The sequence below is a fragment of the Megalobrama amblycephala genome, linkage group LG16, assembly GCF_018812025.1.
Source record: "Megalobrama amblycephala isolate DHTTF-2021 linkage group LG16, ASM1881202v1, whole genome shotgun sequence".
In the NCBI taxonomy this organism is placed as follows: domain Eukaryota; kingdom Metazoa; phylum Chordata; class Actinopteri; order Cypriniformes; family Xenocyprididae; genus Megalobrama; species Megalobrama amblycephala.
In genome coordinates, this window is record NC_063059.1 from 27,532,943 (window position 1) to 27,657,889 (window position 124,947).

The 124,947-nt window shown below is 36.3% G+C and overlaps 6 protein-coding genes and 1 pseudogene across 20 annotated transcripts; 6 read left to right on the forward strand and 1 right to left on the reverse strand.

Annotated features, from left to right (window-relative positions):
- The first annotated feature begins 18 nt into the window (after positions 1–18).
- Positions 19–6,173, forward strand: LOC125249536. The gene is made up of 6 exons (XM_048161846.1): positions 19–585; positions 1,772–2,158; positions 2,299–2,403; positions 3,754–3,813; positions 4,848–5,120; positions 5,271–6,173. Exons 1-6 carry the CDS (start codon positions 297–299, stop codon positions 5,336–5,338), a joined length of 1,182 nt encoding a protein of 393 aa, XP_048017803.1. The 5' UTR covers positions 19–296; the 3' UTR covers positions 5,339–6,173.
- A 3,797-nt stretch (positions 6,174–9,970) lies between these two features.
- LOC125249501 lies at positions 9,971–24,736 on the forward strand (annotated as a pseudogene).
- Positions 24,737–28,074: 3,338 nt separating this feature from the next.
- Positions 28,075–33,798, forward strand: LOC125248973 (WAP four-disulfide core domain protein 3-like). 3 transcript variants are annotated; one of them, XM_048161145.1, is made up of 8 exons: positions 28,075–28,199; positions 28,297–28,413; positions 28,527–28,562; positions 30,841–30,987; positions 31,088–31,228; positions 31,615–31,758; positions 33,310–33,447; positions 33,532–33,794. In XM_048161145.1, the coding sequence occupies exons 2-8, from the start codon at positions 28,326–28,328 to the stop codon at positions 33,687–33,689; spliced, it is 852 nt and encodes a 283-aa protein (XP_048017102.1). In that variant the 5' UTR covers positions 28,075–28,199; positions 28,297–28,325; the 3' UTR covers positions 33,690–33,794. The 3 variants fall into 3 exon arrangements, with proteins under 3 accessions (XP_048017102.1, XP_048017103.1, XP_048017101.1); XM_048161144.1 differs by having other exon boundaries at positions 28,103–28,413; positions 33,532–33,793; XM_048161146.1 differs by lacking the exon at positions 31,615–31,758 and having other exon boundaries at positions 28,100–28,413; positions 33,532–33,798.
- On the forward strand, positions 33,693–36,601 carry LOC125248267 (alpha-2-macroglobulin-like protein 1). The gene is made up of 12 exons (XM_048159989.1): positions 33,693–33,696; positions 34,022–34,097; positions 34,273–34,429; positions 34,529–34,603; positions 34,685–34,847; positions 34,948–35,141; positions 35,234–35,446; positions 35,562–35,683; positions 35,784–35,865; positions 36,067–36,150; positions 36,228–36,333; positions 36,431–36,601. The coding sequence occupies exons 1-12, from the start codon at positions 33,693–33,695 to the stop codon at positions 36,469–36,471; spliced, it is 1,317 nt and encodes a 438-aa protein (XP_048015946.1). The 3' UTR covers positions 36,472–36,601.
- A 4,086-nt stretch (positions 36,602–40,687) lies between these two features.
- Positions 40,688–48,797, reverse strand: LOC125249206 (HMG domain-containing protein 3-like). Of its 12 annotated transcripts, none has more exons than XM_048161444.1 (22): positions 47,678–47,915; positions 47,268–47,432; positions 45,691–47,175; positions 45,469–45,608; positions 45,166–45,370; positions 44,980–45,084; positions 44,713–44,903; positions 44,496–44,637; positions 43,459–44,106; positions 43,295–43,366; positions 43,118–43,218; positions 42,928–43,047; positions 42,799–42,846; positions 42,596–42,679; positions 42,449–42,514; positions 41,868–41,928; positions 41,707–41,757; positions 41,448–41,492; positions 41,306–41,367; positions 41,035–41,087; positions 40,859–40,891; positions 40,688–40,743 (listed from the first exon to the last, which is right to left on the reverse strand). In XM_048161444.1, exons 2-16 carry the CDS (start codon positions 47,425–47,427, stop codon positions 41,878–41,880), a joined length of 3,618 nt encoding a protein of 1,205 aa, XP_048017401.1. In that variant the 5' UTR covers positions 47,428–47,432; positions 47,678–47,915; the 3' UTR covers positions 40,688–40,743; positions 40,859–40,891; positions 41,035–41,087; positions 41,306–41,367; positions 41,448–41,492; positions 41,707–41,757; positions 41,868–41,877. The 12 variants fall into 12 exon arrangements, with proteins under 12 accessions (XP_048017401.1, XP_048017402.1, XP_048017404.1 ...); XM_048161445.1 differs by having other exon boundaries at positions 40,691–40,746; XM_048161447.1 differs by lacking the exon at positions 41,306–41,367 and having other exon boundaries at positions 40,727–40,743; positions 40,854–40,891.
- On the forward strand, positions 48,649–65,972 carry LOC125249197 (alpha-2-macroglobulin-like). Of its 2 annotated transcripts, XM_048161429.1 has the most exons (35): positions 48,649–48,767; positions 50,950–51,111; positions 51,491–51,671; positions 51,787–51,943; positions 54,971–55,023; positions 55,140–55,160; positions 55,352–55,517; positions 55,628–55,712; positions 55,935–56,046; positions 56,159–56,279; positions 56,394–56,503; positions 56,600–56,770; positions 56,858–57,088; positions 57,196–57,408; positions 57,496–57,645; positions 57,864–57,989; positions 58,152–58,245; positions 59,723–59,861; positions 60,113–60,338; positions 60,409–60,535; positions 60,613–60,734; positions 60,833–60,884; positions 60,965–61,048; positions 61,130–61,306; positions 61,390–61,465; positions 63,641–63,797; positions 63,897–63,971; positions 64,053–64,215; positions 64,316–64,509; positions 64,602–64,814; positions 64,928–65,049; positions 65,154–65,235; positions 65,436–65,519; positions 65,599–65,704; positions 65,802–65,972. In XM_048161429.1, the coding sequence occupies exons 2-35, from the start codon at positions 51,026–51,028 to the stop codon at positions 65,840–65,842; spliced, it is 4,317 nt and encodes a 1,438-aa protein (XP_048017386.1). In that variant the 5' UTR covers positions 48,649–48,767; positions 50,950–51,025; the 3' UTR covers positions 65,843–65,972. The 2 variants fall into 2 exon arrangements, with proteins under 2 accessions (XP_048017386.1, XP_048017387.1); XM_048161430.1 differs by lacking the exons at positions 48,649–48,767; positions 50,950–51,111; positions 51,491–51,671; positions 51,787–51,943 and adding an exon at positions 54,716–54,893.
- A 26,957-nt stretch (positions 65,973–92,929) lies between these two features.
- On the forward strand, positions 92,930–116,162 carry LOC125249196 (alpha-2-macroglobulin-like). Its single transcript, XM_048161428.1, has 34 exons — positions 92,930–93,080; positions 93,530–93,710; positions 93,803–93,959; positions 103,401–103,453; positions 103,564–103,584; positions 103,786–103,951; positions 104,069–104,153; positions 105,725–105,836; positions 105,949–106,069; positions 106,184–106,293; positions 106,384–106,554; positions 106,642–106,875; positions 106,983–107,195; positions 107,283–107,432; positions 107,671–107,802; positions 110,081–110,168; positions 111,851–111,992; positions 112,259–112,484; positions 112,555–112,681; positions 112,759–112,880; positions 112,979–113,030; positions 113,111–113,194; positions 113,276–113,452; positions 113,558–113,633; positions 113,836–113,992; positions 114,092–114,166; positions 114,246–114,408; positions 114,509–114,702; positions 114,795–115,007; positions 115,120–115,241; positions 115,335–115,416; positions 115,618–115,701; positions 115,780–115,885; positions 115,983–116,162. The coding sequence occupies exons 1-34, from the start codon at positions 92,995–92,997 to the stop codon at positions 116,021–116,023; spliced, it is 4,323 nt and encodes a 1,440-aa protein (XP_048017385.1). The 5' UTR covers positions 92,930–92,994; the 3' UTR covers positions 116,024–116,162.
- The last annotated feature ends 8,785 nt before the right edge of the window (positions 116,163–124,947 follow it).

The following is a 124,947-nucleotide window of genomic DNA, read 5'->3' on the forward strand; positions in this document are numbered from 1 at the left end:
CGCTTTTATTTACCTACTATATTAACATAAACATAACACTGTTCAAATAAGATTTAATGTGTCCTCGTTACTTTTTATTAACAAATTTATTTATTTTTGTGATTCTGTGTAAGTATTTTGTGGTTGTTCAGTTAGTTTTACATATTTTTTGCAAGTCCATTTAGTTTGTTAGATAAAATAGTGATCTGAATTGAACCTGTGTGCATATTCAGTGGTTTAATATGTGATTAACTGTGAAAATCTATTCTCTAGGTTTGTTTGGTTTTGAGACAGATGGAGTGAAATCACTATCAGTGATGGAGGGAGATTCTGTCACTCTACACACTTGTCTTAATGAAATACAAAAATATGAGAAGATAATGTGGAAGTTTGAAGACAACCTCATAGCTCAAATCAACAAAGACCAAACATCCTCCACATATGATGGTGCTGACGGGAGATTCAGAGACAGACTGGAGCTGGATTCTGAATCTGGATCTCTGACCATCAGGAACATCAGAACCAACCACTCTGGACTTTATAAAGTGGACATGTTCAGCACAAGTGGATCCTCAAACAAGAAGAGATTCAATGTGACTGTAATTGGTGAGTAGTGCATTAATGATTATATTTACCAGCAATTTGAACACATTGATTATTTATCTGTTAATATACAGTTTATTACAGTTTTTGGTTAACACTTTAGTTTAGGGTCCATTCTCACTATTAACGAGTTGCTTATTATCATGCTTATTACTAGGATGTTGGCTGTTTATTAGTACTTATAAAGCACATATTAATGCCTTATTCTGCATGACCAAATTCTACCCAATTCCTAAACTTAACTTAACTACCTTACTAACTATATTAATAAGCAGTAATTAGTAGTTTATTGGAGTTAATTGAAGCAAAAGAACAGTTAATAGTGAGAATTTAAGTTTTTCAGTGAGATTAGAGTTTTTGAAATGATGTAGAAGAGTTTAAGTGGGTTGTTGCATTAATAGTTTAAAGATGTTAAGATGATTATAAAGTTCACTAGTCAACTAATATACATGACTAGAAAGTCACAGTGATTACAAAACAACAGCATAAATAATGTCAGAAAACAGTGATTATATTTAATCTCACCCGATTGGCTGTTCCATTGTAACTTTTTAATCCATACGTGAAAGAAGGTCACGATCAGTCTCAGATTCCTACCGTTGTTCTGTGGTGAAATGTCTCTCTCAAGGGTCGTGCAGTTCCTTCCCCCCTGTCTGCCCTTCAAACTCTCTCTCTTTGTTGTCATGTGACCTGCCAGCTCTGTCCCATATTAGGAGGAAGTTCACAGTTTGGGAGTTTTTGGACCACATTCATTGTAATAGTAATTATGTGATCGGATTACACAAATCTGGTTTGTAATTATTATGGAAATGTAACCGGGGCAAATTGTCACAAGTGTTTTGTATATAAAACCTCTATACATTTATTAATTACAATACCTGTTGACCAAAGCATTAGTTTAATATTATGCTTTGTTAAGTGTTTCATAATTGTTCGACTGTTAATGCTAAAATTAGATAAAATAAAGCCATTAATTATCCTATAATACATTTTAAATACAGATATGTCTGCTATAGGGTCAGCGTGTATTAAATGAACTGCATCTTTATTACAGATCATTGCCAGTGGAAATATGTTCTATAGATTCTACGAAAATTGAAGTAAAAGTATGACAACATGCCCTGATGTCCCCTATGTACATTATTATGATGTGTTGCAGTGCAAATAATCAAATGTGAAACTTTTCCAGGTGTGTTTGATCCAGACGCAGATAAAATAAAGCCAGTGTCGGTGATGGAGGGAGATCCTGTCGTTCTCAACTCTGATGTTAAACTACACAAAGATGATCTGATGCTGTGGAGGTTTGCACAAGCCACAAAACGCTGCGTATATAATCCGGTTCATCATAACCCGTGTCTAAGCGACACGACTGCCATCGCTAAAATTGATGGAGAAACTCGGGAGGTCTCGTTAGATGCTGGTGTCAGTGAGATATTTAATAATAGATTGAAGATGGACAAAATGAGCGGATCTCTGACCATCACAAACGTCAGAACTGAACACTCAGGGTTTTATATACTGCAGATCAGCAACAACACTGGGACCAAATACAGGAGATTCAACGTTACTGTCCGTGGTGAGCATGTATTGGTTTTAGTTTTCTGTTCAGTGTAGTTTATTTGAATAAGATGCAGGTAATTGAGATCCTTATTGAATTTGTGCCAGTATGAGAAGTTGTTTCCCAAAACTGCACTAATTTCAGATCATTTCTTTTAGCCGTTACAGAATCCCACTCGTGTACAGTTTGGATGTCAATTGCTCTAGTACTTTTGTTGATGATTGCGGTTGGGTGTTTGGCTGCGGGCATTAAAAACTGGAATGGTAAGTAACAGAAATGAAAATCTTCTGAACGGATTTCTGAATGTTTTGTTAGTTGTGATGGTTGTAGTAGTGCCCTATAATTAAGGCCCTGTTTACACCTAGTATTGAGAAGCGTTTTTGTCAATAGAAATAATCCAAGCACATAAATCACTATATGGAGGATTAAATAAGATTGCATTTGTCCATTAAAATTTAAGATTTTGTAGAACTTTCAGCACCAAAATAACAAGTTTAACACAATCCTGGGTTTTTAAATTATGGAATTTATTCATGAAAATGAATGAACAATGATCTGACTTTAACTAGGCTAACATTACTTTATTTCTTACCACTGAATCGAGCAGTTTAGTGGGAAGTCCTCATACTTTTGGTTAGTAAACAAAAATTCTATTAACATGTTTTCTTCAATTAGATGTGTCAAATCTTTCTGAAATCCCTATTTACTCTTGTATATATATTAAAGGGTAGTTCACCCAAAAATGAAAATAATGTCATTAATTACTCACCCTCATGTCGTTCTACACCGTAAGGCCTTCATTCATCTTCAGAACACAAATTAAGATATTTTTGAATAAATCCGATGGCTCAGTGAGGCCTGCATTCAAAGCAATGGCATTTCCTCGCTCAAGATCCATAAAGGTACTAAAAACATATTTCAAACAGTTCACGTGAGTTCAGTAGTTCTACCTTAATATTATAAAGCGACAAGAATATTTTTTGTGTGCCAAATAAAACAAAACTTAACAATATAGTGATGAGCTGATTTCAAAACACTGCTTCGGAGCTTTACGAATCGAATCAGTGATTCGGATCTCCTATCAAGCGGCTAAACTGCTGAAATCACGTGACTTCAGCGCTCAGAGTCACTGATTCGATTCATAATCCTCCAAAGCAGTGTTTTGAAATCAGCTCATCACTATATTGTTGAAAAGTCAATATTTTGTTTTTTTGGCACACAAAAGTATTCTTGTTGCTTTAAAATATTAAGGTAGAACTACTGAACTCGTATGAACTGATTTAAATATGTTTTTAGTACATTTATGAATCTTGAGAGAGGAAATGTCATTGCTGTCTATGCAGGCATCGGATTTCATCAAAAATATCTTAATTTGTGTTCTGAAGATGAACGAAGGTCTTACGGGTGTGGAACGACATGAGGTTGAGTAATAAATGACATTATTTTCATTTTTGGGTGAACTAACCCTTTAATTATTAGTAATTATTCAATAAAGAGATCGATAAACATGTCGCTCAATCAGTAAAACGAAATGACTGTTAATTTTTAAATGATTTTAGATGCACAACATGATGCTCTGTGGTTATTGTTCAGTGTTTTACCTTCATTCTCAGTTTTGTTAGGGAGATTGAGGTCGTATAACTGCTGTCGATCAAAGGGGCCACAGGAAATGGGTGAGTGTTTCCTTCAGATAATAAGGAGCTTCCTGTGCCTAAAGGATTAGTTCACTTTCAAATGAAAATTACCCCAAGCTTTACTCACCCTCAAGCCATCCTAGGTGTATATGACTTTCTTCTTTCAGATAAAAGGGTTAGTTCACCCAAAAATGAAAATTCTGTCATTAATTATTCACCCTCATGCCGTTCCACACCTGTAAGACGTTCGTTAATCTTCGGAACACAAATTAAGATATTTTGGATCAAATCCGATGGCTACCAAACACATATTTAAATCAGTTCTTGTTACTACAGTGTTTCAACCTTAATATTATAAAGAAATGAGAACAAAAAAGCGACTTTATTCCACAATATCTAGTGAAGGGTGATTTCAAAACACTGCTTCATGAAGCTTCAAAACTTTATGAATCATTTGTTTTTCGAATCAGAGGTTCAGAGCGCCAAAATCACATGATTTCAGTAAACGAGGCTTGGTTACGTCATAAGCGTTTTGAAATTTCAATAGTTCATTTGACTTTGGCAGTTTGATACACGCTCTGAACCACTGAATCGAAACAGAGTTTTACACTTTCTTCGTAAGTTAAATACAGAAGGCGGTCTGGCGGAAGCTAGATATTTTACTTTATAACTTGTTAAATATGGATATTTTTCTTACTCAAACACATCGCTTCACTTCAGAAGGCCTTTATTAACCCCACGGAGCTGTGTGGAGTACGTTTTGCTTTAGATGGAGACAATTTCTTCAGCTTCAAACTCGTTGATCTCGTTCGCTGCCATTTTAAAGCTTAGATGCGTCAGGATATTTATTAATATTTCTCAGATTTTGTTCATCTGAAAGAAAAAAGTCATATACACTTAGGATAGCTTGAGGGTGAGTAAAGCTTGGGCTAATTTTCATTTGAAAGTGAACTAATCCTTTAACTAAATGAAAAGTAGGTTCATTTGTAATAGTGTAAAATATAGAGTTTTTCTTTAGTTCTCCTTGACAAAATGTTGTTTAATGGAATTCTGGCCCTTTGTTGATAAAACAGAATCAGAATCAATAGTGAGGAAAGGACAACCTCTCATTCTCAACACTGAACATACTGAACTACAGAGAGACGATGTGATAGAGTGGAGGTTTAAAGGCAAAGTTATAGCAAGAATCGGTAGAGAGAGTGATGGAGGCAGACTGGAGCTGGACAGTACGACTGGATCTCTGACCATCACAAACACCACAACTGAACATGCTGGAGTTTATCAACTACAGATTACCCACAATGGACAAGTGCAGTCAATCAGAAAGATCAAGGTTTCTGTCACTGGTGAGTAGCCCAGGTTTGCTTGAATATAACATCTTGTATATAAATAAAAAGTTGACAAATATAATAATCCAAAAATAAATGTATGACCTCATGTATCTTTGTTTTTGTGTAGCAGAACAACAGTTATTATTATTCTGTCTTTTCTTATAGATTCCGGCGAGTCAGAATCTCTACTGAAGAGAAAAGAGAGCAGATCCACCACTATGGAGGTGGCATAATGTTATTAATATATAAGTGAAATGTTATGTGCCTCTAAAAACACTTTGCACTTACGAATGATCAAGGACTGACCTCATGAGAAATATCATGTACTTATAGATAATATACGACGTTATATGCACCACACTTGTTTCTCTGCCTGATATGTGCATTATAAGCTGAAAAGATAAGTGAAGCTGATAAATGTGTATGCTGTATGTTTTGAACATATCCTTCATGCTGTATCATGTTAAGTGTCTGTACAGGTTTATTGTGATGCTTTATTGCAGAAATCTTACCTCCACCATTGTAAATTTCTGAAAGACATACTTCTTCTGTGAGCACTTAACTGACTTAATCATATCTATAAAGGCACTTTCTATGGCTGTTTATCCAAATAATAGTAGAAAACGCTTATCTCCACTGTTCACTACCTTCATTTCTGCTTTACCTGTGTGTTATTGTGAAAAACTTGAAATTCAGTACTGTTAGTTTATTAATTTACTTCTGATAAAAACATTTGCTGCTCAATAAAAAATTTGGATGAGAACTCTAATTTTAAATATCCATTTTTTTGGTTACTTTTTTTGTTTAATATATTTTTAAAACATTTTTTACACATGCTATCATGCTTCTGGAGAACAGAAACTGGCAATATTCTGTGTTCTCTGTCAGTTTGTCATGCAACAAGATATGATTATGAAATCTAACGTGGTCTGAATTGTATTTTTTTTTCTGATTCATTGCTGTTCTGTATGCTCTTACTGGGAACTGGGTTTGTTTTTACTTTAAACTCTTAAATATATGTGAATACATATGAAAATAAGGATTATGGTGATAAAAAACTAATGTGAATCATCTGTGTCTTTGTGTTAATTGATATTAATACATTTTTTTTTATATTTTTAATGACATTTAAAAATATAAACAAATAAGGACACTGAACATATTCCAAAAAGACAAGAGACAGTGTGAAAATGGGGAAATTACATATTCACAGATGTTTGTGACTACAGAATAATTATTTGTAGCATAATTTAATAGAGATTGCTAGAAAAGATTTTTATTGCTATCTCAAGTCAAAATCATTGCAATTTATAGATTTTAGAAATGAAAGAAAATCCCATTATGAGAGTCCGTGTGCAGCCCGATTTTTCTGTCCACGCGTCAACATTTTAGTGCGCTTGCGTCCATTCATGCTCACGGTTTGTGTAGACTGAGCAAAACATGGAAACAGGCTATCGTAGACTAGACTTTGATAATGCCACCTGAGGAAAACAATTTTGTGTCGCAAGAAACAGTTATTAGCCATCAAAATTTGCAGCCTAAAATCAAGCATTAAGTTAATGTTATTATTTTAAATGAAGTAGACCTATGTTCTTTTATTTATTGTTTTATTCCCATTGAATGGATTGTTACAAAAAATTTACAGTTTTGATGAATGGTGAAACCAAAATAGGTCTCTACACTTTGCAAAAAAAAACAACAAAAAAAAGAAACGTATTCTTATTAGATCATTTTTTTAACCGACCCCTGGACACCCACCAATTTCCAAAAGTCACACTTTCAATGTCAATAGTCATAAAATTGTGAATCTAGGCCTAATAATCCAGAAGATCACAAACCCCGCCACACACCAGCTTATTGGTGGAGAGGAGAGAGAGTGAGGAAGCCAGTCAGTATGGGGATGATTAGGAGGCCATGATGGTCAGAGGCCAATGGGCAAATTTGTCCAATTTTTAATGATCACAGAGAGTCAAGACCTCGGTTTAACTTCTCATCCAAAGGACAGTGTTCTTTTGACAGCATAGTGTCCCCATCACTATACTGGGGACCTACACAGACCACAGGGTGAGCGCCCCCTCCTGGCTTCACAAAAACTTCTTCCAGCAGCAACCTAGGAGCAACTTCCCAGGAGGTCTCCCATCCAGGTACTGACCAGGCTCAGCCCTTGCTTGGCTTCAGTGGGAAACCAGTCTTGGGCTACAGGATAAGATATGGCTGCTGGATAAATAACAAATACTGTACTTTTCTTTCGAATTTAAAATATAAAATACATACAAAACACACATTAATGTAATATAATCAAAACATATGAAGACTTCCATTGCAAAAGCCTCTAAAAGCCACCTCGGTCAAAAATGAGATAACGATACTCAGGAAAAAAGGTGTTAACCTTAAGGTACTAATATGTACCCATTAGGAGTGAAAAAAAGGTATAAAGATGTCCTTTTAAGGATAGGCCTACTGCCCCAGCGACAAGCTGCCTACCCCTAAAGGTGCAATTTTAACACATTTTTTTACTGTGTGCTGAGTTCATGCTTTTTGCATTCATCATATTATTTCTTCTTCAAACCCGCAAAATCCCAGCCTCAGCCCAATCAGAAGTACCGGTACTGAGCTGAGGTAGAAACCTATACATGTGCCCAGGGCCGTGCACAGACCTTTTGAGGGGCATGTGCCGAAACTATGTGCCGAAACTATATGTGTGTGTATATATATATATATGTGTGTGTATATATATATATATATACACACACACACACAGGGTTGCAGGGCTTCTTTAAAACTAATTACAACAGCAATCTTCTGTGAGCCATGTGCTTGAAGACGTTTATGACTTCAATGTGATCCACTGGGATGTCCCTCTCAACACACATTAATACACAGACTACATTCTGCATGATAAAATATAAAGAAGCACAGTGACCTGATGATTCTGTAATATTTTTTAGTTACTACAACATTACTGTAGTAAAACCATGTTTTTCTATGTTTATACATGTGAAGACAAGCGGGGAGTAGTATACAATACAAGATTAAAAAAAATATCTAGCGAGCAAATACTTAACATCGTAAACATTAACCATACTGTGTGACCATATATAATATGATTAAATGTTAATGAATTAAGTGTATCAGCAGATAGCCATCATAAATCAAATAAGAAATTTCTTAGAAATATATTTTACCTAGCTGACGAGGATCACTCGCTTTGTGTCAAAGTCAAATGCAGTTATATGTGTGGAAATGTGCAAAAACATCATCACATTAGGCTACGTCATCATCAATAGGTTATGAGCGCTCAGTTTTTCCTGTTGTAAAATACGTTTGGCCAAAATCTCAATTTATAAAAGATGTAATACTACTGTATGCACAGGCTATTTAAGGCTATTGGCTATGACTAACTTAGATGGCAAATGCTAGCCCCCTCTCTCTCTCTCTCTCTCTCTCTCCGCCGCCGGTCTCAGGCTTCAAATGCATAAAATATGAAACTTTATAGACATACTAGTGTTTCTTTCGTAAAGACAACGACTTGTAGCCTAATTATTCAAACAACAAGATTTATTTACCGTTGCAAGACGTTCAGCTGCTCGGCTGTGGAACTTCAGTTCGCGGCACTCAGGGGGCGGAGTTAAGAGGTTTGACTGACAGTTTGAGCGGAACCAAAACGATTTTGTCACAAGCTCTTTTTAATACCTTTTATTAGGCTAAATATATTTGTAAATCAGTCAGACATGCTTAAAGGGTGACCAATAGCATTGATTTATTGAAGAAAATGAATAAATAAAATAAAACACCTCCAAAAAAAGGGCACTTCGGAGTGTAAGGACAAAAAGGGCATGTGATCTGCACAGGTTTAGCCCTACCTGTGCACGTGCCTGCATGTGCCTGATAAAAATGCTAATTTTAAAGCAAAACGTCAGACTAAGAGACCTGCGCGAGATGGATTTTTCTGTCCCGCTTTCACCAGTTCCCGCAAAAAATGTGTTATGTCTCGCTCCCGCCCGCAACTTTTATGTTTTGTCCCGCTCCCGCCCGCGCAATATCCCGCATAAAATATAGATTTTTGTCAGTGCATCCATGTAGCCTACATCAAATAGCCTATCAAGATATGTGTCGCCATAACATCCCAGCATAAACGCTCCCGATAAAATATGTGTTATTAAAGCATCAACATTCACAAACCACAGTTAGTTTCAACAGAAAATCAAGATGCGTGCATGGTTTGGTATGGCAGGATGCCCGCAAAGAGCACTTCCTTTATAATGACTAAAAAGCTGACATCTCATTTCATCGCGATCTCACTAAGCTCTGTTATAACTCAATGAATATATGAACAATGAATCTTTCATAATGTCTATAGCCTACAGGGCCGGTTCTAGACATTTGAAGGCCCTAGGCAAACTTTCTGTTGGAGACCCCCCACGAAAACGAAAATCACTTAAGTAGCTAAATTAACATCATGCCTTAATCATTTTTTGGACAGGATTTTTCCCTCCTGTTGAACCAGTTTAGACTAGCCTATATTATCATATGTGTTTTAATGCAATACTTAAAATATGCACTATACACTCTTAAAAATAAAGGTTCCAAAAGGGAGTTTTTACACCTGATGCCATAAAAGAACCACTTTTGCAAATCTGACAGCATTCTGTCATCAAAAAGATCTTCATTTGTGTTCCGAAGATGAAAGAAAGTCTTACGGGTGTGCAACGACATAAGGGTGAGTAATTATTGACAGAATTTTCATATTGAGGTGAAATAACTAATTTAAGATGGAGAAACAAGATAGAGAAGTCTACTTCACAGTGCACTTACGGTCGAATGGAACGCACCTTTAGTATGACGCACCACATCCTTCGCAGAAATCACATGACTCGGAGGGTTTGACTTTAGCCCAACATTAGTACCCTGGATCAATGCTTTCATTTGAGTTTGTATGCGGATTCAGTATGAGGAACCATTCTTTTCTTTTGTGGGTTTTATTACTCATGTACGGTGAGTTATATTTGTCATTATAAATTAAATAGCCTACTTTCGGTTTCTGCATAAACTGGAAACAGCTATAATAATGCGCACTTGCTTAATCTTTAATTTGTTTTTGATAGCCTAGGGCTATATCCGGTGTTTTTAACATTGTGATAAATAACTGCGAATAATGACAGCTGACAACACTATTGTATGGGTTTTTAAGGTGTTAGTGAAAAAGTGATTTGTAATAAATCAATCATATTTGACACATGCCGCCCTATAATTGCTCTTTCTTCAACAGATCTTCTACACACACCAGAGAGCTCTAAGGTCCCCTGTTTTTATATTAAATTTTGACGCACATTATCTCGTTTTACGCACACGTTGCTTGCGTTAGCATATAACCTGCATGCGTCAATTGCTCAGTTACTTGCGTCTATCACTTTTTTTTTTTACTTGCGTCAATACATTTACTGTTTGCTTTAACAACACACATTTTTATTCTACATTTTATCAGATTTCTAACTTGCTAGACATTTATGTCCTGTCTTCATTTTTTTGGCAGTTACACACAACAATGCTTCTGTCCCCCAGAGCCCATGTTCACCCACACACATAATGCAAATACGTTATCTTTACAGGATGCGGTAGGCCTATACAGCATGTGTGTGTGGAAACTAGAGGAGCGCTGACGGCTTGCAATACTCGGCGCAATGGCGCATCACTATTGAAATAATAATGGGCAATAGCCATTTGATGAGATCTTTCACGTGCCATAATGGATGCCTGTTTGCTGTTATTTTTCTTTTCTTTTCTTTTCTTTTCTTTTCTTTTCTTTTCTTCGTTCTTTAATATTTTGTCATATATGGGAATGTTCCAGTGTAAGAATGAACTTGTTTAATATAGCCTAATTTTGATGGAAATGTTCTAGAGTTTTGCACTATCATGCACTATCACTATCATGCTTCAGTTATCAGTATAGGGTTGTCAGTAGTAGGGTGCGGCTTAGAAAAGACGAATAGGCTAGATGTTTTTTAACTCTTGCTATATCAATATGAATTTGTTTCTAATTTAAGATGAGATTTCTTTGGCATTTCCTGTGTTACTAGTTCTTCATTGAATAGAAAACACCATCAAATAGAAAACACGTTATTGCATTAAACCATCATACTCGTAAATTTAGATTGGCCTTGCCCTTGTAACAGTAGGTGGGGTTGCTTTGAATTTCTTTGGTAATCAGTTTTACTTGTCCAGAATGACACTAAGCCATCCTAGGCTACACTCACGACACATTTTTTAACACCACAATGTTTAAGTTTAACCTCTCACTTTGCAACACCTGTTTCTATTTGTTCTGCAGGTGTGTATGGTGCTGATGTAGGTACAGTGAAGCCAGTGTCAGTGATGAAGGGTGATTCTGTCACTCTTCACACTGGTGTTACTGAACTACAGAGAGATGATAAGATAGAATGGATGAATGAAAATCGAGATATCATTGCTCAAATCGAAAACAACATAACCTTAATTCATGAAGACAGACTGGAGTTGGACCATAAAACTGGATCACTTACCATAAGAAAAATCGCTGAAAACAGACTTTATGAACTACACATCAGGGGCGACCAGCTGACATCCAAGACATTCAATGTTACTGTTCATGGTGAGTACACTAACATCTTACAATGTGATATTTATGGGATTAAAGCAGGGTTCCTCAAATCTAACCCTGGAGGGCCACTGTCCTGCGGAGTTTAGCTCAAGCCCGATTAAACTCACTTAACTGCAATTTTCTAGAAACTTTAAAGATCTTGGTTAGCTTGTTTCAGGTGTGTTTGATTAGGAATGGAATGAAACTCTGCAGGGCACTGAGGAATCCTGGATTAAAAGATCATGGCCTGTGTCACAAACAGAGTTTAGCCTAAACCAGGATTAGGTCTTAGTTCAATTAGGGTATACACTAAACGTACACTAGAAAAAAAACATTACTGGTGTGCATCTTGAGACAAAACAATGGCTCTAACATATTTTGAGATATGTCAGTGCAGGTTACTTTCAGTTAAAACAGCTCAGACATGCATTTTAATCTATAGCTTAAGCCTTGTCTGTGAAACCGGTTTTTACAGTTTTCCATTGAAAGAGTTAAAGGGAAATTTCTACCCAAAATGAAAATTCTGTCATTAATTACTTACCCTCATGTCCCGTAAGACTTTAATTAATCTTCGGAACACACATTAAGAATTTTGTCATTAAAATTAAACATTAATGACATAATTTTCATTTTTATATAAATTTTAAATAAAATCAGCAACTGTCAAAGTTTGAGGTGTGTGGAGTTATTTTTATGTTGACTTTAAAAAACATAGAAGCCAATAAAGTTTACAAGATACAAGATTTTGTATTAAAGTAGGCCTACTATTTTTTTTATTCATTTTTACGTATTGTTTATTTAATGCCTTTCAAAAATGCATAAGAGAAAAACACAAATAATAAGGAAGAAGTTAAATTGAGAGGAATTGTACTGCCTTTTTATTTGTTTTGTTATTTTGTTGTTGTTGTTGTTGTTGTTTTGTTTTTGTAAATTTCAAACAATAAATCAATTCTAATTGTAACAAAAGAAGACACATGACATGTTGTGTAATCATTTCCTGATTGGCTGAAATGCAGAGGACTGATTTTGAGCACAGGGACCTTTATACAGCTACTTATATGTTATGTAGAAATTTAGATTTAATATTGAATTATTTATAATAGGGTTAAGTGCCAGTAGAACCGTAGAGTCTGGAAAGCAACCATTTTTATCAATTTATTTACTTATGTTTTAAATAAGTCATGTTTAAGGTTGCACATTACCTTTTTGTGGTCATTCTTTACCCTAAAACAGAAAAATAATGTTATAGGAGCAAAGTCTTTTCAAATTTTCAGTCTCAGATTTTAGACTCCTCTTCACATGTATATTTCAAAGTATGATTGTGTGGAAATTACAGCATTAAACATTTTGTGTTTGTTCTCATGTGTTTGTTGTTGAGACAGATGAAGTGGTGTCAGTGTCAGTGATAGAGGGAGATTCTGTCACTCTACACACTGGAGTTACTAAAAAACAAAGAGATGATCAGATAGTGTGGAAGTTTGGAGAACAAGGCGCCCTCATTGCTGACTTAACCAGTTAACAGTCGCCCCCACTAGTTGAGCTCAAACCCAAACCTGACATACACAAACTAAAACAGTCACAGTTCATGAGCTGTTTGTACTACAGGTGTAACTGAGGTCTCTTTAGAAAGATGAGAGGTATCAGTTTGATGTTCGAGTCTCAAAATTAAATACCCTATTATAGAAAAACAGTAAGAGAAGCTTAAGTATTTTGAACAGTATTGATCTATTAATTTAAAATAAAAGATATTTAGAAATAAATGTATGAAAATGTGCCAGAGCAACTTAAAAAGGTAGTGACATTAAAGCCACATGTCTGAACAAGATATCATTTAAATTTAAAGGGGCACCACTAAACAGGAGGTTCCTGTAAGCTTTGTTTTTCTTAGTGAAAGTACCTTAAAAAAACAAAGACACTTGGAGATCTCATCAATATGAGGTGAAACGCAATACAACACTATTTACTGTTGAAGCAGCAGTTTATTAACACAAAAAAAAGTTGAAACAGTCACGCTGGCACAAAAAAGCAGAGTCACAAACATGACTGGAGGTTTCTGTCTGTCCTTTATTCCTACTCTTCCTTTCTTAATTAAATCTAAAATATTTTACCTAAATGTTCAAATCTGTAATTCCAGGCAGTTCTTTTGTCATCTTCTCTTCTCATATTCACACTTTTGCGTTATGACAGATATACAGCAAACCTTTCTCAGCTATACTTTTCAAATAACTTTGTAAACTGTTTTAGCAAACTCAGGTCTGGCTCCATTCTGATAAGGAATACCCACTTTAAATCATCCAATAAATTCTGATGTATAAATCTGCCCTATAAGTCCTGCCCTAATTTTTCCTCAATGAATTTCTTGTTTCACTTGGTAATGCATTACATAATGTAAGTAAAATAGGTTTTGAAATCCATTTCATGCTGATTTTAACAGTTTGAAGTGATGTGTGTTAAGCTAATGTGTGTTTTCAATATTAAAATATGTCCCCATTTGATATACCGACTAGACACAAAAAAAAAACCATTTGATATACCGACTAGACACAAAAAAAAAAGCCAGTATTGGTTGATTAAATATTGGTTGATTCCCTGAAAAGTTTAACTTTGTGACTGTGTGGCACTATCAAACATTGAAACATCTAGAGCAGTCTGATCGCAACACTGGCTCAACCAATGAAGTGAGTTTGGGGCGGGACTACCTGCCCCAAACTGTTTTTTTTTTGTTTGTTTTTGTTTTTTGAAAAACCAGGGGGGCAATACAGTCATTGACAGACAGGGGGAGTGTTCAGAAAACATGTTTGATTACAGTCATTATTTTTGTAATTCAGTTTTGTTACACCAGTGGTACATAAATTATTTCATACACCCACAGTTAGGACACAATACTAAAATACCTAAAGGCTATACAAACTTGAAAATTTACAAAAGGCTGATTGCGGAATACAAACAATTCTCCATAACAATATTTGCTGGCTCCATTTTGCATCCATCTGAACTTTACTAGTTTTTTTGTGCAGTTATAAGTCGGCCATATTTGGACGTCCCAACAGCTGGTGACACTCTCGGAATGTTTTGATTGTTTGACCAATCAGCGCTTCACAGAGAATGCTGGGGGCGGGGCTATTGTGTTCATTAGACTCAAGCAAACATGGTAATATAGCGTTCACCACTCAAACAACATTGGTGTTCGTAATTCACTGGAAATTTGACATGATTATTATTAAATCTGAAGACATGTTATGTAAACAGTCAGATTAATCGATATTCCTTTTAAATCAACACTTTTTGGACTAAAATGTCTTAAATGATTTCATGCCCTGCTTTCTTGCCTTTGAAATTATGCCTATGTTTATATGATTTAATTTGTCTGCCATCTTCTCTGGACAAAAAAAATTCAGAACTCTCAGATTCGATGTTGCGTGTATTGTTGCAAACACTTGATACAAATTAAAATTATGTTGTCGCTGTGAAATTACGAAAGTAAATATCAATGCTTGAGCCTTTAAACTTTCAAGTGACATTGTTTGTCAATACTAATTAAAAATCAAAATCATTTGATCATTCAATAAATGTTAACTTAAAAACCGTGGAACCGGCTATGGTCTCGCGAATGTTAATGGATTAAACAGCCCTGTTGACACGAGCTGGAAGAACATTCATCTGAATGATCAGACCGGGGACCTCACCATCAGAAACATCCAAATCGATCAGTCTGGAGATTATAAAGTGGAGATCAACAACATTAGTATGATTTTACACAGAAAATTCTATATGGCTGTTGGTGAGTAGCTGTTCTGTTCTATATTGACTCTGTGATGACTAGTAAATAGTTAGATGCTCAAATTAATGCTTAAGTTTAAATTAAACCGAAATTTAATGTTTAAAATGCAGGATATGATACATGCTGGATTTATTTATTTAGTAATTTGCTGAGACGGATGTTCATTTGTTTATCATGTGCTAATCTTTGGAATTAATATGCTAAAATGTTTTTTTTTTTTTTATGTTCAAATGTTTCCAATAAGACTATTACCATTGTAATGTGGCTTAATATAAATCACCTTTTTGAGATGTGACCCGCCCCCTGCATAAAGAACAACTTTGCACCTCCTAGAAAACAAATGATATAAATACCAAACATTTACATTTTAACATTTAACAATCATTTAGCAGATTCTTTTATCCAAAGCGACTTACAAATGAGAACGATAGAAGCAATCAAATCAACAAGAGGGAACAGTATGTACCTAAGAGCTGTCAAGTCCTAGTTATTCTAGCAAAGTGCATGTAGTTTAAAAAAAATAAATAAATAAATAAATAAATAAATAGAGAAACAGAATAGAAGTAGAAAAAAGTAAGTACTAATATTAATTTGTGAAGTTTTTCCACATTTGACAAATGCCTAAAGAGTTTAATTTCCTTGAAGCAGTTCCAAACACATTTCAAACGTTTGTGTTTTCAATTTCAGGTATTCATTATCAATATTCAAGCTGCTGCAATGTTTTTAACGTCAAATGTAGGCTAATGTAGGCTTTTAAAAACCCAAACAATTAAAACGTAATACCTTATGTTCATTTGAGAGCATTATAAGATTCAAATAAACAATACTTACATTATACTTATACCAAATGTAAAATGTTATGTGGGCGTATTTATAGGAATGTTGTATTTGAAATGGACAAAATGTAAGAACTCTTTAGGCATTTTAAAAGTGTAAAAGGTTGAATTTGATTTAATTAATAGAGACAATCAACCCTGTACCTTGTAAACACAACTTTGTTTCCAGACAGACTTATAAAAGCACCTGTGTCCACTTATTCTTGGAAGTTGAGTAAATCCAGCGATATTATTAGGCCATCACTTTAGAGCTTTCTATATCAAGAAAGTGCTTTCCAATTGTGTGTGCAATATGCATCAGATGGTTAGTGAACAGGTTGTGTGCTGCCCATGGACGTACTGTGAGGCTATATTACAGCCAATGACTAGAATCAAACTGAATCCAGTGCACCCATGTCAAATAGTCAGGATTTTTTAATTAATTTTAAAATGTCAGTTGGTCAAATGATAAAATTGTGTGCCGTTAGCCAATTAAAAAAATCAGTAGCTAAAGGCCCCTTGACACAAACATGCACCTTTCATATATGTGCATTTCACTTAAGTTACTAGTTTAAATGTAATGTTACTAGTTTAAATGATTTGTTCCTTCCCTCAGTGGAAATATACAGAGTCATAGCAGGTTACTTTTCCAGACAGCTGCCTGTGTTTTACTTTCCTCCCCATCACCTTCTCTCACTTCTGCTGTCTGACTGTCTACCAATGAGACAAACAACACCAGCTGCTCTAATCTAAAAGTGCAGGAAGGATGGATGTGATGTATGAGTAGTGCTGTACAATAAGTCATTGAAATGCAAAATGATATATTTAATAACAATACAATTAATATATGGGGTGTGAACATCTTTGAATGTCAATAATATAGTGAATCAAAACTTAACGTAATAATAATAATAATAACATGTTTTATTTATTTAGCGCCTTTCAAGAACCCAAGGCCACTTTACATGAAGTTGCTAGATGACATACCTATACAAATATACAGTCAGTATACAACATGTGATCGACCAGATGGAACAGACAAAGAAAGTTAATCTACATTAAACTTACAAAAACAAGCATAGAGCTGGAAAATTGAGACAGACAATCAATTAAAAAAACATAATGTGAATAAGTGAGTTTTAAGAGCAGTTTTAAAGGTCTGAAGAGAAGAGACATCACGAAGGTCTTGTGGTAGCTTGTTCCAGAGCTTAGAAGCTGATATGCTGAAAGCCCTACCACACACACTAGATAGATGGAACTTGGGTGCTGCAAACAAGTTTTCAGAGCTCGATCTCAGGATACGGGCAGGGACATAATCAATTCGGAGAGACAGGAAGGTGCTAAACCATGACGAGCCTTGAAAACTAGAGCAAGAATCTTAAACTGGATGCAGTAACTAACAGGGGGCCAATGTAGTTGCTGTAAAACAGGGCTGATGTGAGCTGAATTTTGGTAAAAGTGAGGACCCGAGCAGCTGAATTCTGAATGAACTGCAAGCGATTTATGACTTTTTTGGGTAGACCATAAAACAAGGAGTTGCAATAATCAAGACGTGAATTTATAAAAGCATGAATGTGATTAATTATAATTATTAATTATAATTATTGGTTCGTGTATTTAATCCCTGAGTAACACAGGTGTTCTGTACATGTTTTTGTTGCTGTGATAGATGAAGTGAAGTCCGTATCAGTGAAGAAGGAAGATCCATTCATTCTGCGCACTGGTGTTCTTGATATACAGGAATATGATCAGATATCGTGGAAGTTTAGAGATGATATCATAGGTGAAATAAAGAAAGGGGCCAATCGGTTTTCATTGTTCAGTGCTGGGAGATTTGAAGGCAGACTGCAGCCAAATGAAAAAAACTGGATCTCTCACCATCAGTGAATCCAGAATCACAGATTCTGGTGATTATCAACTACACATGATCAGCAGCACACACACCATACAGAGGACCATCAGTATTACCATCACTGGTGAGTAGATCAAATCTTTCTGTTTCAATATCTTATTTACATCTGTGCTCTGGGAATTATTTAGAGATTTGGAAGACACCAATAAATAAGACATTTGCAGAAGAATTTAACATTAATTAACTTATTGTCACATAGAAGCTTATATTTTTAAAGTAAAAAAATAAGTTATTTTATGTATTTCAGTGAAAAAAATCTGCCACAGAAGAGCAAATGTGTTTTAATGTTGGTATTTATGATTGTCTCTTTGAATCAGCTTACTGAGAAATGAAAAGCAGTTTTACTAAAGTAGTTCATTCTGTAGGCTTGGTTCATTGTATAATGATATTAAACTACATTTTTTTTGTCTGTTACCACCCTTTATCAATGACAGTTAGAAAAGTTAAACATGTGTCAGAGCATTTCCAGTTTGTGACTGTTGTATTGCAAAAGGTAATTTAAATGTTGACTTTAAATAAAAAATAGTCTGCACATAGTTTGCAAGAAATGGTTTAATAAAAATACTGACAAGGTTCAACTTGAAATGGTTTCAAAGTATATGCATGAAACTATTTCCAACATAAACAATATACAGGTGCTGGTCATATAATTAGAATATCATGAAAAAGTTCATTTTTTTTATTGTAAATTATTTTAAAAAATGAAACTTTCATTTATACTAGATTCCCTACATGTAAAGTAAAACATTTCAAAAGTTTTTTTTAAAAAATGTGTTGATTAGAGCGTACAGCTAATGAAAGTCCAAAATCCAGTATCTCAAAATATTAGAATATTTACATTTGAGTTTCGTTAAATGACCATCCCTACAGTATAAATTCCGGGTATCTCTTGTTCTTTGAAACCACACTAATGGGGAAGACTGATGACTTGGCAATGGTCCAGGAGACAATCATTGACACCCTCCACAAAGAGAGTAAGTCACAGAAGGTCATTACTGAATGTGGTGGCTGTTTACAGAGTGATGTATCAAAGCATATTAAATGCAAAGTTGACTAGAAGGAAGAAATTGGGTAGGCAAAGGTGCACAAGCAATAGGGATGACCTCAAGCTTGAAAATACTGTCAAGTAAAGCTGATTCAAACACTTGGGAGAGCTTCACAATGAGTCAAATGAAGCCGGAGTCAGCGCATCAAGAGTCACCACACTCAGACATCTTCAGGAAAAGGACTACCAAGCCACTTCTGAAACAGAAACAATGTCAGAACCATCTTACCTGGGCTAAGGAGAAAAAGAACTGGACAGTGAACAGTGGTCAAAAGTCCTCTTTTCAGATAAAAGTACATTTTGCATTTCCTGTTGAAATCATGGTCCCAGAGTCTGAAGGAAGACTGGAGAGGCACAGAATCCAAGCTGCTTGAAGTCTAGTGGGAAGTTTCTTAAGTTAGTAATGATTTGGGGGGCCGTGACATCTGCTGGTGTTGGTCCATTGTGTTTTATCAAGTGCAAAGTCAATGCAGCCATCTTCCAGGAGATTTTGGAGCACTTTATGCTTCCATCTGCTGACAAGCTTTATGGAGATGCTGATTTCCTTTTTCAGCAGGACTTTAGCACCTGCCCACAGTGCAAAAACCACTTCCAAGTGGTTTGCTGACCATGATATTACTGTGTTTTATTGGCCAGCCAACATGCCTGACCCGTGAATCTATGGGATATTTTCAAGAGAAAGATGAGAAACAGTCGATCCAACAATATACAGATGATCTGAAAGCTCAATAGTGCCTCAGCAGTGCCACAGGCTGATCACTTCCATGCCACGCTGTAATTTGTGCTAGGAGCAAGTCATTTGCTGTAATATGTGCTGCTGACCAAGTATTGAGTGTACAAATGAACATACTTTAAAGAACTTGAACTTTTCTGTTTTGAAAATCCATTTTTTGATTGATCTTATGAAATATTCTAATATTTTGAGATGCTGGATTTTGGACTTTCATGAGCTGTAAGCTCTAATCATCAAAATAAAAATAAAAAAACTTTTGAAATGTTTTACTTTACATTTAGGGAATCTAAAATATATGAAAGTTTCATTTTTAAAAATAATTTACAATAAAAAAAATTAACTTTTTCATGATATTCTAATTATATGACCAGCACCTGTACTTATGCTGTGACAATAAACAGACTCCTACAAACATCTGAGCCAATAGACATTGATCACTATCAGTACCTCTGTGAGCTTATGAACATAAAGTGAACTTTTGATAAGTAACAGGCTACAGCAGAAAAATATATACCATGTAAGACTGTAAGAAATTATATTATTTAGTACTGTAATTGTTTTGAAGTCACCATAATGGCGATCAGTGTTCCATTTGATTGGGATCTTGGACCTTGTATATTCATATTCACATTTCTGTTCTAGCCGAATCAGAAGTGTGACAAATGAAAAGATTTGTTAAAACAATGACACGTTAGAATATAAAATATGCTAATTGGTTTAATTGTAAATTGCTCAAATTATACTATTATTATCATTATTTCAGCATAAAGATTTACCAATATCTTTTCAAATTCATAATTGTTTGTAGATGGATATTTCACCATATTAAAGCAGCTGCTGAGATTTATCTTTGAAAGGTGTGACATCGCCTTGCAACACAAGATTTTTTTTCTTCTTTCACCTACTGATGCAGACACTCAACAAATAATAATAATAATAATAATAATAAAGATCAATTCTGAACATTACGAAATTAACAAACAACACCAACTACTAAAAGTGAACTAAAAATATGTTCAGCAGCGCAGATAAAACGAACAAGAATCAAGAAACTTCACAGCATAATCTATTCATGCTGCTGCACTGCATGCTGGGTACCTTCATAGTACATATGCACTGTATAAATACAGTATGATATTGTTTGTTTACAGTAATTTTTGAGAGTGCAGTTAGATACAAGAGAAGTACTGTCAAAATAATGCAATTATTAACCTGGAATATACTGTAATTTCACACTAAAATTTTTAACAGTGCATTCACACTAATGACTGCCTTTCTTTATCATTACAGATTCAGGTGCTGTATCAGGGATATGTAGTGCCAGTGTTGGTCTGGTGGTTTGGGCTGTAACTGTTTTTTTACTGCAAGAAGTATGAGTAACCAAGGCAAATGTGTAAGTATTACATACAAATCAAACAGCAAGAGACAAATATAAAATTATTCAGTCCTTTTTAAAGTCTTTTTTGTTTCCACACATAATTGACCAGTGTTGGGGGTAACGCATTACAAGTAACTTGAGTTACATAATCATATCACTTTTTTTAAGTAACTAGTAAAGTAATGCATTACTTTTTCAGTTTAAAACAAAATATCTAAGTTACTTTTTCAAATAAGTAACGCAAGTTACTTTTTCACATTTATTGACTGACAGCTTTCCTGTCCCCATGTGTGAAAGGGCCTTAACATTTGCCAAAAAAAATATAGAACTTTTTTGATTTCATTAAAAAACAAACAAGCAAGTCCAGCCCAGGTGAGAAAAAGTAACGTAAAAGTAATGTAACACATTCATTTTTATAAAAAGTATCATGTTTTAAACAATGTTTTAAAAATTCTAAATTTGAAACTGAAACCGCCAGTAGGTGGCAACAAAACACTTTATTTATTCAACCGATTTGTTCAAAGAAGCTGATTCATTTAGTAAGGAAACAACGCAGTATGTTGCTTGGAAATGCAAAACAGTTCTGCTATGGATTTTTTTGGAACAATTTTCTTTGCCAAAATAACATTTGGTCATAACTTTGGTCCCACTTTATATTAAGTGGCCTTAACTACTATGTACTTACATCAAAAAATAAGTGCAATGTACTTATTGGGTTCATATTGAATTGCAAAACACTTTTTCTGCTATTGAGGTGGGATACGGGTAAGGTTAGGGAAAGCTTTGGTGGTATGGGTAGGTTTAAGGGTAGGGGTTAGTCATTATAAATGTAATTACAGAAATTAATTACAGATGTAATTACATGCAGGTGTTTTTCAAATATAAGTACAATGTAAAAACATGTATGTACACAATAAGTGCATTGTATCAAATGATTAATTTAAATGTAAGTACATAGTAGTTAAGGCCACTTAATATAAAGTGGGACCCAAACTTTTTTTGTGTCTAAAATGTAAATCACTTAACATTAACTTCTTGTTTATTGAACGTTTGTATAAAATCAGTATCAAGTTTGCAATTGTGCTCATATTTGTGAAAACGGCTCTCTTGCTCTTGTGATATTGCTTAATTTTATCCTGTGATAGATAAGACACAAGATCTAATTCAAGTACATTTTGGCAATCATGTCTTGAATTTGTGGGCATTTGTATGAATTTTGGGCATTTGAGATTTTGGGCTTCTTTCTTTTTTTTTTTCTTTTTTTTTTGAGAAAATCCTGCATTTATTTGATTGCATTTAAAGAAGTAAGTTTTTACATCAAATCACATATATGATGTTAACAAATAAATCAATGTACCAACAATTTAGTGATATCCTTGCAGTTGTGATCTTGACTGGTCTTGGGATAAAATCCAGAGTCCTCTTTGTCTGAGACCGAGACAAGACCAAGACCTTCAAAAATTATCTTAAGACCGGTCTTGAGTACTAAAACACTAAATGATGCGGTTGATCTCAGCAGCATTTGCAGCATGTTTGTGTCTGTTTGTATATGATGGGGCTTCATTAAGTTTGTCCAGATATGAAACACCTTGACAAAGAAACACCATTAATACAGACATATTAAATACAGCCCTGATCTTGTGCTGTTTTACCTTAGACAGGATGAAAAAAAAAAATTGGATTCAAAGTTTTTGAAAACTATACCGTCATTGTCTTCATGTAAACTACCAAAAATGCAAATTTGTGAAAACAGTGACAAAAGTGACATCGCCAACTACTGGCCTGGCAGCATAATACAGCGTTTTTAGTCATTTTCGTGGATTAACCTGGAATATGTAATTTCACAAAAAGAAAACCTTTTCTCTTTTTAGTACATTGTTGTCGTGTAAACGTACCCTAAAGGCTAAACTTGCATTTAAATTAACATTCACAAATTACAACATATTCTCCACAGTGTTCAATACATGGTGTACTCATAAACAAAAACAAGTGTAACGCAGGAGAACATAGCTAATATTATTATCATCTTTATTATCAACGCTATTATTTATTCATTACTATTGTCATTTTGTTTTTAACTTGGTGTTTTTACTGTGAATCTTTCTGTTTTGTTTTTATCAGGTTTCATGGAAGAAAAAGTGAATCAAACTCAGGATGAGGATGAATGAGAAGAATCAACCTGTAATAATATGTAACAATGTAAACATTGGCTTTGCATGACATACTGATCAGTGTAGGGGCTATATGTAAGAATTTCTTGTATTAATCTTTATTATTATTATTATTGCCAATATGTAAACAGATTGTATGAAACTTGAAATCGATACCTTCCACAACTTCCTAGGTTGTCTATGAAAGCCTGTAGACTAATTTTTATGCAAAAGACTTGTCAGTTTCCCCGGGAAAATCCAAAGGATGTAACTTTTACACATGCTCCCGAGAGCCTCTCTTCCATTCTATGACACATGAAATGAATGATTATACAATGTTCAGGACAATGCTGAAAGAGCTATTCTGTACTGTAATGTCAATGTGTCAGGCAAAAATGGGTTAATTTAAACTATAGTCTTAACTTAATGGCCAATAGCTAATGATAAGGGTTTCTGAATTTTACTTTTAAAGACATCTTTAACTCGTCTATAGTTTCTGGTACATTGTTTTTTTTTATGTACATATTTTTGACATAAATCATGCTTAATGTTTTTTTTTTGCCTCATGCTTGATTACTAGAACAAAAAAGGAAACTTGTCCTATCTGACAGTGTTTTCTGTTTTATGAACTACTGACCTTTTTGTTTCCTGGTCAGATGTGATTATAAAATATGAGCTGAATTCAAAATGATTATTTGAGACCCATGTGGTCATGAATGTAGATATGCTGCTGTTTTATATGATCTTGTTTTATCTTTTCTGCACTCTAATGAACAAACACTGATTCATGTTTAAAGCTCTTTTTTAATTAATCAAAAGAAAATGTTATAGTCTTTCTGAATTTCATGAATCCCTTTTTTTTTTTTTTTTTTTTTAATTAGTTTTATTGTGGACTGCAATTCACTGCATACATTTCCTATTTTTGTCTTAAAAGTGAATCCTCATTTATAATTTTTCTGTATCACGGGTATTTGTTTTTGTTTATAATTTTTCTGTATCACGGGTATTTGTAAAGCTCATATGCCTATCATGAGTAATCTGAAACTGGTGTTTCTGCTAAGTGTAATCTTAAGATTATTTGCATGGAGATTTGTGACTGATCTTATGAGTGTAATTTCTGTTCCATTAATATGTTCATACAGTGCTCATACATGGATCAATGTGCAAAAACACAATAAAGCCAATGTCTAAAACTGGAAAACTAAGACTATTATATGGTGTCAGAGTGAACAGGGTGGATGGATTGTAAGATATTGAAATTGGCCAAGGCATAAAGAAAGAATATGCAGGATATTTACATGTCTTATCAGTAAGAGTGTCTCATCTACACATTTTAATGGGATCTCATTGGCATCAGACTATAAAACTGACCTAAATAATGCAAGAAATATTTAAAAAATGTTGAGGCAGAAGGAGAAAGAAACTAGACAAAAGACTGTTTATTATTGCTATACAATATTATGTACATGACTGTCATTAACCAGAAGAACAACAGCAGACACGCCCATCAGAGCAGTGACGACCAATCAGATCACAGCTTCAGTAGAGTCAAAACAGAGGGAACAGCCTGAGGAATAAGGACAAAAAGTTGAGCAGTGAACAAATGCATTATAATAATCTTTCACAAAAATCCAGTTATGATGGATTGATGGTATTGTTGAGTAATGAGCACACAGCTGTAGGTGTTTTTATCCTGATATTCCACCTCCAGAGGTAAAGAGAGACTGATGCTGAGATCAGACACACTGATGCTGGACAATAAACTGTTTCCTTTGTACCAGGAGAGAGTCACATGACTCACATTCACAGATGAACACAGGACGATCCTTGAAGACCTTTCAGCTGATAAAGAACATTGTGAAGAGTCACTGAAGATTACAGGAGCCAGAAACACAAGAAAATAAAGGGAACCAAAAATAAACAAAACTAGAAAGATTTTATTGTTTACAACATGAATGAAGACTCACCATAAACAGTGACACTGAATCACTTGATTGACTTCTTATTCCTGATAATGATGCTCATCTGGTTTTAGCAGCCAAGTCTGTTACTTAAAGGTGCAGTGTGTACATTTTAGTGACATCTAGCGGTGAGGTTGCGAATTGCAATATAGAGAAGCTACGTGTGGCCAACAGGACAAAGATGTGCCAGTCAAGTAAACATGCTCTGTAGAGCAGCTTGTCCATTTAAGGCACATGTGTCAAATTCAGTTCCTGGAAGGCCACAGCCCTGCAGAGTTTAGCTTCAACACTGTCCATGAAATCTTCCATCCTAGCCTTCAGCCTTTTTGAAAACTCTGTGTGTGTTCGGAAGGGTTGGATATTATTCTTCTGCGGCCCTCCAGGAACTTAGTCAGTTGGGCTAAAATATTAGTTCAGCGGTTAAGATAATTTGGGGAAAATATTTGGGATGCGCATTTGCAGATGAAGAATGCACTGTAAAAATTATTTTCATTATTTGTTATCATAACTTTTTTTTCTTTTGTCAAATCAACTTAGATAATTAATGTAGTTCAGATAACATAATATTTTGAGTTTCTGTTGATTAAACTAATCGCCTTCATTGTAACTAAATTTTTAAAATTTCAATGAACTCAAAATTTTAAGGCAACCATTTAACTTACTTTTTAAGTTAAATCAACAATTCCTTTTTTTACAGTGGGAAGATTGTGGGTACTGGCCATGAGGCATCTAAATATTATTCGATGGGCTAAAATATTAGGATCAAGAGATATTAGAACACGTACCATTTAACTTACTTTTTTAGTAAAGTTAAATCAACAATCTTTTTTTATACAAATTAAAATATGTCTCATACAAATTACACATATTCTATTAGACAAGCCAGAAGGCTGTTTAGAGCAGGTTTTAAGGATAATCCTAAATGTTAGCGATGCCATATTATATCACAGACCAAGCTCTCTGTCCTAGTTTATATATTCTTGGTGACCCTCAGCCTTTAATATTTTAAAAAAAAAAAGAATAGAGGGCAGGGTTTTACTTTAGCAGCTGTGTGATCCTCTCCATCTGGAAATCGCTTCCAGAGCAGATTTGTAACGGTTGGAGGGGAGTGATTTACTCACGCATTAAGTCGAACAAGCCTACCGCCTATAGAGCAGTGAGGCAACAAGTCAGCTGCCACAAGGCTTGTTTGACTTCATGCGGCAAAGATCTGCTGCCGCCTGACAAAAGCAATATTCTGGTTAGAAAATTTGTCACAATCACATGGGCCATAAAAGTACCGCAAGAGCAAAACGAAACCAGCCACCTAGGTCAGGCACTGCAGTTGCTAAAAATCATCTGTTTTCTCCAGTGTTGGAGTATTTAGGCAGGTTTTACTTTAGTGCTCCTCCTCTCCATCTCTCGGTTGGAGAGGAGTGGTTTACGTGTTTTCAGCCCAATAGCCGTCAAACTGACGTCATCAGAGAAGGAACGCCATTCCAGACCGGAAGTAACTTTTCAGATTCGATTAAAGATTACCATGACAAACTTTTTTTCCTGTGTTTTAACTTGCACAGATTAATTGTTCACCACAAGACTAGTAATATGTGCTACCAAAGTAAATATGGTCAATTTTGATTTCATGACGACTTTAAGACTTTTGTTGCACTTAATTGAAACACGAATACACAAAATGTTTTTTACTGGATTTGAGGAGTTTATGTGACTGTAATAGAAAAGTAACAAATCCTTTCATCGCGGGTAAATTTGACCACCTTTGGAATAAATGTAATGCGAGGAATGCTTCAGTACACATAGAAAAACCTAAAAATGCTCAAAATTCAAACTAAAAATGCTAAAGCTTTACCAAAAAAATATTTTATAATGTCTACATGTGTATCTGAATGCATATTGAAGAGAAATTACTTTGGAACAGCTCATTTGCTCCATATAGAGCTATAAGGCCATCTAGTAGCATGAAATATCATGTTATATACAGTACAGTCCAAAAGTTTGGAACCACTAAGATTTTTAATGTTTTTAAAATAAATTTTCTGCTCACCAAGGCTACATTTATTTAATTAAAAATACAGTAAAAACAGTAATATTGTGAAATATTATTACAATTTAAAATAACTGTTTTCTATTTTAATATATTTCACAAAGTAATTTATTCCTGTGATGCAAAGCTGAATTTTCAGCATCATTACTCGTCTTCAGTGTCACATGATCCTTCAGAAATCATTCTAATATATTTAAATAGTACACAGTTATTTTAAATTGTAATAATATTTCACAATATTACTGTTTTTTACTGTATTTTTTAATTAAATAAATGTAGCCTTGGTGAGCAGACGAAACTTCTTTTAAAAACATTAAAAATCTTAGTGGTTCCAAACTTTTGGACTGTACTATAAGGGCGTAGATTTTGAGCATGTATTGGAGAGTTATTTTGAATTTAAGTTGAAAGAATGTGAAGAATGTGCTTAAATTATATTATTTATTGATAAAAATCTATCAATTAAAATGTAAATATAATAAGAAATTTCATAAAAATCTGAGGACGTGAACAGATCCGAGTATCGCGTCACGTCACGTGTTGTCATTACGTAATTACTGTAATTGCCTGAACGCAGCATCTCTAAATCAAACACACATGAAAAGTTAATCAAGGTCTTCAAGATTAGGCTGCTAGAAAGCTACAGGCAGACGAGTTGCATCGGGGTATGAGCTGCGCCAGATCTCCTTGGATCTTTAAAAGCGTTTTCAAAAAGCGCTTTAAAACTCTTGTGACCCTCTAATTCAGCGCATTTTCCAGCAGAGTCCGTTGTGAGATCGCTGGTCGAGAGGATGACTGCTCGACTGTGCTGCTCGATGATTGTTTTATTGTGTTCCTCTGTATGCAGGAGCGTAAGAGTCCCCGAAGAACGAGTCAGAGGTGAGATCTTTTCACTTCATTACACAGGACGAAGCAAATATATAAATAAGTAGCCTATGCTATCTATAAAAAACATATTTTATTTTTTTTATTTTTCAATTTTATTTTTGCAGAAATCGAACCCGTTGAATTGGTTCCACCGTTACCAGGTATGTATGCTAGTATGAACTTTAATATTTCTTAATGTACGGCGGTGGTCATGGTAATAGCAGAACTGTTTTGAACAGTAAATTCATGTACAAAATATCAGCCGATGTTCATGTTATATATTGGCATTTCTGTGTTCACTTGTAGTGGAGTAGGTAAGGTTTCTATGTTGTAATGGCACTCCTTGTCTTTGAAACCGGTTTAGGTATAAATAGTAGATTTTCTGAACTACCTTGATTTGATCCAGATAAATTTGTGGCTATTATACTTAAAGGTGCAATGTGTAAAATTTAGGAGGATCTATTGACAGAAATGCAATGCAATGCAATATAATATACATAACCGTTTTCAGTGGTGCATAAAGACCTTGCATAAGAAGCCATTGTTTTTATTACCTTTGAGCCATTTCTTACCACATCTTATACGCCGCGGGTCCCCTTACATGTTAAAACGGCATTTTGCGCCAGCATGTTTCCCTAAACGGACAGACCGCTCTACAGAGTAAGTTTAGTCACTATGTTGCTGTTTATCTTAATCATTCGTGTTTTTAGAGGCAGAATATGCACAGAGTAGTAGTCGTCTGGTTTATTAGAAGCAGATATCGTTTTTTTGTTAGAAGTAAGAAATCTCATTGCTTGACTGGCTACTCTCTGCTGTTTCAGACGAAGACATGTTTGTGTCAGCGCGTCGGCTACCGTAGCTTCTATATGTGCTTCGAAAAGGGAGGGGTGAGCGCCATTGGTTGCAGTTCGCAACCTCACCGCTAGATGCTGCTAAAATCTACACACTGCACCTTTAAGTTTAATACACACATTGTAAGACCTCTGACTTACAAGTGCTGGAAAAAGCATTCAGCACTCCTGGCCTCCCCTGATGATCCTCTTGAATATCTTCTGCAGTGGCCGGTCGGTGTCTGAAACTGATGCCGTCCCATCGAGGACATGTTTCTACCTGCTCTAGTCTAGGGGACACAAATGCTGTTGATTTGATTGTAGTTCTGTGTGTGTACTCCCTGCTTTCAATGAGTTTCATTTCTTAGTGGATGTCTACGCAGCCCCGCACATGACATGCAGGAAAATAGTAGGCTAAATCATGTGCACGATTTAGAAAATCAAGGGAACATCTTGGTAAAGTGTGCGCATGATTTAAAGGTGCCCTAGAATTAAAAATTGAATTTATCTTTGCATAGTTGAATAACAAGAGTTCAGTACATGGAAAAGACATACAGTGAGTCTCAAACACTGTTGTTTCCTCCTTCTATAAATCTCATTTGTTTAAAAGACCTCCGAAGAACAGGCGAATCTCAACATAACACCGACTGTTACGTAACAGTCAGGATCATTAATATGTACGCCCCCAATATTTGCATATGCCAGCTCATGTTCAAGCATTAGACAAGGGCAGGACGTCTGGATGTGCACAGCTGAATCATCAGACTAGGTAAGCAAGCAAGAACAATAGCGAAAAATGGCAGATGGAGCAATAATAACTGACATGATCCATGATAACATGATATTTTTAGTGATATTTGTAAATTGTCTTTCTAAATGTTTCATTAACATGTTGCTAATGTACTGTTAAATGTGGTTAAAGTTACCATCGTTTCTTACTGTATTCACGGAGACCAAGAGCCATCGTTATTTTCATTATTAAACACTTGCAGTCTGTATAATTCATAAACACAACTTCATTCTTTATAAATCTCTCCAACAGCGTGTAATGTTAGCTTTAGCCACGGAGCACAGCCTCAAACTCATTCAGAATCAAATGTAAACATCCAAATAAATACCATACTTACGCGATTAGACATGTTGCATGACGAACACTTTGTAAAGATCCATTTTGAGGGTTATATTAGCTGTTTGAACTTTGTTTATGCTGTTAAAGGCAAGCGTGAGCTCCGTGGGCGGGGAGCGTGAGCATTTAAAGGGGCCGCAGCCTAAATCGGCGCATATTTAATGATGCCCCAAAATAGGCAGTTAAAAAAATTAATAAAAAAAAAATCTGTGGTATTTTGAGCTGAAACTTCACAGACACATTCAGGGGACACCTTAGACTTGTATTACATCTTTTAAAAAGACGTTCTACGGCACCTTTAATTTCTTATTTCCCCTGCATGTGCATGTCTTCCAAAAGAAACTGGAAACATTTTTCATTCAAATTAAGTTTCACAAATTACACAGAAACTGCAAGTAACACTTTCAAGAATTATACTTCTTGAAAAGAAGTGGTAAATGAGACCTTCAGCATGATTTGCTTTTTCTATTGTTTGTGTATCAGCAAAGCCAGGAGTGTGTCCTAAAAACTACCTTGAAGTAGCAACGTCTAGAACGTGTAGAGAGTCATGTGCCCATGACAGTGACTGTCCGAACACTGAGAAATGCTGCAGCAATGGATGTGGACAGCAGTGTATGCCTCCATATACAGGTATTTTATTGTATTAGTGTGTGTTGGGGGTCAGCTTTTTAAATGCAGTGAGTCATTCAGCATTCAGTGATCTGGTTTCTCTGTAATGTTTGTATAACAGGAAAGCCAGGAGTGTGTCCAAGCAAAAAACATGGAGAAGTGGGATTGTGTGTCGAGATGTGTTCTGATGATAGTGGCTGTCCGAATGATGAGAAATGCTGCAGCAATGGATGTGGACATCAGTGCATGCCTCCATATAAAGGTATTTATCTTGCATTAGTGTGTGGGTCTGTGCTTTTTTTTTTTTTTTTTTTTTTTTTTTTATTAATGCAGGAAGTCATTCAGCATTCACTGATATGCTGTTCACATATACATATAAAGTAATGCATATTTGGCGTACTGGAATTTTGGCCCGAACCCAGAGTACTCCCCCTGGATGTGGTAATAATAGATAGAACTCGAAGTGAAGAGATGGGGTGGTGGAAGGATGCTGATAAACTGTCAATGAACAGAGATAAGTCTGCAGTGTATATATACCTCTTGTTTGTTGATTAGCTCAATGCTTTCCACTTATGCTAATTAGATTAATTATATGCACCTGCTCCTCCCGAATTTTGTTAATAAAACATTTATATAAATGCATGACAGAGCAACCAAAGCCAGGAGTGTGTCCAAGCAAAACCCTGGGACAAAAAGTGTGTGCAGAGTCATGTGTGAAGGACGGTGACTGTCCGAATGATGAGAAATGCTGCAGCAATGGATGTGGTCATCAGTGTATGCCTCCATATAAAGGTATTAGAGTGTGTGTGTGTGGGTCAGCTTTCCTTTTTCCCTTTTTTTTTTTTTTTTTTTTTTTTTTTTTTTTTTAAATGCAATGATTGATTCAGCAATCAGTGATCTGGTTTCCCTGTCATGTGTTTGTATAACAGCAAAGCCAGGAGTGCACAAACAAAAACCTTAGACAAGGAGTGTGTGCTGAGTCTTTTCTTTATTTTAAATGCATGGAGTCATTCAGCGTTCACTGATATGTTGTACAAACACACGACAGAAACCAAAGCCAGGAGTGTCCAAGCAAATTACTTGGTGTAGGAGGAGTGTGTACCGAGTTGTTCCTATGACCGTGAATGTCCGAACGATGAGAAATGCTGCAGCACTGGATGTGGACATAAATGTACAGCTTCATATAAAGAGTTAAACACTACTGGTCAAAAGGTTGGAAACATTACCATTTTTAATGTTTTTGAGCGAAGTCTCTTATGCTCATTAAGGCTGCATTTCATAATGAAAACAATTTTATTAATACAATTTAAAATTATGGTTTTCTATTAATATACTTTAAAATATAATTTATTTCTGTGCTCAGCTGAATTTTCAGCATCATTACTCCAGTCTTCAGTGTCACATGATCCTTCAGAAATCATTGTAATATGCTGATTTATTATTAATGTTGATAACGGTTGTTAATATTTTTTGGATCCTGAGATGATACTATTTCAGGATTCATTGAATAAAAGGTTCAAAAGAACAGCATTTATTCAAAATATAAATCTTTTCTAACAATATCTTTACTATCACTTTTAATCAACTTAACACATCCGTGCTGAATAAGTGTTAATTTCTTAAAAAAAAAAAAAAAAATACTGACCCCAAATTTTTGAATGGTAGTGTATATTGTTATAAAAGATTTATATTTTAAATGTTATTTAACTTTTTATTCAAAGAATCCTGAAAAAGTATCACAGGTTATAAAATAAGCAGCACAACTGTTTCCAACATTGATAATAAATCATCATATTACAATGATTTCTGAAGGATCATGTGACACTGAAGACTGGAGTAATAATGCTGAAAATTCAGCTTTGCATCACAGAAATTCTATTAAGTATATTAAAATAGAAAAGCCATAATGGTAAATTGTAATTCACAGTATTCTGTATTATGAAATAAATGCAGCCTTGATGCGCATAAGAGTTGGTTCAAAAACATTAAAAATAGTAATGTTTCCAAACTATTGACTGGTGGTGTTTATAATGTTTTTACATTGCTTAACTTATTCTGATGAGTTAAAGCAATGTTCAATGTTTTAATATCTTGTATGAGATGTAACTCATTTAAGTCGGTGCAATGTAATTTAAGTTTATGTGACTCAAACATCCAAGTTGATTGAATTTCATTTAAGAGAGGTGTGTGTGTGTGTGTGTGTGTGTGTGTGTGTGTGTGTGTGTGTGTGTGTGTGTGTGTGTGTGTGTGTGTGTTCTGATGCATGGTTCAGCTTTTTTTCCCCCATCACAGTGAATGGGACATTCAGCGTTCAGTGATCTGGTTTCTGTGTTTGTATAACAGCAAAGCCAGGAGTGTGTCGAAGCAAAATCCTTGAACGAGGAGTGTGTGCTGAGATGTGTGTTGATGACAGTGACTGTCTGAACGATGAGAAATGCTGCAGCAATGGATGTGGACATCAGTGTATGCCTCCGTATACAGGTCTGTTTGTCTGTAACATTTATAGTAGTAATAGTAACTGTATATATTAATATTTTAATATTTATAAAAACAAACACATGACAGAGAAACCAAAGCCCGGAGTGTGTCCAAACAAACTTGGAGTAGGAGCGTGTGTGGAGTCGTGTTCCTATGACAGCGACTGTCTGAAAGATGAGAAATGCTGCAGAAATGGATGTGGTGGACATCAGTGTACAGCTCCATATACAGGTATGTTATACTGATGCATGGGTCAGCTTTTTTCCCCATTACAGTGAATGAGACATTCAGTGATCAGGGGTCTCCTTTATAAAGCGTGCGTACGCACAAAACGGGGATGGAAACGTGCGTACGCCAGTTCCCACGCAAAGTTTGTGATCTATAAAAACAAACTTGACGGGAGAATGTGCGCACCTTTAAAGGGCACCTATTATGCAAAATTCACTTTTACATGGTGTTTGACCATAAATGTGTGTTGGCAGTGTGTGAGCAAAACAAAATACTGAGATGTTTAGTAGTTATTCAGACACATTTGGTCAACTCAAATGAACATCTTAATCATTGTCAAACTCAACAGGATACCAGAGACAACTGAACTACAGGCATAACAGTGGAGCATACAGCACATTTAGATACGGAGAAGAGAATACTTGGTAAAACTTTATCAAAGAAAATATTAAAAGTTACTTTACAAAAATAAACCTAGCCAGATTCTGCAATAATATTAGAAAATTTTAGTCTGTTTTCTGCATTCTTTTTTATTCAGTTAACACTGGAGTTAAAGTACTGCTACAGCTAATGACATTGTCTATATTACCACACCACCAGGTTGACTGCTTTTGTCCTGAGGTCTTTTGGCAGAGCACAGAAATACATATTTATTGATCCAGAAATTATTCAGAGTGCAAAGGAATGGTTAATAAACAGACGGGATTCAGACGGCTGTTTTATCCAACAGGGAAGACTGTTCCACAACAGAATGAAGGTATTTCTTTTGTTTCTTAAAGTTTGCTGTGACCAGTAGACATCAGGTCTGAGAATAAATTGAATATTTGTCTTTATTTCTGTTTCTCATATATTCCAGGGTGGAGTGAATGATAATGTGACCATGACTGCCTACATTACTGCATCATTGCTTGAACTGGAAACTCCAGTCACTGTAAGTTCATCTACAGGAAACACAATATAAACTCATAGAAAAATGACACTCACAGCATCTGCTTCTCTGTTTTTGTCACAGGATCCTGTCGTCAGTAAAGGTTTGTCATGCTTGAGGTCCGTCATTAAGGATGTCAAAAACATTTACACCACTGCTCTGCTCACCTACACTTTCAGTCTGGCTAGAAACACGGACACTCGACAGCAGCTTTTCAAGAAACTGGAGGATGTTGCTATTTCAGACGGTAAGAGGTTTGTTTCTGATGACTTTCTGTCATCATTTATGACAGTACTATTGTTTATTGTCATGCTCATTGAGTTACTCTTGTGTCTTTTGTCATTAAGGGTCTCTTCTCCACTGGTCTCAGTCTGCATCTGCTGATGACTCTGATTCTCTGGCAGTGGAGATCAGCTCATATGTGCTGCTAGCTGTTCTCACTGCAGATTCAGTCACTTCAGCTGATCTGGGCTATGCTAACAGGATTGTCAGCTGGCTTGTGAAGCAGCAGAATGCCTATGGAGGATTCTCCTCCACACAGGTTACTCAAACTGCTCCAATAAAACACACTATTGTTGAATGTGCTGGTGTGAATGAGTAAAAGTGACATTACTGAACTCATTTATTTCCCAGGACACAGTGGTGGCTCTTCAGGCTCTGTCTTTGTACGCCACCAAAGTGTTCAGCTCTGACGGCTCCAGCACAGTGACTGTACAGTCAGCAGGAGACTCTCACCACTTTGAGGTCAATCAGGACAACAAGTTACTGTACCAGGAGAAGCAGCTGCAGAACGTTCCAGCCAAATACAGCATTGAAGTGAAGGGCTCGACCTGTGTGTCTGTGCAGGTCTGTAGTGTGTTCAGCTTCATTTACTCACATTCACTTTCTCTCTTGGCATTTTATGGTTATTCTGCTTTGAAACGGTTTATTAATTTATTTTTGTTTGTGTTTATTCTCTCAGATGGCTCAGTTCTACAACATTCCCACTCCTACTGGAGCTAAAACATTGAGCATTGAAGCTAAGATTGAGGAAGATTGTAAGAAAACCTCTGGACAGTACCTATTGTTAAACTTCACTGTGAAGTAAGAACAATAACTTTATGTTATGATAAAGACATGATTTTGGTTATTGCTTTAATTCAGTCAACATGAACTCTGATGGTTGATATTAATTTTTTTCCAGATATGATGGTCCACAGGCAAGAACTAACATGGTCATTGTGGATATTAAACTCTTGTCAGGATTCACAGCTGATACATCAATGGTGCGTTTGACTATGTGAAGTGATTCATTATTAGATTTACTGTACTGTCGCTGTGAATCTACTGTAAGATGGTGCAGCTATGGCTGATATTGTCCTGCTCACGTCTTGATGAACAGCATGATAGCTTACAGAGAATAGCTCTCCTGTTGGGCATGTGACAAATCATACATTTATTTCTAAAATAAATCACTTTTTCCACAGCTTGAACCTCAAAGCACTTCAAGCGAATCACTTGTGGAACGGGTCGATTCTAAAGATGATCATGTCATCGTGTATTTGAAAGAGGTGGGAGAACAGCAACATTCATATGATAAGATGCAGTGATTCATTTACATTTTTATTCACTGTTTATCCTCCTGCAGGTTCCAAAAAATATTGCAGTCAATCACCAGTTACAATTAAAACAGATTCTTCCAGTGAAGAATCTCAAGCCAGCTGTGATTAAAGTGTATGATTACTACCAAACAAGTAAGATTTGATGTGCTATTTTTCATTGTTTTTATTATGTGATTCAAAAGTATCAGTTGGCATTAAGCTAATTTCTTGGTATCAATATTTTCCTCAGGTGATCTGGTGGAGACTGAGTATTCATCTCACTGTGAATGAAGTGTCGTGCTTCAGTTCTGCAGCTTGGATAGATGTGTTTGAATGCTGACTAAATGTTTTTATTCAGTGTTTATATCTTTTCCTGGGCAAATTAGTCTTTGTTTTATTAAACCCAAACAACCTGAAAACACTTTGGTGAGCTTACTGTATTTTTGTTCTTGATTTGTAGTTGCTTACATACTATGGCAATATTTTAGTGTCAGATTAAATATTTTTTGCACTCAACTATCACAGCTTTCCTTGCGTAGCCAAAGGGGAAAGGATATCAGACTCCAATACTGGATGACAAATTGTATGGCGGCATTTTAATGCCATTAATGACCGAGCGCACAATTGATGCTTGCGCGCGCAGTAAATCACTTCCGCGAGAGGATAACAGATCTGCACGCGAGGAAACGGGAGCCCGCGAGCTCATTTTAAACCCGCGCGCGCGCATGACATCTCTTCTGCGCGCAGATCAAGCCCTCGCGTGCTCGGACAAGACTCGCAGCACGCGCGTCATCATTCCCCACACTCGCGCTCAATCTTCTATTTTGCTCGCGCGAACACTTTTGATTTTTGTCAGTCGTGGGGCGGGACTTTACTTATTTCAGTGTAACCTCAAATGTCATTGGTCAATTCAGTTTTTCCAGAAGTCTGTTTTGATTGGACGCCTGTTGTAAAACGATTCATGGCTTCATCAATGGACCAGATGCAAGTGAGTTAAACTTTATTTAATAACTGATTGATTGCATTATTATTATAATATGGCCTTACTAGATACATTAACTTGATTTATTATTATTTTTATGGAGGTGTAGCTGCTGGGGAAATAAGAGAACACATTATATTTGCTGTAGTTCACTGCTACATTACCACTATACTTCCACTAAACAGTATCTGTTTACCCAGCCAAAATTATATCAGTTCTGAGAACTACAGAAATGTCAAAAGTGTCCATTAAATAGTTGTAACTATGATTCTAAATCCAGAATTGCTTCATGTGGCTTTGGATGAAAGAGAAATCACTTGTTCATATCAGCAAGAGTTGTTGTGTAAGCTTTTTGTTATCATTCTTTGTCAGTTTAATATATTATCAGGTTAATATATTTTCCATTAAATACAGTATAAAATGGTTTCAGCATTTCACTCTGTTGAAAGGTTGCAGCTAAAGTTAAGATACAGTACACAGTATGAATGATCATACCCCCGAAACCCAATTTAGAAATCTTTATATCTAAGACATATTTAGTTTTTTTGTTGTTGTTTTTTATACTATTATGGGTAAACAGATACTGTTTAGTGGAAGTATAATGATAATGTAGCGGTGAACTACTATGTGTTCTCATTTTACCCCAGCAGCTACAGCTCCATAAAAATAATAAATCAAGTTAATATAGTATCTAATAAGGACATATAATAATAACGCAATCAATCAGTCAATAAATAAAGTTTAACTCACTTGCATAATAATAGTAAATACTATAGTGTTTTGGACCATACTATAGTAAAGTGTAGTATACTGTATACATTATATAATTTACAACACTTTGTTAATGAATGCTTCAGTATACAGTGTATTAACTATGATGAACTGATAAACTGTAATAAATACTGTATCCTACTTTAGTTTTTACTACAGTAAACCCTAGTGTATATTGTGGTAATATACCCTATAGTTGTAGAAAACTACAGTATTTGGGTAAATTAAATTTGTTTATATTACCCTCAACAACTACAGAATTACCACAGCAAATTAAAGTACTTTACTTTAGTATGGTTCAAAAACACTATAGTATTTACTATAAATTACTATAGTATTTTTTCATCTGGTCCAAGCCATGTCTAATCGTTTTACAACAGGCGTCCAATCACAACAGACTTCCGAAAAACTGAATTGACCAATGACATTTGAGGTTACACTGAAATAAGTAAAGTCCCGCCCCACGACTGACAAAAATCAAAAGTGTTCGCGCGAGCAAAATAGAAGATTGAGCGCGAGTGTAGGGAATGATGACGCGCGTGCTGCGAGTCTTGTCCGAGCACGCGAGGGCTTCATCTGCGCGCAGAAGAGATGTCATGCGCGCGCGCGGGTTTAAAATGAGCTCGCGGGCTCCCGTTTCCTCGCGTGCAGATCTGTTATCCTCTCGTGGAAGTGATTTACTGCGCGCGCAAGCATCAGTTGTGCGCTCGATCATTAATGGCATTAAAATGCCGCCATAAAATTGCCTTTTAAATCTCATACACTAGATGGTTGAGTACATATTGCATAGTATGTGTGCATAGTGTATAGTATGTCATTTGGGACACAGCTACTGACACGAGAATGATTTTCAATATGTTGTAATGCTGCAAAGAGAGGATGCATTTACAAGAACGCTTTTAAGATCCATGTATTCAACTAGGAACCTCTGGAAGTGAGTGAAGGTACTGCAGAAATCTGTTTAAAAGGATATATAAAACAGAAATGTCCTTATTTTTTTCACATGTCTAACTACTTGAAAGAACATGCATGATCTTAATGATTAAGCATTATATAATTAAATAATGTTAGTCAATGCTCTTAAAGATCCATTCATAGATTAACACTCAAAATATCCCTATTATCTGACATGCATACAGATATCACTGAATTAGGTTTCCTGAAATATAATAAATGTGAATCTTAGTTATTTTTGTATTCAAATATATAATGCACTTAATGCTCTGTGTGGTAGTGGGAGTAAATGGGAGAAGTGAAAAAGGGCTAGAATCACTACCAGGGATCGCCCTTCACGGTAAAATACACTAGGCTCACAGGTTAGTTAAGGCCGAGTCAGATACCAGACAAGGTGGTGTCAATTTCAACAATGATCTTTATTTGAGATAATAGAAAAGAAAAAAAAATATCGAAGAAACCCAGCAGTCACATGTGTACACTCACACCACACTGTGAGCACTGCATTCAGGCTAAAGACCCACCACAGCAATGCAAGAAGTCCTCGCTGCAGCCTGTAGCACGATGACGTAGCTGGATCAGATCCAATACGTACTGGACGTTGTCACGCGCATGCGCGGTGGTGTGTTTTGGTGACGTCATAGACGCATGCGCACTACCTATAATCTATGGATTATAATGCGCATGCGCTACTCTTAAGTGACACGCATGCTCAATATTGTATTAAGATGATAATCTAATTGATGAACAGTCATAAGTAATTATTTACATTTATTTAAAGATCTATATTATTTACAGTTTCTCTACACACATGCAAAATAGTTGTCTGGACAACATTTTAAATCACACGATTTTAGAGTTTTTAAACCTAAATTTGATGTATTAATAGCATAATGTCACCGCAAGTATTATTTTTTTAATGCATGTTTATAGAACATTTAAAAATAAAGCCATTTTATTTTATTCAGGTTATATTTGCTGTTGAGTGGAAGCAAAAATGAGTCAAGTAATGGTCTCTGTAATTTTAATCCAAAAAAAGGTACAATAAAGTCTGTATACAACTTAAAATACCAGTACACATTCATGGGGAAAATGCAAAAATATTAACAGCACCAAGAAAAGAAAAAAAACTTGTCAGATGTCAAAATAAACAAAAGTGCTATATTGTCTTGTTTTCAACAGATCTGTACATAAGATTCATCTTAATTTGCTGCTCAGTGTCTGCAAGACATGCAAGTACATTTATTAAATTTATTAATTTGAAAAAGTTCAATATACAAACACAGCAGTCAGATCAAGCAGTTGCCACTCAAGTGACCATTTATATTTAACTTTCTAAATTGCTGTCCTTGGGGCTATAGTGATTGCCGTCACAGATGAAGCAGTCTGCTGAGCAGTAACCTTCAAACTCTTTGGTCGAGTAAAATGCACGAAGGATTCCTTTCCTTCCATCTCCAACATAGCCTGGCGGGAAGTCTTTAAATAAGTCCCCACAACAAAGGCAACTGGTCACTTTATATGGCACTCGGTACATCTCCTTGTAGTCACTGGAGTATGCACTCCAGTTGACAACACCTATTGTAAGAGAGATTTAAAGCAATAAAAAGTTCTGAGCAAAGCTTAAAATGCATTTGCAGCTTAAACTTAATGTGTAGAACCATCTACTGGTATAAATATAAAAAAAACTAAAATGAAAACTTACTGTCAAGCCAGGCAAAATGAGCCTCTTTTCTGAATGATGCCTCACAAACAACATCATGGAAAAGCCAGCACGTCAGAGACAGTCTGAAGAAGGCCACATCTCCATCTTCTTTGACCACATTCATGAGGATATGTCTCAGGATCTCAGGTGGCATCTGCTGAAAAAAACTAATTGGTTAAAATTCTTCTATAAAAAAATACTAGTCAAATAATAGCATACATTTAAAATGTTAAAAATAACATTTGGAATAGGGAAAACTCCCACCTTACTTATGTAATCAGCCTCTGCTTCCATTTCCAATTCTCCAAAAAAGAAAGAAAGAAAGAAAGAAAGAAAGAAAGATCACACCAATACGTCAATCATGAAATATTTATGGAAAAAGGAACTTGAACATTTTATCATCAGTTGTCAGATTAGTTGTTACAAACCTATTTTAAAGGTATACCTGTTTTCATTTCTTTGCGCCTTTTTCTGAGTAGCTTTCTTTCAGCATCTGATCTTAAATTACATATAAAAACAAAAAAAAAAGTGAACTAGTTTCCCTATAAAAGTAGTCCACAGAGGAGAAAAAAAATAAAATCACCATAAAACACCAAATACTGTGCAAATTAACATTATTAAAGAGAGGATAAAAAACTGCTACTTCTACTCCTCCATCACCTACTACTACTAATAAATATGTTTTATTTATTGGAAGTACTTGTAAATAGGCTTACTTCACAGGATAATTTGTTAGCAGGAGCAAGCACCACCATCTCCTTACTGCAGCCATGTCAGACTGGAAAATATGCTTAATGTAAATCACAATCACCCTTTGAGAATAAACTTTTTCCCAAATTATTAGTTTTGATAGCTCACCTCAGCAAAATCAAAGATGCCTCCCATTACAACATAGAGTGCGTACTGTGTAACATTAATAGTAAGTTACATCAAAACAGACATAAACAATAGTAATGAACTTTAATTAAATGGTTTTGTTTGATTGTATAAATATGTTAAGTTTGTTGGATATTGATTTTTCTCATAAACTAAAAAATAAATTAACAATGAAAGACAGCAATCTGACAAAGCTATCAAGGAAAATAAATATTTCTTATTGTTAAACAATTCTTCCTACCATCAACACAAACACTCCACAGTTATTTGAACAATTCTGCCTTGGAGCACCCTGTTGAGTTAAATTGAAATAAACATATTATAATTACTCAAAAATACAATCAAAAACAATGGGGTTGAATATCTAAAATGGAATTTAGTGAGAACAAGAAAACTGCTTACATTGAGATCATCACGTCCATACTCTTTCCACAGCCCAGGATGTAGTTGCTGTGCAAGTATTCTACAAAGCATTTAAACAACAACAACAACAACAACAAAAACAAAAATGGAATAAAAATAATAATTAAATACTAATAAACAAAAAAATGGGTGGAACAACCCCAAACAAATCCTTGGCTCATTTATCATTGTTTAAAAACTTTCTTTGTATATAAAATATAATTCCAGTGATAAGGTAGATTTAAATAGTTTAAGCATCAATGAAAAATGAGCCATAAAACAAAAAACAAAATGCATGCAAAAGGATGTATGGCACAAAACAGAACTACCATAATCCTGAACTTCTTTTGAACTCTTAATATTTTTTCTGAAAAAACCTGTAGGGATCAATGTAACGACAATCGGTGAAGTCAGTGCCGTGCAGTGAATCAAGCAAATACATCTCTCTGCTTTTTGGTTTCATGATCTGTAAAACTGGTTCTATTAAATGATTCTTGGAAGACACAACTGTTAGTTATGTCAAAATATCTCAGTGTTACTTGCATTAAGGAGAACTGATAATTTAAACACAATAGACTTACACATATCATCCAATGGTTTGATGCCCAGGAAGGAAGTAAGATGAAGTCACATTCTGCTATATGGTCCTAATACAGACAACAAACATTTTTAAAAGCCACCTAAAATGACCCTAGTTAACTTCTATTAAACATTTCAGTCATACTTACAGGTAAGTTAGCTGAAGGGTCTGCACACAATGGTGGCAACCATGTCACTGTCACATACGAGCTAAAACAATGGACCTTTATGTTCTGTTAGATACCATTTAAAATTACAGTTAATAAAGGATCACTTGTGCACACTTTCTCAATCAAAAAAAAAAAACAAAAAAAAAACAGTTCTATACAGAAGATATATATAAAATCTTTACCTTTAAGTCAGCAATATCTCTGACCATTGAAAGGCAGGCATTCAAAATCTGTAATAATTTGAGAGAAACCAAATTTAATATTCACTTATCGCAAAACAAAAGCATGATATTGCGTGTGATAATACTCACAGTCCCTTCAACATCATTTGGATGTCCCAAGGTAATAAAATCTGATCTGACCAGAATTGTTGCTCCTACTTGAGCCAAAAATTGTTGTTGTGATTCCTTTTCATTTAAAGCATTTTTTATCTATAAAAACAAAAACAAGTGTAAGTATGATTATACACTTTGCATAAAAATGCAAAACAATTCAACATACCATCTTTATTTGGTCACTGCTTTGTGGATGCATCCAGCATGCCCTGTTTGGCTGCACATTTTGTAGGGCTGTCATGTCAATCACTGAACCTTGGCTGGGGTCTGAAAAGAGATAAAACTGTATTTATTAAGTGAAGTGAGATTTTGCAAGTGCAGTGTTTATAATGACATTACTTACAGTGTACTTGGTCTATTTGTGTAATATCACAGGTGTGTCTCTCACTATCATTTAGGGACTGTGGAGTTGTACCTTCACATACAGTACAAGAAAAAGTGATTTTTACAATACATGAAAAAATGAATGGTCATTGTAAGATTTAAAAAAAATAAATAAAAACTTACCAAGTACTATCTGACCATAACCATTGAAGGTTAACTGATCACTTGGTGATACAACTTTTCTTAGGCTGTCCTCCATGTTCTTATTCTGTGCTGTGTTATAATGGTGAATGATGTTGCGCATCAAAAATGTGTGTCCTGATGGCGTGAGCATGTTCAGGAAATAATTGTTTTTGCGCATTGCAGCAAAAAGTTGCTCTGCGGTTTGAGTATTTACCCATCCACAAAGTTCTGGGACTACTTGGATTCTTCTAAGAGCATCTCTTGGGTCTTTGGTGTTGAATTCATGGAATCTGTCATACAAAGCATAATGCTCTGATGATCCTGTCAAAGGATGGCAGTTGGTATCCTCATTCTCCTTCTTATTTTTCAACCATGGTAGATTAACTTTGAGCTTGCCTTCCTTTGCTAGCTGGATATTTGCTGTAGTTGGTTCAGCAAGTCTTCCTTCATGGGGACTGAAAGGTAGAGAATCTGCTTCACGAAGATTTACGTGTGCTGCAAGTCCTCTAGCAAAGTCGTATATTACAACATTAGGAAAGTGCTTCCAACTCAGCAGCAAGTCCGCAAAGTCTCTGGGAGATTCTGCTCTTATGTTGAATTTGATGGAATACACTATTCCACATGGACATGTAATGACTGCCCAGCCACCTAAGAGAAATGTACAAAGCACAATTTAAAGAAAGTATAATGTAAAAAATATATTTAAAATCATTACATTACAAAATAAATAAATAAATAAATAAAAAATAAAAATAACACTTCAACTATTAACTTAGTTTTTTTTTTATAATTTAGTTTATTTTTTGTAATAAACTAAATTATAAAAAAATAATTAACCCATGTTGCATCTTCCAATTAATGCTTTGCTGAAAATTAAAGTGTCCATCGGGATACATTTATAAACTCCTGTGACATTTGTTCTTCAATCAAAGCTACATATTTATGCATTATTAAATGTATTATTATTATTATTATTATTATTATTATTATTATTATTATTATATAGACATTTAAGTGATGAGAGTTAGGCAATTTACCAGAAGCACCCCAAATCTGCTGGAAGATTTTGTCGTACGCAGAACGGTTTTGCATCTCTGTTCGCAAACGTAACACAAGATCCATCCTTGATCCCTTTGTGTCCAATCCACATTCTTTGCACAGCTTCCTCACTGCATCAACCTAAACATATGACAGGCTTTGGTTATAACCAAAATTGTTGCAAAACATAATTAGATGTTGTGCATGTGTTCTTACCTTAAGATTAAAGAGCTCATCACCTAACCTTTCCTCTGTGACGTCAAGATCTGGAACATCACAGGACTTAGTTTTTTGCAGTTTTGCATGCTCAGTGTTTAGAACAATGTCTGACTTTCGGGTATTAGGGCCAATCCAAGGAGCCCAACAATCATAACTTGGGCAAACTACAAAGGGATTTTTCCTGCCACCTTAAGAGAAATACAGTGTGTAAATTGTTTCTTTAGTTACACAGACCTAAATAATATTACACATTAAATAACTTACTTGAAAGAAATCCCCGGCCAATCATCTCCATCGTTACGGATTCCCAAAAAGAGACAATGTTTGTATCACCCTTGAAATCTGATGGTGGTGTGGCTATTTCACTGACTGCAAAACACAAATTCACAAATCAGGAACATGCTGTTTTTAGAAAGCATTTGTAATACAATGTACACAACACATACTTACAAGGAATACTGAAGACACCTTTCTTGTGGAGATCCATAATCACCACTTTGGGGTAATAACCACAATTGATGCAGGTGTAAGAATAAACATGGCTGCTCAAGGCTTCAAAGTGGAGGTAAGCATGGAGCACTGTGTCTTTGCTGGGGAATTTTGCTTTAGCAGTAGCTTCAAGTATGCTCATTACTCTGCTAACAGCAGTGTGATTCTAGGCATATTCACAGAGTATAAAGAAAAAAGACTATGTTACATGACATAATACTTACTACACAAAACAATATCAACATCAATAGCTACACATATTACCTGAAGAGCATTGCGGAGAATTACACACAAGTGAAGAGAGAGCAGAAGATGGTCATTGAAGTTATGGATACCATCAGTGAATTCCTGGTACCTGTACATCATGCTGCAGTTGCTACATACTTTGTAGTAAGTTGAAATTCCTTAACAGAGAGCAGAAAAGTTAAATACAAAATAACAGTACACTCTTTAAACAATTTGAATGTTTTATTTAACAATATTTACCTTCAACTACCCCAGTAAAGGTCAGAATCTTTGCTCGTGAGGTTATAATAATTGGGTCACTTAGAACATGATTACCCTCACATTCGGAGCAGAATGTTTCTTCAGGAATTAGTTGGTGTCTAAATTCACTTCCATGTTGTAGACCACTAACCAAATTTTGAGGAAGGTCCACAGGCAGAGATTTATTTTTCATCAAATAGCGCACCATCCTCTCCATTCCATCATCATTAGGTGGGTACTGATGATCACTACAGTCATCCACACTCTCAGACTGCTGCTGAGGAATCTGCATGGAATCAATCCTTTCGGTGGTCTTCACCTTCTGGAAGAGAGCTCTCTGACTTTGAAACAAATGCCATTTAGCTATTGCTTTGTGAATACACGACTGTTTGATTTTATTACATGGACAGGCCCACGTGATCTTCTTACTGTCATATACAACAGTCACTCTTCCAAGTCTGCAGTAATAAGACATTTTTGGCTCATACACTGATATATATTTTTTTGTTGAGGGCCCAGCAAATGTGATCGCTACAGAAAGTGGCACATCTTCTTTGTTTGCCATGCATTGCCTTTCGATGCATGCATCTTTCCTACTTTCTCCAAACCATTTTTCTTTCACCATCTCGTTTAGGGTTTCCTCTTTGAGATTAACAGAACTGCCATCATCTTTGGGACAGAAAGCTAAAGACATAAGATGGCAGCACTCAAATGGTTTCAGGCCACTCCTTTGTGCAAAATCAGCACTAGCATTACAGTGGTCTAGTTCACACATAACTTTATCATTCACACCCCAGATCCTTTTTTGAACATGGATGGGTATTGATGGTGCACTGAAAGATTTTGCCACTGCAAAAATTCCATGCTTACTGTCAATGACCTGACAAAGTAAATGTCTTTCTAATGTGATGGCCTCTTTAACTGTGGTGTGCCTTCTTCTAATGTGAACTCGCAAGTTCTTTTTATTCAATTCCATATCACAATGATCACATCTGATTCTGTTCTTCTTTAGTTGAGGACGCTTTACTGTTGGTTGCTCTGGTGGAACCAGGACAGAGGAAGTAGTCGGAGATGGAAGTACTTGGGTGGATGCAGAAAGAGGAAATGGAGCTTCAGAAAGAGGGCACGTTGTCACAGGTTGCAAAGATTGACATAAGGGACCTGTCCAAGACTGTCTCATTGCTGGAGACTGAAACACTGAGGTAACTGGAGATGAAGATGTTTGGATAGCCATGGGGCAAGACAGGGGAGGCGCCTGTGTAATGACATGAGAAGTCTGTACTGAAATAGTAGAAAGTGGAGCAGTGGCTGCTGGGCTATGCAGGAGTGGAGATTGAGCTTCCTGGCCAGGAATAGCCAACTTTTGTTTACATTTTTTAAGATGAGTAATTAACTGCACTTTTCTTATTACTGTAGCAGGACAGTAACAGCAGTGGAAATGTGCATTTTCTCTACAGTGTGAATTGCACTTAACAATCACAAAATCTGGGGGGAAAAGTTACACACATATGACATGCATTACTCTGATCAAATTTTATAAATCAAAATAAAATTAGTAAAGGTGAAATTATACTCACCATCATGATGTACTGCCAATTTTAGATGATTCTCTACATGGTTATCAATGGATAGTTGTGATGTGGTTTTGTACATCTCACAAAAAGGGCAGTGGTACTGGCTACAGCACCGTGTGCACCTTGAAATTACTGGACAACTGCCCTTTTTAAAGACATTCATCTATTCTAGAACAATGCAATAGTAAGTATTTATTAGCCGAGGAAAATCAGGGTAAATTTACACTAGCCCTGCAGTCTATCCACATAGTTATGTACTGAAGTATAAAATTAAAATGAGAATCGCTGTGAGCATTATTCAAGTCATGTCAGCTAAACACGTTTACACCGCTTTGGATACATAACACTACACAAGACTATACATGTTGAAACAACAAAACATTAAATGAAAATTACACAGATTAATTACCTACCGATATACAATCACTGTTAATTGGTCCAGCGTTTTTCTGTAGACTCTTCTTGGAAGACCAAAGCAAAGCACGTGCGATCGTTTACCACCTCTCTACTACGCATGCGTCTATGACGTCACCAAAACACACCACCGCGCATGCGCGTAACAACGTCGTTGGATCTGATCCAGCTACGTCATCGTGCTACAGGCTGCAGCGAGGACAGTCTCCAGCAATGAGAGACGCTGGTCATATACAGCGGACCGCCCCAAATCTGAAGGGGAAAAACAAAAACTGTTTTAAAAACACAGTAAAACACGCACAGTTTCAACCGCAAGTTCGCCAGGTCAATCCTACCAAACTAGTCAAGGGGCCGCGTCCGGTCACCAAAATAACCAATCGGTTGTCAGTTCGGAAACAGTAGCCAGCAGTATTACAAAAAAAAAAAAAAAAAAAAAACATATACAGAAACAACCTCACATCAAACAATGCAAAAAGATTAACAAAAACAAAGTTAACCAGCCAGGCCGCTAACGATCATACGAGCATATAACGGTATATGCTCAAAATCAAAACCTGTAACTCACATGGCACATAAACTGTTAAACTGTAAAAACAGATGATGGCATCCCACAAAGCTCCTCAGTCCACCCTTTAACAAAAAAATAAACCCATTAAACCCTGTATGATGAACCCACAAACAGACCGCACCGCAGAAAAGTAGGTAGGTGACTCGCTACCTGAGGCAAAGACTCAAGCACATAACAACACTGGACACTTTTATACACCACTAAACGAGCGTAGTAGTTGAGAGGCACTCCCCTCTTATTCATGGATCACATTAGAGGTAGACAGAACTGCTATAACCGGAAAAATGTAAACACTCTGTAAACATGTGTCGTGACACACTTTTGGTACTTAAAAATTCAGTTACTTTGAAATCCATACATGTGGCTGTAAGAAATTAATTGGAGCACACACTCAATATGTAGCAGCACTATCACCTCACAGCCAGAAGGTCCCCGGTCCTGAGTCCCTGCTGAGCCAGGAGTTAGCAGGGTTTCCTCCAGGTACTCCAGTTTCCAACACAGTTCAAAGACATTCAGCAGAGGTAAGTTAGCGATACTCAAGTGTCTGTCTGTGAGCCCGGTGATGGACTGGCCATCCGTTCAGGGTGTTCCGAACGTTCAGAAAACATTCAAAAATAACGCTTAACATTTCCAAAATGATAGAATGGACGTTTTCAACATTTAAAAAACATTCAGAAATAACGTTTTCATAACAGAATGTTGGCAAAAGATTCTAAGAACATATTTTTGTTAGTTGCTTGAGAGTATGTGTGGGTGAGAGGTCTATGTGTCTGAAAAGATTTAAAATCCCTGATTTAAAGCATTCTTTAATGCCAGAATACACCAAAAACAGGGTCAAAACCAGAAGAGAGATCCAAAATACTAATCTAAGATTCACAGTGGAGATAAACAGAACAAGGTTCAAAATCACTAAACCAATACAGGAATGATTGCTCAGAAAGATGAGTGCAATGAGTATGGAAGCCAGACTATTTTATTTTTTATTTTTTTTCCAGAGATAAAGATAATATTCAGGAAATGAAAGATAATGACATAACAAATTATGCTATAATAATTAATGTTCAGCAATATTTAAGGCTTGAAATATAAATACATATATAGCTTTGCACTGAACATCTGTTTACACATGAAGTAATTATAGCATATAATCTCAGGAAGCAGCATATTTAAAGGTGCCCTAGAATGCTTTTTCACAAGATGTAATATAAGTCTAAGGTGTCCCCTGAATGTGTCTGTGAAGTTTCAGCTCAAAATACCCCATAGATTTTTTTTAATTCATTTTTTTAACTGCCTATTTTGGGGCATCATTAAATATGCACTGATTCAGCGTGCTTCCCCTTTAAATGCTCGCGCTCCCTGCCCCCAAGCTCGCGACTCTATAATACATTGCATAAACAAAGTTCACACAGCTAATATAACCCTCAAAATTGATCTTTACAAAGTGTTCGTCATGCAGCATGTCTAATCACATAAATATGGTATTTATTTGGATGTTTACATTTGATTCTGAATGAGTTTGAGGCTATGCTCTGTGGTTAACGGGGCTAAAGCTAACATTGCACACTGTTGGAGAGATTTATAAAGAATGAAGTTGTGTTTATGAATTATACAGACTGCAAGTGTTTTAAAAAAGGAAAATAATGACATGACTCTGATCTCCGTGAATACAGTAAGAAACGATGGTAACTTTAACCACATTTAACAGTACATTAGCAACATGCTAACGAAACATTTAGAAAGACAGTTTACAAATATCACTAAAAATATGATATCATGGATCATGTCAGTTATTATTGCTCCATCTGCCATTTTTTGCTGTTGTCCTTGCTTGCTTACCTGCATAACGTCTGATGACTCAGCTGTGTAGCTCCAGACGTTAATACTGGCTTATGCAAAAGATGGGCTGGCATATGCAAAAGTTGGGGGCGTACATATTAATGATCCCGACTGTTGTGTCACAGTCTGTGTTATGTTGAGATTCGCCTGTTCTTCAGAGGTCTTTTGCACAAATCAATTTTACATAAGAAGGAGGAAACAATGGTGTTTGAGACTGTATTTCCATGTACAGAACTCTAGTTATTTAACTATGCTGAGGTAAATTCAATTTTCAATTCTAGGGCACCTTTAATTTTACACAACAGATTTTAGGTGACTTTCAATAGCCATGTTTAGCCATATTGTGCAGGCAGTAGGCAGAGAAATTACAAATGCACTGGATGTTAATTATCAGTTGTCTTGGCCCACTATTTGTCTATACAGTTAAAGGTTAGTAGCTGACCATTTCTCTGTAGATGAGGATAAGAGTAGGAGTTTGTTTTCAGAAGATCTCATGTACACTTATATGTACTTTAAAGAAGCTGATTTCTTGCATGTTATTGACTACAAAGAATTGAACATAACTTCTCATTTGATTGCAAATAAAATTACTATTTAGAATATTTAAATGCTTGAATATTCCAATATGCAACCTTTAAGTTCAACTCTGAATTATGTGGTCAGGAACATTCATAATGAACTGAATGTTTATTCTAATGTGTGCAAGAGTAAAGCTTTTGTATGTCTTTACTTGAACTGAGCCCACTTGAACTCATCACAAATGAATTTTTGGACAAAACAACAAACTGCGTATTAGCACAGGTTTTTGAACTGTATTGCCCACACGGTTGAATCATTAATCAGAGGATCAATACAAATGTTTTGAAGGACCTCCTTTAGCATGAGAGTCCCTTTAAAAGAGACGGTCCAGTTCATCTCATGACCTGGATGATCGCTCCTCATCATGGCTCTGAATTTCAGCTGCTGTTGGAAAGATCTCCTTCTGCTCTCTTTCCTCCTGATCTGTGTTAATGGACAAACATCAAGACCGTAAGTTTTTAACAATTTCTGCTGAGGAAGGCAGAGTTTTGCTTTCCAAATGTGATAAATTATTAGTATACCATTAGTCATTGTGTAAGTCTTGATTATTTCTCCTGTATTTAACTGATCTGTGTCGCACAGTAGACATTTGCTGTTTGAATGACAACTTAAGGCATGTATAATATTTTTAAGGGCAATATTGTTCTGAATAAACATAAAAAGCTATAAATCAAGTTGCTCTTGTATTCTCACTTCTCAAGGTATATAATTGATCAAAATCAAATTAACAGTATTGATTTTCACTCCCAGTTTAATTTTTTTTTTTTTTTATGTTTCTTTTTTTATCTAATTGGTCTGGCAATATTGTATGATCATTGTCTCTGGACAGATCTTTCATGGTGACATTTCCTGCAGTGATCGAGTCGGGCTCTGAGGCCAAACTCTGTGCAAGTTTTCTCAATCCCAATGAAAGCCTTGTCATGAATATTCATCTGGTTCATGGTGACCAGAGCACTTTACTGCTGCAGGAGAAAGCTGAGGAAGAGTTTCATCGCTGCTTTAACTTCAAGGTCTGCCATCAAAATCTGCACAATATAATGACTATACAATCAATTATGTTAGTTTCGCCATAATGCATCTAGTATTTGTGAAGGCAGGTTGTGAATACATATTATTTCTCATCAGGCTCCTCTGGTCGAAGCAGAATCAGTGCAGAAAATGAAGGTCGAACTTCAGGGAGAGACTTTCAAGATGACTGAAGAGACAAAAGTCATGTTCAAGCCTTACCATCCTCTGACCTTTATCCAGACTGATAAACCCATCTATCTTCCAGGACAGACAGGTGAGCTGTGAATGTTTCAAAGGCTAAACCTCAGCAAATAATGCTGGTGTCACTGACATCTAAACCCTGATCACAGCTGATATAACACATATACATCAAGTAAAGCACATTATGATCATGCAATGAGCTGACGGTATAAAAGGGTATGAAGTAAACAATTCAATGGATTTACAAACTTGTAAATGGAAAAGAGGAGCAGAAGAAAAGATAGCTTTGGAAACTCAAGAATGGTTATCTAGTGTGTGTTTGAGCTATATATAATTACAAATAACTGATGAAGTAAATCTCATGATATCAGTATCCGTATGACTTTATTTTATATGAAATCTAGAGATACTACAGATCAGGGGTGTCTAACTCAGTTCCTGGACAGTATTGTGAAGAAAAGTAATCTCTTCCTTGCAAATGAAGTTCAAGAGGAACAGTTCCAGAAGTCAAAATTAGACTTTATTGAACAAAGCAACAAAGCCGAGACGCCTGTAGGACATCTGAATGTGTCTCTGGCCAGAGAGCCATTTTTATACCTTTTTTATCTGTTATTTTGCAATGCTCATGTAGTGATTTTTACTTTTTCCATCCAAGGAGGTGAAGTAAAATAGGGATTGGTACTCACGTCACCGCTGACGTTGTGATTTTTGGATCACACGTCTCTTAAGGTGTGATTATGAGTACATCAGATGACCACTTCCCCCCTTTTCCTAGTTCAGGGCACCAGTCAAGGTCTTTTACCTTGGCAGTATGAGAACACTCCCAACAGGGGCTTTCATTCATTTAGAATTAATGTAAAGTGGTCAGCTGATTTATCTGAAAGATTGGTGATATTGCTAACTTGTAGAGCCTCTTCTGTATTATCAGCACAAGGAAGACACAAGTGTTATAAAATACATTTTATTAACAAAAAGATAAACAAAAATAACTAACACAACTACTAAATGAATACCATGAATGATAAAGGAATAAAGTGCATAAGATACATAGAATACAAGTGATTAAGTTGGGTGTGGCTATGGAAGAGTTAGGTTATCTTATGGAAAGATAAACTGTTTCTCTGAAAATAATAAGGTGGAGAACCTTATTATGCACCAAACAAATAAACGAAAGATTATTTGTTATTAACTAACATCAGCTATATTACATCTAATGGGAATTAGGAAATTATATACTGATAATATACAACAATGCCAAGGTCTCTGGAAAGAGGTTTGGTTAAGTGATATTTACGTTCCACGTGGTTGAATCCGATGACGGTGACGTCTTCCACTGGTTGTGCGGGGAGCCAGAAACTGTTTCAACAGTCTTGAACATGAAGCTCTGTGGGATGCTGATCTCCTGGAGCACCAAAGGGTCCTAAAATCTTGAACACGCAGATGAGGCCCTGGCGTAGGTGCAGAAGGTCCTTAACAATCTGGAACACACAGACGAAGGTACCTTGGAGTGAAGGTTTGCTCTCCTGAGCTTAACCTTGTTGCAGATGTCGTTACTGTCTCGCTGGACGGAAACTCTGAACGTAGTGTTTGTTGATGTCTCTTTCCTCACAAGCGGGAGGCTTAGAGCGTGGTCGTCTCTGTTGCTGCCTCACAAGCTGTAGACTCAGATCATGGGATCTGTCGTTGTCTCTCTGGATGGACCAGAGGCTCAGAACGGTGTATCTGTTAATGTCTATCCCCGTGCAGGACAGACTCAGAACAATGTATCTGTTGTCTCAGCTTCGCAAGCCGGGACTCAGAACAATGTATCTGTTAATGTTTTCCCCCTTTGAAGGGCAGACTCAGAACAAGGAGTGTCTGTTGAAAGGGTACCTTTATCCCTTTCCGATGAGGAGGAGATTGCATTTTGGCGCTTGTCCATTCAAGTGCTGTGATTGGCTGCTGGCATCAGAGGGGACACACAAAGTGTGACCCACCCTTCTTTCCCCTGTGGAACTCATTTGCATAAAGCACAAAGTTGGAAATCTTTACAGTGTCTTTAAAGTTTACCAATGCATTTCTCACTTTCCAAACCACCACCAGAATACCTTTGGCAATATTATAAACAAATAGAGACTAAACATGATGGGAAAAGAGTGGACTGTCATTCAATTGTACATTAACAGCTGAATTTGCGACAGATGTTGCACTACAAATAGCTGTCACTGAGAGTACTTATTTCTGTGAATAAGTATGAAATGGATGTGTAGTTGCATCAGTTCTAAGGTTTTCAAACATAGTTTTGAATGGATCTTTGTGATCTCTCTTTGTGTCACCCATTGCTGCTAAGGTCCCAAGGAATTTTTATGGCGGGTCTGTGGCCAACCTTAGTAAGTAGTCTCTAGATGGGTGTAGGGTAGAAACTCCATGTGGACCAATGAGAAGTCCTGTCCTTCTCAGGCTTGGTACAAGAGGTCTTCTTCTTGCCCTCTAAGAGGTGTCTGGATGTTGTCCTTACAACTTTATCTGATGCCGTTGGACAGTTTTTTTGTGTTAGTCCACCAAGATCCAATCAAAATGTAGCAAACATTTTGTCCGCTGTTACGGACAGAGAGGGGCCCGACCATAAACTGGGCCCTGGAATGTGCTGTTCACTACACTCAGCAACTTAAAAGTTCACCACATCTGTTCCAAACAATCATATCTTTATTTTCTTACCCATCTTTTTAATTGTGGCAGTCTGCTATACGCTGGTCAACCCAGACTAGATGTAACATCTTCAAAGGACTCCTGGCTCCTTCCCAGAGGATGGGAGCCTCCCCATGGCATCTTCACTTATTTTCATGATAATAATTTTATTCTTACAACCACCTGCAGTGTTCTGATAATGCCCCTAACTTGGCAAAATATTCAGTGGGTCCCACAACTTTCTCCAATGCTCCTGACCTTGTGACAGCAGAATACAGTCGTCAACTCTGTATTTGATCCTTCATACGGTTACGTTCACACACAGTGCGGTCATTTACAGGAATGAAATACTGACTGTAAGTGTTGTCCCTTACATAAGAGCTGAAGATGTCAAAAGTGAATATTTTTTTTAATACACATTTATATTTTACAGTGAACTTCAGAGTTGTTACCATGGATACAAACTTTGCACCCCTTGATCAGCAGGTCTGATGTGTTTATCTTGCAACTTTATCGCTCTTGTTTCCTTGCATTGTTAAATAGACATTTAATAAATAAACGTGGATTTTAATCATTTACTATTACTATTTGCTCTTTTACAGTATAGTACAGTGATTCTTGAGGTAAGAACACAAAACCTTCTGTACAGTCACAACAAACACACCTTTTAAATCTTATTAACACTAAAGAAATTCTGTTATATTTGCAATCATTGTATTTTCAGAAGACTAATTAAACATTTCTTCATTGACAGTCAGGATATGTGTAGCTGACTGTAACTAAATATCTGAACTGTGTCTTTGGTTTTAAACAGGACAGTCAAGGTAACCGGATTGGTCAATGGACAAATGTTTCTTCAACAAGGTGGATTTTGCAGCGTTCTTATGAATTAAACCCAGAGGCCCGTCAAGGCATGTACAAACTGAAGGCTTTTATTAGTGACAGGATGATCTCACATGATTTTGAGGTGAAAAAATATGGTAAGTCATAAAAACAAACGATTCCAGTGTTGCATGGGAAGAATTTAAATTATATGTTTGTATATTAAAATCTAATTTGACTACTAATAATTCTAATTTCTGACTTCTAGTTTTGCCTAAGTTTGAAGTTACTGTAAAAAGCCCAAAAAAAGTCAGCATTGAAGAAGAGGAACTGATAATTGAGGTTTGCGGAAAGTGAGTGCTTTATTTTATTTCCTGCACTAAGAGAGCAGTGTGCTCTTTCATTCTTGGCACAATTAAGTTACTTTGATTTAATTGTTTTGCTTCTTCTTCTTCTTCTTCTTCTTCTTCTTCTTTTTTAACTCTGGGGTCAGTTAATTACTGTAACCCTCATCCTAATATAGTTGCTGAATTGAACCCTGGGCTGTAGATCATTTGCTTGTACCTTTTTCACAGATACACTTACGGACAGCCTGTACCTGGTAAATCATGGGTGAAAGTGTGTCGTAAAAACTTGCCCTACCAAAGCCATCACACCAGTCAAGTGTTTTTTGAGGAAACCATTGAGGTGTGTGAGTTGAAACACAGTACAAGTAATGGCACTTTATCTTTCCTCCATTTATCCAGTTAAACCACTCTTTAGTTAATATTCTATGTTTGTGTTCATTCATTATAATTAGATAAAAAAGACAGGCTGTGCCGTCCATACCTTAGATACATCAGTCTTTCTGAACGCCACACTAAACGACAGGTTTCAGAATTCTCTTGATGTTGAGGCAATGGTTACAGAAGAAGGAACAGGTGAGCTGTTGGATTTGATCTGATCCACGTTACATACGTTTCTAGAATTTCTCATTTTTGACGTTCTACTTTTATTTGAATAAATATTTATTTTGGTGTTTTTACTATTTACAGAGATCACCATGACCAAATCTGAATCTGTATCTCTCACTTATGAAATTGGTAAAGTCATATTTACTGACCTGCCCAAAACATATGAACATGGATCAGTTATAGAAGGAAAAGTGAGTCTAAAATCAGTTTGTCTCTGTTTAACACCATTGATATGTACAGAATTATTTCTTATTTTATTCTTTCCAAAATTATCATTTTTTCAACAGATCGAACTCTCAAATTTCAAAGGCGCACCGATTCAAAACAAAGAGGTTTATCTTATGGAGGGTCCCACTTGGTCCCCAAAACTGCTCCTAAATCTCACTACAGACAGCGATGGACTGGCCAGCTTCTCTTTTAATACTTCCAGTCATCCTAAAAGTGATATTAATCTGATTGTAAGAGAGTTTGTATTCAATTAGTTCACTTTCGTGTTCCCTGAAGAGTTCAATTGCATGAGTTATTTTTGATTCTTTGTTATCCAGGCAAGTGCCTATCCAGAGGTCCGTTATAGCCGCAACAAGCCTTACATTTCTGCGGATAGAAAAATAGTTCAGCTTCTCCAGCCTGCCGCTCCATACAATCCAACACTAAGTGAACTGATTATAGAGGATACTGAGCAACCATTAAAGTGTGACTCTGAGTTTACAGCCACCATCAAGTATTATTTTGTTGGAGAGACAATTGAAGACTTCAAAACAGACATTGTCTATATGGTGAGAACATGTGCAGTATGTACATTATTACAGAGATGTTTTTGTTTAACAGTGTTCATTGGCAGCACTAGTCAGTTTGTTATCAGAGTGTCATCTGTCTGTTTCAGGTCTTGTCCAGAGGAGTGATCGTTCATCATGGATATGAGAAGGTTGAAGTGAAATCTTCTAATGGAGTAGCAAGTGACACAATGTCATTCAAACTGTCTATTAGTGCAGATCTGGCTCCAGTAGTGCAGATTCTGGTGTACTGTGTTCTGCCCAGTGAAAATGTTGTTGCTAGTAGCAAAAATTTCAACACTGAAAAGTGTTTCAAAAACAAGGTATGTATTGTAGCTTTAGAAATGAGCCTCTTTAAACTGTATTACTGACTCAATTCTAAAATAAACTCTATTGACTGTATGTCACAGGTGTCTCTGCAGTTTTCTCCTGCTAAAGCAGTTCCTGGTGAGAAAAACACTCTCCAGCTCTCAGCTCAGCCTGGTTCACTGTGCGGCCTCAGTGCTGTAGATCAGAGCGTCCTGATCCTGAAGTCAGGAGAACGCCTGGATACTGACAAGGTGTGTAGATGCTTTAAGATTTAGTATTGATTAAATGTGTCTTCATAGTGGGAATCTACAGTGTGAATCAAGTGATAACAGACTTTCGTTATTACTGCTATGATCCATCACTGTTTAAAATGACATCCCAATTTTGATTTAAAGTTTTACAAAATACATGGATTATTTAGTGTTGAATTATTTAGAAATCATACTGATAGTGTGTGAACATGCCACAGATCTTCAACCTGCTGCCAGTGAAATCGGGGTCAGATTATCCTTATAGTGTTGAAGATGAGCAGGAGTGTCTGCATGTGAGATCCCGTCGAGCTGTGCCGACAGATAACGCCTACGAATCCTTAAAGGTAACAGGTGGATTATATGTGTGGCAGTGCAGTAGATAATGACTGGGAGAGTATACTGCACATGCACAAGTAAATGCATAAAAAAGCCCACTTGATTATACTGACAATTAAAAGTAATTTGAATTTTCATGACTTTTGTTGTTTATCTTTTCCATTTGACAGAGAGTGGGATTGAAGATGGCAACAAATTTGGTTGTGCGAGTCCCTCGGTGTCTGTCATACAGAGGCTTGACGTATCACCGTCACCGATTCCATGGTACATGTACTGTTATTACAATCCAAGCTGTAATGTTTAAATATGTAGGTGCTTGTAATGAAACATATTTTAAAAAAAATAAAATGTTCAATACAATTCCTCAATTATAGTGATGTAGTACGAAAATAAGGTTTTTTTGAGGGGTTATTAGTTAAATTTGAATCAGTGTTATTATTGGTAAAAACTTAACTTGTGTAAAATGAAAGTGATGCATTAACTTTGGCAGCTGTAACGTAACTGCTCTGAGACTCGAGGATCCAAATGCAGTTTTATTGAAGGAAAAACCACAATCGTAATCCAACGTACAGGCAACAGGTCAAAAGCACAGAAAGGCAGTCCAAACAAACAACAAAGCAGAAACACACAGGCAAAACAGGAAAATCCAAGAACAGGCTGAGATCAAGAAACAAGATACAGATGACAGGAAGAATGCTCAGACTTGCAGCTGTTACACTAAACAATACTTCACTGGGAATGACTGAGAGAACCAGGCTTATATAGGCAGGGTGAACAAGGCTGATGAGCTTAACAAGGTAATGAGGTAACAAGCTAACCAGGGGGCGTGGTCCAATGAGTGTCCATGGTAACAAACAAGGGTAACAGCAGCAGGGAAACATCAGGTGAACAAACAACAAATGTCCTGTCCAAATACCCACACATGCAGTCTTTCCACTTGACCACTTAATTACTTACATGATGTATTTCCTGTATTTGGCTCCAGTGTTCAAGTGTAGAACTTTTGATTACCTGATGGGATACACTTATAGTCTTGCAAAAAATGCAAGCGTTTACAGCTTTTTAAATTATTATTTTCAATACTTTGCATTTTAAAATACACTTCTAAATGTCTGTTCAGTGGTCACTATGTAACTAACAGAAAACACAATTTTAAAATTGTGATAAAAAGCAGTTGCAAATTATGTACAAAATACACATAGCCTACTCATCTTTGCATAAATGTGCAACACTTTATATTTTACTTCCAAATTATATGTAATATATAATTAATTTAACTTAATATTACTTCACGTCTCATGCTTTCGGGGCATGTGAGTTTACGCTTAGCCTTGAATACCCCTCTGAAGCGCTGTTTAAGATAGTGTGGGTTTAGAGTGCATTAAGGGCACTGCACTTGGGCATTTTTAAGACATGGGACAGTCTTGCGCACTTACTTCCTGTTGCTCTCAAGTGGCCAAGACTGCAAGTGTGGGTATTTGGACAGGGCAAGTGGAGACACAGGGAACACAGGCAGGGATCATGACAGACATATAATACAAAAACTAAAATAAAAACTAAATTGAAACTAGAAATCTCTGACAGCACTAAAAAAAATCTGCATATGAAAATAAAATGTGTATTAAAATGATGATTTGCCTTCCATTTGCTGTTCATTTATATTTATATATAGAATTGGTTATTTTGATGTACTGTTCACATATATATCACTAAAAACTACAAAATATCACTTTTTATTCAGTGGGGTATCGTACTCGTGGTCCAATGAGAATGAGGATTTCAGGAGGGGCTAATTCAGGTGCAGAAGACACAGATTCTCCAGCAGTGACGATTCGGACCGTCTTTCCAGAAACATGGATCTGGGACCTTGCTGAAGTGGGGTATGTGAAGCATAATTAATTCATTTAACATCATATTTATCTTATATACTTATATTATCTTATATACATATACTTATCTTTAATAAATCATCTCCCCTCACACTCACAAAAAAAAAGAAAATACCTTGTTTGCTTTGCAGATTCGGAAAACAGTTTTTTTCTTTTCATCTCTGTGCTGAATGTTGTTATTTATTACAGAAAAAATGCCTGAGTCAGAATCAAATATACATATTGTTGTAATTCCTCCACAGGGACTCTGGATCAGTTCAGGTTCCTGTCACGGTTCCTGACACCATCACCTCATGGGAGACGGAGGCCTTCTGTCTGTCCTCTGAAGGTCTGGGTCTGGCTCCTCCTGCTCAGCTGACAGTTTTCCAGCCCTTCTTCCTGGAGCTCTCTCTGCCTTACTCCATCATCCGTGGGGAGATCTTTGAGCTGAAGGCCACTGTCTTCAACTATCTGTCCAAGTGCATCATGGTGAGATTTCACACTCAGTCTGATCAAATCATATCAAATATGCCACTAATCATGTGTGGTTGATTGACAGGTTAAAGTGACTCCAGCTCCTTCCTCAGACTACACTCTCAAAGCCTCCTCTGATGATCAGTATTCATCCTGTCTATGTGCTAATGGAAGAAAAACCTTTAAATGGATCCTCACTCCTTCTGTTCTTGGTGAGGTTTCCAGTCTGAATCATTGTTTCTCAGTGTTTGTGTCTGTTGTATCTTCACGTACATGTCTTGTGTTGTAGGAGTCTTGAATATTACAGTCAGTGCAGAGGCAGAGGCGTCCCAGACTGTGTGTGACAATGAGATTGTGAGCGTCCCAGAGAGAGGGCGCATTGACACGGTCACACGAAGTCTGCTTGTACAGGTCAGCGCACGTCAAACGTCTTCTAGACATCATTTACCCATGATCCTAATGCTGCTCATATCAGTATGATGAGTTGATGTGATTGTTTTATGCTGCAGGCTGAAGGAACTGAAAACACAGAGACTCACAGCTGGTTACTGTGTCCAAAGGGTTTGTCCACAGACTATATTTAACATCATAGTGTTACTCAGCTGATCACTGATGTGTGTTTCTGTCTCTCTGGTTCATAGGTGACAGTCTCTCAGAGGAAGTGGCTCTGACTCTTCCTAAAGATGTGATAGAGGGATCAGCCAGATCCACTGTTTCAGTCATTGGTAACATTTACAAATACAAGCAGAAATTAGGAGATTGGGTTTGGATTATAAAATATATTTTAACTTGTGTATGGTTTATAGGAGACATATTGGGTCGGGCACTGAGGAATCTTCACGGATTATTACGGATGCCGTACGGCTGTGGGGAACAAAACATGGCTGTTCTTTCTCCCAATATTTACATTCTGCAGTATCTGGAGAACACGGAGCAGCTCACCTCAGCCATCCGAGAGAGAGCCACCGGCTTCCTGAAGAGCGGTGAGAGACATAAATAAAATACTGAGACGTTTAGTAGTTACTCAGACACATTTGATCATCTTAATCATTGTCAAACTCAACAGGATACCAGAGACAACTGAATTATAGGCATAACAGTGGAGCATACAGCACATTTGGTTACGGAGAAGAGAATACTTGGTAAAACTTTATCAAAGAAAATATTAAATGTTACTTTACAAAAATAACCCAGGCAGATTGTGCAAAATATTAGATCCTGTATCTATAAGAGAATATTAAAAAATATTAGTCTGTTTTCTGCATTCTTTTTTTTTTTAATTCAGTTAATATAAACACTGGAGCAGAGGTGGGAAGTCCAGGGGTCAGAGAGTAAAAGTCCTGCGATATTTTTATTCCACCCACTGAAGCATTAATGAGATAAATAAGTGTTTAATTGAGTGATGATTGACCATTATTGAAGACACCTGATGATAACAAGCAGAATCACCAAAGGAGAAAATCACTATTTTTAGGTTACCATCATTGAGGTCAGGGTTTGTTTTAGTTGAGCTCTTGACCCTTGACTTTTTAATATTAGATCTTGTTTGGGTAGTTTTAATTGCATTAAAACCAACCAGACAAGCAAAGTTAAAAGATGATCAGGTGGTGATGGTTGTGTTTTCACATAATCATTAGTTGATCTGAATCACTAAACTCATTTAGAGCCCAATCTTAGTTAGAGTTACGTGATTAATTACAGCAGCACTGTGATTCTACAGCAGAAGATCAACTTTTTCAATACAAAATATTTTTTGGAAAGTTGCCCTTATCACAAAATCAACATTTACTTTAGGCACACACAGACATCAAGAATCATGTATGAATCTCAACAACGGTGATAAGCAACATATTCTGATAAACAGATCAACTCTGAACATTAGAAAGCAAGCTACTAAAAAGTCACAGAAAAACAGCAAAATTTAAATAGTGAGAATAAAGAAAATTATTAAGACAATTCAGCTCATAATTTATTCATGCAGCAATGCATGATGGGAGGCATGAATGAATTTTGATTGGTGGCACCCAGAATGCATTGCGACATGCTTTATTATTCTCATCATTGTTGAGATTCACAGACTTATTCTTGATGTCTGTGTGGTTAAATTAATCTTTTTTTTTTTTATATCAGAACTTTAAAAAAAAAAGTTTTGTATTGTAAAAGTTGATCTTCTGCTGTAGAATCACAGTGCTGCTGTAATCAATAATTAGTGATGGGCAGATCGAGGCTTCATGAAACACTGAAGCAGTTGAATCAAATGTGCCATAATGATTCGAGGCTTTGAAACAATCTGACACCCGTCTCCACGGTGACCCCTAGTGGTCAGAACAGTGCAAATGCAACAAAACTCAGGCCAAACATTCATTAAAAATACCCTTTAACAAATGTATTGCAAAATTTTTATTTAAAGTAAAATCAATTAAATGGAATTAACTAATCATCTAATAAGATTAAATATAGAGTGTCTGTATATGTGTTCTTTTATCAATTTTAAAGGCTTGTTTCTCTGTTCCATGGCTCAAGCTAAACAGCCCAATAAGAGATTAACAACTACCATTATTAATTTTAATTATTCTAATGTATAATTAAAACATCTACAAATGTATAAAACTGATCGGAGATCAGGTAAAACCATAGGGTAAAGCCCTAGACACTTGTTCAGTAGTTCTCAGTGAATCTGCATGATTCATGGGTTCACTTTATCATCGCCCTCTACCTGTGAACCATTGAAATTTCAAACTGTTTTGAAATGTTTCAAAACAGTGATGACGTAATGAAGCCTCATTTACTAAAATCATGTGACTTTGGCAGTTTGATACACGCTCCGAATCACTGATTCGAAACAAAAGATTCATGAAGCTTTGAAGCTTCATGAAGCAGTGTTTTGAAATCAGCCATCACTATCAATAATGTAAATCTAACTAAGATTGGGCTCTAAATGAGTTCAGTGATTCAGATCAAATAATGATTATGTGAAAACATAACCAACACCACCTGATCATCTTTTAACTATGCTTGTCTGGTTGGTTTTAACACAATTAAAACTGCCCAAACAAAATCTGATTTAAAAAAAAAAAAAAAGGTCAAGGGTCAAAAGCTCAACTAAAACAAACCTTGACCTCGATGATGGTAACTTAAAAATAGTGATTTTCTCCTTTGTTGATTCTGCTTGTTATCATCAGGTGTCTTCAATAATGGTCAATCATCACTAAAATATGGCAGGACTTTTACTCTCTGACCCCTGGACTTCCCACCTCTGCACTGGAGTTAAAGTACTGCTACAGCTAATGCCATTGTGTATATTACCACACCACCAGGTTGACTGCTTTTGTCCTGAGGTCTTTTGGCAGAGCACAGAAATACATATTTATTGATCCACAAATTATTCAGAGTGCAAAGAACTGGTTAATAAACAGACGGGATTCAGACGGCTGTTTTATCCAACAGGGAAGACTGTTCAACAACAGAATGAAGGTATTTTGTTTGTTTCTTAAAGTTTGCTGTGACCAGTAGACATCAGGTCTGAGAATAAATTGAATATTTGTCTTTATTTCTGTTTCTCATATATTCCAGGGTGGAGTGAATGATAATGTGACCATGACTGCCTACATTACTGCATCATTGCTTGAGCTGGAAACTCCAGTCACTGTAAGTTCATCTACAGGAAACACAATATAAACTCATAGAAAAATGACACTCACAGCGTCTGTTTCTCTGTTTTTGTCGCAGGATCCTGTCGTCAGTAAAGGTTTGTCATGCTTGAGGTCCGTCATTGAGGATGTCAAAAACATTTACACCACTGCTCTGCTCACCTACACTTTCAGTCTGGCTAGAGACACGGACACTCGACAGCAGCTTTTCAAGAAACTGGAGGATGTTGCTATTTCAGACGGTAAGAGGTTTGTTTCTGATGACTTTCTGTCATCATTTATGACAGTACTATTGTTTATTGTCATGCTCATTGAGTTACTCATGTGTCTTTTGTCATTAAGGGTCTCTTCTCCACTGGTCTCAGTCTGCATCTGCTGATGACTCTGATTCTCTGGCAGTGGAGATCAGCTCATATGTGCTGCTAGCTGTTCTCACTGCAGATTCAGTCACTTCAGCTGATCTGGGCTATGCTAACAGGATTGTCAGCTGGCTTGTGAAGCAGCAGAATGCCTATGGAGGATTCTCCTCCACACAGGTTACTCAAACTACTCTAATAAAACACACTATTGTTGAATGTGCTGGTGTGAATGAGTAAAAGTGACATTACTGAACTCATTTATTTCCCAGGACACAGTCGTGGCTCTTCAGGCTCTGTCTTTGTACGCCACCAAAGTGTTCAGCTCTGATGGCTCCAGCACAGTGACTGTACAGTCAGCAGGAGACTCTCACCACTTTGAGGTCAATCAGGACAACAAGTTACTGTACCAGGAGAAGCAGCTGCAGAACGTTCCAGCCAAATACAGCATTGAAGTGAAGGGCTCGACCTGTGTGTCTGTGCAGGTCTGTAGTGTTCAGCTTCATTTACTCACACTCACTTTCTCTCTTGGCATTTTATGGTTATTCTGCTTTGAAACGGTTTATTAATTTATTTTTGTTTGTGTTGAATCTCTCAGATGGCTCAGTTCTACAACATTCCCACTCCTACTGGAGCTAAAACATTGAGCATTGAAGCTAAGATTGAAGGAGATTGCAAGAAATCCTCTGGACAGTACCTATTGTTAAACTTCACTGTGAAGTAAGAACAATAACTTTATGCTATAAGACATGATTTTGGTTATTGCTTTTGTTCTGATGGTGTTCTGATGGTTGTTATTAATTTTTTTATTAATTTTTTTCCAGATATGATGGTCCACAGGCAAGAACTAACATGGTCATTGTGGATATTAAACTCTTGTCAGGATTCACAGCTGAAACATCAATGGTGCGTTTGACTATGTGAAGTGATTCATTATTAGATTTACTGTACTGTCGCTGTGAATCTACTGTAAGATGGTGCAGCTATGGCCGATATTGTCCTGCTCATGTCTTGATGAACAGCATGATAGCTTACAGAGAATAGCTCTCCTGTTGGGCATGTGACAAATCATACATTTATTTCTAAAAAAATCACTTTTTCCACAGCTTAAACCTCAAAGCACTTCAAGCGAATCACTTGTGGAACGGGTCGATTCTAAAGATGATCATGTCATCGTGTATTTGAAAGAGGTGGGAGAACAGCAACATTCATATGATAAGATGCAGTAATTCATATACATTTTATTATTCACTGTTTATCCTCCTGCAGGTTCCAAAAAATATTGCAGTCAATCACCAGTTACAATTAAAACAGATTCTTCCAGTGAAGAATCGCAAGCCAGCTGTGATTAAAGTGTATGATTACTACCAAACAAGTAAGATTTTATGTGCCATTTTTCATTGTTTTTATTATGTGATTCAAAAGTATCAGTTGGCATTAAGCTAATATCTTGGTATCAATATTTTCCTCAGGTGATCTGGTGGAGACTGAGTATTCATCTCACTGTGAATGAAGTGTCGTGCTTCAGTTCTGCAGCTTGGATAGATATGTTTGAATGCTGACTAAATGTTTTTATTCAGTGTTTATATCTTTTCCTGGGCAAATTAGTCTTTGTTTTATTAAACCCAAACAACCTGAAAACACTTTGGTGAGCTTACTGTATTTTTGTTCTTGATTTGTAGTTGCTTACATACTATGGCAATATTTTAGTGTCAGATTAAATATTTTTTGCACTCAACTATCACAGCTTTCCTTGCGTATCCAAAGGGGAAAGGATATCAGACTCCAATAATAGATGACAAAACAGCCTTTTAAACCTCATACACTAGATGGTTCAGTACATATTGCATAGTATGTGTGCATAGTGTATAGTATGTCATTTGGGACACAGCTACTGACACGAGAATGATTTTCAATATGTTGTAATGCTGCAAAGAGAGGATGCATTTACAAGAATGCGTTTAAGATCCATGTATTCAACTAGGAACCTCTGGAAGTGAGTGAAGGTACTGCAGAAATCTGTTTAAAAGGATATATAAAACATTTTTTTTTTCACATGTCTTGAAGGAACATGCATGATCTTAATGATTAAGCATTATATAATTAAATAATGTTAGTCAATGCTCTTAAAGATCCATTTATAGATTAACACTCAAAATATCCCTATTATCTGACATATATACACAGATACCACTGAATTAGGTTTCCTGAAATATAACACTTGTTTCTGTGAGAGCACTGGGCTGTATAAACAGCAAGAGAAAAAACAAGAAAAATTGCCAATCAGGAAGACATTACCAAGTTAATTAGAAAATCTATTTTTTATATATATATATATATTTAGAGTCCCAGCCCAGCTAACAGGGAACATTTCCATAACTTTCACTAACAAAAGTTAATTAAAAGTTAGAAAAAAACATTCCTGAAATAATGTTTCAGGAACAGTCTTATAATGTTTTCATAGTTAAAATACATTCTTGTAACATTGAGAGGAAACATTCTTAGAACTAGATTGTTGGAACGTCCTTATGAAGTTATTTGTACTTGACTGATGTTCTCAAAATGTTGAAAGAAAACATCTTAATGTTATTATTATTTACTGAATGTTTTCATAATGTCATCATAATACGTTCTGAGTTCAACGTTCATGGAACGTCCTTACAATGTTATTTTTACTTGAACATTCTCATAACATTGAAAGAAAATATTCTTAGAATAACATTCTTAACGTCTTTATGATGTTATTAATATTTGCTAAATGTTTCTAACATTTTTTTAAATGTTGATCATTAAAGAGAATTGAAGAGAACATAAAGACACAAGACACATGCATAAGGAACAAATAATGAATGCAGGTTGTATATAAAATATACAGGCGAATAATACACTGACTTCATCTCAGCTAAAAATATGTTTTTAGAATTTTTGCTAACATTCCACGTAGAAGGCAACGTTCTGAGGACCTTGCGCAATGTTCCCTAAAAGTTCTCTAAATGTGACGAAAATTCAGAACCTTTACAGAACATTCGGGACGTTCCTTAAAAGTCCTCTTTTGGTAATGAAAGTGCTGCAGTTTAAGGATCCTTATATGACTTTAGGGGGACGTTCCATTTTGGTTATTTTAAGGTCAGAAAGGAACGTTACAAAGAGAACATTTGGGACATTAACAGAATGTTCCCACATGGTCCTCTGTTGGACTTTAACATTCCCGATATGAGTTTAGGGGACGTTCTATTTATTTGTATTTATTGGTTATTTTATGGTCGTGCGAGAACGTTACAAAGAGGACATTTGGGAAGTTATCAGAACGTCCTATAGTAATAGTCCCCTAAACATTCCCAGAATGTTCCCTGAAGGTCCACCAAATAATGTTCCCCAAACCTTAAAAGAACTCCACATCGTGACCGTCTCTGAACGTTCTGGGAAACCTATGACACTAAACATCTGTTTACACATAGCATATAATCTCAGGTAGCAGGAAGTGTCTTGCATATTTAATTTTACACAACAGATTTTAGGTGACTTTCAGTAACCATGTTTAGTCGTATTATGTAGGCAGTAGACAGAGAACTTACAAATGCAAACAGCAGCTTACAGTATCTCTCCCACTCAGTTTGAGTGGGTGTATGTACCACTGGATGTATTATCAGTTGTCTTGGCCCACTATTTGTCTACACAGAGTTAAAGGTCAGTAGCTGACCATTTCTCTGTAGATGAGGATAAGAGTAGAAGTTTGTTTTCAGATCTCATGTACACTTATGTGACCTTCAGTGCACTTTCCCCACACTGCTAACAGTTTACAAATATATTGTTGGACAAGCAAACAATTAAATTAATATATAGAGGCCAATACAGAAATTCTGCTATATATCCTAATTAAAGGACAGAGATGGGTGCTGGTATAATAAATAACACTTTATTTCTTATTACACAACATTCATCAATTAATTCTGAGTTTTACTCCATTAAAATGTCATAATGGAAGACACATGGGCAAGACAATAATAAACAAATAAGCAAATTAGCTTTAAATTGTCAAACCTGTTACCGTCAACCCTGTTACTTTTCGGAGTAACAGGTCTTGACATGTGGGTAACAGGGATTACAATCACCTTATACACACTGTATTTAACATTTATCTGTGTCAAATGCAAACATTTTAAAAGGTCATCCCAGGTGTATTATTGATGTCTATATCATTCAGTGTGGATGGCATATGAGCATCAGTTCCATTTTTAGTTAGTATTTTTAGTAACCTATTGTTTTCCGTAGGAAAATAATTTTTTTCGACTATTTTTGGGGCCCTTAACATGCTCAAAAACTCTTGAAACTTGCACACACATCAGAATCCGCAGCCATCAGGGCTGGGCTGAAGCTGGTACCTGGGCGTGGCAGGGGGGCTCGACAGTGCCCCCTTGAACGGTGTCTAAAACCTTGGTCCATATATCAAACACGCTTGCACTTATTTGTATAAAACTCAGTACACATATAGACCTCATCGGGCCTAACAACTTTCATACTCTAAGTTATACGTCACCTCAACAGGAAGTCAGTAATTATGTGTTGTTTGGAAAACGCATGCTCTGGAATTTGATATACTCCTCCTAGACAATTAATCCAATCACCACCGAACTTGGTCAGTTTGAAGTCAAGACACTGAGGATGCTAAATTGCGAGCGGATTTTTGATATCTCGAACGGTTTGGCCGTGACAAGGCAACAAATTTATGACGAGAAAAGGGAAACAGGAAATGTGTTATAACGTCTGCATACATTGATTGATTTTTATGAAACATCACCTTTGTGTTCGTTATAGGATGCTGATCACATGGATGTGACTATTGTGAGTCAAAGTGATACCGCCACCAATTGGCAGCAGGAAGTGTGTCACTTTCAAAATGCTTTGAGATCACCCTCTTATTTTTACCCATTTTGTTTCAAACTTCATCAGTGTAATGACAATACACAGCAGATATAGACCTATGAAAAGAATTGTGATATCTCAAACACTGTTGCCATGGCAACACATCAAACTTTAATTTTCGTTTTGGATGCTTTTGAGACGCTTAGCATGCTTCAAATTGCATGAAACTCTACATACACATCAGAGATGTCAACCAGTAGACATGGGCAAAACCATACAAACAGGTGGGGAGGAGGGCCTCTATAGCGCCATCTTTTGACAAAAGTGGGGGGATAGTTTAAACAACAGTCACCAAACTCGGTACACATATTGTTCTTATTAAGCTGGACAACTTTCTAATTTACAGTCATTAGCTCCGACCAACAAGAAGTCTTTTGGTTTGAATGTGGATTTCACACACACACACACACACACACACACACACACACACACACACACACACAGACTGGTGTGAGGAGGAAGGAGGAGAGAGGGGGTATGGGGGCTTGACAGAGAGAGAGAGTCTACGTCTGTGTGTGTGTGTGTGTGTGTGTGTGTGTGTGTGTGTGTGTGTGTGTGTGTGTGTGAGTGAGAGAGAGAGAGAGAGAGAGAGAGAGAGAGATGGTGCTTCTCAATATCCCTCCTCGTTTCCTTGCTCCTCTGTTTATTGGAATGAATAGACTCTCACATATAACGTTAAATCAGTAAGTGGTGACAAACAATAATATTTTGTTATAAACAACTCTAAATCATTGATTTGGCTGGTTCATTGGCTGTCATTACAAAGAATTTAAGTAAACAAATCGTTAAGTAATTAACCGTGTCTGATTAACGGTTTTATACAGATTTTATTGAATTTTCAATATGGTTCATGTTAACTTTAGGGAGGCCAGGCAGGGTCTAAAATTAACAAACACTCTACTACAGTTGCCGTTAAACGAATATAAGTGATTATTCTGCAGTTTATAGCATTAAACAGTTAACGTTACATTTAAAATAACTAAAATAAAAATATAAAACTGTGTCTCAGATTTTAACGTTAACGTTACCTCAGACTGCCTCACGGGGACAGCGCTCGTGCGCACATTAACCAAACCCCAGATAGCAAACTGACATAGAATCAACGTAGAAACGACGTTTCTCGTGACATCGAAACGACGTTGATCTCCGACGTTGATCCGGCATCAGTTTGCTCATCGGGGTAATGTTGAATCAACGTCAGACACTCCATTCAAATCTAACGGAAAATCGACGCAATTGGTTTGGTTACCGAACGTTGAAACGATGTTGATTTTCGGATGGTTGAAACGACGTTGTAGAATCAACACATATTCAACATAAAATCGATCTAATTGGTTTGCTTACCTAACGTCGAAACGATGTTGATTTCAGTTGAGTGAAACAACGTTGTAGATCAACACGAATTCAACATGAAATCGATCTAACTGGTTTGCTTACCCAACGTTGATGTTGATTTCATTTGGGTGAAATAACTCTATACAATTAACACATTTTCTACTTATTTTAAAAATCTCAAACACTTAATACTAAAAGATAAGCCTGTTTACAAAATAATCACACATCACATTCAGTTAACATTGCTTTAATATTTACAAAATACAGTTACAAATAGCCTACATCGTTAGAGCATACAAACCTTCTATACAAGACTAACATAGAAAAGGCATTTACTCTCAAATACACACAAAGAGGTATACAAGTTAATTATTAGCTATTATAAATAGTCTCAAGCTACAAATTAAAAGCAATATTTACTCAAGTATAAAACTGGTCATGTTCTTTTGTACCAAATGTGTTATTTTTATTGGAGCACAAAAGGAGATGTAAGGCAGAACATCAAGAGACTGACAGCCTGAGTCAGAATACGCCATCAGTTTCTTTTCTTGCTGTGACTGAGACTTTATGACTCTCTCCTTTTGTGTTCAACAAAAATAAAGACATATGGATCAGTAGATGATTTATAAAGAAATCTTACCCTTAAAAATGGAGGACAGAAGAATATAGACGATGAATTGGTTTTCCTTTGCAATTAAAATGTAAGTTCCTTGCTCTTGTAACAGAAATGTAAACTCATCAGGGGTGAAAAGGGTGACAAAGATGTAACCCACAATTTCAATACAATGGACAATAAAATATATATTTTTAATTACTTTTTTAATTTCAAGGTTTATGAATATTTAAATTTATTTCATAATTATTATTGACATTTATATCAAAATTAAAATATTTCATCTTTATCTAAATGTAAACCAGTGTCAATTCATGAAGTGCCCCAATGATTTAACGGATTCACTCCTGTAATTGGATAAATGCGAATGTCACTCCTGAAAATTTGCAGTGCAGGTGGTTCTCTAGCAGCGTAAAAATAAAACTGTGAATACAGAAAGCAATGTGCATATTTATTATAATATTGCTCATTTAATATAAGTCTATAGCCCCCAGCTGTTAGAATAGCGACTCAATTATGCACATGCTGTATTATATCTAGCATTATTGTAGTGAAACTGAGCAACTGACAGTGGAAGAAGTAGACAATATTTCAGTGAAGTCATCAAAATGTTTTAGGAGTTGAAAACTTAGTTCCTTTCTCTCTCAAAAACACAACACAACAGTTACACCTTTTAAATTTCAGAGTGTCTATTTACATAAAGTGCAAATAGCGTCCCTTGTTGGCAAACGCTATTTACACTAGCTTTTGGGTCACTCAAGTTTTAAAAAAGAAGCACAGAAGGCAACGTCTTCAGTGACACAGCAGTAGCGAGTAGGGAGTTCTGGCTTTTGATGCAGGTTCAAATCTGCCTTTTGCTAAGCTCGCATTTATTTTCAATAAAAATGAAAATAATGTTCTAAAAGAGGAACTAAACTGAATGAGTGTTTAATAATATTAAAAATGTTTATTGTGGGTAGGGTTAGGAGAAGGTGTAGGGAGGGTTTTATTCTACCAATAAGGCAGCATCCATTTAATCATTTTAATAAATACAATCATTTACACTCTATATTATTGCATCCTGTTAATGTACAAAAATACTGAGGTGCAAATAGTATCTGCCAATATTAAGTAGGCCTATAGAAAGCATCTATTTACTCTTATTGCAAAGAACTGATACTTTACATGGTGTAAACAGAATCTATCACTATTTTCACCTAGTGTAAGAAAATGTGCTATTGTCACTTAGTGCAAATAGCTGCTGCCTTTAATTTTTTTCATTGCAGGTGCACTAAACCTATTCTACAAATCACAAATTAAGAAATTCATAGGCTCAATTTTTTTTGTAGATCAGTAAAACTTTGGCCAATCATGCACATTTCTTTGTGTATGATTTTGTGAATCACCTACACTGTTTGGCTATTCTCATGTGGTAACATTAAAGAAATATTAAGTGCTAGCTAAAAACAAACAAACAAAAACAGTTTGTAATAAAAAAAACATCATACATAAAAGAGACTTGTATCCCTTTAATATAGACTAAAATACTGAATGTCAAATAGTAGCATTTATAATAAATATTTAGCTACTGTTCATTTCCTGCCAAAACCATACTTCTACAGTGCATGTAATTTCGGGGTGGTGCAGTGTTGATTACTGATTGATTAATAATGACAAGATCAGATTGTCAGATTGTATATCTTTAAATTTTGAATATATTTGTTAAAATTTGAATTCATGTTAATAAAAAAGATACTGCAAAGTGTGACATCATATCAGGACTGTTACAGTGTCCGAAGAACACGGCTTAAATGTGAGCATATGAATTTCTTAATTTGTGAAATAGGATTTGTGCACCTCCAATGAAGAATTTGAAAAGGTGTAGCTGTTTTTGTAACTGGAGAAAAAAGTTTGCAACTTTTAAAAATCCTTTCAAATTTTTAAATAAAAAAATAAATAAATAATTTACTGATGTATGACTATTCTTTAAAATTAGAAATCCCACTGTCACAGGTGCTCAGTTTTGCTATAATAATACCCGCACAGAACATGGTAGTAATCAGCCATCCATTTAAAAGCAGAGGTCTTTGTGGTGTACTGTTGGTACATCTGTCCAGGCCAACATCTGATGTCCTGATGCCTTCAACTGGGGATCCCTGAGATCCTGCAATAGAAATAGTACAGATCAATATCATACATCATACATACCCATTGCAAAGTATCTCATCTGGTAACACAAATTATCATTCCAGGTTTAATTTAAGTTTAGCTCAATATACAATATTTGTGGCATGATAATGCCCAAAAGAAATTATTTCAATTCGCCCCTCTGAATATTCCTTTAATGTGGCATTTTGTGAGAAGACCAATGACCTTGTCACGTCTTCTTTTACATTGTAATTTTCATATAAGATGAATAATTAATGCAAAATATGAAACATCCATGCATTTACAAACCTCATTTGGATAAATACAATGGTGGAAAACTTGAATCAGTGTTACACAGGAAAGCCTGTCAGTGATGTGCTGTAAAGTAAAAGGAAAGACACGAATAACACTGTAAAACTGTGTTTTCATAGTGGGTCCTTTTATAATAAAGTCATTATATTATGTTTTTAAAAGATCTTGTTAATTTTGTTTAATAATATGAACAATATTAATAGTAGTAATAGTAGTAGTATATATAAATGCTAGAAAAATTTCACCATGACCTGCTTACATGAACATAATGAGAACAGAAAGTAAAAAAAGCTCCATCTGAAACTTTTATATCAAATCAAAAACAGCTCCTGTTCTAAAATTATAGTCCATGGCACACAAATGAAGGTACAGTTTCCCTATCTTACAAAATCAAATCCTGACAAACACATGTTGTAAAGACTAGAGTTGGAATAAAACACCCCTCCTAATCCTCACATACATATAAAGTATTTCCCCTCCTCAAGTCCATATTGTCCTTTTCTCAGGAAGCCATCTTTCAGCCTCCATGCAGTGGTTGGGTAGAGCTATAGTAGGACACTTAAGAAGTTATTTCATGGACTCATAGAAATTATGTCAGTTATGTCATATGGGTAGGGATAAATGTTATAGTTCTAAGTATTGTACTGTTAATTATTGATCGGGTCTCAACGGTATTCTTATCGGTTCTTTTTATTATATACAAATAAGAACATAATTACATTGCTTTAAATAACAACTGAAGATAAAAGACATTAAATCTCTCAAGATCTCAGCAGAGGAGGATTAAACAACTCTAAACAAACACACCGTGTTACACCAGACATACTTTTTTTGTGTCGCGCCTCAAAGCTAAAACTGACCGACTGTTGCAAAGTACTTGTCTACGTCAAAAATAGAACAGGAAAAGCTTACTGTCAGGAATTTGTTGTGTTGCGTCACTCCTCATCCAGTGTAGACAATATCACAGATTATAACGGGTTCTATTATTAAACATGCTGAGAAGATGTTACTGTTTATGTGATCACAGATATCCCGTGCATCACAGCACACATGAGCTTTGAAGCAGTCTGTCTCAATCGAGATGTGTTATAGGCTGCCCACAATATGCGCGGCAATATCCATCGGCAACTGTAACAGATTTTAGATTTTTGAATTTCATCTTGGGATTTCAAACAGAAACAAGAAATATTTTATGTAATTTTAATTATCTAGAAAAAGCATTTTGATTTAACAATTTCTAGATATTTGGAATATAAACAATACGAAAATATTAAATAAGAAAATCATTTTTTGTAGTGCAGGACATTTTTAAATATATCTCCAATTGTGTTTGTCTAAAAGAAGAAAGTCATATACATCTAGGATGGCTTGAGGGTGAGTAAATCATGGGATAATTTTCATTTTTGGGTGAACTAACCCTTTAAGGTCTTTTTTTTTATCTTTGGTTAATTTCATCTAAGGCTGTGGCTGGAAGTTTTTCTCTTTTTCTGTTGTTGTTGTTTCTTTCCTTCAGTAATTCTGCTCATTAACAGCAACTGGTTTACGTCTGACCAGCATTGATAATGACACAAGAGTGGGTAACTTCTTAACGTCTATAGCAGGACTAAAATAGAGAAATTTCATATGAATTAATTTACTGGAATAAAAATGTTTTTTTTTTTAAATCATAAACAAATTCGATAGTTAGGTGAACGATTTTTTTTCCCCCAGCCCTAACCTATATAGCATTGAATCATGCGTGTATTTCTCCATACCGACGGCACAAGTTCAAGCTTATGATACTCTGGTCTTTCAGAAAGCCCCGGGGCCTGCTTCATGTTTGTACCCATCCCTCATATGGGTGAGTTCATAAGGATGAAACTTGAGTCAGTCTCTTGATTTGTCTATATTGTGAAACTCACTATCTTCATGCAAGTGTGAAGGATCTTGTCCTGAAGAAAATCCAAAGAGATTAATCTCATCTGGTAACAAGAGCACAGTACAGCCATCTGTAAGAATATGAATCTTTACCCCCTAATATTGATATAAATTCAAACATATTAGAGGCTAAGAGTATGAGCAATGAAAGCTGCCCAGATTTCTGTCGAAAATTTTTTAAAGTTTCGACCCCCTGGACCAAATCATTTATAAGTAAAAAGTATAAACATTAAAAAATTGCGTATACAAATAAATAAATATAGTGGAACAGTAGGTGCAAACATAACTACAAATCAGAGAAATAAATAAATAAATTAATGACCATGATATCCTGTTATCATAATAGTTAAATAAATGATTATAACTACAAGCATTATAACATTATACTTGTCACGTATGTTACCTCTTTTAGCTGATTATTTAGCCTACAGGCCTTTCAAGAACAACCTCACTGAAACAACCTGGGGTTAATGATTTTAAAATGTGAGACTTCTTTCAAAGACATGTAAAAATCTTAAAGACCCACAACTTTTCAACAGTAGTGTAGTGAATGATTGAGGTTTTGCTTACAATAGTCATCTGGTTCATGGCCTTTGACAGGAGGTTGCTCAGCTCTGCTGGGGTGCAGGAGGCCATCCTCATGGAAGGATCTAGGAACATAACATTCAATTTGTCACAGAGCCAACCACATTTATTACAGGTTTATTACAAGGAACCAAGCTAGAGCAGAGGTGGAAAGAATAAAATACATAATATTAAAAAATAATTTCTTAAGTTAACAGAATTTATTTTTAGTATTAGAATTCACTATTGTACATACAGTGTCACTTACGTTTGGAAGCCTTCTTAACTAATAAATTAAGAATAATTTTACAAAAGAAAACTGCAGATGCATGGTGATATAGGTAAAATATATTGTGAAATAAATGCATTTTAAAGTATTTAATGAGCTTTCTCAGTTCACCTGTGTTTCCTCCAGAAATGCTGCAAACTTTGGAATTTACCCTTTGTTGGAGGGGGTTTTCTGTCGTCCCTGAAATTACAGAACAATTTTTATCAATATTTGTTTACCATTAGAGATCAAACCGTGTTTGAAATAGTTTCAGCTAATATTCGCGCTCATGTAAGTGACGTCACCGATTAACGGTACAGCCAGCGCATACTTTTAGGTTAAATAAATAAGTTTACCATCATTCATTGATAATATGCCAGCAAAACGTTTACAAAGCTATCAAAACATCTCATCTACACATAAAGATGAGATTAAAAGCCCAAACTTTCATTAAACAAGGGCTCAAAATATAGAGTTAGCCAACCACTTCTGAAAACGGTTGAGATGCTAACGGACTTTTTCAAAGACACTAACTTAAATCATTTCTTTTAAGTAAATATTCAACAGAAGTGTGTAAGTTACACTTAAGAAAAGTGTCAGGAACAGTTTTATATATTATGTGTGTGACTTTGTGGACTAAACTTACCTAAAATCAGTGAAAACAACAGCGAGACGGAGGCTTGCTGCTTGACGTTTCCCCGTTTCCATGGCAACTCAGATCCGCTACAGCATTTGAAAGCGATTCGAACGTTCAACGCGCACGCGCATTAAAACACGTCACAGTCATGCAGCATTTACAAACATAAACATATAGAATTATAACATTACATACAATTATTAAATCATGAATTTAAAATGCATTTTGTAGTTCTATCGACCCATTGTGCAAAATGAGAAAGTGAAACTTTAAAAGAACTTCTTTATATTTTTGGAAAACGTGCTTGGAGTATTTTTATACCAACACTTTACTTTTGTTATATATATATATATATATATATATATATATATATATATATATATATATATATATATATATATATATAAAGCCATTTTTTTGTGCTTTTCAGATTCTCTTTAACTGTAAAAAAATAAATTAAATAAATGTACAATATATTAGATTTTTTCATGTCCACTACAATGGGCACCAGGATGGAAGCAACAACAACAACAACAACAACAAAATCATATTTTAACCATACAGTATTATGAGCTAGAGTTAAAACACAGTATGTGAACTAGCATTGAAGATTTTGAACTTAACACATACTGAAACAATGAGCAATGGCAATCAGAATGAAAAAATGTAAGATAGGATGGAGTCTCAAAAAACATTTTGATTCTTTTTGTTGGTCGAGTGGGTGAATTGAAGTATATGTACTTGCTGGTTTTGATAAATATGTGATTGTGTGATTGATTGCATATAGCATCCAGGCATCAGTGTGTGTGTGTGTGTGTGTGTGTGTGTGTGTGTGTGTGTGTGTGTGTGTGTTGCTTTGTGTACACTCATAGTCATTTCACATTCGTTGTTTCACAATATTGTCTCTTGTTAAAAAATATACATAACCACACAACGATTCATGAATAGGCTATATTTTTTAAATATATTTTTACATATGTACACAGGCCTATTTATGCATGTAACATGAAGATACATTTTTAAGCTTTATGTTCTATGCATTTTTACATTTTTAAAATATAAACAGTATATATATATATATATATATATATATATATATATATATATATATATATATATATATATACATACATATATACATACATATATATACATATATACATACATATACATATATATATATATATATATATATATATATATATATATATATATATATAGCTCTGGAAAAAATTAAGAGACCACTTAACATTGATTTCTCTTAATTTTTTCCAGAGCTATATATATATATATATATATATATATATATATATATATATATATATATATATATATATATATGAAGACTTCAGATGCAAAAGCCTCTAAGTGCCATCTGAAATTTTCTTCTAAAATGAGCATTTTTATCAAGCTTATATGTTTATGTTCAGTTATTTCACTTTAATGGCAATGAAAAGGACCTATTAATTGCCATTCAAGTGAAATTACTGAACCTACGAGCTTGATAAAAATTTCAGACTGTACGTAGAGGCTTTTGCATCTTAAGTCTTCATATTAACAGTGTTTCACATATATGTTGCATTCATGGTTTTCATTAACGCTCCTTCTCGTGTGTTTTAAGACCTGCCGATACCGTTTGAGCAATCTTCGGTAGGCTATGCTTTCATTTAATTTTAAAATGGATGCATCGGACAAGAAATCACGGGAACTTTGAGGACTGCTCATTTTATCAGTGTCAGAGTAAGAGCCTGCTAGATTTTGCTCCTCATTTATGTGGATTTATTATAAATAACCACTGCTATAAACTTGTTTAATTTACTTAAATAGGGTTTTTATAACGAATTAAAATTATATCAGTAAATAAGTCAAAAGACATGCACGTCCTAATAGTGCACACAATGTCCGATTCCTCTAACCAAGTTTCAACATATATTAGACGTTATGATTTCGATCATATGCGTCGGTGTAGCTATCTGTTGATGAAACAACCTCATTTCGACATTGAATCGATGTCATATTTTCGACGTAATAACGTTCTGATGTACCGATCAAATAGTGAACGTTGAATCAACATTGAAATTTGATCGGCGACTGATACTGATCTTTACAACCAAAAATAAACGTTGAATCGACGTCCGTTTGCTATCTGGGAACGGAATTTATTTATGAAATAAATTTAGAAAATCAAAAACACTGCATTAACATTACTCATCACAAGTGATATTTAGTGTCACATGGGCAAAAACTATGAATAAAAGCAGATTTGTAGGTCTTACCTTTTACTCCGTGTTCGTCTGCTGGAAGTCGACCATTACAGAACAAAATGATGCGCATGCGCAGTACTCATATTCTCCGAAAGTCCGTTTGACTTGCTCGTTTAAAGGTGCCCTAGATTCAAAAATTGAATTTACCTCGGCATAGTTAAATAACAAGAGTTCAGTACATGGAAAAGACATACAGTGAGTCTCAAACTCCATTGTTTCCTCCTTCTTATATAAATCTCATTTGCTTAAAAGACCTCCAAAGAACAGGCGAATCTTAACATAACACCGATTGTTACGTAACAGTCGGGGTGTACGCCTCCAATATTTGCATATGCCAGCCCATGATCGAGGCATTACACAAGGGCAGCCAGTATTATAGTCTGGATGAAAGGCATTAGACAAGGGCAGAACGTCTGGATGTGCGCAGCTGAATTAACAGACTAGGTAAGCAAGCAAGGACAATAGCAAAAAATGGCAGATGGAGCAATAATAACTGACATGATTCATGATTACATTATATTTTTAGTGATATTTGTAAATTGTCTTTCTAAATGTTTCGTTAGCATGTTGCTAATGTTTTACTGTATTCACGGAGACAAGAGCCATCGCTATTTTCATTTTTAAACACTTGCAGTCTGTATAATGCATAAACACAACTTAATTCTTTATAAATCTCTCCAACAGTGTAGCATTAGCCGTTAGCCACGGAGCATAGCCTCAAACTCATTCAGAATCAAATGTAAACATCAAAATAAACACTGTACTTACGCGATTAGACATGCTGCATTACGAACACTTTGTAAAGATCCATTTTGAGGGTTATATTAGCTGTTTGAACTTTTTTTATGTTGTTTAAGGCAAGCGCAAGCAAGCTCTTGGAGCGTGGAGCACGAGAATTAAAGGGCCACACACCCTGAATCGGCTCATTTCTAATTATGCCCCAAAATAGGCAGTTAAAAAATGAATAAAAAAAATCTATGGGGTATTTTGAGCTGAAACTTCACAGGCACATTCAGGGGACACCTTAGACTTATATTACATCTATTAAAAGTTATAGGGCACCTTTAAAATTTCGAATTTGTCTCGCGCGTGCCCCATCCAATAAATCTCCTTCATTCACAAACACAACATATAATATATAAACAAGTCCATAACTTTTGGCGCTCTAACGGTTAAACAGAACGGCATGCATCTTGCGGAAGAACATTGTAGCCGGAGCTACTTCTCTCTGTTTATGTCTATGATGAGTCACGCAGGTATTTATGCTACTCCGCAGCGGTTCCTACCAGACTGGTCTAAAATAGTCCGAATATAAACACTTATTCTAGGTGTACCATAATGATTCAGGGTACAACAAAAACACGGTTTGGAAAATGTATTCATATTGTACATTCCCATTGTATCATTTTTGTAAATTTTTAACACAAAAAGTTACATATCTGGAAAGTTATCAGGAGACCAATGGACCACGGTCGCTACAAGGTTCTCCGTGGGATTAACCAGCGACGTCTTTTGAGGACGTGCCCGCGACGTTTCTGGAACGTTAGCCAAGATTCTTAAAAAAAAAAAGGAACTTTACCACGACGTCCTCACAACGTTGTCATTCAGTAAACCTCTTGTTCACAAACATATGAATAATCACAATTTATTAAGTAAAATGTTAGGTAGTTTTGCTGGCAAATATTTTATGAATATGTAGTAGGCTATTAGGTATATCTCAAATATAAATAAAACTATGTCGATTCATTTAAAAAGCTTGAATCAATTACATTTACTCATAATATCCAAATGCCATAATAACAAACATAATGTTGGCTTAATGCAAAATCTGTAAAGTTGTGTTTGCTGGGAGGCAACATGCTATTTTTTCCTTTTCTTAAAGTTATAACTTTTGTTTAAGGCAATATTCTGAGTTTATTTCATTAATATTGAGTATTAATGAATGTCACACAAACCGTGTTTTAATTTCTCTGCCGACTAAACTTCCAATGCAGATCAGAACCGTTGTGTGACTGACTCGTAGCGCACAGAACAGTGGCCGTTTCTCAAAACCAAGTTCGCAAACTTCGGACTCGCGTCCTTGGTAGTTAGGACTTGGCAAGTTCGACTCAGGAGAACGAACTCCCGTGGACGGGAGAACACAAGTCCGGTCATTCTGCAAATGGAACAACAGCGTACTTGATAACGTCACTCAGCTCGCTCTGGCTTCTCCGGTTATCTCTGCATGTATATTTTAGCCAACAATAAAACGAAATTTGTTATAAAACACCACTCTGCCTCTTTTCGTTTTATTTAAAAAACAAACAAAAACATATTAATAGTCTCAGGCAACGAGTGATTGATTATCTGTAATGTGCATATATTTATAACAAAACGAAATCTTAAACAACCCTGCCTCTTTTCGTATATATTTCAAAAATATTAAATGTAATACTATTTGTGCATACTCTGATTAACTTCACTGTAATAAAATGAAATGGGCTATAACATAAAACAAAACCATGTCTCTATTTGTTTTATGTCAGTTTTAATGATCAATAATAGCCATAAAAGGTAAGAATATACAATAAGAAATAAAGCAAACAATTCAGTCAAGCGTACAAAATCAGCGCTTTAGTAGGATACAAAATTTAAATAACCATATATAAAGTTATGAAACGTCACGTTGCTCTCAGGCAAAACGGAGCCAGCGGAAAACGTCAGAAGGACTAGCCGAGGTAAGGCTGCTCTTGGCTGGGCACATGAGCGCTGAGCATCCGGTGATCGCCTGGATCTCACAACTCCGACAACGTCAGATCAAATTGTCAGAAAGGCGCTATCTTTATCAATAAACCACAAATTTGAGCTTTAAACCAGCACATTCTTGCCTGAAAAACTCTTAAAACTACATATCATGACATAATAACAATATGTTTAAATTATGCGGGGTTTCTCCGAGATGCATTCTGGGATACCTGGCTGTCTGCACAAGTCACCTCTCGATGCATCCTCGATAAAAGGGGCAGATCAAGAACACATCCGGGAATTTGAACTGAACTTGGCTAGATGCGAACTTTGAATTGGAACAGTACTTGGACAGCGACTGATGACGTTTCACAAGTCCACAAGAACAGACAAGTAGGCTACGCATATTGAGAAACGGCCCGAGTTTCATTCCATCCTGAATGAATCAGAGTCTTTGAAGAAATCAGTTGACTGAGTGATTCAATGGCCCAAAGATTATAGAGATCCAATTGACATATTCTTGAATGAATCAGCGTTTTGAACGAATCACTAAAATAAATGACTCAATCATTAACGCAATGACTTGCTGACACCTACTGGCGACATTAATTTCATAATCCAATTATGGTTTCATTTTGTCATTTAAAATTTTCTGTATTCAAAATGATGTGTAAAACATTAATATCATTACATTATGCAATTGTAATTCGTACACATACTGCCCTCTCTGAGCAAACTAACAACTCATAAATCTAAAAGGTGGTGGTGACATGCTTCATGGTGCAATGCATTCTGAGTGCATCATACGAAACTTATTCATGGCTCCCAGAATGCATTGCACCATTGAAGCATGTCACCATTGTTGAGATTCATATGCTGATTCTTGATGTCTGTGTGCGAGTAATACTCACAGGAGCCCAAAATATGTAAATGGTGTGTTATAAATCGTTTGATGTTCTGATTAAATTCTATTATTCTCTTGCTGTAGAATCACAACAATAAAACAGAATGAATAACATACTATGTATATACACCTTACACATAATATCAATGAGTTAAGCCAATATGTGATGATTATATTGTTATCATCAATCAGCTTACAGCATCTGATTACATTTTCTCTTGCTGTTCTCGCCATAACAAACAGACACAGCTGTAAAGAGAAAAACTAATGTTAAAAAGTCAAGAGCCTGACTAAAGCACACACCGATCGCCACAATGGTAACATCAAATCAAACTATTACTTTCAAATAAGTAATCAACATCTAAGCCTCTTCTTAATTCTTAATACGAACTTCTGTAGATGTCTGACAGAAATAAAGTCAGTCTGGTTAGTAATAAGTGAAGCTAATGTTGTTTGTGGAGTTGTTTAATCAGATCTTGAGAGATGTAATGTATTTTATCTTCAGTTGATTTCATCCAAGGCTGTGGCTGGAAGTAGTTCTTGTGTTTCTCTTTCCTTCAGTGATTATGCTTGTTAACAGCAGGTGTTCTTCACTAATACAAAATCATTATTCAATCACTTAATTATCTCATTACCTCCAACACTGATTAAGTGTTACATTAAACAGCCTGTAGTGTGCACACTAAGCAGTGTTCATTTCATCTGGGCAAATCCATGTGGGGCCTACATGGAAACTGGGTGCAAAACTGGCTGGGTCCCAGTTAGATAGCCCAGGTCAAACCCATTTGGGCCCCACATGGCTCTGCTGGCTGGGGAAGATACCCTGGTCGCCTGCCCTATACTATTTTATGTTTGTTCAAAAATCAGATTCGGGCGCAACAACCCAAACTTGTAGAATCGAAAATTAAACTGAGTGACAATTATCCGTTTGTGAAGTATTCTAAAAAATGAAAAAATGAAAGTTTGAAGCCAACTTTTCATTTGGTTCATTTTGATGGTGCAAATTGAACAAAGAACTGCTGTTTTTTCTCCTTGAAACGCTGTGCTCATGTACAAGGTTACCGTGGAAACATTCTATATGCATATTCCTGCATAATGCATATGTCCGGAGACTAATCGTGTCTCCTTCAGTAAAATCAAAATTTCTTTATTGGTAAATCGGCGCTAAAAATAATCCTTTATGATGTCCTCTATTTTATGTATAATAATAATAACAACAAAGCAGCAATCCTGATGGTCTATTTAATTTATAATAATAACAATAACAAAGCAGCAATCCTGATGGGCAGTCGCAATGAAAGGAAACGCAAGCAAAGTAAGAACTGTGAGAAATAACGTTTCACACAGTTGTGAGAAAAAAAAGTCAGAATTGCGAGAAAAAAAGTCAGAATTCTGATTTTATATCACGCAATTGCGAGTTTTTATCTAAGTATTCTGACTTTTTATCACACAGTTGCGACTTTATATCTCAGAAGAATTATGACTACATCACGCAATTGCGACTTTATATCTCAAAATTCTGACTTTATATCACGCAATTGCGAGTTTATATCTCAGAATTCTGACTTTTTATCATGCAATTGCGACTTTATAATAATTTTATAATAATAATTTGATGGCTTGGATTGAAAATGCGTAAACCACTCCCCTTCAACCTATAGTCTGAGGCCCTGTCCCAAATGGCACACTCCGGCCTTGTGGACTTCCTCAGAGTCCACACTTTGGTGACGTCATGTAGTGCAGACATAGGGCCCTTGGCGCGAGTCCACGAGGGCACATTGAAAGGTATTTTTGGGACAGACTCGATCGTCACGCCGGAAATAACGGTCTGGTTTTTGTCAGTTTTTTGACAGGAGCTGCAGGTTTGGGGAAAGCTGCCTATTGTTGTTGTTGTATATCACAAATATCTTATACAAATATTATAATAATTATTTAGCATCGAGAACAGGTTTCTTTTCTTTTACAAAATATTATCTCCATGTCAACTACACAGCCTGCTTTTGCTTATGCCATCTGGGCATACAATATATACATGCTTATTTAAATAGCCTAATGTATACAGTTGTAATACGTAATGTTCCATTTGAACTAAGATTACAATTTTAACACATAATAAACATGTGCGTGAGTTTCAGATGAATTTACAGGTTTAAATATAAATACTAGGTTTACATATGACTCAGTAAAGCCCTGACATTCGGTTCTATTTATTTAATGAATCATAATGCGATCGTATTATTCAACGAGCTATTATTATGTTTGAGATATCAACCACTGGTCGATGACCATAATGTTTATAAACTGTAGGTAACAACTGGTAAAATGTACACCTAGGTCATAAAAACCGTAATGATACCTACACTTAAATATTTTCTTCTCAGCCATGTCATCAATTGCTCTTGAGCGAAATCTCCTCCCATCAGTTGTCTAATTGGCATTTCGCAAGGATTCCTGGGTAGTTAAAGTGTTCGGAGCCTGCATCTATGCGGGCTTCGCGGAAGACCGCGTCAAGGGTACAAAGGAGGCGCTGCTGAGCACACTTCAGAGCGTTAAAATGCTGAATGGGACGGCCTACGGACTCGTAGACTCGGCGAGCATGCGCAATTTAAGTCCACGAGACCGAAAGTCCACATGAACGGTGCGTTCCAAACGGGATATATCGCCCTCCGAAGGGCACTTCGGAGTGAAAATAATCATGGCCGCCATATTGAAGGGTCGTTCCAAACCGAAGTGCTCAAAACTGGTCACTTCAAAGGGCCCTTTGGAATGAAGGATTTCGAAGGGAACAACAGACCTTTTCACACTTCCGGGTTTTTGGCTTCCGGAATGAGCCACGCAGTGTAAAAGTTTTTCCGGTTACAGTGATAGATAGCCTCGATCAGAACCAGTTCGGGAATCAAAGTCGTTTTACGAATTAAATGTCATGAAAATGTTTGAACGGTCTTGGTGAATTATTGGTGAGACTACAGAGCTCTCATTAAGAGCTACATTTAATAAATAATTCGAAGTGATGGCGGTTAAACTGGTTATATTCTTTGTGTCTGTTTGGCGCGGCTGTGCATTATCGCGCTCCATGTGCTGTAAAGACAGTGTCTGCGTCTCAACGTGCATACTATGTGACATTAGTAATATTCAGTACTATTTAGGGTGGATAGTATGCACATATTGGGATGTATGTGTTTTTAGCGACGTGCTGGGGAAATGATCGACTGGCAGATCCTTATCACACAAGCCTGATCCTCTGATTCATGAAGCAGGACCGCTCGCACCCTGGATATTTCTGGATATAAACACTTAAGTAATCTCTCACTCATTTTCCTGTCGTCATCATCTTAAAGTGTATATTATGCACAGTATTGTTGTGCTGTTGCAACATGCAAAGACTGATAGTTGTGTACAGTGTGGTGTTGGAAATTGTCTTAGTTTAATCATTTTAATCGATCAGGATTAATTATAACATATGCTTGAATGTGGGATGTGATGCCATATGAGATTAACATGCTATATATTTTTAAAACGTATTAAACTCACGACAGTATATGTATCTCACGACTTTATATCCCACATTAAAATATATATTGGGAGTTATTTTTTTTTTTTAAATTAATAAATTATATAAATAATGTTCGTCGTACGTAATACGATCTGGGAAATTGCTGAATGAGTAGCTGCGTAGCCTTTACTGTAGCTTACGGCTCGTAATAAATCCACCTGCCGGTAAATTCGATCAACGGTCTGAGTGGCTGTATAAGCTACAAACAAGTAGAAAATAATTTCTTTGTAGATTATAGAAAAGCTATTTGGAAAAGAGACAAAAAAGAAAAGGTAAGAAGCGATATTTGAGAAAAGAGCATATCAATCTAATAGCCGTAGACGCATAGCGGAACTAACTTTACCCTGCGTCACGTGATTTCCGATTCTTGTGAAAAAGGTCTACTGATGGACACTTCTGGCCCCCATGATCCTTTGCACAGGGAAGTTTGACGTCACAGAATGGGTACAGGAGGCTAGGAGTTCGATTTTAACTATAAAGGTATGTATAATATTTTTATGTACTACTGTAATATTTATACGAGTTAGATTTGGTACATTATTATGGTCAAAACGACATTGTACTTCAACAAAAAAACTTTACAGCTCCCTTTATCAGTCCATTCAAATGTTTAAAATACATATATACAATATAGCCTACATGCGATAAACCTAAAATAAATAAATAAATAAATAAACTAACGTTAAACAAAGGGCGCAGCTTGCACAATCTACTCCTCCTTGATTGTCTCGTTAAGATGACGCAGAAGTGCGTTCCAAAAAAAGAGTTTTTTTGACCCCTACACCCTTCATCTCTTCGAAGCTCTTACTCCGGAGGGTAAACCCTTTGAAGGGATTAGGGCATAGGGATGAGCCCTTCCGAATGGAACGCAGAGGAAGTGTGCCATTTGGGAGGGCCTGATATGAGCCATGATGGAGAGAGGAGGAACGTTAAAGTAAAACCCTGCCCTCTATTCAATATTGCATTTCACTTGGAAATACGTCACAACACTGGAGAGAAGTAATTTGCAACTTCCAGTTCGCGGGGACTTTTATTTTATAGAATGAGTAGTTTGTTCACACTGAAAATTTCAAAAATAGTGCACTTTGATGGATGATGCACTTTAATAACCAAATCAATAAATGAATAAATGAAAATAGTGTGAAATGTTGGACACTTCATGCACTCAACTGTCACAGCTTTCTTTGTGTAGCTAAAGGGGAAAGGCTGTCAAACTCCAACACTGGATGACAAAATAGCCTATTGCATATTATAATTGCATAGTGTATAGTGTGTCATTTGGGACACAGCTACTGACACGAGAATGCCTTTTCAATACGTTCTAATACTGCTAAGAGATGATGCATTTACAAGAATGTGGTTAAGATCCATGTTTTCAGGGTTTTCAACTAGGAACCTCTGAAAGTCAATGAATGTACTGCAGAAATCTGTTTAAAAGGATGTATAAAACGGAAGTGTTTAATAAAAACATGTCTAAACATGTCAAATGTATACATCCATTGACATTTTTGACATGTCTAGCTACTTAAAAGAACATGAATGATCTGTTAAACATTATATAATTAAAAAATGTTAGCCAATGCTCTTAGGTGTCCTGAAATATAACACGTGTCTCTGTGACAGCACTGGGCTGTATAAACTGCAAGGGAAAAAAAAGTCTTCCAATCAGAAGACATTACCAAGTTAATTAAATCCAGCTTTTTTATATTTAAAGTCCCAGGGTTGATTGAGAGTGTGGGTGAGAGATCCATGTGTCTGAAAAGATGAAATCCCTGGCCTACAGTATTCTTTAAAGCCAAAGTACATCAAATACAGGGTCAAAACCAGAAGAGACATTCAAAATATGATTCACAGTGGAATCATAAACAGAAAAAGGTTCAAAATAATCATTAAACCAATACAGGAATTATTGCTCAGAAAGATGAGTACAATGAGTATGGAAGCCAGACTATTTCTCCAGAGATAAAGTTAAAATTCAAGAAATTAAAGATAATGACATAAAAACAAAGCTATAACAATTAACATTTACTTCAGAAATATTTAATATTCTGTCTTGAAATATAAATACATATGAAACTATGACACTGAACATCTGTGTAGACATGAAGTAATTAATCTCAGGTAGCAGCATATTTAATTTTACACAACAGATTTTAGGTGACTTTCAGTAGTCATGTTTAGTCGTATTGTGTAGGCAGTAGACAGAGAACTTACAAATGCAAACAACAGCTTACAGTATCTCTCCCACTCAGTTTGATGTACTGATCAGTTGTCTTGACCACTATTTGTCTACACAGAGTTAAAGGTCAGTAGCTGACCATTTCTCTGTAGATGAGGATTAGAGTAGGAGTTTGTTTTCAGAAGATCACATGTACACTTATATGTACTTTAAAGATCTCAGCTGATTTCTTACATGTTATTGACTACTAAGCAGAGGTGGGAAGTCCAGGGGTCAGAGAGTAAAAGTCCTGCCATATTTTTATTCCACCCACTGAAGCATTAATGAGATAAAGAAGTGTTTAATTGAGTGATGATTGACTATTATTGAAGACAACTGATGATAACAAGCAGAATCACCAAAGGAGAAAATCACTATTTTTAAGTTACCATCATCGAGGTCAGGGTTTGCTTTAGTTGAGCTCTTGACCCTTGACTTTTTTAATATTAGATTTTGTTTGGGCAGTTTTAACTGCATTAAAATCAAACTGATAAACAAAGTTAAAAGATGATCAGATGATGTTGGTTATGTTTTCACATAATCATTATTTGATCTGAGCTCATTTAGAGCCCAATGTTAGTTAGATTTATGTTATTGATTACAGCAGCACTGTGATTCTACAGCAGAAGATCAACATTTACAATACAAGTTTTTTTTGAAAGTTGTCCTTATTAGTGATGTGTTGTTCTTGAATGGTTTGTTCATTTTGAACAAATCTTTAATGTGACTCGGGAAGAACGAGTCATTTCAGGGGGTGATTCGTTCAGTCGCGCATGCGCAATATTCTATAGGTTCTGTACTGCTAGTAGTAGTTTACCTGTTGATTCAATTGATTAGTTCATTTCATGAGTCTTTCGGGTTTTGAGTCGTTCCTTAATCACGTGACAGACCCATACGCTAAACCAATGCATTCTGAACCGGAAAGAGAATTGATTAGTTCTTTTTATGAGTCTTTCGGGTTTTTGAGTCCTTCCTTAATCACGTGACAGACCCATACGCTAAACCAATGCAGTCAATACAGTCAGGCTGTGTGACCCAAGCACATTATATTTCTTAGTAAATAACTTTAACTCTCCAGTTTTATTTCAGTTTGGGTTACAACTGTTAAAGCTGAAGTTATTATAACCTTGATGTTTTAAACTAACATTAATAATTCAAATTCAAAATGTTATTTGCTTTTAATTTATGTCATTATTTGTCCTTTTTGAGCAATCTTCTTATACATTTAGACCAATATGTCAAGTCTGCCTAGGAAAAATAATTATTATACCAGCAAACTCAAAATTGGAGTAAAAATGAACAAACTAGGCTATAAATACTTTGTATTGTAGGCTTGGTTATTATATTATTATATAGCCTAGTGTTTATTTACAGATAGACAGTCAAAAAGATAAATTAATCAATATTTTATTTATAACAGGGCTTTATTTAGTTATAAAATAATAACACACCACAGACCCTCAAGAAACAGTAACAAAAACATAGTGACAGAAATGTCAGAAATAGCGTATGGATCTGTCACGTGATTAAGGAATGACTCAAAAACCCAAAGGACTCACGAAACGAACTAATCAATTCTCTTTCCGGCTCAGAATGCATTGGTTTAGCGTATGGGTCTGTCACATGATTAAGGAACGACTCAAAAACCCAAAAGACTCATGAAAAGAACTAATCAATTCTCTTTGCGGCTCAGATTGCATTGGTTTAGCATATGGGGCTGCCTGTCACATCATTAAGGAATGAATTAAACCCGAAGACTTGTCAGACAAGAGGTGAGGTGAGCTTAATCAGCTTGTCATAAACTGAAGACCCAGGTAAAGAATGAATGAATCATTTCTGAATCTTATAGCATTGTAGTTTTATATTGTTTGTAGTGTGATCAACGTTTGCATAAGTAGTAGATGTATTGGGGAAGTAACATGTAACATTTTAATTACATTTTGCTAAAATCAAACGAAAAGACTCATTCATTTTGCTGAATGAGACTCAAAAGTCCAAGTATGTAAAATGATCTGAACTTCCCATCACTAGTCCTAATCACAAAATTTTTTTTTTTATTTCAGGCACACACAGACATCAAGAATCAGCATATGAATCTCAATGACGGTGACAAGCAACATATTCTGATAAACAGATCAACTCTGAACATTAGAAAACAAGCTACTAAAAAGTCACAGAAAAACAGCAAAATTTAAATAGTGAGAATAAAGAAAATTACTAAGACAATTCAGCTCATAATTTATTCATGCAGCAATGCATGATGGGAGGCATGGATGAATTTTGATTGGTGGCACCCAGAATGCATTGCAACATGCTTTATTAGTCTCACCACTGTTGAGATTCACAGACTGATTCTTGATGTCTTGTCCTTTTTTTTTTTTTTTTTTTTTTAAATCAGGGGCTGTATTCACAAAACATCTTAAGGCTAAAAGTAGCTCCTAAATTAAGAAACTCTTAAAAATAATGGGAGTGTCAGTCCTAATTTTAGGACTCCTAAATTTCTGCTCTAAGAGTATTTCACAAAGCATTTTAGTGCTAAAACTAGCTCCTACATCTGTGAAATGTTAGTAGTCAAGAGGACTCCTAAGTCTCTAAGACCAAATCACAAACAGTCCTAAACCACCTAAAGACACTGTACACCATTGAGGCAATAGCGATAGAGCCTTAGATGCTCAACTTTTTCTTCGTAAATGCAATACCTTTTGATTTATAGATTTGAATATAGATTTTGAGATGCCAAAAATAAATCTTTAACAAATAAATAAATATTGTCTGTTTTCCTGTGGCAATGGTTTTCATGAGTTCACACTTACAAATGATTGAATAGAGTAAAATATATATATATATATATATATATATATATATATATATATATATATATATAGCATATTTGGTGTGCTATCCAAGGGGATCTAGGGCTCCGAGCCTAGAATTTAGCCCAAACCCAGAGTTCTCCTCATATCCCCAGCCGAAAGTGAGGAGCGGGGTGGCGGAGGGATGCAGAAAACTGTCGAAGTAGCTCTCCTCTGTATATATATTCCTCTTCTTGAGCTGATTAGAAAGACTGTTTGAATGTGTTTCTCCTAAACTTTGTTTATAAAACATCATTTGTCGCTTGCATTTTGCATTCTCTTGAGATGCCGACATCCAAGAGGCGGACAATTAATTGTATATACTTTAATTAGTTTTAATTAGTGACACTTAGCCTACATTTTAAAAACCTTTATTTGAATATAGCAACATTTTTATTAAAAATATTTATTTGAATAGGGCAACATTTGTATTTTAAAACCTTTATTTAAATATGGAAACATGACACCTCATTCTAGAACATTTCTATGATTAAATGGCTGACAGAGACTCCTCCCCCATCAGCCAATCACTGTGTGTTTACTCCATAGCAACGAGGTCAACCCCGCCCTTACTCTTAGTTTAAGACTTCAGTCTATTCCTTAGTAAAAGTTTGTCTCAGCAGCTTTGTGAATAGGTTTTAAGAGAAAACTCTTAGCTAAGAACTTTTACTGCTATTTAAGAGAACTCTTAGTGGTAAGATAAAATGTTTTGTGAATACAGCCCCAGAACTTTAAAAAAATATATATTTTTGTATTGTAAAAGTTTATCTTCTGCTGTAGAATCACAGTGCTGCTGTAATCAATAATGTAAATATAATGAAGATTGGGCTCTAAAGGAGTTCAGTGATTCAGATCAAATAATGACCTCGATGATGGTAACTTAAAAATAGTGATTTTCTCCTTTGGTGATTCTGCTTGTTATCATCAGGTGTCTTCAATAATGGTCAATCATCACTCAATTAAACACTTCTTTATCTCATTAATGCTTCAGTGGGTGGAATAAAAATATGGCAGGACTTTTACTCTCTGACCCCTGGACTTCCCACCTCTGCTACTAAGAATTGAACATAACTTCTCATTTGACCGCAAAGAAAATGATTTTGAATATTTAGATTTACATGCTTGAATATTCCAACATGCAACCTTTAAGTTCAACTCTGAATTATGTGGTCAGGAACATTCATAATGAACTGAATGTTTATTCTAATGTGTGCAAGAGTAAAGCTTTTGTATGTCTTTACTTGAACTGAGCCCACTTGAACTCATCACAAATGAATATTTGGACAAACCAACAAACTGCATATTAGCACAGGTTTTTGAACTGTATTGCCCACATGGTTGAATCATTAATCAGAGGATCAATACAAATGTTTTGAAGGACCTCCTTTAGCATGAGAGTCCCTTTAAAAGAGACGGTCCAGTTCATCTCATGACCTGGATGATCGCTCCTCATCATGGCTCTGAATTTCAGCTGTTGTTGGAAAGAGCTGCTTCTGCTCTCTTTCCTCCTGATCTGTGTTAATGGACAAACATCAAGACCGTAAGTTTTTAACAATTTCTGCTGAGGAAGGCTGTTATTATTCACTATTGTGTCTGTTTGAATAGAAAAATTATTCTGGTAATTTTTATTTAAATTTCCAAAAGACACTAATAACAATGCATCTAAATTATTATCATACCATTAGTCATTGTGTAAAATAAGTCTTGATTATTTCTCCTGTATTTATTTAACTGATCTGTTTTGCACAGTAGAGGTTTGCTGTTTGAAAGACAACTTAAGGCATGTATAAGATCATTCATAAATAATGACAGTGTATTTTTAAGGGCAATATTGTTCTGATTTCACCAGACTTCATTACACAGTTTGCTCTTGTATTCTCACTTGATCAACAGCAAATTAACTGTTTTGATTTTCACTCCCACTTAATTTTTAAGTGTATCTAACCTATCTATCTCAAACAATATTGTATGATCATTGTCTCTGGACAGATCTTTCATGGTGACGTTTCCTGCAGTGATCGAGTCAGGATCTGAGGCCAAACTCTGTGCAAGTCTTTTCAAGAACAATGAAAACCTTGTCATGAACATTCATCTGGTTCATGGTGACCAGAGCACTTTACTGCTGCAGGAGAAAGCTGAGGAAGAGTTTCATCGCTGCTTTAACTTCAAGGTCTGCCATTAGCACATTATTATGAACATATAATGAAATTTTAGTCATAATGCATCTAGTGTTTGTGAACACAGGATATTATTTCTCATCAGGCTCCTCTGGTCGAAGCAGAATCAGTGCAGAAAATGAAGGTCGAACTTCAGGGAGAGACTTTCAAGATGACTGAAGAGAGAAAAGTCATGTTCAAGCCTTACCATCCTCTGACCTTTATCCAGACTGATAAACCCATCTATCTTCCCGGACAGACAGGTGAGCTGTGAATGTTTCAAAGGGTAAACCTCAGCAAATAATGCTGGTGTCACTGACATCTAAACCCTGATCACAGCTGATGTAACATACCCCGCTAGAAGTTTTACGTTCCCAGAACATTCTCAGAACGTCCACTGGTGTAAAGGACGTTGTCTAGTAACGTTCCCACAATACGTTCAGAGATGGTCACGATGTGGAGTTCTTTTAAGGTTTGGGGGACGTTATTTTGTGGACCTTCCAGGGAAAATTCAGGATGTTCTGGGAATGTTTAGGGGACTATTACTATACACTGCAAAAACTCCAGAGTTAAATTAACTCTCCTGGAAGTACATGTGAGACCACACTCCAGAGTGTTAAAGTGTTAAAATAAGAGTGTTAAAAGAACACTGAAAAGTGTTAAAGTTAATAAGATAATTAAGTGATTAATTGAGTAATGATTGACCATTATTGAAGACACCTGATGATAACAAGCAGAATCACCAAAGGAGAAAATCACAATTTTTAAGCCACCATCGTGGAGATGAGGGTTTGCTTTAGTTTGTCTCTTGACCATTGACTTTTTAATATTGGATCTTGTTTGGGTTGCAAATTAACACCCAAAGTGTACATATAAGTCCATTTTGCTGGGTGCAGAGGTGGGAAGTCCAGGGGTCAGAGAATAAAAGTCCTGCCATATTTTTATTCCACCCACTGAAGCATTGATGAGATAAATAAGTGTTTATTTGAGTGATGATTGACCATTACTGAATCACCAAAGGAGAAAATCACTGTTTTTAAGTTACCATCATCGAGGTCAGGGTTTGTTTTAGTTGAGCTCTTGACTTTTTAATATTAGATTTTGTTTGGGCAGTTTTAACTGCATTAAAACCAACCAGACAAGCAAAGTTAAAAAATGTTCAGGTGGTGTTGGTTATGTTTTCACCTAATCATTATTTGATCTGAATCACTGAACTCATTTAGAGTGTAATCTCTGAGTAAATTTACATTATTGATTATAGCGGCACTGTTATTCTACAGCAGAAAACCAACTTTATCAATACAAAAAATTCATTTAGAGATGTTGTCCTTATCACAATAAAAAATTAGGCACACACAGACATCAAGAATCAGCATATGAATCTCAATGACGGTGACAAGCAACATATTCTGATAAACAGATCAACTCTGAACATTAGAAAACAAGCTACTAAAAAGTCACAGAAAAACAGCAAAATTTAAATAGTGAGAATAAAGAAAATTACTAAGACAATTCAGCTCATAATTTATTCATGCAGCAATGCATGATGGGATGCATGGATGAATTTTGATTGGTGGCACCCAGAATGCATTGCAATATGCTTTATTATTCTCACCACTGATGAGATTCACAGACTGATTCTTGATGTCTGTGTGTTTAAATGAAATTTTTTTTTTTTTAAATCAAAACTTTAAAAAAAAACATTTTTGTAAAATCAAAACTTTAAAAAAAAACATTTTTGTATTAATAAAGTTGATCTGCTGTAGAATCACAGTGCTGCTGTAATCAATAATGTAAATCTAACTAAGGTTGGGCTCTAAATGAGTTCAGTGATTCAAATCAAATAATGATTATGTGAAAACATAACCAACACCACCTGATCATCTTTTACCTTTGGTCTGGTTGGTTTTAATGCAGTTAAAACTTCCCAAACAAAATTTAAGATTAAAATGCTTCAGTGGGTGGAATAAAAATATGGCAGGACTTTTACTCTCTGACCCCTGGACTTCCCACCTCTGGCCGGGTGTTAAAAAGTAATACTGAAGCAGTGTTAAAGTTAATGAGATAATTGATTGATGATTGACAATTAGTGGTGACACCTGATGTTAATAAGCAGAATCATTGAAGAAACAACAAGAGAAAAAGAGAGAGACACAACAACTACAACTGACTTCCAGCCATTAAACATTATTACACTTATTATTAACCAGTTTGATTTGATTTCTGTCATACATCAACAAAAGTTCTTACTGAGAATTAACAGATGTTTAGATGTTAATGTTTTAATGAAAGTTTAGTTTGAAGTCACCATGATGGTGAAAAGCATTTCCTTTAGTAGGGCTCTTGACTCTTTTTATTCACATTAGTTTATTTTTGGCTGCTCCAACTGTGTGTTTGTAGAGCACATTTGTTATGGCCAGAGAAGCTATGATCTGGGCTGTGTTTCCCAATGTTTCTGTAAACCAAAAGTTTTCAATTTAGGTTTACAATGCTTTGGGAATCATAGTGGTTTTGTTTTGATGACATTCTCTTCGTGAAATGGTCAGATTCATTGATGACACACAGTATTGACAGGTCATATAGATATTATATTCCTTTCTAGTAAGTCTGTTACCACTTGAGATCCAGCAGAGCTTTTATAATCTGAAAATTTAAAAAAAATTAAAATAGTAACACACACACACACACACACAGACATTAAGAATCAGCATATGACCCTCAACAATGGTGACAATCAAACAAAGCGCTTCATGTTGCAGTGCATGATGGGAGCCACCAATCAAAACGCATCCATGGCTCCCATCATGCATTGCTGCATGAATAAATTATGCAGCTGAATTGTCCTGTAATTTTCGTAGATTGTTCATGTTTGCTTTATTTTTCTGTTGTTTTGTTGTGATAGTAGCTTGTTTTGTGATGTTCAGAGTTGATCTGTTTGTCAGTATTTTGTATTTATTTATCGTCACCGTTCTTGAGAATCATATGCTGATTCTTGATGTCTGTGTGTTTAAACACAGAAACTTCAGTTTGTATTATTCTTAAAAAAAAAAAAACATTCTGCTGTAGGATTTCAAACTATAAAATCACAGGACTATGGTCATTAACACTAAAGCTACACATCAAACATATGGTCAGAGATTTAGACTCTAATAGACATCAGGCCATCACATGATGAAAATATCATCAAATTATGTTGTGACTGGATCATATTTTCTCTGACATTACAAATGTGTTTTACAAAAACAAAGTTGGAGCAATCAGAGAAAAATTTATAATAAAAGTTAAGGGTCAAGAGCTCAACAAAAGCAAACCCTCATCTCCACGATGGTGGCTTAAAAATTGTGATTTTCTCCTTTGGTGATTCTGCTTGTTATCATCAGGTGTCTTCAATAATGGTCAATCATTACTCAATTAATCACTTAATTATCTTATTAACTTTAACACTTTTCAGTGTTCTTTTAACACTCTTATTTTAACACTTTAACACTCTGGAGCAGTGTTTCTCAACTCCAGTCCTCGGGACCCACTGCTCTGCACATTTTGTATGTATCCCTTATTTAACACACCTGATTTAGATCATCAGCTCATTAGGAGAGTCTGCATGAACTGAATTGAGTGTGTCATATAAGAGAGATATACAAAATGTGCAGAGCAGTGGGTCCCGAGGACTGGAGTTGAGAACCACTGCTCTGGAGTGTGGTCTATGGAAGTATTTTAATGCCAAATGTTTTTGAAATAAAAAGCTTGTTGAATTGCACTAATTGAAAAAAAACATGCATCACATTAGCTGTGCTTGCATTTAGATGCATTGTATTTTTAAGGCTTGCATTTTTATGGGCTGAAATTCAACATGGTCGTATATTTAAGCTGTGAATATTTCAATTAAAAATATTTCACACACATTTTCATTATTAAAAATTAAATAATTTATATTCACCTTTCAGATTTCACTTCCAAAATATTCATTCTGTTTAAAAATACAACCTATAAAATTCAACTAGCAATTTTCAGTCCATTTTATTTCGCTTTACAAATTCACTTCCACAAATTCAGTGGTTCAAATTCGGCAGAAAATTCAACATTTCACATCCGGGGAACTGCAGGAAAATCAGTAGAGTGCCGATGCATGATCTCCATCTGCTGTTAGTCGACTTCACCAGCAGGTGCCGCTAGCGGCTGTTTACAAAGACGAGCAACGGCTAGTAAGTCATCATTCATTCATAAAAACGGATTTACAGAAATGGAGCAAGCGGTAAGTGAATGTGTGATGATTATCAGGGCCAGTATAAATGCAGAAAAGCTGATAAAGACACAAAAGCTGCATTTATGTTTAATTCAGTGTTTAATTCAGCCGCGCGGTGTTGTAATACTATGGTTTCCCTCATCCGTCATAGCTCCCTGCCATCAGGACATATAAAACTCTTAACACAGCTTAATGGACTTGTGTACAGTGATATAAAAGACCAAACTCGCACCTCATTTGTGATGTAGATTATACTATATAGGCTCCAAGAAAGCAGATACTGGCATAAAGTTGTTTTGACCCTGAACGTCAATTCGCAAATTTAGGGACCGTCTCTAAAGTTACGATATTGGTATTCACGTTTCTACCTTCAGTAGCGTTTAAAGAGAATGATTTACAGTCACAAAACCAACTCTAAAGTGTTCATCTAGGTCTACTAGACACCTACTCTCTCTCTCTCTCTCTCTCTCTCTCTCACACACACATACACACACACACACACACACACACACACACACACACACACACATTCAAACACACACAACTCAAAGTACATGCACATACTTTTTTTCTTTTCTTTTTTTCTTTTTACACATTCATCACACAATTCGTTCTACTTAGTTAATTTTATTTTTCCTGCTCATATAAATGCTTTGGCAACACAATGTAAAATTTGTATAAGCAGGATAATATATGAGCAGGAAAAATGAAAATGAAGTAGAATGAATTGTGTGATGAACGTGTTAAAAAATAGAAATAGTATATAATATGCATGTACTTTGAGTGGGGTGTGTTTGAATATGCATGTGCATGTGCGTACAAGAGTTTGTGTGAGTTCAAGTGTGTGTGTGTGTGTGTTCTTGTTTATATTACATCGTGGGGATGTATATAAATGTCCCCACGATGTAATATAAACCTGAGTTCACCTACATCGTGGGGACCGGCCACCGGTCCCCACAATGTAAATTAATTATTAAAAATACTAAATGGTGGTTTTGTGAGAAAATAAAGGTATGCACAGGTTCCTGTGATGGTTAGGTTTAGGGTTAGGGGTAGGGTAGGGGGATAGGAAGTACGGTTTGTACAGTATAAAATGCATTGCGGCCTATGGAAAGTCCCCACAATTCACAAAAACCTAACATGTGTGTGTGTGTGTGTGTGTGTGTGTGAGTGAGTGAGTGAGTGAGAGAGAGAGAGAGACAGAGAGAGAGAGAGAGAGAGAGAGAGAAGGGCGCATCACTGTTCGACCTGACACCATATGAACACTTTACAGGTAGTTTTGTGACTGTAAATCATTCTCGTCAAATGCTATTGAGCTTTAAATTATGGCATTTTTTGTATGATCCCATACAGTAGTGAAATACATAGCAATATTCACATATTACTTGACAGTTTATTTGGAAACACTTTACAATATGGATGGATCATAATGTCTTAACTAACATGAACTATCCATGAGCAATACATTTGTTACTGTATTTGTTAATCTTTGTTAGGGTTTATAAAATTACAGCGGTTCATTGTTCATGTTAGTTCACAGTGCATTACCTAATGTTAATACAACTCTTGATTTTAATAATGCATTAGTAAATGATGGAATTAAAATTAACAAAGATTAATAAGTGCTGTAGAAGTGCAGTTCATTATTAGTTCATATTAACTAACTATAATATAAAGTGTTACCTTTTATTTTAATAAGCATCAAAAATCTAAAAGGTTTGCATTACCTGAGACCTAGATGAACACTTTAGAGTTGGTTTTGTGACTGTAAATCATTCTCTTTAAACGCTACTGAAGGTAGAAACGTGAATACCAATATCGTAACTTTAGAGACGGTCCCTAAATTTGCGAAAATCAAACGTTCAGCGTCAAAACAACTTTATGCCAGTATCTGCTTTCTTGGAGCCTATATAGTATAACTTACATCACAAACGAGGTGCGAGTTTGCTCTTTTATATCACTGTACACGAGTCCATTAAGCTGTGTTAAGAGTTTTATATGTCCTGATGGCAGGGGAATCCTATGACGGATGAGGGAAACCATAGTATTACAACACAGTGCTGCGATATAAAGTTAAGGAAACTAAACAACAGAGAGAAATATATGTCTACCTCAGATTTAATGTATGATCTGTACACCAGCATCGGACAATAACGTTATAATCTCGTTCACGGGAGAGAAAGCTGCTTACATGTAGACTAAACAGGGAAAGTAACCGTAAAGACACTGAATTAAACATAAATGCAGCTTTTGTGTCTTTATCAGCTTTTCTGCATTTATACTGGCCCTGATAATCATCACACATTCACTTACCGCTTGCTCCATTTCTGTAAATCCGTTTTTATGAATGAATGATGACTTACTAGCCGTTGCTCGTCTTTGTAAACAGCCGCTAGCGGCACCTGCTGGTGAAGTCGACTAACAGCAGATGGAGATCATGCATCGGCACTCTACTGCTTTTCCTGCAGTTCCCCGGATGTGAAATGTTGAATTTTCTGTCGAATTTGAACCACTGAATTTGTGGAAGCGAATTTGTAAAGCGAAATAAAATGGACTGAAAATTGCTAGTCGAATTTTATAGGTTGTATTTTTAAACAGAATGAATATTTTGGAATTGAAATCTGAAAGGTGAAAATAAATTATTGAATTTTTAATAATGAAAATGTGTGTGAAATATTTTTAATTGAAATATTCACAGCTTAAATATACGACCATGTTGAATTTCAGCCCATAAAAATGCAAGCCTTAAAAATACAATGCATCTAAATGCAAGCACAGCTAATGTGATGCATGTTTTTTTTCCAGTTAGTGCAATTCAACAAGCTTTTTATTTCAAAAACATTTGGCATTAAAATACTTCCATAGTGGTCTCACATGTACTCCCAGGAGAGTTAATTTAACTCTGGAGTTTTTGCAGTGTAGGACGTTCTGATAATTTCCCAAATGTCCTCTTTGTAACGTTCTCGTGCGATCATAAAAGAACCAAAATAGAACGTCCCCCTAAACTCATATCGGAACGTTATTAAATGACCAACAGAGGACTGTGTGGGAACGTTCTGTTAATGTCCCAAATGTCCTCTTTGTATCATTTTTATGTGACCATAAAATAACCAAAATGGAACGTTCCCCTAAAGTCATATAAGGAACCTTGAACTACAGCACTTTCATTACCAAAAGAGGACGTTTTAGGAACGTCCCAAATGTTCTGTAAAGGTTCTGAATTTTTGTCACCTTTAGAGAACTTTTAGGGAACATTGCGCAAGGTCCTCAGAACGTCACCTTCTACGTGGGATATATACATTAAATAAAGCATGTTAATATCATGCAATAAGCTGATGTAGCACCATAGGTCAAAATTAGAAATGTTGCACAAACCAGCAGATTGTAAAAGTAAACAGTTCAATGGATTTACAAACGTGTAAACAGAAAAGAGGAGCAGAAGAAAAGATAAGGAAAGCAGATAAGGATGAGGAGCTTTGGAAACTCGAGAATGGCCCAGCAAGCACAGATATGTGGGGCCCCGATGGGTGTCACCTGGGCTGTCTAACTGGGACCCATTTTGTCCACAGTTTCCATGGAGGCCCAACATGGGTTAGCCCAGATGAAATGAACACTGCTCAGTGTGCACACTACAGGCTGTTAAATGTAACACAGAAACATGCTGGAGTTAATGAGATAATTAGGTGATAACAAGCAGACTCAGTGAAGGACAGAGGAACAACAAGAAATATGACTTCAGCCACAGCCTTCGATGAAATCAACTGAAGATAAAAGACATTAAATCTCTCAAGATCTGATTAAACATCTCCACAAACAGCATTACCAGCTTCAATTATTACTAACCAGATTGACTTTATTTCTGACATACTTAAAGATATACTTAAAAGCATAATTAAGTTAAGTCTGCTTTATATAGCTTTACACACAGTCTTTCCCTAGTGAAAATAATATATACTAAAATTTATTTGAAATTCATTTATATTGTGCTAAGTATACTACAAAGACATTTATTTATGTGCTTAATAAAAATACCCTGTAATTGTACTTTTGGTAGCCTATACTAAACTGGTATTCTTAAAGTCTGCTAAATTGGAACAACTAATTTTGTACTTAATACACTTTAATTGTGCGGAAGTAGTGTTGAGGTCCAACTAAAGTATAGTATATTTGATTGTGTTAAAGTAGAACTATTGCAAGTATACTTTAGGTACACTTTAAATATTTAAAGACTAATATTATACAAAGACCATACAATCCTTATTAATAGTGATATTAAAACATTTTTTAGGCATAATATTAAGAAATGTGCATTGTGCAATAAAGAAATAGCCTACTCCAAATAAAGTTTAATCATAATTTTATATCAGTAAGTCTTAAGTGATATGTCAATAAATATGTTACTGGATTTGAAGTAGACCTATACTTAGTATGAAATAAATGTAAGCCTATTTTAAATAGATTTTGCTATAGTATTTTTTACTAGGTTTACTGTAACGAGGCGGGACTCGTAAGATCCATATGCAAGCTTTATTTAAACGATGTTCGTGGTCAAACAGACAGGGGTCAAACAGGTACAGCAGGGACAAGGCAGAATCGTGGTCGCGGAACAGGCAGTAGATCAGGGCAGGCAGATATCACTCATAAGTCCAACAAACAATCAGCAGTCCAAAGGCAGGCAGCAGGGATCATAGATGGGGAACAGACAGGAGAAACAACAGGCAGACAATCACAATAAGAAACACTCAGAATTACCACAAGAGTAAACAAGACCTCACAATGATGTGTGGTGAATGAGAGTCTTATATAGTCCGGTTAATGTGCTGCAGCTGGGTGTGATGATTAGTGATTAGTATGGAGTGTGTGCAGGTGACTGACAGGGAGGATTATGGGAATTGGAGTCCGGGAAGTGACAGGAACATGACAGTTACATTGTTTGAAAAAATAATTTATAAAGAAAACAGATATGTTACTAATTCTGACATTAACTTTGTAAAGAAACACTATGCACCTATAGACTGAACATGTAATACACATGCCCTTGATGTCACCATTTTCACAAATTGTGTTTTTGTTGTTTACATGTAGATGATAACGGTATTGTTTTCAAAAACTTTAAATCCTGTTTTCAAAAGCTTGCATTTTCAGATCCCAAAAATGCTGCTGTCATGTAAATGAACAGCCAAAACGCATGAACAGTTTTCAGTTTTAGGAATTAATTTTTTTTTAAATGACGGCTAAAACAGGCATTTGAATTTGGCTCAAAAGACACGTTCACACAGCAGCAGAATACAGTTGTCATACAAATTAAATACAATAACCCTGTATTTGATCCTTAATACGGTTACGTTCACACACAGTGCGGTCATTTACAGGAGTGAAATACTGACTGTTGGTGTTGTCCCTTACATAAGAGCTGAAGACGTCAAAAGTGAAGTTTTTAATACACATTTATATTTTACAGTGAACTTCAGAGTTGTTACCATGGATACAAACTTTGCACCCCTTGATCAGCAGGTCTGATGTGTTTATCTTGCATCTTTATCACTCTTGTTTCCTTGCATTGTTAAATACACATTTAAATAAACGTAGCTTTTAATCTTTAATTACTATTTGCTCTTTTACAGTATAATACAGTGATTCTTGAGGTAAGAACACAAAACCTTCTATACAGTCACAACAAACACACCTTTTAAATCTTATTAACAATATAGAAATTCTGTTATATTTGCAATCATTGTATTTTCAGAAGGCTAATTAAACATTCATTGTATCAACTTCATTGATAGTGCAGATATTTAGTTACAGTCAGCTACACATATCCTGACTGTGTCTTTGGTTTTAAACAGGACAGTCGACGTAACCGGATTGGTCAATGGACAAATGTTTCTTCAACAAGATGGATTTTGCAGCGTTCTTATGAATTAAACCCAGAGGCCCGTCAAGGCATGTACATACTGAAGGTTTTTATTAGTGACAGGATGATCTCACATCATTTTGAGGTGAAAAAATATGGTAAGTCATAAAAACAAACGATTGCAGTGTTGCATGGGAAGAATTTCAATAATATGTTTGTATATTAATATCTTATTTGACTACTAATAACTCTAATTTCTGGCTTCTCACTTCTAGTTTTGCCTAAGTTTGAAGTTACTGTAAAAAGCCCGAATGAAGTCAGCTTTGAAGAAGAGGAACTGAAAATTGAGGTTTGCGGAAAGTGAGCGCTTTATTTTATTTCCTGCATTAAGAAAACAGTGTGTTCTTTCATTCTTGGCACCATTAAGCTACTTTAATTTAATTGTTAATTATGTTCTTTTTTAAACTCTGGTGTCAGTTAATTACTGCCCAGCCAGCAAAGATATGTGGGGCCCAGATGGGTGTCACCTGGGCTGTCTAACTGGGGCCCAGCGAGTTTTGTCCACAGTTTCCATGTAGGCCCCACATGGGTTAGCCCAGATGAAATGAACACTGCTCAGTGTGCACACTACAGGCTGTTAAATGTAACAGGTTTAGATGTTGATGATTTGTTAAAAATTGACGTCACCATGATCAAGGTCAGTGCTTACTTCAGTTAGGCAGTTTGACTCAACTTTTTTTTTAGTGTTTCTATGGCCGTTCTTGCTTTTGGTTATGGCAAGAGAAATTTGTTTAACTGCTATCAGCTATTTGATGATAAGAATATAATTATCATTATGTAATGGCTTTATTCACTGAGCTTTATGAAAAAAAAAAAAAAAATCTCTTGAGTTTGTTTCTAGAATAACAAAACTGTTGAATAAACCAGATCAAAATAATAATAAAAAAATATTAAAAATGTAAAAAACGCTTTAAAAGTCCTACAAGTTTCATTCACACAGAGACATCAAGAATCAGCGTATGAATCTCAACAATGGTGACATGCTTCATGCTGCAATGCATTCTGGGAGCCATGGATGAGTTTTGTATGAGGCACCCAGAATGCATTGTGGCATGAAGCATGTCACCATTGATGAGATTTATACGCTGATTCTTGATGTCTGTGCTTACAAAGATATTTACATTTTGCTCATAAAAAGTTCAGTCAATAGATGAATGAATTAAGCCACTAAATGATGGTTATACTCTTATTATCTAACAGTTAATCACATTGCTTCTTATTTTTCTTGCCATAACAAACAGCTAGAACTGCCAATGAAACACTAAAACAGTCAAGAGTAAAACTGCCTAACTGAAGCAAGCACTGATCTTGATCACGGTGACATCAAACCAAACTTATTTTCAACAACTCATCAACATCTAAACCTCTGTTAATTCTCAATAACAACTTTTGTAGATGTATGTCAGAAATAAAGTAAATCTGGTTAGTAATAAGTGAAGCTGGTAATGCTGTTTGTGGAGTTATTTAATCAGATCTTGAGAGATTTAATGTCTGTTATCTTCAGCTCATTTCATCGAAGGCTGTGGCTGAAGTTGTTCTTGTTGTTCTTGTTCTTGTTCTTGTTGTTCCTCTGTCCTTCGGTGATTCTGCTCGTTATCACCTAATTATCTCATTAACTCCAGCATGTTTCTGTGTTACATTTAACAGCCTGTAGTATGCACACTGAGCAGTGTTCAGTTCATCTGGGATAACCCATGTGGGGCCTCCATGGAAACTGTGGACAAAATTGGCTGGGCCCCAGTTAGGCTGCCCAGGTGACACCCATCTGGGCCCCACATATCTGTGCTGGCTGGGTGTGACCCCCGTCCTAATATATTAGTTGCTTTACTCAACCCTGGGCTGTAGATCATTTGCTTGTACCTTTTTCACAGATACACTTACGGACAGCCTGTACCTGGTAAATCATGGGTGAAAGTGTGTCGTAAAAACTTGTCCTATCAAAGCCATCACACCAATCCAGTGTGTTTAGAGGAAACCATTGAGGTGTGTGAGTTGAAACACAGTACAAGTAATGTTACATTATCTTTCCTCCATTTATCCAGTTAAACCACTCTTTAGTTAATATGCTATGTTTGTGTTCATTCATTATAATTAGATAAAAAAGACAGGCTGTGCCGTCCATACCTTAGATGCATCAGTCTTTCTGAACGCCACACTAAAGGACAGGCTTCAGAATTCTCTTGATGTTGAGGCAATAGTTACAGAAGAAGGAACAGGTGAGCTGTTGAATTTGATCTGATCCACGTTACATACATTTCTAGAATTTCTAATTTTTGACGTTCTACTTTTATTTGAATAAATATTTATTTTGGTGTTTTTACTATTTACAGAGATCACCATGACCAAATCTGAATCTGTATCTCTCACTTATGAAATTGGTAAAGTCACATTTACTGACCTGCCCAAAACATATGAACATGGATCAGTTATAGAAGGAAAAGTGAGTCTAAAATCAATTTGTCTCTGTTTAACACAATTGATGTACAGAATTATTTATTAATTTATTCTTTTAAAATCATATTTTCAACAGATCAAACTCTCAAATTTCAAAGGCGCACCGATTCAAAACAAAGAGGTTTATCTAATGGAGGGTTACAGTTGGTCCCCAAAACTGCTCCTAAATCTCACTACAGACAGCGATGGACTGGCCAGCTTCTCTTTTAATACGTCCAGTCATCCTAAAAGTGATATTAATCTGATTGTAAGAGAGTTTGTATTCGCTTAGTTTTCTTTTGTGTTCCCTGAAGAGTTCAATTGCATGAGTTATTTCTGATTCTTTGTTATCCAGGCAAGTGTCTATCCTGGGGTCCGTTATTATGGCCACAACACGCCTTACATCTCTGCGGATATAAAACCAGTTCAGCTCCTCCAGCCTGCCGCTCCATACAATCCAACACTAAGTGAATTGATTATAGAGAATACTGAGCAACCATTAAAGTGTGACTCTGAGTTTACAGCCACCATCAAGTATTATTTTGTTGGAGAGACAATTGAAGACTTCAAAACGGACATTGTCTATATGGTGAGAACATGTGCAGTATGTACATTATTACAGAGATGTTTTTGTTTAACAGTGTTCATTGGCAGCACTAGTCAGTTTGTTATCAGAGTGTCATCTGTCTGTTTCAGGTCTTGTCCAGAGGAGTGATCGTTCATCATGGATATGAGAAGGTTGAAGTGAAATCTTCTAATGGAGTAGCAAGTGACACAATGTCATTCAAACTGTCTATTAGTGCAGATCTGGCTCCAGTAGTGCAGATTCTGGTGTACTGTGTTCTGCCCAGTGAAAATGTTGTTGTTGGTAGTAAAAATTTCGACACTGAAAAGTGTTTCAAAAACAAGGTATGTATTTTAGCTTTAGAAATGAGCCTCTTTAAACTGTATTACTGACTCAATTCTAAAATAAACCCTATTGACTGTATGTCACAGGTGTCTCTGCAGTTTTCTCCTGCTAAAGCAGTTCCTGGTGAGAAAAACACTCTCCAGCTCTCAGCTCAGCCTGGTTCACTGTGCGGCATCAGTGCTGTAGATCAGAGCGTCCTGATCCTGAAGTCAGGAGAACGCCTGGATACTGACAAGGTGTGTAGATGCTTTAAGATTTATTATTGATTAAATGTGTCTTCATAGTGGGAACCTACAGTGTGAATGAATCTAGTGATAACAGACTTTCGTTTTTATTGCTATGATCCATCACTGTTTAAACTGACATCCTGATTTAACAATCTTCATTCTTTCTCACCATAATGGAATTAAAATTTTCTTGGAAAAAACATGAATTATTTAGAAATCATACTGATAGTGTGTGAACATGTCACAGATCTTCAAAATGCTGCCAGTGAAATCGGGGTCAGATTATCCTTATGCTGTTGAAGATGAACTGCAGCGGGAGTGTCTGCATGTGAGACCCCGTCGAGCTGTGCCGACAGACAACGCCTATGAATCCTTAAAGGTAACAGGTGGATTATATGTGTGACAGTGCAGTAGATAATGATTGGCAGAGTATCCCTTACGGAACAAAAATATTCAGGAATATACTGCAATATATAATGCAAAATACATTACGTTACAAATTTCTGTATATGGGAAACTAATAGTGCTTATATTTTTCAATACTGCAACATACGCATTGACCATGTATGGCTATATATTGATACACATAAAATATTTAGAAATAAAGACAAAAATACCATTACATGTAATATTCATAAAGTTTAATCCTTTATTGTGTACATATATTGCACATACATGTTCCCATATAGATTTGATTGTATGTACACACATTTATACACACATTCACTGAATGAGTTACAATCAGTGGTTACAACAGACTTCTAGTTCCCAGCATGCTTTTCTTCTGACTGTTAAACAAGAGTAAATGTTAAAATTCAGGGGCGGTTTCCCGGACAGGGTTTAAATTAAGCCAGGATAGGCCTTAATCTAGAATAGTTAATCGTGGCTTTAAAAAATGGCTTTCTGAAACACAGATTAAGTACAGATTACTAAAACCTGGACTATGGAGTCCAGACCTAAAATAAACTAGATTAATTTGAAACCAACTGTGCTAATCTGAATTAGCATGACAGAGGTTGCTTGTAAAACATGGAATGAACCAAGAAAAGCTTAAAATTGCATGGAACTGAGAAGCAAATGCAAGGAAAACAATGGCAGCAAAAAAAGACTGCAATCTCAAAAAAAAAAAAAAAAACCTTTAGAGAGATCTGTTTGTAATGAATTCTATTTAAAAAGATGAGTAACAGTGTAACACAGCATTAAAAGAACAAATCACTTAAATTTTTATGAATGTATGAATTTGTCATTTGTGCAATTTCATATTACTGAGTAACAACATACACACTTAAACATGTGCATTGCATTGTATTAAAATATTAAAAGTACAATCTACAAGGAACAGACAAATTCAAAGACCTGAGCACTAAAGCACATGTAACGGAACAATATAAAGGTCATTTTGAAAAGTTCAAAGGCTGAGAGAGAACTTAGCCATGCAGGGGATGAGCCACTCATCCACAGCAATGTAGTAGTCATGGATGCTACTCTTCTTACCAGGTTTTCTGGTATGTCTGAGTTTTTGGGGTTACCATTGTGCTGAAGAGTAGAGCCTGTGGTTAGGTTGAAGATCGGCCAACCACTATTAGACTAATCTTATTTTAATTAAATAGTTATGGTTGTGTTTTCTTCAGTGCAGTTATAGCTTCTTTGTTAAATTTGTTAGTACATGCTGGTGTATTTATATGTGTGCTAGCTAGATTAAAAACTGAGAAACTTTAAGATTAAAATAAGTATAACATTTAATAAATATATTAATTATATATTTCTCCATGTTGTATGTGTGTTTATGCTGCATGAGTAAATATATCTGCAATATATTACACATGCAGAACCTGTCACATGTCTGTCTGTTTTGGTCTCTCTGTTCATTTTGTCACATGTCATCCTTTGTTCAGTTTTTCCCACCGCTCCTCAGTTGTCATGGTCACCTTAATTATGATTATTGTTTACCAGCTGTGTTTAGTTCATTAGTCTCATTTAGAGGTTTTTTTTTTTTTTTTTTTGGTTGAATATTTCTTCTTGTTATTCTCTTGTTTGTGTTTACTGAATAAAGGTTCTCCTTGAAGATTCCCTCCCTTCCTTCTTATCTGCCACAAACCCTATTACCATATCTGATCATATATACATCTATATCAGTGGTCTCAAACTCAATTCCTGGAGGGCCACAGCTCTGTACAGTTTAGCTCCAACCAGCTCCAACTCACACCTGCTTGGATGTTTCTAGTAATCCTGAAGATCTTGACTAGCTGGATCAGGTGTGATGATTAGGGTTGGAGCAAAACTGCAGAGCTGTGGCCCTCCAGGAATTGAGTTTGAGACCACTGATCTATATATTATGAAGTGTATTACTGAATATAAAAGTACGTACATTATATTAGTAAATGTGTTGTTATATTTTTCAATATAAGAAAAGTGGCAATTCCTTATGTATTATTGTAACATATTAACACAGTATATTATTCTGTATATTTTCAAATATACCTTTAAATCATTTAATATATTGATCATTCATATATATTTATAAAAAAATATATCTTTTTCTTAAGAGATATACTGCACATGCATAAGTAAATGCATAAAAACATCCTCTTGATTACGCTGACAATTAAAAGTAATTTTCATGACTTTTACTGTGGTTTATCTTTTCCATTTAACAGAGAGTGGGATTGAAGATGGCAACAAATTTGGTTGTGCGAGTCCCTTGGTGTCTGTCATACAGAGGCTTGATGTATCACCGATACCCTGGTATGTGTACATGTACTGTTATTGCAATCTCAGCTATGTATGTTTGTTATGAAATAGATTTCCAAAAAAAAAAAAAAAAATCACTTTGCAATGTTTTTTATTTTATTTTTCTGATGTTATTAGTTAACTTTAAATCAGTGTTATTATGGGTAACAAAAACGTAACTACATAACTGTTGTAAAATAAAATTAATCGTTGGCAGCCCTAAAATACAAAACTAAAACAGCCGCAAGCAGCAATAGTGGGCCAAGCCCTGAAGGGGCAGTGACAGCAGTGAAGAGCCAGAAAAGAAAAAACAGCAGAAATAAAACATGCATGAGAAACAGATAAGATCAAAAGGTGGGAATGAACTCAAAACGAATCAAAGTAACAACATTACAAACACTTTAATAAAGCTGTACCTGGCAGGAATTAAACCCACAACCTTTAGATCACATGCTTGTTTCTTATCGCTGTGTGCCACTCGAATGACATGTTTTCACCTACTGCTGGGGTTCAGTGCTTCAAGAGAGCAAAAATGAAGATTTTGTATATAAATGCAGTGCATGTTATATTTAATAAGTTCAGATGAGATCATTCTCAGAAAGACACAATGAACAGAAGCAACTTTTGCACCACTTCTGGCCACAGTACCTCTTGCAGTCTGGGCATGTGCCCCACAGGATTCAAACCCACGACCTGAAAGGACTGTGCCACACAGTTGACGCACAATCTCCAGGCTGTTGAGGAGAGCCTTCAGTGTGAGAATGAGCTAAAAAAGACATTACTTAGCATATTAACCAAATTAACCAGATTATCATGCTAAACTAACTTAATGCTAAGGTAGGCTAACTTATGGTTAACCTGAAAGATGAAGAGTGACAATAGAAAGAATGGCAACTGGATAGCATGCTAAGCTAACTAGCATAAGTCAACAAACATAAAATATCCGTTCTGTCATTTCTGTGCAGATAATCTGATCAGATTTTGGACAAAATTGGACAAAAATCATAGGCATAGCATATTTACTTCAATATGGTGGACAGGCACAATAAAGGAAAATGACAAATAAGCATAAGCCAGGGAATGAAACAAAACTAAATTTTGACTGTATTCAAAAGTTATAAGCATTTTTGCAAAAATCCTTATATGTCTGGAACACTAGGTGGAGCTGTGCTCAAACTTCTGATGCACCTTCAGGACATGCTGTCGATGATCCCTACCTAATTGTGTGATTATATGTTAAATCGTTTAAAATATATTGCAATTTATGACAAAATGACTGACTGATGTTTTATTCGATCGGTTTCCTCGGGGTCTGCATGACACAAGGAATCCATAGACACCAAGATCATGATTTTCTGATTTTAAAAAATAGCCATTTTCATATCTCATGACCTGTAGGTGGTGCTGTTCCCAAATTTAGCATGAACCGTCAGATCATGGTTCTGATGAAACCAAATTTTGTTTCGAATGATCAAAGTTTGGCCGATACAGCCTCTGAACCAATTTTAGATTAAACTGAAACTAGAAATCTCTGACAACACTAAAATAAATCTGTATATCAAAATAAAATAATGTGTATTAAAAAGATGATCTGCCTACTGTTTGTTGTTCACTTATGACTGTATAGAATTGGTTATTTTGATGTGCTGTTCACATACATATCACTAAAAAATGACAAAATATCACTTTTTTTCCAGTGATATATAGTTATCCTGATAATTTACTGGTAGGGATGGCTTCACCAAAGAGTGGTTTTGGTAACACCGGCAGAGATTCTCCAGCAGTTACGATTCGGACCATCTTTCCAGAAACGTGGATCTGGGAACTTGCTGAAGTGGGGTATGTGAAGCGTAATCAATACATTTAACATATATCTTATATTTAATATAAGTTATATTATCTTATAAGATATATTATATCTTAATATTTATCTTATTACTTATCTTTAATACATCATCTCCCCTCACACCCACAGAACAGAAAATACCTTGCTTTGCAGATTCTGAATCCATTTTTTTTATTTTTTTTTTATCATCTCTGTGCTGAATGTTGTTATTTATTACAGGAAAAATCAGAATATGCCTATTGTTGTAATTCCTCCACAGGGACTCTGGATCAGTTCAGGTTCCTGTCACGGTTCCTGACACCATCACTTCTTGGGAGACGGAGGCCTTCTGTCTGTCCTCTGAAGGTCTGGGTCTGGCTCCTCCTGCTCAGCTGACAGTTTTCCAGCCCTTCTTCCTGGAGCTCTCTCTGCCTTACTCCATCATCCGTGGGGAGATCTTTGAGCTGAAGGCCACTGTCTTCAACTATCTGTCCAAGTGCATCATGGTGAGATTTCACACTCAGTCTGATCAAATCATATCAAATATGCCACTAATCATGTGTGGTTGATTGACAGGTTAAAGTGACTCCAGCTCCTTCCTCGGACTACACTCTCAAAGCCTCCTCTGATGATCAGTATTCATCCTGTCTATGTGCTAATGGAAGAAAAACCTTTAAATGGATCCTCACTCCTTCTGTTCTTGGTGAGTTTTCCAGTCTGAATCATTGTTTCTCAGTGTTTGTGTCTGTTGTATCTTCACGTACATGTCTTGTGTTGTAGGAGTCTTGAATATTACAGTCAGTGCAGAGGCAGAGGCGTCCCAGACTGTGTGTGACAATGAGATTGTGAGCGTCCCAGAGAGAGGACGCATTGACACGGTCACACGAAGTCTGCTCGTACAGGTCAGCGCATGTCAAACGTCTTCTAGACATAATTTACCCATGATCCTAATGCTGCTCATATCAGTATGATGAGTTGATGTGATTGTTTTATGCTGCAGGCTGAAGGAACTGAAAAGACAGAGACTCACAGCTGGTTACTGTGTCCAAAGGGTTTGTCCACAGACTATATTTAACATCATAGTGTTACTCAGCTGATCACTGATGTGTGTTTCTGTCTCTCTGGTTCATAGGAGACAGTCTCTCAGAGGAAGTGGCTCTGACTCTTCCTAAAGATGTGATAGAGGGATCAGCCAGATCCACTGTTTCAGTCATTGGTAACATTTACAAATACAAGCAGAAATTAGGAGATTGGGTTTGGATTATAAAATATATTTTAACTCATGTATGGTTTATAGGAGACATATTGGGTCGGGCACTGAGGAATCTTCACGGATTATTACAGATGCCGTACGGCTGTGGGGAACAAAACATGGCTGTTCTTTCTCCCAATATTTACATTCTGCAGTATCTGGAGAACACGGAGCAGCTCACCTCAGCCATCCGAGAGAGAGCCACAGGCTTCCTGAAGAGCGGTGAGAGACATAAATCATGCCAAGAAAATACTGAGATGTTTAGTAGTTATTCAGACACATTTGGTCAACTCAAATTAACTATTTAATCATTGTCAAACTCAACAGGATACCAGAGACAACTGAACTACAGGCATAACAGTGGAGCATACAGCACATTTGGATATGGAGAAGAGAATACTTGGTAAAAACTTTATCAAAAAAAATATTAAAAGTTACTTTACAGAAATAAACCCAGCCAGACTGTACAAAATATTAGATTTTGTATCAATAATATTAGAAAATATTAGTCCGTTTTCTGCATTCTTTTTTTTTAAATTCAATTAATTTCTGGAGTTAAAGTACTGCTACAGCTAATGCCATTGTGTATATTACCACACCACCAGGTTGACTGCTTTTGTCCTGAGGTCTTTTGGCAGAGCACAGAAATACATATTTATTGATCCACAAATTATTCAGAGTGCAAAGGAATGGTTAATAAACAGACGGGATTCAGACGGCTGTTTTATCCAACAGGGAAGACTGTTCAACAACAGAATGAAGGTATTTCGTTTGTTTCTTAAAGTTTGCTGTGACCAGTAGACATCAGGTCTGAGAATGAATTGAATATTTGTCTTTATTTCCGTTTCTCATATATTCCAGGGTGGAGTGAATGATAAGGTGACCATGACTGCCTACATTACTGCATCATTGCTTGAACTGGAAACTCCAGTCACTGTAAGTTCATCTACAGGAAACAATATAAACTCATAGAAAAATGACACTCACAGCGTCTGTTTCTCTGTTTTTGTCACAGGATCCTGTCGTCAGTAAAGGTTTGTCATGCTTGAGGTCCGTCATTGAGGATGTCAAAAACATTTACACCACTGCTCTGCTCACCTACACTTTCAGTCTGGCTAGAGACACGGACACTCGACAGCAGCTTTTCAAGAAACTGGAGGATGTTGTTATTTCAGACGGTAAGAGGTTTGTTTCTGATGACTTTCTGTCATCATTTATGACAGTACTATTGTTTTTTGTCATGCTCATTGAGTTACTCTTGTGTCTTTTGTCATTAAGGGTCTCTTCTCCACTGGTCTCAGTCTGCATCTGCTGATGACTCTGATTCTCTGGCAGTGGAGATCAGCTCATATGTGCTGCTAGCTGTTCTCACTGCAGATTCAGTCACTACAGCTGATCTGGGCTATGCTAACAGGATTGTCAGCTGGCTTGTGAAGCAGCAGAATGCCTATGGAGGATTCTCCTCCACACAGGTTACTCAAACTACTCCAATAAAACACATTATTGTTGAATGTGCTGGTGTGAATGAGTAAAAGTGACATTACTGAACTCATTTATTTCCCAGGACACAGTGGTGGCTCTTCAGGCTCTGTCTTTGTACGCCACCAAAGTGTTCAGCTCTGACGGCTCCAGCACAGTGACTGTACAGTCAGCAGGAGACTCTCACCACTTTGAGGTCAATCAGGACAACAAGTTACTGTACCAGGAGAAGCAGCTGCAGAACGTTCCAGCCAAATACAGCATTGAAGTGAAGGGCTCGACCTGTGTGTCTGTGCAGGTCTGTAGTGTTCAGCTTCATTTACTCACACTCACTTTCCTCTTGGCATTTTATGGTTATTCTGCTTTGAAACGGTTTATTAATTTATTTTTGTTTGTGTTGATTCTCTCAGATGGCTCAGTTCTACAACATTCCCACTCCTACTGGAGCTAAAACATTGAGCATTGAAGCTAAGATTGAGGGAGATTGCAAGAAATCCTCTGGACAGTACCTATTGTTAAATTTCATTGTGAAGTAAGAACAATAACTTTATGCTATAAGACATGATTTTGGTTATGGCTTTTGTTCAGTCAACATAAACTCTGGTTGTTCATATTTTTTTTCCAGATATGATGGTCCACAGGCAAGAACTAACATGGTCATTGTGGATATTAAACTCTTGTCAGGATTCACAGCTGATACATCAATGGTGCGTTTGACTATGTGAAGTGATTCATTATTAGATTTACTGTACTGTCTCTGTGAATCTACTGTAAGATGGTGCAGCTATGGCCGCTATTGTCCTGCTCACGTCTTGATGAACAGCATGATAGCTTACAGAAAACAGCTCTCCTGTTGGGCATGTAACAAATCATACATTTATTTCTAAAAAAAATCACTTTTTCCACAGCTTGAACCTCAAAGCACTTTAAGCTTATCACTTGTGGAACGGGTCGATTCTAAAGATGATCATGTCATCGTGTATTTGAAAGAGGTGGGAGAACAGCAACATTCATATGATAAGATGCAGTAATTCATTTACATTTTTTATTCACTGTTTATCCTCCTGCAGGTTCCAAAAAATATTGCAGTCAATCACCAGTTACAATTAAAACAGATTCTTCCAGTGAAGAATCTCAAGCCAGCTGTGATTAAAGTGTATGATTACTACCAAACAAGTAAGATTTGATGTGCCATTTTTCATTGTTTTTATTATGTGATTCAAAAGTATCAGTTGGCATTAAGCTAATTTCTTGGTATCAATATTTCCCTCAGGTGATCTGGTGGAGACTGAGTATTCATCTCACTGTGAATGAAGTGTCGTGCTTCAGTTCTGCAGGTTGGATGGATGTGTTTGAATGCTGACTAAATGTTTTTATTCAGTGTTTATATCTTTTCCTGGGCAAATATTTTCCTGATTAGCCTGTTTTATTAAACCCAAACAATCTGAAAACACTTTGGTGAGCTTACTGTGTTTTTGTTCTTGATTTGTAGCTTACATACTAATGCAATATTTCAGTGTCAGATTAGATATTTTTGCATTCCAATTCATATACTTGTGCAATATTCGATTTTATTTTATAGAATGAGTAGTTTGTTCAAACTGAAAATTTCAAAAAGAAATAGAACACTTTAAATGGATGATGCACTTTAATAACCAAATCAATAAATGAATAAATGACAATAACAGTGTGAAATGTTGGACACTTCATGCACTCAACTGTCACAGTTTTCTTTGCGTAGCTAAAGGGGAAAGGCTGTCAAACTCCAACACTGGATGACAAAATAGCCTTTTCAATACATCCTAATGATGTGACCCAGCTAACAGAATTTTGTTATAAGAACGTTCTCTAAATATTCAGTGTTAGTTCTGGGAATGTAAAAAACATCCAGTTTTCTTGACGTTCCAGGAACGTTTTTATAAGGTATAATGTTCCTCAAACGTTCTTTCAACTTAATTTTGATCTAAAATACATTCTTGGAACGTTGATTTGTAACATTCCAAGAACATGAAAATGTCCAGTTTCCTTAATGTTAGTAGAATGTTATTTAAAGGTTAGTATGATGTTCCTGAAACATTCTTTCAATCATTCAAACACCTCCTGTGAACAAGAAATAAGAACACAAACTACAACTTTCTTCATTCACAGCCTTAGATGAACTGAAGATAAAAGACATGAAATCTCTGAAGATCTGATTAAACAACTCCACCAACATCATTACCAGCTTCACTTATTACTAACCAGATTGACTTTATTTCTGTCACACATCTACAGAAGGTCTTATTGAGAATAAACAGAAGTTTAGATGTTTCGTTTGAGGTCACCATCATGGAGATGGTTGTTGCTTTAGTTGAGCTCTTGACCCTTGGCTATTGTAAAGTTGCTTTTTTTTATCAGCAATCACATGTTTTCAGAAAACATTTCTGCACTGTTAAAGAAGTTCAATGTGTCTGTTGTAAGAACTGCTTTTTTTCTGTAATTACTAACTTAAGAAATTGAAATACTATATCAAACTCAACACAAAAAATATCATTTGCAACACTGTCATTTCTAAGTTTTTGTTTAAAACATTGTTTTGTGTCATATTTACACTCACAGACATCAACATTTGGCATATGAAACGCAACAATGGTGACATGCTTCATGCCAGCATACAAAACAAATTCATGATTCCCAGCATGCATTGCGACATGAATAAATTATGACGCTGTTTTTTTTTTATTGTCACCATTGTTGAGCTTTGTATGATTAGTGCTGATGTCTAAGTGTGTCATCTTTAACTTCTAAATTTTATATGTTAATGTTAAAATTTGTTTATATCACATTTTAGTGTATTATTTCTTTTTTGCATAACACTTAAAAGAAAATTATTACAAACGCAGTTGACTAAACCACTTTAATGCAGTCATTTGTCTGTTATTAGAATGGACATGTTGATCTGATTTATCAATGCATAAATATTTTCTGAAAACACCTGCAATTGCTGATAAACAAGCAACTCTATAATATCCGAGGGTCAAGAGCTCAACTAAAGCAACCACCAACCTCCATGATGTGACCTCAAATGAAACATCTAAACTTCTGTTAATTCTCAATAAGAACTTCTGTAGATGTGTGACAGAAATAAAGTCAGTCTTGTTAATAATAAGTGAAGCTGGTAAGGCTGTTTGTGGAGTTGTATAATCATCATTTAATGGCTTAATTCACTGATCTAATGACTGATGTGATTTACTTTGTGTTGGGTCTCTTCTAGAATTACAACAACAAAACCATTTTAAATCAGAAACTTTGAAAAACACATTGCTCTCTAAACACTTCAAACCTCCTGTAAGATTCATTTAAACACAGACATTCGCTTGTCTTTCTTGCCATAACAAACAGCTGGAGCAACCAGAGAAAAACCAACACTAAAAAAGTCGAGTCAAACTGCCTAACTGAAGTAAGCACTGACCTTGATCATGGTGACGTCAATTTTCAACAAATCATCAACATCTAAACCTCTGGTAATTCTCAATAACAACTTTTGTAGATGTATGTCAGAAATGAAGTCAATCTGGTTAGTAATAAGTGAAGCTGGTAATGCTGTGAGTGGAGATGTTTAATCAGATCTTGAGAGATTTAATGTCTTTTATCTTCAGTTGATTTCATCTAAGGCTGTGGCCCATCTGGGCCCCACATATCTGTGCTGGCTGGGAATAACACAGTACCAAGATTAGATTAAAAGGCCTGGGAGAAAAGATACGTTTTCAGCCTCTTCTTAAAAATGATAATAGAAGGTGCAAGGCAAACATCCAGTGACAACTGATTCCATAAACAAGGGGCAGCAACTGAAAAAGCTCTGTCGCCCTTGGTTTTTAAACGTGATCGAGGGACATACAAGAGATACTGATCAGCAGACATTAAGGATCTACTAGATGAATGTGGAATAATAATATCTTTTAAATATGATGGGGCTTGATCAGTAAGAGCTTTAAAAACAAACAACAGAATTTTGAACTGAATCCTTAAATGGACTGGGAGCCAATGGAGCGATGCTAAAATTGGGGTGACATGGTCAAATTTCTTTGCTCTGGTTAACATCCTTGCAGCTGCATTTTGAACCATCTGGAGGTGAACAGTGAGTTGCAATAATCTGAATGTGATGTGATAAAGCATGAATGACCTTCTCCAAATCTTGAAAAGACCAGAATGATTTAAGTTTAGAAAACTATTCTTAACAACCAAATTTATTTGCTTGGTTAAGCATAATTCAGAGTCTAAGATGACACCAAGGTTCCTAACCTGAGAAGAAACTGAGGGGAAATGCCAAGTTCATTAACGAGTCTGTTTCTCAATCTCGGGGGACCAAAAAATAATGATTTCAGTTTTGTCTTCATTAATTTGGAGAAAGTTATTTTTTAACCATTTCTTGACATCATCAAGACAGTCCAACAATGGTTGAATGGAATCAGCAGCTTTCAGTGGAATATACAACTGGGTATCATCGGCGTATAAATGAAACTAAACATTGTGCCCTCTAATAATATTCCCTAATGGACGCATATATAAGTTAAAGAGGAGCGGGCCCAAGATGGAACCCTGAGGTACACCACTAATAATAGGAGCTGAAGAAGAGGAAGATTTGCCCAATGATACAGAAAAGGACCTGTCTCCAAGATATGAAGTGAACCACTGTAAGGTGGTACCCTTGGTACCAATCAAATGCTCTAAATGCCAAAGAAGTACATCATGATCTACAGTATCAAAGGTGGCTGTAAGGTCTAGTAAAAAAAACAGCATTTTTACCAGCATCAACTGCAAGTAAAATATCATTATACCTTTAACAAAGCAGACTCTGTGCTATGATAAGCAGTGAAGCCAGATTGGAAAGGTTCCAATAACTTAGCTGAATTTAAAAACAAGATCAATTGTGATGGCACAACTTTCTCTAACATCTTTGACAAGAACGATAGCTTAGAGACAGGGCAATAATTATTTCAAGAACCCTCATCCAAATCCTGTTTCTTTAGTAAAGGTTGAACTAACCCAGCATCCAAAGATGAATTAATCAACACTTGGATACTGGGGCCAATTTCAGAGAAAGATGCTTTTATAATCTCTGGGAAGAACATCAAGTGAGGTGTAAGTTATTTTCATTCGGTTAACCAGATCACCCAGATCCTTTAAAGAGTCAGATCTGGAAACTGTAAAGTGAAGGAAGAACTAATGGCTATCACATCAAAAAATAAAAATAATGACATAAAAAACAGTGCTTTAATAATTAACATTTACTTCAGAAATATTTATATTTTCTGCCTTGAAATATAAATACATATGAAGCTTTGCACTGAACATCTGTTTAGGCATGAAGTAATTATAACATATAATCTCAGGTAGCAGCGTATTTAATTTTACACAACAGATTTTAGGTGACTTTCAGTAGCCATGTTTAGTTGTATTGTGTAGGCAGTAGACAGAGAACTTACAAATGCAAACAGCAGCTTACAGTATCTCTCCCACTCAGTTTGATGGACTATCAGTTGTCTTGCCCACTATTTGTCTACACAAAGTTAAAGGTCAGTAGCTGACCATTTCTCTGATGCAAAGATGAGCATGCTATGTGTATTGTGTACAACATTTGCAACTGCTTTTTATCACTTAAAGGATCACCACAATTTTAAAATTGTCTCTTCTGTTAGTTACATAGTGACCACTGAACAGACATTTAGAAGTATATTTTAAAATGCAAAGTACTGAAAATAATAATAATAAAAAAGCTGTAAACACTTAAAAGACTATAAGTGTGTCCCATCAGGCAATCAAAAGTTCTACACACACTTGCAGTCTTCACGCCTACTTGAACACTTGAGCCAAATACAGGAAATATGTCATGTAAGTAGACAAGTGGTCAAGTGCAAAGACCGCATGTGAGTATTTGGACAAGGCTTTTTTTTTTTAAATGATGCTTTTATGCCTGCCGTTTTTCACATCGGTGTACACACTCACATTGGCACCCTTTGTTTAGTCAAGAGGCTTTAAACGTCAGCGATAATCGCACGCGATATTCCTCCCGGTGTGTACAGACCTAAGTCTGACCCGATGCAACATAAGGTGCGACTTATGTTGACTCTGTCGATGCCAGAGCAGGGATGGATGCCGAGCTGTTCCGAGTCCTCTCTAAAGCCGTCGAGGAACTCAAGTGGGCTCCACCTGAAGAGCCAACGCGCAGCAGGCTGGACGAGTGGTACCTGCCGGGATGCCGCCAGACCCCCCGCCAGCGCTCTGCGCCGTTCTTCCCTGAAGTACACAACGAGCTGACCAAGTCGTGGCATGCCCCCTACTCGGCCCACTTACACAATTCCTCTTCTGCAGCTCTCACTTCAGTTGACGGCTCTCAGGAGAAGGGCTACGGGCAAATGCCACCCCTGGACGAGGCTTTGGCTGCTCACCTCTGTTCCCCCGCGGCTGTGAGCTGGAAGATCAAGAGGGTCCTTCCTTCTAAGCCCTGCAGGACGACCTCCGCCATGGCTGGCAGAGCTTATTCATCCGCAGGCCAAGCTGCTTCAGCGCTACACACCATGGTCATTCTCCAGGTGTTTCAAGCAAAGCTCCTCTGTTCCCTGGACAAGTCTGGTATCGATGCACCTGCTCTCTCACATATTTCCCCCGCCAACCCATTCAGTTCCGGGTGTTGGGGACCAAGTGTTTGTTCTGGGCCCACTGCTGTTGTGGCCACACAAAATGCCATTGTTACGGTGAACACAATAAATATTTCACATTTTCAAAAAGAGAGCGAATTTCCTCTTCCACTCTCATCAGTGTTCAGGCTCCTGAACAGTGGTCTGTCATCTGATGCTATCCAGCCTCTTGTCACGCGGGCCAAGAGCTGGCAGGCCATCCCCGGTGTGTCAAAGTGGGTTTTGGGGATAATAAATCACGGTTACTCTCTGCAGTTCGCCCGAAGGCCCCCGCGTTTCCGCGGAGTGGTTCCCACTTTGGTAGGGCCGGATGACGCTCATGTCCTCCACGCCAAAGTGATGTCTCTGTTAAGGAAGGGAGCCATAGAAATAGTTTCCCCTTCAGAGAGCGAGTTTTACAGCCGTTACTTCCTCGTCCCCAAGAAAGATGGCGGTCTTAGACCCATCTTAGACCTCCGACTTCTGAACCTCTCCCTCATGAGACGGAAGTTCAGGATGTTACTGTTGAAACAGATCCTCACCCAGATTTGCCCCGAGGACTGGTTCTTCTCGCTGGACCTGAAAGATACTTATCTGGCATATCTTGATGCTTTCACATCCAGATAGCCCCCCCATCACAGGCAATTATTGAGATTCGCATTCGAGGGCGTGGCTTACCAATATACAGTCCTTCCCTTCGGGCTGTCCCTAGCTCCTCGCACTTTTACAAAGTGCATGAACGCAGCGCTTTCCCCTCTGAGACAGATGGGAATCCAGGTTTTGAATTATCTCGACGACTGGCTCATTCTGGCCCAGTTGCGAACCAAGCTAGACCATCACAGATCCGTGCTCCTCAGCCACTTGGAGTGCCTAGGACTCAGGATCACTTTGCCAAGAGCTCACTGCTCCCCAGCCAACGTATCATGTTCCTGGGTGCAGTTCTCGACTCAGCCCGTATGAGGCCTGTAGTCTCGCCAGAGCGCGTCATGGCAATTCAGCAGCTCGCAGCTTCCACCAGGAACAAGGCCTGTTTCCCTCTGAAGTTCTTCCAGAGGATGCTAGGGCTGATGGCTTCCTCCTCCCCGGTTTTGCAGCTTGGCCTTCTGTGGATGCGGCCTCTGCAATACTGGTTGAAACTCTGGGTCTCACCTTATGCTTGGCGGCATGGCCGCTTTTGCATCAGGGTCAATCAGGCCTGTCTGGCAGCCCTGAAACCATGGACGAACCCTGTCTGGTTCAGTCGTGGAGTACCCCTGCAGGCGGTTTCTAGAAGGATGGCGCTCTCCACGCATGCATCCAACCTAGGTTGGGGCGCTGTGTGCGAGGGCAGACCAGTCTTCGGCTCGTGGTGTCACAAGGAGAGCCATCTTCACATCAACTGCGTCGAGATGCTGGCAGTGGAACAAGCCCTTCTATCCTTTCAGACGTTCCTGATGGGCGCCACATCTTAGTCCAATCGGACAGCATGACAGTGGTGTCCTACATAAATCACCAAGGCAGCCTTTCGTCCAGCTGCCTCTGCGCACTGGCAAAGCACCTCTCGGAATGGGCACTACCCAGGCTGCGGTCGCTCAGGGCGATGCACATACCTGGCAGAACGAACCTGGCAGCAGACATGCTATCTCAGAGCAATGTCCCCTCGGATGAGTGGATGCTCCACCCCCAGATGGTTCTCAGAATCTGGGAGATCTTCGGGAAGGCAAAGGTCCAGGAACGTCTGGACAAGGGTCTCACCCCCTCCACGCTATAGGTGTACATAGTAGCCATCGCAGCATTCCACGCTTCCATTGCTGGCTAATCAGTGGGTCGAAACAGCCTCATTGTGCGTTTCCTGAGGTTCTAGGCCAGTGGTTCTCAACCTTTTTTGGGCCACCATTAGCCTACATCATGAATCCATTTTCCAAACTGTGTTTTTGTCTTATCCTGAATCACTATGACACACCTATAATAAGAGTTTGTATTGTATATTTATATTGGGACTATTAGACTGGTTCGAGTCAGCACCGCTGTGGAGTACAGAACAAGACGCCTGCAATTTTGATTATTTACCGCTAGAGCTCCAAAAGTTACGGACTGCAGCTTTCATAATTAAAAAGCATGTCACTGAAAGCCAAATAACAGATTTGATTTGATTGAACAGTGGCAGGCAGCCGGGACAAGCTGGAACCGGAACCTCCGAAATCTGATCCGGCACCTCATTTGGGGGATCCCCCTCTCATATAACACCAAAAGTGGTCCATGCCGCGTTTTGTGTTTTCCAACACATAAGCAACATATAAAGCAGTGGCTGTCAAACTTTTTTTTAAAGAACAACCTTTTTTTTTCTTCTTTTTTTTTTAATTGACGCGACCAAACCAAGTCAAGTCAAGCATAAGAATACTAAAATATATAATATACATAAACAGAACAAGAATAAAAACTTGTAAGTAGCTATAAACAAGCCCAACGAAATAATTTGAAGCGAAATTGAAAGTAAAAACCGGTGTTCTCAAGCAGCCTCTCTTGTTCGGCACGAATTCAAATGTTTCCATATTAGCAATGTATTTGGATGCTGAACATGTATTTATAGAGATCGCTAAGACATGTGACCAACTGGGTGGCAACGTCATCAGAACGCAAAGAATTATGGGTATGTTTGGCCAGTTTACATGGGCTGGCATTGCAGGCTAGTGTTCTGGCATGAAAATAATTAAAAATTAGCGTGATAAACAGAATATAATCCTACAAAATGCAGCGGGCTAAAGAAAACATTGTCGGACCATACCGCCTAAAACTAAATCCTAATGCAAAGACCGTAGACGAGATATGACGAGAAAATAAAGGGAATCAAAGGACTGGATCCTTAAGAGCAGCGCGACTGGTCAAGGGACGTCAAACTGTTGCCCAACTTCCAGCACCCATATATATATATATATATATATATATATATATATATATATATATATATATATATATATATATATATATATATATATATATATTAGAGAGAGAGAGAGAGAGAGAGAGAGAGAGAGAGAGAGAGAGAGAGAGAGAGAGAGATTTTAAGCCCCCTCATAAACACTCATTTGTCCTCCTTTTGGAGTTGCGCTGAATCAGCCTAAAAAACTCGCTCTAGAATCTTTATTAGGACACTGCAGCATAGCGTTTAATGCCGTAAGATCTGGTCAAACAAACGATTGTCTGAAAGCGGTGTCAAATAAATATTTGATATATCATTGGTTAAAAACGTAAACAAGCCGGCTGGCTACGTCATATCATCACGTTTTGTAAATGTATTTCTGTTATTTCCAGAAGTCCAGAAATTGTATGATTTCAGGCACTGTGCACTTTGCAAGACTTTTTTGAAACAGACATCACAATGTCTTGAATAAATACAAATACTGTGAACAAACACATTTTGCCTCTACATCAAATTGTCCGGCAATGAATTCTTTTTCAGAATCACTGTATCATGATACCATCGATATAATGGACAAAATTGTATTACGAGTACATTGTAGTCGCGAGTACATCAGAGTCCTATGCAATTATTCTTGCCTCACTAAATACCGCAAAGTGTCCTCCTTTTTGGTGTTATGGAAA

Coding starts and splice junctions, on each gene's coding strand:
- LOC125249536 (XM_048161846.1), top strand. CDS start 297: ATGGAGGGAGATTCTGTCACTCTACACACTTGTCTTAATGAAATACAA. Junction 586..1,771: donor ATTCAATGTGACTGTAATTG/GTGAGTAGTGCA, acceptor AAACTTTTCCAG/GTGTGTTTGATCCAGACGCA. Junction 2,404..3,753: donor GGGCATTAAAAACTGGAATG/GTAAGTAACAGA, acceptor CTTCATTCTCAG/TTTTGTTAGGGAGATTGAGG.
- LOC125248973 (XM_048161145.1), top strand. CDS start 28,326: ATGACTGCTCGACTGTGCTGCTCGATGATTGTTTTATTGTGTTCCTCT. Junction 28,414..28,526: donor CCCCGAAGAACGAGTCAGAG/GTGAGATCTTTT, acceptor TTATTTTTGCAG/AAATCGAACCCGTTGAATTG. Junction 28,563..30,840: donor ATTGGTTCCACCGTTACCAG/GTATGTATGCTA, acceptor TTTGTGTATCAG/CAAAGCCAGGAGTGTGTCCT.
- LOC125248267 (XM_048159989.1), top strand. Junction 35,866..36,066: donor TCACAGCTGATACATCAATG/GTGCGTTTGACT, acceptor CTTTTTCCACAG/CTTGAACCTCAAAGCACTTC. Junction 36,151..36,227: donor TCATCGTGTATTTGAAAGAG/GTGGGAGAACAG, acceptor ATCCTCCTGCAG/GTTCCAAAAAATATTGCAGT.
- LOC125249206 (XM_048161439.1), bottom strand. CDS start 47,427: ATGAATGTCTTTAAAAAGGGCAGTTGTCCAGTAATTTCAAGGTGCACA. Junction 44,107..44,495: donor GCAGATTTGGGGTGCTTCTG/GTAAATTGCCTA, acceptor CATTTCTCTTAG/GTGGCTGGGCAGTCATTACA. Junction 43,048..43,117: donor GCAGTGACCAAATAAAGATG/GTATGTTGAATT, acceptor TTGTTTTTATAG/ATAAAAAATGCTTTAAATGA.
- LOC125249197 (XM_048161429.1), top strand. CDS start 51,026: ATGGCTCTGAATTTCAGCTGCTGTTGGAAAGATCTCCTTCTGCTCTCT. Junction 60,735..60,832: donor CACGAAGTCTGCTTGTACAG/GTCAGCGCACGT, acceptor TTTATGCTGCAG/GCTGAAGGAACTGAAAACAC. Junction 65,050..65,153: donor TTGTTAAACTTCACTGTGAA/GTAAGAACAATA, acceptor ATTTTTTTCCAG/ATATGATGGTCCACAGGCAA.
- LOC125249196 (XM_048161428.1), top strand. CDS start 92,995: ATGGCTCTGAATTTCAGCTGTTGTTGGAAAGAGCTGCTTCTGCTCTCT. Junction 106,876..106,982: donor AAACGGACATTGTCTATATG/GTGAGAACATGT, acceptor TGTCTGTTTCAG/GTCTTGTCCAGAGGAGTGAT. Junction 111,993..112,258: donor TGGGAACTTGCTGAAGTGGG/GTATGTGAAGCG, acceptor ATTCCTCCACAG/GGACTCTGGATCAGTTCAGG.